This window comes from Mercenaria mercenaria, chromosome 2 (assembly GCF_021730395.1).
Source record: "Mercenaria mercenaria strain notata chromosome 2, MADL_Memer_1, whole genome shotgun sequence".
NCBI classification, from domain to species: domain Eukaryota; kingdom Metazoa; phylum Mollusca; class Bivalvia; order Venerida; family Veneridae; genus Mercenaria; species Mercenaria mercenaria.
The window spans coordinates 17799467-17943645 of NC_069362.1; the positions used below are offsets into that span (position 1 = coordinate 17799467).

The window sequence follows — 144179 nt, forward strand, 5'->3', positions numbered from 1 at the left end:
CTTTACAGATCTCTTGTCTGTTGACAAGATGACCAATTTTTTGGGGTCAGTAACCCTGGGTCAAGGTCACAGACATTGAAAATTGTTTTCCAATCAATTTCTCGACAACCCCTGGGCTTATGTCCTTTTGATTTTGGAATCCTCTCCAAAGACTTTCAGAGGTTTTTTTTTTTGTTAGAAAAAAAACACACACCCTTATTACATTTCACATCCTGGCTATCATATGGCTAAGAGCATCACCCGTGACATGTATCTGGGGCAAAACTTTTACTGCTTCACTTAAGCAAGACTTCTTTTAATAATTTTTGTAAGATGGATATAAATACACCTTTCTTCCAAGTCAGTCTTAAAGCACAACAAATATTTTTATTTCTATACCATATTTTAATTTTATTATTTATTTAATTACTGTACACATTTATAAAGGAAAGTTGCACATGATGTAAGATAAAATCTCAGAGAAAATGAAATCAGTGATGCACAGTGAGCTAGTCTTTACCTCCAAACTTACATTCTGTCACATGTCCAGTTAATTATGAGTTTTATTTGGCATATCAGCATAAATTAACACATGCTCAACCACAATCATGCATATAGTACATTTAAATATTTGTAATTATAGTTATGTAACAACAGTTACACAATTGAAATTACATTTAATCAGCTGCAATAATTAATTCACACATATTTGATTACAAAATCCATAAATTACTGTAAAATCATTAATATTCATGGTATATTAATTTTACAAAATTCCATGATTATGCCATTCTCAAAAACCAATGAAATAAATTTGCAAGCGGCAATTATCTTATTTAACATGTTGCAATTCACAAACTTAATATGTTCTCAGGCAGACGCTGTTTTCGCCCTAAATCACTATTTCGTGCCTACAAAATTCGCCAATTAAAATGTAAATTTATACAACATGAAGCAGCTTTTCAAATAACTTCTCAAATTTAAATCAACTTTGGTGTTATGTTCATAATGCAGGCATAACACATTCACAAACCCTGCATTTACTGTACCGAAAAATCTTGGAAGAAACATTTACATCGTAAGCAAGAGGTAAATACTGACTCCAGTACATCAAGTAACAATGTCTGGCCTATCTACATTTAATTACACAAACTACATTCTGTATTTATTGCACATTATCATTCATTCATAACAACATGGATAAAAACATGCATAAAAATCTGAAAACCTGTGAAATTGTGAAGCTTGCACAGACACATGTGAAACTTACCATCTAATACACAGATATGAACTTTATGCATTCCACATACTAACGTAAAACATGAAAGTTTGCATTTTTACAATTCGCATGTGAAACGCTGCCTTTTGATGAGAAAATGATCTTTCACAAAATGTATGTGAAAATGTGAAAACCTGCACTTTCAGATACATGAAAATGTGAACTAGCCGTTTCATCTACAACGTGAAACAATAACTTGTGAATGGTTAACAATAACAGGCACAAACTGCACATCTGAGGATACAATGCACCAAGCCAGACATACAAAACTTAAAATTATTGAAGAACAAAAGTTTTCAAAATTGGACAAGGGAAAAAAAAAACAATAAGGCCCTAATACAGTTTTTTAAGGAACAATAAACAACAAAATGCTTTAATTGTATGTGATATGTTGAGATCAATAACTATTTCTATAGCTAGTAACTCTGTCTTATTTGCAAACTATGTTTTAACAACTGCCTGACAAATATCTTGCACAAAATGCAAGTAAAAGTGGGGCTCTTAGATCCCAACTCAACAGTACTTCAGAGCACAGAGGGATTTCATTATATTGTCTGCTGAACATTCACCCTTTTTTAAGTTTTCGCAGCATTAACAATCATATAACTAATTCAAAATAGCGATGTTATATCTGTTTAAATAGAGACTATATATTACCTTAATCTGATTATACTGTATTGTAATAACACGGTATGATGTTGCCAGTATAACAATTTAAAACATTCATTTTACAACTAAACAACAAACGCTCAAGGTTGGGAAGGAATGAGCAAAAACAGTCAAGTAATCCAGGGTTTCAAGTGATTCAAACTTTGAATATATAAGAGCACCGATATGCGGAGCAATATATGCCAGAAGTATGACCTTTGACACCTAAGTGTGACCTTGACCTTGTAGGGAGGCATCCGAAACATGTGCTCTGCACGTCGTCTCAATGTGGTGAACATTTGTGCCAAGTTTCTATAAAATCCTTCAAGCAGTTCAAGAGCTATTACAGAGAAGACACGAAACAAAGTCATATGACCTTTGACCACTAAGTGTGACCTTGACCTTGAAGCGAGCCATCCAAAAATTGCGCTCTGCGTATCATCTTGATGTGGTGAACATCAATGTTAAGTTTCTTCGAAATCATTGAAGGGGTTCAAGAGTTACAGAGCGGACACAAAAGTGCTAACAGACGGATGGACAGACGGACACCGGCGTCACAACACAATATGTCCTTTCCAAGGGTATAATCTGAAAACCAGCCAGAATCCAAATTAATAGCTATAGTGAGCCAAGGAGCTGAAGCTACAGATGCTAGAACAAGTGGTGATTTACTGTATCTACCTGGTTACTATCCAACTTCCTAAACACCGATATACTTCTATTGCGTATGTTTAAAGTTCATAAATATTCGAGTGTAAAAAAATCTGAATCCCTTGAAAGCCTGCTGTCTGGAAAAACAATGCTAGTTTCATTATATGGTGCCTCCATGTAACCAGTGGGAAGCCTAAAACCTTCAGGTTGTGCAGCGGGAACCGAAACAATTAGACCACTTTCTCATTTCAAGATGTTCTGTACAAGGTAAACACTTTTTCTTTCTTCCCATTTTGCCCTTAACCAAAGAAAAGAAACACAATTATGAGAGAATGAATAGAGGATTTAAAGAAAGGAAAGGAGGAAGGACTTGCATGTACAATCACATATAACTGATCTACAATACTGAGCAAATGTGTGGTTTAACAAGCTTTTACCTAACGTACCTGTGATTTGCAACCACTGTACCACTCTCCAAGCACTGTAAATGTGAAACAGTGGTTTCAAACAACAGTGACATAACAACAATTATATATAAATAACAAAACAAATTCACTCTGTACTTTGAAAAAAAAAAAAAAATTAACAAGAGAATTATATTTACTATAAGCACTTTTTAGAAAGCAAAAACAAAACATCTGTTCAATGACTTACAGCTATATTCTTCTTATATCATGTAAACAGCTCTTTTAAAATGTAAAACTTTTTTAGCAGATTACCCTTTTACCTCCACACGTCTGATTCTGGTAAATATCTATGAAATTAAATAACATACTTCAAGCTAGACCTCAAATGCAGGTAAAAAAAAAAAAGATCATAGATATAAATAGAATGTTCTGAATACACCTGGTATCATCTACACACAGAACATTAACTAGAGCTATCACTGTAATGGTATTATGCTGGGTGCTCAAAATTCTGACTCCAAGGTAGGGAAATTGAGTTTGTAGACCAGTCTGAAAATACTACCTTAGCAATGGTCAATTGTAAGATTGCATTCAGAAACTACCAATCAGCTGCCTGAGATTTGAGACAGGTTCCAAAAATCAAGTTTATTAACCTTGGGACCTTAATCCTTGTCAACATATATTTTTATCAGCCTTTATATGTGAAAAATTTCACTTTTAGAAGAAGCCTGCTGGGAGAAAGTTACAATACTGTAACTGATTTTACTGTCTATATGACCTTGTACTTTATGAAATCCATCATTTAGTAAAAACCATGTTTCAATAACAGTAAATTATCTGGCGCTGGAGTAATACCAAAATTTAACATCTTAACAAATTCTGAAAACTAATCCTGCAGTTAAACCTAAACCTACCATTTCCCACAGTAAGCTAGTACCTTTTTGATTTAAAGTTCAAAATTTCTACAAATCTAAATACACTAACCTTTACTGTAGAAGGATATTTGCAAAGGTTTTGCAAACAGAGCAACTTGAAAGTTCAAAACAGTCGTAAATATTAAGAAGTGTTATTTCTACAAGAGCAAAATAGCTACAAATTCCAGTTTTTAGCACCATGAAAGTGGTTGTTGTTTATCACATCACAAAATTAAACTAGAGATTGCTTTAAAAACAAAGGTCTCCCCATACTGCTTCATTTAAACAGAAACACAAGTTGATATGTAATATCCAGCTATATCATAAAGACATTTCATGGTATAAGTTGTTGCTTTTAGACAAACTTTTATGACAGATGGACAAGACAAAATCAACATATATCCCTACAAATATTGATTTCTACTGAGACTTCTTGATGAACCGATAGTCATTTGTGATCAATTCTAAGAAATTAATTCAGCATATATACAGATAAGGCTAAAATATGTTCTAGCTGCTGTGTGTATGGACAAGACAATGGTGTTTATTCACGGATGAGTCGGTACGGTCTCACAGATGGCAGTATGGTAGTTGAGGCAATGAGAGGTTGTAATATCTCCTTGTGAATGTGTATGTATAGATGCAGGACTGTATTATCTTCCAGATGCCAAGCATGTGTACTTGCAGCTAAGCAGGCACATATTTCCTTGCTGATGTGACTGTGTAGATGAAAAGCTGCATCACTTCTTTCATAGCTTCCTAAAATGAGGGGTTGTGTCATATCCTTGGAGAGCTGCCTAGAGAGATCTACAATGCACTAACTGATAATGTTCTAATATCACCCAGTGTCATCAGGATCTGGCGCTGAAATTTAAAACAACAACATATTTCTAAAAACAGACACAGCCATTGCTTTCAAAGATATGTCGACTACGGAAATTATATGCTTAATATTCAAACAAGTCTTACAAGGCTTGAGGATTTAATAACTGACAATGGATTAAACCATTGCACAATTTTTAGGCCCTATCAATAATTACATGCAGGGCATTTTGTTACAATTCTGAACAGTGTTGATACATTTTTTGCATGAAAATAGTGATGGTCACACTATTAACAAGGCAGTCTGAAAGACAGCTATATCCCCCACCACTGTTATGGATAGTGAAAGGGTTGATGGTATTGGGCGGAAGCATTGACATTGTTAATTATATTTTATAGTAAATGTATGTCGGCATCAATGAATTTGAAAATTCTTAAAGGGGTTTAGTAGCGGACACAAAATGGATGACCTCTAATTGTGACCTTGACCTTGAGCCAACACGGCTGACTCATGAGTTCTGCACATCGTCTTGATGAGGTGATCATTTGACCCAAGTATCATGAAAATCCTTCAAGGGGTTTAGGAGATACAGAGTTCAAACTTTTGACCTGGAGTTGTGACCTTGACCTTGAGCCAACACGGCTGACTCATGAGTTCTGCATATCGTCTTGATGAGGTGATCATTTGACCCAAGTATCATGAAAATCCTTCAAGGGGTTTAGGAGATACAGAGTTCAAACCTTTGACCTGGAGTTGTGACCTTGACCTTGAGCAGACATGGCTGACTCATGAGTTCTGCACATCACCTTGATGAAGTGATCATTTGACCCAAGTTCCATGAAAATCCTTAAAGGCGTTTAGGAGATACAGAGCGGACACAAAATTTAAGGCTCAAATTTTTGACCTTGATATGTGACCTCGACCTTGAGTCGACATGGCTGACTCATGAGTTTTGCACATCTTCTTGATGAGGTGATCATTTGACCCAAGTATCATGAAAATCCTTAAAGGTGTTTAGGAGATACAGAGCGGACACAAAATTGAAGGCTCAAATTTTTGTCCTTGATATGTGACCTTGACCTTGACTTGACATGGCTGTGTCATGAGTTCTGCACATCGTCTTGATGAGGTGATCATTTGACCAAAGTATCATGAAAATCCTTAAAGGCGTTTAGGAGATACAGAGCGGACAAAAAATGGAAGGCTCAAACCTTTGACCTTGAGTTGTGACCTTGATCTTGAGTCGGCACGGCTGACTCATGAGTTCTGCACATTGTTCTGATGAGGTGATCATTTGATCCAAGTATCATGAAAATCCTTCATGGGGTTTAGGAAATACAGAGCGGACACAAAATGTAAGGCTCAAACCATTGACCTTAAGTTGTGACCTTGACCTTGAGCAGACATGGCTGAATCATGAGTTCTGCATATTGTCTTGATGAGTTAATCATTTGACCCAAGTTTCAAGAAAATCCTTCAAGAGGTTTAGGAGATACAGAGCAGACACAAAATGGAAGGCTCAAACATCTGACCTGGAGTTGTGACCTTGACCTTGAGCCGACATGGCTGACTCATGAGTTCTGTACATCATCCTGATGAGGTGATCATCTGACTTAAGTTTCAAGAAAATCCTTCACGGGGTTTAGGAATATAGAGGGGACACAAAATGGAAGGCTCAAACATTTGACCTAGAGTTGTGACCTTGACCCTGAGTCAACATGGCTGACTCGTGAGTTCTGCACATGGTCTTGATGAGGTGATCATTTGACCCAAGTTTCTTGAAAATCCTTCAAGGGGTTTAGGAGATACAGAGCAGACACAAAATGTTACGGACAGGCGGAAGGAGACCATTCCTATAACCCCCGGCCCCCACCACTCGTGGCAGGGGATTAATAAAACTGTATACAGTCATACCACATCCACAGTAGATTTATCTTAAACAAATGGTGATTTTGGTTTTAACTTAAATATTTCGGGCAAGAAATATTTATCTCTATCCTGGCCTCAAACTGATTTACCATCAGTGTATTTACAGATAGCTTGTTGGACAGAAGTCTCGGCCAAAAACTTCTCATGTTTAATGGAAGAAAACAAGAATGATAATTGAGCCGTGCCATGAGAAAACCAACATAGTGGGTATGCGACCAGCATGGATCCAGACCAGCCTGCGCATCCGCGCAGTCTGGTCAGGCTCCATGCTGTTCGCTTTTAAAGCCTATTGGAATTGGAGAAACTATTAGCGAACAGCATGGATCCTGACCAAACTGCGCGGATGCGCAGGCTGGTCTGGATCCATGCTGGTCGCATACCCACTATGTTGGTTTTCCCATGGAACGGCTCATATGAACATGGTATGACACATGCACCCCTCCCCCACCCCAATAATCATGGTTCATACACATTCTTTCAGACAAAATTCCCTGACATTTCCCTGACTTTTCCCTGACATGAAAGCATTTTTCCCTGACTTTTTGGTTCGGTATGATACAAACCAAGTCACCTAGTATGACTTTTGTTATCTTAAAATGTGCACATTTAGTGGTTCAATTTTAAATGAAAAATAGAATGTTGGCCTCCACCACCCCTACAGCCAACCCTTACCTCCTTTTTTGACAAACATTTAAATTGTTTAATATTTTGTTTGTTTATTCCAAATCAACTGGATATGGAGCTGGTGATTATACAAAACACACTGGCAAGCAAAATGACATGAATTATCATGCATTAAAAAGTAATCAAATACACTGTTTCAAACAAACAAATGTTTTTATGTTATGACCAATAGACAATAAAGCAATTACTTTTGGAAACCTGAACATATTAGCCAAATTGAACTGTTTTTCTGAACATAGCTTTACTAAATTACATTAAAATGGAATTGTCATTCTGATTACCAATTAAAAAGAGTAACATCTATAGGATATATACCATGCAAAACACCTTGGTAGCAAAAGCATGTCTTTAAGGTATTGTAGATAATATTATGTTTAATTTTATATATCGCACATAAAATAAGCCCTGCATAATTAAGTGACAGTATTGCATACTATTATATACAAGCAAGCTGATCAGCCCCATATCCAGCACAACAGCATAAAAACCACTAAATGTTCACAAAATGTTAACAGAGTTGTACAGGTTAAACAACTAGCTATAACACACGTGGTTAGATTGAATTAGTTTCTTCTATATGGAATTTGAAAAATATGTAGAATATAGATATATGCATATAATTTAAAATTATGCTTTAATTGTTGTAAGTGTGATAGCTTTCATGAAAAAGGAAATATTTGAAGAAACTGCCTTAACCTTTACAAATTGTTGCCTAACCAGATCAGAAAATTCCCTGACATTTTCCAAATTTCAAAATTTCCCTGACATTTTGTAAAATTCCCTGACAATTCCCTGACCTTGAAAAAAAATTTTTTTCCCTGACTTTTCCCTGACGCGTATGAACCCTGATAATGTTTGGCAGAATGATATATAAAGCCAAAATGTGCCGACTCTAGAAAAATATAATCAGACAAAAACCTCCAAAGAACATTTGTATGTCCGCATGATGTTGATGACATATATGAAGTTTAATTTGAATTTGATGAAACTGAAGAAGCTGAGTACACAAGAGACAAATGTAGTTGTAATATTGTAAAGTCAAAAGCTAGGGCATAATTCAAGACAAAATATTCAGTCATGGAAGTCCAAAAAATATTTTCCCTTCATTCTGATGTTGTATATTAAATTTCATTTGAATTGGACAGAAACTGTAGGAGCAGAGTTAAAGTCTCCCCACTTCTCACTAAATCAGCTTGAGGGAGAAGTGACTTCTCCCTAAAAATTTGACCTAGCTAGACCCCAGAGGAGTAGAGTAAAGGTTCATATCTAGTTGTAATTTTCAAAGTCCAAAAAATAAGGGGCTTAACTCAATATAATATTATAATCAACATGGAAGTCCCGATAATATGTCCATGTCCAATTCATGTTGATGATGTATACAAAGTTTCATTCAAATTGGATGAAAACTGTAAGAGAAGTTGAGTGCACGAAAAAAGTGTGATGGACGGACAGACGGATGGATGGACAGACAAGATGTACATTTCAAACACTGTGTGCCTTCCAGGTCCTCCAGCTATTGATCAAAAACTGTTTTCAGTCTGTAAGTCACTGCAACATTGATCTTTTGCTCCCAAAACAAAAAGGGTCAGATCACAAAATGTTGTTTACCATCCAAAAGCCAAAGTACTCTCCTGTTACTGATTAAAATTATTTTCAGCCTGTAAGTCACTTTAAAACTTGACCTTTTTCTTCCAAAACAAAAGAGGTCATATCATCCAATGAATGACGTTTATCATCCACAAGCCCTTGTACTCTCCTGTTATTGATAAATAACTATTTTCAGTCTTGCAGTGACCTTGAACTTTTGCTTGTGACCAAAAAGACAAAAAGTGTCTTACACTGATCTCTGACAATCTCAGTATGTTCAAAATTCTAGTTATCGACAGTCTTCATGTCACATCAACCTTGATGTTAGACCCAGTGACCTAAACCTGAAACCATAAGTAATCATTCAATGAACTTTGACATTTGTTGGCTAAATTGTTCCCCATGCTACTGATCAGAAAAACACTGGTCTACAAATACACAGAACAACTGACTGACATGACACGAATAAAGAAAATATACATCCCTTTCTTCAAAGGTAGCCAATATAATAAAATAGTAAAAACTTACCTTTTGTTCTGTTTGCAGATTCTATAATTTGCATTAAACATCTACCAAACTCTTCTATCACCATTCTTTCCTGGACAACAGGAGGCATTTTTTGTCTGTCTGCCTCCTCTGCCTGTGCTAATAAACATGCACATGTTGCTTCAACCACCTCCGAGGTTACAAACGAGAACGGAAGCCTGAAAAAATGAAATGACTTTGTCTACGAAGATGCATCTTAATTTCTTTTGCAGTCATTTCAAAGTTACCATAGAAGCAGATACCACAGGAAAAACACATAATATTTCTATATGAACGTGTCCATCTTTCAGTTTGGACAGTACTATTATCTGTTAAAAGGGGTGTATACCAAAAAGATACTGACCAAAAGGCGACAGATGTGCAGGCTGATCATGAGCTACACTGGTCGCAAAGGCAGAATCAATCGTGTCCAACATGATAAGGGTTAATACCAACAAGGATGCAAAATTTACATATATTTTGTTCTTAATTTGAAATGCATGAATTCTTTTCCGCATGGAATAGTCATTTGACCAAAACCACGAACTTTTGTGACTATGAAATAAAATAATGATTTCATAATGGATAGGTGATTTTTTTACTAACTAAATGTACCATACATTTCAGTATCATGATATTATTTACTGGCATAAAATTTCATGTTTCAGCAAAACAGCTGTTTCCTGAAGACACAAGTTTGTGGAGATCCGTATTGAATGATGAAATATAAAGGAAATATATATGAATAATGATGGTTTCATAGTAATTTTAATCTTCAAGTTCTGCAACAATTTACCTTTCTCCAGTAACTGATGATATGGGTCTAGAGGGAAGGTCTGATATTTGTGAAGAAAGTTTGGTTTTTGCAGCCGTTTGTTGTTGTACCCGTACCTCAGCAGCGTCTGCCAGATGCATCAAGGTTTTACGCTCTGGACTCTCTTCAAAGTTTTTACAACCAATACATTTACATGATGAACTGCACATAATCTTTGCCTGTAAATAACATAAAACTATCTAGCTACAATTAATTTACCAATGTTAAGGTTCACAGTGGTAATTCAAATTATAATTTAACCATTTGTACATTATGTAAAGGTAGTGCCTTAATTTTTTTTATTTAGAAAAAAAAACATGACTGATCGCAAAGAATTTGACTTCCAACTTTAAAATTAAAAAAGTATTTTTTGGATATGTTTACATTAACTAGAAATACATTCTGCATGCCCACGGGCAGATTGTTGAGCCCGCCAACACCTTCGACCTCTAAGTGTGACCTTGACCTTTGACCTAGGGACCTGGTTCTTGCGTATGACACTCCATCTTATAATGGTGAACATTCATGCCAAGTTACATCAAAATCCCACCATGCATAAAGAAGAAATGCTCCGGACAAACTTCAATTTGACCTTTGACCTCCAACTGTGACCTTGACCTTTGAGATAGGACATGGGTTTTGTGCATGACACTTCTTCCCATTGAGGTAAACATTCATGCCATATATATACAAGATTGGTCCATGCATGTTAAAGTTATGGTGTGGACAAAATCGGAAGGACACCGACCCGCCAAAAGTGACAACTATATCGAGCTCACCACAACGGGCTCGACAATAAATGATTTTGTTTTGATAATTTTCTAAAGTTGTGAATGCAAGTAACAATTCTTGCTGGCTGCATGTAGGTACATAAGCAGGCACCTCCTGTGTATCAGTAATGCATCTACTATTCAGTTAACCTTCAAACAGAGATCAAAAATGATAAGATAAATGATCTGTTTGAATGTGACTTGAGCTTCTGTCCACAACCAAGAGAAATGGGATATGTTCTTCTCAACATGAAAATCTTTGAAGGTGTTGTAATATAGCAGAGAATGGATCGGACTGGAAAAGGGACCATAACTCTGGGAATAGGGGTGGAGCAAGACAAAAATTAAATACACAATTATTAGACAAACCTCTTACAATGACAACCTCTGAATGAACACCACAACTCCGTCTCCTATCTACCTATGAACAATTTACTTCTGATGAAAGGCTACCTGTTTACAGACTCATTCCTCAATTTACCAGAGTAGCCTTTTTAGAATGGTTTGACTGTTGTTCATATAAGTACTGTGTATGCATAATTTGTCCTCAAAATACAGGCTTAACAAGGAATGGAAATGTGATAGGACACCAGTATTTAATATACCAGTTACCCTACAAAACCATATACACATACCTCGTAACATTCACAGTAGTTTTTAAGACAACCTGATCTTTTACAGTTACACCCTTTATTATGCCTTCTGTCTTTTTCACCAGTTTTTCCTTTACCTGCAAAAGATAGAATATTAAAATGTAACAAACTGATGTCAAATAACTAGAACAATATTCATGCTTTAACTTTTTACAATTTGGCCTTTCAATTTGTGCCAGTTTACAGCATGTCAGGATTTGTTTTGCACTTAGAATTTATAAATGGCTCAGATAAAATCTGAGTCAATAAAACATAGAAGTAAACAATTAATTTTTTAACAAGAGGGCCATGATGGCCCTATATCGCTCACCTGTTATCATTGCACTTTAGGACAAGAAGGTCCTCAGAAAAAATATATAAGTCCAAAGGACAGGAACAACAAAGGAAAGAAATCTAACAAAAAAGAAAAAAAAATTCTTACAAGGTACAGATATGTCAAAATACACCTAAAAATTGGAGGTACCATCCATGTTGTACCACAGAAAAGTGGTCTCGATTTTTCCCAAAGGCCAATAATAAAAAAAAGTTACTAAAATAAGCTATTTATAGTTACGTAAAAGGGAAGTAATTAAAAAGAAAATCATTGTACGTGATCAAAAGAAGGAACTGCCAAATAAATCTGTTGACATAAATGAAATTTCAGATCAATATCTTCATTAGTTACGGAGATATACCCATTTTAATTTGAAATAAAGGGAGGTAATTTTACATAAAATCCAGGGCCTCCGCTGCCGATCGCCAATGTCGCCATTTGCGATAATTTTAAGAATTTGGCGCTAAATTTTGCGAACTGGCGAAAATAAGTGGCGCATAGTTTTTTTCCTCGGCATTTGTTTTTTCCGTAGTGATATAAGCGGCCCAAGAATTGGTTCCCGATACACGTGTTTACCTAGACGCTGGTAGTGAATAAAATCGATAACCAGTCTAGGCGGTGTATTTGACAATTCGACTATTGAAGTTGGTTGACACTTTGAGAAGATAATTGCGTAATAATGTGTGAATTGAAGATTAATCAGTAATCAAAACATCTGCCAGCTTGTATGTTTGACCTCTGCCAAGAATTCACCAAAATTAACTCCGATTACGGTGTACTTTATGTGTGGCGATTTTTTACAAAAAAAAGATTGTCATGTTTGTGGCATGCAGTTGTATGACTGACGAATTTTAAATAAGTTCGAAAGATACATTTAATTTGTTACTTTTTGCAAGATAATTTTTGATTCCTTAGTTTTCATAAAAGATTTTAACGATGGATCCGAAAATTAAAACACATCGGCCTCAATTTGCATCCTGGACCTGGTTAATTTCTTTGAAATTGAAATGTTCAGAAACTGGAAGATATCACTTGCTACCGTGGCTTCTTAAAAATCATTAGAAGAGTGTTCAACTCGACCTTTTAGAATAGAAAAAAATCCGAATTTTCCTTTCCGAAAATAAATGAGTCCTGAAATATTGGTAATTCTGACATGGATAGATATGATTCTTAATTAGAGAATGATTTGTGTCATTTTTTATCCAACTACAAATTGAATTTACTTCTACAATAAACTAATACACCTTCAAAATTTGTTTTTATTCCTAATGAAATTATTTACAATATTTTATTTCTCTATGCACACTATGACAGCCAACTAAAAGAAATAAAATTGGCTCAGAACTTTGGCTCTAAAGTGGCTCCAACTTTTTCAAATTGGCGAAAAGGTTGGCGACAAGTATGAAAAACGCAGAGGAGGCCCTGAAATCAGTCCATAGTTATCTACTTTGATTGGCTCGGTCCAACTAATGACAACAATGAAATTTCAAATAAGTCCTATAAGTACTAACTGATATAAATCCATTTTGACTACAATCAGGGGAGGTAATCAGATATAAAATAACTCTGGAACCTACAATTGGATCTAATTTGTCATGGAATCCAAGATTTATTGTTGTTGAAGATATTTTAGAAGTTTGTATCAAATAAAACCATAAATGAAGTCTCTATATGGCAGCAAAAGCCAAAATAGCCAATTTTGCACCTTTAAGGGGCCATAACTTTAGAACCCATGATAGAATCTGGCCAGTTCAAGAAAGGAACCAAGATCTTGTGGTGATACAAGTTGTGTGCAAGTTTTGTTAAAATCAAATCATAAATGAAATTGCTATTGTGCAGACAAGGTCAAAATAGCTAATTTTGGCCCTTTCAGGGGCCATAACTCTGGAACCCAATATGGGATCTGGCCAGTTCAAGAAAGGAACCAAGACCTTATGGTGATACAAGTTGTGTGCAAGTTTGGTTAAAATCAAATCATAATGAAATTGCTATTGTGCAGACAAGGTCAAAATAGCTAATTTTGGCCCTTTCAGGGGCCATAACTCTGGAACCCATTATGGGATCTGGCCAGTTCAAGAAAGGAACCAAGATCTTATGGAGATACAAGTTGTGTGCCAGTTTGGTAAAAATCAAATCATAAATAAAGCTGCTATTGTGCAGACAATGTCAAAATAGCTGATTTTGGCCTTTTCAGGGGCCATAACTCTGGAACCCATAATGGGATCTGACCATTTCAAGAAAGGAACCGAGATCTTATGGTGATACAAGTTGTGTGCCAGTCTGGTAAAAATCAAATCATAAATAAAGCTGCTATTGTGCAGACAAGGATAAAATAGCTGATTTTGGCCCTTTCAGGGGCCATAACTCTGGAACCCATAATGGGATCTGGCCAGTTCAAGAAAGGAACCAAGATCTTATGGTGATACAAGTTGTGTGCAATTTTGGTTAAAAAAATCATAACTGAAGCTGCTATTGTGCAGACAAGGTCAAAATAGCTAATTCTGGCCCTTTCAGGGCCCATAACTCTGCAACCAATGATGGAATCTGGCCAGTTCAAGAAAGGAACCAAGATCTTATGGTGATACAAGTTGTGTGCCAGTTTGGTAAAAATCAAATCATAAATAAAGCTGCTATTGTGCAGACAAGGTCAAAATAGCTGATTTTGGCCCCTTTCAGGGGCCATAACTCTGGAACCCATAATGGGATCTGGCCAGTTCAAGAAAGGAACCGAGATCTTATGGTGATACAAGTTGTGTGCAAGTTTGGTTAAAATAAAATCATAAATAAAACCACTACCGTGCAGACAAGAAATTGATGAAGTACGCACGCACGGACTGACGACGGGTGATCACAAAAGCTCACCTTGTCACTATGTGACAGGTGAGCTAATAAAACAAGAGTTGTACATAACAATGCCCAACCACATTGTTTGAAGTTTAAATTTGATACATACAGCTGATCCTGATAAACAATGTAATAGTTACGAGAAAAACTGAAATTTTGCAGGGAAACTAAGTCAAGGACCATAACTTAAATTAAATTAAATCATGAGTCATCTAATTTCTTCGAGTAGGTTTGGTGACCTGGAAGCATTGTTTGAAGTTTCAATCCGATACATATAGCTGTTCCTACGTAACTTGTATGGGTGGCAAAATTAATTGTCTGACTTGCCCAGCTTGTCCCAGATCCCATATGGACAAGCAGACTTTCACCATACTATTATACGGACAAGTAGAAAATAGCTCTTGTCAAAAACGGACATGTAAACGGACAAGTAAGTCAGAATCAGATTTAGCTACCCCTGAAGTTGACAATTAGTTTTCAATCAGTAGGGACTAAAGTCAGTAACTTAATCCTATATTCAAAATACTCATAAACTATACAAAGTAAATACAGGCAGATTCATTACCAATTTTTGGATGGAATGCTAATGGGTTTCTATCGAGACAAGATTTAATGGCCCTTGACCTATCTTCTTCATGTTCCAGGTTATTGGCACAATTCGTACAGTTGCAGCTGTGGCAAAATTCACCATTGGCAAAACAATCACAGTATCTGCAAAATAATAATACCTTTTGTTTTCAACTATTGAGCATGTACCTAAACAACAAGAGCGTGTTGGCCTTATTTTGAGCATACAAACAGAATTAACATTAGAATACTTGAATTAGCTGATGGTCTATGTACACTCACATCAAAGTCCAAAGTCCAAGTATATATATGGAAAATTTCATACCAATTTAGACTGTAGAAGTTGCTCAAAGGTAACCCGAGATAAGAAAGAAATAACTTACAGTTTTAAGCACTGAGACTTGGTACAATTACAAGGTTTTCTCTGTCTAGCACCACCACTACCATCAAGAGATGCCCTGAAAATAGTGTTTATTCGATATTACAAACTAAACAACCTTTTACTTGCTCTATTTTTATTGGGTTTTAATACACAATTTTACTATCTTTTAATGAAGGAGAAAGGTCTGTAGTGCTGCTCTGAGAAAGATCACAACTGAGCTGCAATGCGAAAGGTGACTTCCACACATTAAGCCAGATGGCCATGACATCCCTTAGCTTGCTTGCTTGAATATCCAAAATAAAACCCCGTGTGCATATTGCTAAATAACATTCCTATACAGTTTTATGACTCTATGTAAAGTATTTTTGAGATTCAAGCAACAGACACTTAAAGGCTCTTAATGCATGTTTTTGATTTACCCTTAGCCTGCAAAATTTCTATAATGAACTTGTCCATCTTTCAATTTGGACAGTATCATTAACTGTTAAAATGGGTGTTAACCAAATGATACTGACTGAATGGCAAACAGTGCAGATCATAATCAGACTGTACAGGCTGATCATGATCTACACTGGTCGCAAAGGCAGAATCTATTGTGTCCAGTATGATAAGGGTTAAGTCAAGAGCTGTAATTCCACTTTTGTCAAGTACAAATTCTAAATATTAACTTTATTTCTAAGATTTTATGAAAAAATCTCTTGTACTTTAAGAATCCACCATTTGTGACTAATGGACGGATGGACAAACAGGCAAAAAACAGGAAGATTAAAATAACATGCATGTTCTTTTTGTCGCATTGACACATGATAGGTCATACTGGCGTCTGGTATGTACCAAGTTTCAAGAAAAATTTTCTTGTACATTTTAAGTTATCGCAGGATCCTAATATATCCTGAGAGATTTTTAACCCTTATCCTGCTAAATTTCTATAATGAACTTGTCCATCTTTCAATTTGGACAGTACCATTATTAGTTAAAGAGGTGCTTACCAAAGTGAATGGTGAACATTGCAGATCAATCTTGTTTTAGAAGTTTTGATCATAAGTATATAATCTTAATACTTTCTTGTATCTGTTTCTTGAAGTTTTTCAAAACTTAGTAAATACATACGAAATGTGTGTGTTTTTTTGCTTGTTTCAGTAACAGAGAAAGAATGTATGTAACATTACTCACAAAAAACATATCAACACCTTAGAGACAAATTTTAAATGTTAAGTTGAATACTGTCCTTAGTGAAGTAACATTTAAATGGATGTTAAAACAAAGCTCAATCATGATCACTTATATAAACAAACTTAACATTAAAACTACTTCCATACACTTCTGAAATATGCTTAAATTGCTCACCCATTAACATTTTTATTTTGTGTATTAGCACTAAGAGCTGGGTTATTACTGGCAATAGGAACATAGTCAGCAGCACGTGCTTGTTTACTCGATGTTTCTGTCATGGTACCGCTGCTGGCAGTGGTTGCTGCTGGTTTTGCCTGTATTTGCTGCTGAATCTGAGAAAGAAAATAAACAAGAGGACCATGATGGTCCTGAATCGCTCACCTCTTCCCACATGACCCAGTTTTGAGTATGACATCGTTTTTTCTATTATTTGACATAGCAGGGCCCTCTCTACATTTTGGGGGATTGGGGCCGGGGCCCTTGGAGGGGGGAATTTCGCGTCGTTTTCAAGGGAGGGGGGAATTCATTCTGGAGATATGACATCTGATCATAACCCCTTAAATTAAGGTGAATTGAGTATTACAGATATCAAACTAATGTGAATATATCTGAAGTATTGTACAGAACATAATCTATTAAAAACAGGCAACTTTTATTTTCTTTTATTAAATCAGTTATGTGATATCCAAGCGAGGTTCACATGTCGTCATTATCGGTAGCACTAGCAGTATCCACGGACATTGTCCCAGCAGCAGCCGGAGCAGGGCTTCCCTGCATCGTATCTACCTGATTGTGCATGTCTGGCCCTGATGAAACAGCGGTGTCAGTGACAGTAGTTTGTTTTTTTGAGAGCATGCTGCTTAAAAAGCAAATCTTTTTTGCACATTTCGCCCCTGTTGCATCCGTGATCTTTTTACGGTATGATGTGCATTATGCGACATTTTTTTTTTCAAAGGGAAGTAACTTTGCATAAACGCATCCCGGGAACTGAAAAACGCGTGTATTATACGGATCAGTAAAACCAGGGGTTCCACTAGACCTGGAAACCCAAGAGTCCCAGGACCCTTGGGTCCAAATTTTGAAGGGTCCTTTTTCAAAATACAAGAGTCCTGCCCCAACACATCGATACAATTGACTATATTTTCTTATAAAGTAACAGAGCTCCAGATAAGATTTTAGGTTAAAGGGTATTTTACCCCCTAGTTTTTTTTTCAAATGGTATTTTACTCCTAGATGTTTTTTCAAAAGGGTATTTTAGAATTCTAAATGGTTTTTCAGAATTCGAAATCATTTAAAAGGGTAATAATAATAACTGTTTGTATTTATAATTTTCTGATATTCATGTGCTCCGTTGAAGTGCCTTTGTTGACCAATGCTGTTTTCCTGAATATTTTTGAGCCTTCATTCAAATAGTTTTAACATTTAGTTTACTGCATACATTACATCTTAATTTCAGTTACTGACCACTGCGATATATCAACAGCCAGTGATACTTCGACTGTCAATGTTTTTTTCAGAAACACCAACATGTATGTGCTTCGGCTTTTTCAACAGTTACCCATTATATATCATAGATCACATGCTTAGCGATAGGCATTGTCCGAGTCATCTCCTGTCACACACTAATATACTTGAAGAAGAAAATGGCATTATTTTACGATATCGTTTGCGTTTGCTTTTTTATGAGACACCATTTTGTTTGTTGTACTCGATTACAAAAAGGATGTGCATGATTTACGATAAAATTGGATTACGCACTTAAATCGAGTAAAATACGTATCCCGTTTTTTCAATGCGTATCAGTACGCGTAGGTTTGATTTTAAATGCGTTTTTTGTAAATTTCAAAACGTATTTACGCAAATACGCATCTTATCTGGAGCTCTGAAGTAATACTAAGTAATTAATAGCTACTAAAACCAAGAACATGTTACAGCATAATAACATAATAATAATTTCTGTTTCAGGTCATATAATCTCATATTGTAAATAAATTTTTATCAAAATTCATTTTAATTTGATGAGGTTTTTCTTCAATATTTTTGTTTGTTAGCAGAAAAGTGCTAAAACACTGTAAAAATGTATCCAAAAACGTACTATCCGGATACTGGTACACTTTTGGAATGTCGTCTGAAATGTTGTTTTTGCCAGTAAACTTGGTCCACTAAGGTAAACCAGAGATAGTTCCTCAAATAATGATGCTACTTTTCATTAAAAATTGCATTGAAAGTCAAGTTTTTTTAGTGAATTTTGGAAAAATTGCATATGTCATCGGGTGTAATTAGAATCGTGAACGGACATTCTAAACTTATTTTTACTTTCCAAATCCATTTAAATTTGTGGATTTTCTCGTTGATATTAAGGTACAATCATTAAACAATGAGCTAATTTAAAGTTTGCATGAAGAAATCTTGCAGGACACTTTTCACATGCTCGGTAATCAGCTGGTCGCTTAATTACGATAATTTAATAATTGGCGCCTTTTTTGACAGTATGCAGGCTCAATACGGGTACCGCTTTATCAATTAATGTTAACACTTCATTGATTCTCATTACCTATGTTCGCTCGCCGTGACGTAACTTGCTGATAAAGAAAAATCAGCGTGGCATGTCCACATGATAAAGAGCGGGAATTTAGCAGAAGATCAAAGGCAGGAGGGCATGACCGAGTGTGTTTATTTTGAATACACGTGTTTATCGTGGATATAGTTTTACTGTAGAAAATGACTGATAAGAGGAAGGAGTAAAACTTTATCAGGCTCATTAAGTTACGAGACGCTCCTAAGACTATCGGTTATCGATTTTTTTCTTGATTTTTTTTTTCTTTCGAGGGGGAAATTTTCTATACTTCGGGGGAAAAAAGCATACTATTTCGAGGGGGGAACGGGGCCGAATTTCGGCCCCAAAAATCGGCAAACGAGGGCCCTGCATAGTGACCTAGTTTTTGAGCTCATGTGACCCAGTTTTGAACTTGACCTAGATATTATCAAGATAAAAATTCTGACCAATTTTCATGAAGATCCATTGAAAAATATGGTCTCTAGAGAGGTCACAAGGTTTTTTCTATTTTTAGACCTACTGACCTAGTTTTTGACCGCACATGACCCTGTTTCGAACTTGACCTAGATATCATCAAGATGAACATTCAGACCAATTTTCATACAGATCCCATGAAAAATATGGTCTTTAGAGAGGTCACAAGGTTTTTCTATTATTTGACCTACTGACCTAGTTTTTGAAGGCACGTGACCTACTTTTGAACTTGACCTAGATATCATCAAGATGAACATTCAGACCAACTTTCATACAGATCCCATGAAAAATATGGCCTCTAGAGACGTCACAAGGTTTTTCTATTATTTGACCTACTGACCTAGTTTTTGTAGGCACGTGACCCACTTTCAAACTTGACCTAGATATCATCAAGATGAACATTCTGACCAATTTTCATGAAGATCTTGTGAAATATATGGCCTCTAGTGATGTCACAGGGTTTTTCTATTTTTAGACCTACTGACCTAGTTTTTGACTGCACGTGACCCAGTTTCGAACGTGACCTAGATATCATCAAGATGAACATTCAGACCAACTTTCATACAGATCCCATGAAAAATATGGCCTTTAGAGAGGTCACAAGGTTTTTCTATTATTTGACCTACTGACCTAGTTTTTGACAACACGTGACCCAGTTTCAAACTTGACCTAGATATCATCAAGGTGAACATTCTGACCAATTTTCATGAAGATCTTGTGAAATATATGGCCTCTAGAAAGGTCATAAGGTTTTTCTATTTTTAGACCTACTGACCTAGTTTTTGAGGGTACGTGAACCAGTTTCGAACTTGACCTAGATATCATCAAGGTGAACATTCTGACCAATTTTCATGAAGATCTTGTGAAATATATGGCCTCTAGAGAGGTCACAAGGTTTTTCTATTTTTAGACCTACTGACCTAGTTTTTGACGGCACGTGACCCAGTTTCGAACTTGACCTAGATATCATCAAGGTGAACATTCTTACCAATTTTCATGAAGATCTTGTGAAATATATGGCCTCTAGAGAGGTCACAAGGTTTTTCTATTTTTAGACCTACTGACCTAGTTTTTGACGGCACGTGATCTAGTCTCGAACTTGACCTAGATATCATCAAGATGAACATTCTGACCAACTTTCATAAAGATCCCATGAAAAATGTGACCTCTAGAGTGGTCACAAGCAAAAGTTTACGGACGCACGGAGGACGACGGACACCGCGGGATCACAAAAGCTCACCTTGTCACTTTCTGACAGGTGAGCTAAAAACAACTTCTTATATCAAGTCTTTCGAGGCATTGTAATAAGGGCTGGACAAACCCTTTGAAAACAACTAATCCTGCAGAATGAGCTGCCTAGAATTTTCACTCGTCCCGATATAATTTTCACTTGCCCAGCAATCATCAACTAAAAACAATTTTTACAGACTTGGTCTACATTAAAGTCCGTTTAAACCAGTGCATTCCGCAATCCTGTTCTTAACTACCGAGCATAGATCTAGCAAATGCAATCAGAGTGTAGTACCCTAACGTAGTTGGACAAATTTTATAGTTGCGAACAACAGATAAATTTCAGTTTTAGATATCTGGCTATCAAGCTTCTGAACGGCTCCGTTTTAACCTAATTTATTATATTTTTGTTTTTGGTTTAAATTGCACTCGTACTGCAGGAAGAGTGTTAAAGCAATTTCCACTCGCTTGGAGCCGATTTCTACTCATATTTACTAGCGGACAAGTAGATATGTTGAGCCCTGGTAATGAATATCAACCAATGACACAAATAACAAGAGGACCATGATGGTCCTGAATCGCTCACCTGTTCCCACATGACCCAGTTTTGAGTATGACGTCGTTTTTTCTATTATTTGATATAGTGACCTAGTTTTTGAGCTCATGTGACCCAGTTTTGAATTTGATCTAGATATCATCAAGATAAAAATTCTGACCAATTTTCATGAAGATCCATTGAAAAATATGGCCTCTACAGAGGTCACAAGGTTTTTCTATTATTTGACCTATTGACCTAGTTTTCAAAGGTACGTGACCCTGTTTTGAACTTGACCTAGATATCATCAAGGTGAACATTCTCACTAATTTTCATGAAGATCTCATGAAAAATATGGCCTCTAGAGAGGTCACAAGGTTTTTCTATTTTTATATCTACTGGCCTAGTTTTTGACCGCATGTGACCCAGTTTCAAAACTGACTTAGATACCATCAAGGTGAACATTCAGACCAATTTTCATGAAGATCTATTGAAAAATATGGCCTCTAGAGAGGTCAAAAGATTTTTCTAATTTTAGACCTACTGACCTAGTTTTTGACCGCAGCTGACCAAGTTTCAAACTTGACCTATATATCATCAAGATGAACAGTCAGACCAACTTTCATACATATCCCATGAAAAATATGGCCTCTAGAGAGGTCACAAGGTTTTTTCATTATTTGACCTACTGACCTACTTTTTGAAGGCACGTGACCCAGTTTCGAATTTGACCTAGATATCATCAGGATGAACATTCTGACCAATTTTTATGTAGATCCATTCAAAAGTATGGCCTCTAAAGAGGTCACAAGGTTTTTCTATTTTTAGACCTACTGACCTAGTTTTTGACCGCACGTGACCCAGTTTCAAACTTGACCTAGATATCATCAAGGTGAACATTCAGACCAACTTTCATACAGATCCCATGAAAAAATTGGCCTTTAGAGAGGTCACAAGGTTTTTCTATTATTTGACCTACTGACCTAGTTTTTGATGGCACGTGACCTAGATTCGAACTTGACCTAGATTTCATCAAGGTGAACATTCTGACCAATTTTCATGAAGATCTTGTAAAATATATAGCCTCTAGAGAGGTCACAAGGTTTTTCTATTTTTAGACCTACTGACCTAGTTTTTGACCGCACGTTACCCAGTTTCGAACCTGACCTAGATATCATTAAGGTGAACATTCTGACCGATTTTCATAAAGACCCCATGAAAAATTTGTTTGTTTGTTTGTTTGTTTTGGGTTTAACGCCGTTTTTCAACAGTATTTCAGTCATGTAACGGCGGGCAGTTAACCTAACCAGTGTTCCTGGATTCTGTACCAGTACAAACCTATTCTCCGCAAGTAACTGCCAACTTCCCCACATGAATTATCAGAGGTGGAGGACGCATGATTTCAGACACAATGTCTTTCGTCAAATCGTCACGGAGAACATACGCCCCGCCCAAGGATCGAACTCGCGACCCCGCGATCCGTAGACCAACGCTCTCCCTACTGAGCTAAGCGGGCGGGCCATGAAAAATTTGACCTCTAGAGTGGTCACAAGGTTTTTCTATTATTTGACCTACTGACCTAGTTTTTAATGGCACGTAACCCAGTTTCAAACTTGATCTAGATATCATCAAGGTGAACATTCTGACCAATTTTCATGAAGATCTTGAGAAATATATGGCCTCTAGAGAGGTCACAAGGTTTTTCTATTTTTAGACCTACTGACCTAGTTTTTGACCGCACGTGACCCAGTTTCGAACTTGACCTAGATATCATCAAGGTAAACATTCTGACCAATTTTCATAAAGATCCGATGAAAAATGTGACCTCTAGAGTGGTCACAAGCAAAAGTTTACGCACGGACGGACGGACGACGGACGCTGCGCGATCACAAAAGCTCACCTTGTCACTTTGTGACAGGTGAGCTAATAATCCTATCTGGTATTTATCTTCGCACACAAATGACACCAGGAATAATGAACTTTCTGTATGGTTATATACAGTTTATGTAGTGGACCTGAACTTATTTTTATTATACAGACTTTAAATTATCTGATTTCAAACAATATGCATTTGACAACTGCTTCCATCACTTAAGTTCTTCCCGCAACAATCCAAATGGGGATAACATATCAATGGCTTGAAAAGTAGGACTATTAAATTGCAAAGGGAACAAACTACATGGAAATTAAATAAAAAGTTTCAGAAACATTTAAACAATGTGCTTACAAAAGATGAAAGCAAGATTTCATTTTTATACTCTGGCTTAAATGATATATTGATTGCATAGTACTATAGGCAATATACGCCCGAAGGGTTACATCAGAGGATGGGAGCAAAATTTAAAGAACTTGACTGTTAAAGCCCAAAGGACAGGAACAACAAAAAGAAGAAATTCCAAAAAAAAAAAAATGTCCATGTCCAAGAAAAAATTCTTACTAGGTGAAGTTATGTCAAAATACATCTAACAAGAGCACCGCCTTGCGGGTGCTGACGCTCATCTGATTTTTTTTGTGTAATAGAAATATTGTCCTACCCATGATTTTCTAAGTCTAACAAGAGCACCGCCTTGCGGGTGCCGACGCTCATCTGATTTTTTTTTGTGTAATAGAAATATTGTCCTACCCATGATTTTCTAAGTCTAAAAAGGGCCATCATTCTTGCAAAAAGCAGGATAGAGTTATGTTTCTTGATGTACAGTGTCCACTTATGATGGTGAAAAACTGTTGCAAGTTTTAAAGCAATAGCTTTGATAGTTTATGAGAAAAGTTGACTTAAACATAATACTCAACCAAGAAAATGATTTTCTAAGTCCAAAAGGGGCAATAATTATTGCAAAAAGCAGGATGGAGTTATGTTGCTTGCTGTACAGGGTCAGCTTATGATGGTGAACAAGTGTTGCAAGTTTCAAAGCAATAGCTTTGATAGTTTAAGAGAAAAAGTTGACTTAAACATAAAACTTAACCAAGAAATCTGATATTTTCTAAGTCCAAAAGGGGCCATAAATCTTGCAAAAAGCAGGACGGAGTTATGTTTCTTGCTGTACAGGTCAACTTATGATGGTGAACAAGTGTTGCAAGTTTTAAAGCAATAGCTTTGATAGTTTTGGATAAAAGCTGACCTAAACATAAAACCTAACCAAGAAAACTGATTTTCTAAGTCCAAAAGGGGCAATAAATCTTGCAAAAAGCAAGATGGAGTTATGTTTCTTGATGTACAGGGTCTGCTTATGATGGTGAACAAGTATTCCAAGTTTCAAAGCAATAGCTTTGATAGTTTAGGAGAAAAGTTGACCTAAACATAAAACTTAACCAAGAAATCTGATATTTTCTAAGTACAAAAGGGGCCATAAATCTTGCAAAAAGCAAGATGGAGTTATGTTTCTTGCTATACAGGATCAGCTTAAGATGGTGAACAAGTATTCCAAGTTTCAAAGCAATAGCTTTGATAGTTTAGGAGAAAAGCTGACCTAAACATAAAACTTAACCAGGCAACGCCGACGCCAACAACCGCTCAAGTTATGACAATAACTCATCATTTTTTTTCAAAAAAACAGATGAGCTAAAAAGGGACATCATTCTTGCAAAAAGCAGAATAGAGTTATGTTTCTTGATGTACAGTGTCCACTTATGATGGTGAAAAACTGTTGCAAGTTTTAAAGCAATAGCTTTGATAGTTTATGAGAAAAGTTGACTTAAACATAATACTCAACCAAGAAAATGATTTTCTAAGTCCAAAAGGGGCAATAATTATTGCAAAAAGCAGGATGGAGTTATGTTGCTTGCTGTACAGGGTCAGCTTATGATGGTGAACAAGTGTTGCAAGTTTCAAAGCAATAGCTTAGATAGTTTAAGAGAAAAAGTTGACTTAAACATAAAACTTAACCAAGAAATCTGATATTTTCTAAGTCCAAAAGGGGCCATAAATCTTGCAAAAAGCAGGATGGAGTTATGTTTCTTGCTGTACAGGGTCAACTTATGATGGTGAACAAGTGTTGCAAGTTTTAAAGCAATAGCTTTGATAGTTTAGGATAAAAGCTGACCAAAACAGAAAACTTAACCAAGAAATCTGATATTTTCTAAGTACAAAAGGGGCAATAAATCTTGCAACAAGAGTGCAAGAATGTCACAATATACGCCCGTCACAGCAAATTTCTTTACTCTAGCACCTGTATTTGCAAATGGAATTTTAATTTTGTAGTTGTTTAGTAATAACTAAGTGTTTTGTTTTTCTAAGTCCACAAAAAAACTCCTTACCAGGTAGAGATACCTTAAAATACACCTAAAATTGGAAAGTAACATCTATGTTGTACCACAGAAAAGTGGTCTTGGTTTTTCCCTACGGTCAATTATAAAAAAGTTACAATATAAGTTATTTATAGTAACAACTAAGGGAAGTTAATCTTAAAAAAAAAAAAAAAAAAAAAAAAAAAAAAAAAAAAAATTCAAAAAAAAAATTGTAAGTCCACACAAAAATCTTTACCAGGTAGAGACTGGTCAAAATACACCTCAAAATTGGATGTAGCATGCATGTTGTACTACAGAAAAGTGGTCTCGATTTTTCCCTACGACTAGTAATGAAAAAGTTACAATATAAGCTATTTATAGTAACAACAAAGGGAAGTAATTCTAAAGAAGGGAACTGCGCATGACACTTCGTCTCATGATGGTGTATAGTTGTGTCAAGTTACATCAAAATCCCTCTATGCATGAAGAAGAAATGCTTCGGACAAAGTCATTCTTGTATCTGACCTTTGGCCTCTAAGTGTGACCTTGACCTTAGACCTAGGGACCTGGTTCTTGCGCATGACACTACGTCTTGTGGTGGTGAACATTTGTGCCAAGTTATATCAAAATCCCTCTATGCATGAAGAAGAAATGCTCCGGACAAGGTTTTCATTCTTGTATCCTTTGACCTCTAAGTGTGACCTTGACCTTAGACCTAGAGACCTGGTTCTTGCGCATGGACACTCCGCCTCATGGTGGTGAACATTTGTGCCAAGTTATATCAAAATCCCTCTATGCATGAAGAAGAAATGCTCCGGACAAAGTTTTCATTCTTGTATCCTTTGACCTCTAAGTGTGACCTTGACCTTAGACCTAGAGACCTGGTTCTTGCGCATGACACTCCGCCTCATGGTGGTGAACATTTGTGCCAAGTTATATCAAAATCCCTCTATGCATGAAGAAAAAATGCTCCGGACAAAGTTTTCATTCTTGTATCCTTTGACCTCTAAGTGTGACCTTGACCTTAGACCTAGGGACCTGGTTCTTGCGCATGACACTCCTTCTCATGATGATGAACAATTGTGCCAACTTTAATCAAAATCCCTCTATGCATGAAGAAGATATGCTCCGGACAAAGTCATTCTTGAATTTGACCTTTGACCTCCAAGTGTGACCTTGACCTTAGACCTAGGGACCTGGTTCTTGCGCATGACACTCCGTCTCATGATGGTGAACAACTGTGCCAAGTTTCATCAAAATCCCTTCATGCATGTAGAAGATATGCTCCGGACAAGGTCTGTGGACGCCGCCCGCCCGCCAACCCGCCCGCCCGCCCGCCCGCCAGGGGCGTTCCCATAATACGTCCCGTTTTTCAAACGGGCGTATAAAAAGCAATACCTCTTACCTATTGTTCCTATAGCCACCTAAGTATGCAAATGTGAGCTCGGATAGACAGATAGACGGACACCAGGACCATAACATAATACGACCCTTCGGGCATATAATAAGTGCAAAAGAGCACTTTGAGGAAATAGAAAAAAACTACTGATTTTATTTCTGCTGTAACATAAAAAAAGAAATTTTGCATGTTTATTTTAATATCAATATATCAACACTAATGCTTAAGATCTTAATTCTTGTTATAATTTAAAATATAAGGTACCAACTCTATGAGTTAGAAAATATTTATTTCATTTAATGATGAATAAAGTTTTATAATGAAACCTCAGCACAAAGAAAATATTTTTATCTATTTCATGAACTGTGTGGAAGAGTACATTTTAACTTTGCTTACAAACGCTTCTGAAGTGTGACGAGTATCAGCACATTGCCTTGCAAACATCTCTCTTCTCACTCCCCAAATGTTCTATTCTTAAGGTAGATCCACAGCATTCTCAACTTATATATTTATTTACCTGTGACAAATAGGAAGCCGGCACCAAAGCAAATCCCTGTACACCAGGAGTATTACTAGGTCCGGTTGACAGGAAGGTAGTTCCACCGGGCGCTATCTGAGCCAAGGTTCCCGCACCTGCAGGAAGGGTTGCCCGTATAATCTGTGCACCAGATGCCACACTTGCTGGAGGTGCAGGTCGTATTGCGACCTGGTTTGGCCCTGCGGGCAGTATGATCCTCTGTACAGTGGTACCACTGGGCCGTGATGCAACCTAAAACATTTTAAAATATCAGGGTATTATGTTTATAAGAATTATCGAACCTGTCATTTACTCATCCTGGTTGGTCCAGGAGGAATAGCTTTTTAATAAACTCTACTTAAAATAACTCTTAATCCACCTTTCAATTAAAAATCAATTTTACTTAAACTAAAATATATCTTAATTTAAAAACATTGAGACCACTCTTATCTGATCAACAATGCATCAATGAACTGGCTCAAAAACAGATGCATGTGTCTTACAATCTGATTGGCTGACTGTGCTGGTATAGTTATTTTCATTGGTTGTCCAGCTTGCCCTGCAGCAACCATGGTTGAAGGAACTGAGACTGGAATCAACTGTGCCCTTGCACCTACAAATGAAAAATGAATCATCAGTTTTAAAACTGAACAATTCAGAAAATTAGAAAACCTTGTTTAAGCCACACTGAGGGTTAGGTCAAACGGTGTCTTTCCAGCTTTTCATCGTGATGACCCCTTGGGCATTATTTCAAACAAGTCCTGGCATATTGACTGAACCACTAACATTGATGGCTTCTTAAAATCTGCAAGTCACTGGAAGTCAGGAAACTTAATCACTGAGGCAGCCTTAACGGCACCTTTAACAAACTCGAGAGAAGACAAATTGATGATACCAATATAACAAGAGCACCGCCAAGCGGGGCAATATATGCCCAAAGGGTTACACCAGAGGATAGGAGCAAAATTTAAAGAACTTGACTTGTGAAGCCCTAAGGACAGGAACAACAAAAAGAAGAAATTCCAAAAAAAATTCCAAGTCCACAACAAAAATCTTACCAGGTAAAGTTATGTCAAAATACACCTAAAAATTGGAGGTATCCATGTTGTACCACAGAAAAGTTGTCTCAGTTTTTCCCTACGGCCAATCATAAAAAAGTCACTAAAAATAAGCTACTTATAGTAACGTAAAAGGGAAGTAATTAAAAAAAATTATTGTTAGTGAACAAAAGAAGGACCTGCCAAATAAATCTGTTGACATAAATGAAATTTCAGATCAGTATCTTCATTAGTTATGGAGATATACCCATTTTAATTTGAAATAAAGGGAGGTAATTTGACATAAAATCAGTCCATAGTTATCTACCCTGATTGGCTCAGTCCAACTAATGACAATAATGAAATTTCAAATAAGTCCTATAAGTACTTACTGATATAAATCCATTCTGATTACAATCAGGGGAGGTAATCAGATATAAAATAACTCTGGAACCTACGATTGGATCTGATTTGTCATGGAATCCAAGATTTATTGTTGTTGAAGATATTTTGGAAGTTTGTATCAAACTAGAAAATGCTTTTGTAAAAAAGCGCATGTCTCCCCCAATGCAAAGTCCTATAGGCAAGAAGTCAAAAGGGGTCAGGAGCGAAAGTCAAAGAGACACTGATGGTTGGCTGCAATAGGGATTATCTACTTGGCATGTCCAGTCATCCCGCTAAATTTCAACACTCTTGGCCTAGTGGTTCTCAAGTCACTGTCCAGGCTTCTGTGACCTTGACCTTTGATCAAGTAACCTCAAAATAAATAGGGGTCATCTACTCTGCATGTCCAATCATCCTATTAAGTTTCAACATTGTAGGTCAAGTGGTTCTCAAGTTATTTCCAAAAAATGATTTTACATGAACAGGCCACTGTGACATTGACCTTTAATAGACTGACCCCAAAATCAACAGGGGTCATCTACTCTGCATGTTCAATCATTCTATGAAGTTTCAACATTCTGGGTCAAGTGGTTCTCAAGTTATTGATCGGAACTGGTTATCAATGTTCAGGCCCCTGTGACCTTGACCTTTAACGGAGTGACCCCAAAATCAACAGGGGTCATCTACTCTGCATGACCAATCATCCTATGAAGTTTCATCATTCTGGGTCAAGTGGTTCTCAAGTTACTGACCAGAAATGGTTTTCAATGTTCAGGCCCCTGTGACCTTGACCTTTCACAGAGTGACCCAAAAATCGTAAAGGGTCATCTACTCTGCATGACTAATCATCCTATTAAGTTTCAACATTCTGGGTCAAGTGGTTCTCAAGTTACTGACTGGAAATGGTTTTCAATGGTCAGGCCCCTGTGACCTTGACCTTTAATGGAGTGACCCCAAAATCAATAGGGGTCATCTACTTTGCATGTACAATCATCCTATGAAGTTTCAACATTCTGGGTCAAGTGGTTCTCTAGTTATTGATCGGAAATGGTTTTCCATGTTCAGGCCCCTGTGACCTTGACCTTTGATGGAGTGACCCCAAAATCAATAGGGGTCATTTACTCTTTATGACCAATCATCCTGTGAATTTCAACATTCTGGGTCAAGTGGTCTCTAGCTTTTGATTGGAAATGGTTTTCAATGTTCAGGCCCCTGTGACCTTGACCTTTGACGGAGTGACCCCAAAAACAATAGGGTCATCTACTCTTTATGCCCAATCATCCTGTGAAGTTTAAAACTTTCTGGTCAAATGGTTCTCTAGTTATTGATCGGAAATGGTTTTCAATGTTCAGGCCCCTGTGACCTTGACCTTTGACGGAGTGACCCCAAAAACAATAGGGGTCGTCTACTCCAGCAGCCCTACAACCCTATAAAGTTTGAAGGTTCTAGGTCAAATGGTTCTCCAGTTATTGCTCGGAAATGAAGTGTGACGTACGGACGGACGGACGGAAGGACGGACGGACAGGGCAAAAACAATATGTCTCCTGGGGGAGACATAATAAAACCATAAATGAAGTATCTATATGGCTGCAAAAGCCAAAATAGCCAATTTTGGACCTTTAAGGGGCCATAACTCTGGAACCCATGATGGAATCGGGCGAGTTCAAGAAAAGAACCAAGATCTTGTGGTGATACAAGTTGTGTGCAAGTTTGGTTAAAATCAAATCATTAACTAGAAAATGCTTTTGTTAAAAAGCGCATGTCTCCCCCAATGCAAAGTCCTATAGGCAAGAAGTCAAAAGGGGTCAGGAGCAAAAATCAAAGAGACACTGATGGTTGGCTGCAATAGGGATCATCTACTTGGCATGTCCAGTCATCCCGCTAAATTTCAACACTCTCAACACTATGGTTTTTCCAGTCACTGTTCAGGCTCCTGTGACCTTGACCTTTGATCAAGTGACCTCAAAATAAATGGGGGTTCATCTACTCTGCATGTCCAATCATCCTATTAAGTTTCAACATTGTAGGTCAAGTGGTTCTCAAGTTATTTCCAAAAAATGATTTTACATGAACAGGCCACTGTGACCTTGACCTTTAACGGAGTGGCCTCAAAAACAATAGGGGTCATTTACTCTGCATGAACAATCATTCTATGAAGTTCAACATTCTGGGTCGAGAGGTTCTCAAGTTATTGCCTGGAAATGGTTTTCCATGTTCAGGCCCCTGTAGTCTTGACCTTTAACAGAATGACCCTAAAAACGTTAGGGGTCATCTACTCTGCATGACCAATCATCTATGAAGTTTCATCATCTTGTCAAGGGTTCTCAATTTATTTGACCGGAAATGGTTTTCAATGTTCGGCCCCTGTGACCTGACCTTTCACAGAGTGACCCCATAATTGTTAGGGGTCATCTACTCTGCATGACCAATCATCCTATTAAATTTCGACATTCTGGGTCAAGTGGTTCTCAAGTTATTGACCGGAAATGGTTTTCAATGTTCAGGCCCCTGTGACCTTGACCTTTAATGGAGTGACCCGAAAATCGATAGGGGTCATCTACTTTGCATGTACAATCATCCTATGAAGTTTCAACATTCTGGGTCAAGTGGTTCTCTAGTTATTGATCGGAAATGGTTTTCAATGTTCAGGCCCCTGTGACCTTGACCTTTGACGGAGTGACCCCAAAATCAATAGGGGTCATCTACTCTTCATGACCAATCATCCTATGAAGTTTCAACATTCTGGGTCAAGTGGTTCACTAGTTATTGATCGGAAATGGTTTTCAATGTTCAGGCCCCTGTGACCTTGACCTTTGACGGAGTGACCCCAAAATCAATAGGGGTCATCTACTTTTCATGACCAATCATCCTATGAAGTTTCAACATTCTGGGTCAAGTGGTTCTCGTGTTATTGATCGGAAATGGTTTTCAATGTTCAGGCCCCTGTGACCTTGACCTTTGACGGAGTGACCCCAAAAACAATAGGGTGGTCTACTCCAGCAGCCCTAAAACCCTATGAAGTTTGAAGGTTCTAGTCAAATGTTCTCCATTATTGCTCAGAATGAATGTGACGTACGACGGATAGGGCAAAAACAATATGTCTCCTGAGGAGACATAATGAAGCGCTATTGTCAGACAGGTCAAAATAGCTAATTTGCCCTTTCAGGGCCATAACTCTGGAACCCATTAAGGGATCTGGCCGGTTTTAGAAAAGGAACCAGATTTTATGGTGACACAAGTTTGTGCAAGTTGATTAAATTCAAATCATAAATGAAGCTGCTATTGTGCAGACAAGGTCAAAATAGCTAATTCTGGCCCTTTCAGGGGCCATAACTCGAACCCATATTGAATCTGCCAGTTCAAAAGGAATCAAGATTTATGGTGATACAAGTTGTGTGCTAGTTTGGTAAAAAATGAAATCATAAATAAAGCTGCTATTGTGCAGACAAGGTCAAAATAGCTAATTTTGGCCCTTTCAGAGGCCATAACTCTGGAACCCATAACGGGATCTGCCCAGTTCAAGAAAGGAACCGAGATCTTATGGTGATACAAGTTGTGTGCAAGTTTGGTTAAAATAAAATCATAAATGAAACCACTATCGTGCAGACAAGAAATTGTTGACGCACGGACCGACTGTCCGACGGACGCACGAAGGGTGATCACAAAAGCTCACCTTGTCACTATGTGACAGGTGAGCTAAAAAAAAATTATTGTAAGAGAACAAACAAGAGGACCATGATGGTCCTGAATCGCTCACCTCTTCCCACATGACCCAGTTTTGAGTATGATGTCGTTTTTCTATTATTTGAAAACAGTGACCTAGTTTTTGAGCTCATGTGACCCAGTTTTGAACTTGACCTAGATATTATCAAGATAAAATTCTGACCAATTTTCATGAAGATCCATTTAAAAATATGGTCTCTAGAGAGGTCACAAGGTTTTTCTATTATTTGACCTATTGACCTAGTTTTCGAAGGTATGTGACCCTGTTTTGAACTTTACCTAGATATCATCAAGGTGAACATTCTCACTAATTTTCATGAAGATCTCGTGAAAAATATGGCCTCTAGAGAGGTCACAAGCTTTTTCTATTTCAAGACCTACTGACCTAGTTTTTGATCGCAGTTGACCCAGTTCTACAGATCTACAGTTCCCATGAAAAATATGGCCTCTAGAGAGGTCACAACGTTTTTTCATTATTTGACCTACTGACCTACTTTTTGAGGGCACGTAACCCACTTTCGAACTTGACCTAGATATCATCAAGATGAACATTCTGACCAATTTTTATGGAGATCCATTCACAAGTATGGCCTCTAGAGAGGTCACAAGGTTTTTCTATTTTTATACCTACTGGCCTAGTTTTTGACCGCACGTGACCCAGTTTCGAAACTGACCTACATATCATCAAGGTGAACATTCTGACCAATTTTCATGACGATCCATTGAAAAATATGGCCTCTAGAGAGGTCAAAAGATTTTAATAATTTTAGACCTACTGACCTAGTTTTTGACCGCAGTTGATCCAGTTTCAAACTTGACCTAGATATCATCAAGATGAACATTCAGACCAACTTTCATACAGATCCCATGAAAAGTATGGCCTCTAGAGAGGTCACAAGGTTTTTTATTATTTGACCTACTGACCTAGTTTTGTATGGCACGTGACCCAGTTTCAAACTTGACCTAGGTATCATCAAGGTGAACATTCTGATCAATTTTCATGAAGATCCATTCAAGGGTATGGCCTCTAGAGAGGTCACAAGCTTTTTCTATTTCAAGACCTACTGACCTAGTTTTTGATCGCAGTTGACCCAGTTCTACAGATCTACAGTTCCCATGAAAAATATGGCCTCTAGAGAGGTCACGTTTTTTCATTATTTGACCTACTGACCTACTTTTTGAGGGCACGTAACCCACTTTCGAACTTGACCTAGATATCATCAAGATGAACATTCTGACCAATTTTTATGGAGATCCATTCACAAGTATGGCCTCTAGAGAGGTCACAAGGTTTTTCTATTTTTAGACGTACTGACCTAGTTTTTGCTCGCACATGACCCTGTTTCGAACTTGACCTAAATATCATCAAGATGAACATTCAGACCAACTTTCATACAGATCCCATGAAAAATATGGCCTCTAGAGAGGTCACAAGGTTTTTCTATTATTTGACCTACTGACCTAGTTTCTGAAGGCACGTGACCCACTTTCGAACTTGACCTAAATATCATCAAGATGAACATTCAGACCAACTTTCATACAGATCCCATGAAAAATATGGCCTCTAGAGAGGTCACATGGTTTTTTTATTATTTGACCTACTGACCTAGTTTTTGACGGTACATGACCCACTTTCAAACTTGACCTAGATATCATCAAGGTGAACATTCTGTCCAACTTTCATACAGATCCCATGAAAAATATGGCCTTTAGAGAGGTCACAAGGTTTTCCTTTTATTTGACCTACTGACCTAGTTTTTGAAGGCATGTGACCCAGTTTCAAACCTGACCCAGATATCATCAAGGTGAACGTTCCGACCAATTTTCATGAAGATCTTGTGAAATATATGGCCTCTAGAGAGGTCACAAGGTTTTTCTATTTTTAGATCTACTGACCTAGTTTTGACGGCATGTGACCCAGTTTCGAACTTAGCCTAGATATCATCAAGGTGAACATTCTGACCAATTTTCATGAAGATCTTGTGAAATATATGGCCTCTAGAGAGGTTACAAGGTTTTTCTATTTTTAGACCTACTGACCTAGTTTTTGAAGGCACGTGACCCAGTTTCGAACTTGACCTAGATATCATCAAGATGAACATTCTGACCAACTTTCATAAAGATCCCACAAAAAACATAACCTCTAGAGTGGTCACAAGCAAAAGTTTACGCACAGACGACGGACGCTGCATGATCACAAAAGCTCACCTTGTCACTATGTGACAGGTGAGCTAAAAAGGGATCTGCTAAATAAAAACAAGAGCACTGCAATGCAGAGCAATATACACAAAGCAAAGTCATATATGACCTTTGACCCCTAAGTGTGATCTTGACCTTGAAGCGAGTCATCCAAAACATGCGCTCTGTATGTCGCCTCAGTGTGGTGAACATTTGTGCCAAGTTTCTCTGAAATCCTTCAAGCAGTTCAAGAGTTACAGAGCGGACACAGCAAAGTCATATATGACCTTTCACTCCTAAGTGTGACCTTGACCTTGAAGCTAGTCATCCAAAACAAGCACTATGCACGTCGTCTCAGTGTGATGAACATTTGTGCCAAGTTTCTTTGAAATCCTTCAAGCAGTTCAGGAGTTAGAGCGGACACGAAACACACTCATATGACCTTTGACCCCTAAGTGTGACCTTGACCTTGAAGCTAGTCATCCGAAACAAGCGCTCTGCACGTCGTCTCCGTGTGGTGAATATTTGTGTAAAGTTTCTTTGAAATCCTTGAAGGGGTTCAAGAGTTACAGAGCGGACACGTAATTGCTAACGGACGGACACCGGCATCATAACATAATACGTCCCTTCGGGCGTATAAAATCTGAATTATATTAATTATTACTCTAGAATACTGGTAAAGGCAAAGATGTACCTGTAGAACTTGGAGGGTTTGCCAGTCTGATGTAATGGAACTTATTTCCTGGTACATGGATTTGCTGGAGATTGGCCGGCAACACTTGTCTCACAGCCTGGGTGGTAGACGTCCCCGTTCTCGGCACAGTAAGTACAGTTGCATTGCTTAATGAGGGTTGGAGGGGTTTCTGTATCTAAATATATCAAAACAAACACAAATACGCAACTTGACACAAGACATATCATTATCAAAATATGGCAGCAGCTAACACAAACGTTTTACGGTATTTGGCCCATAATAGAGTACCTCCTTTTTGAAGAGTATTCAATTTCTACCATAAACCTACTTTGATTGCAATTTTCAGTGGGGCTTAGGTTCAAGCCACACTGGGACCAAATTTTTTTCCCTTTTTTTTTTCAAGTAAGGTTTTACTTCTTTCAAGACTTATTGTTGATTTATTGTACAAAAGTGGAAAATATTTCATTTGATAAGCAATTTCTTGCTGTTCAAAGTGAATTTACCTCTGAAACAGAAGGGGTAGAGTTACACATCTTTAAAAATACTGAGTTACATGTGGTAAAAATTCTCTATTTTGCCTTCATTCTTTAGATTACATATTGTGGAAGAAATGTAGGTAGGTTTTACTTCTGCCCCAATGTTATTTTTGAAAGAAGTGAGCAAAATTCAAAACAGAAAAGTGCTGTCTAGCAATACACTTTCATAACAGTGCTGTCTAGCAATACACTTTCATAACAGTGCTGTCTAGCAATACACTTTCCCAACAGTGATGTCTAGCAATACACTTTCCCAACACTGCTGTTTTGCAATACGCTTTCCCAAAAGTGCTGTCTAGCAATACACTTTCCCAACAGCGCTGTCTAGCAATACACTTTCCCAACAGTGCTGTCTAGCAATACACTTTCATAACAGTGCTGTCTAGCAATACACTTTCATAACAGTGCTGTCCAGCAATACACTTTACCAAAAGTGCTGTCTAGCAATACACTTTCCCAAAAGAGCTGTCTAGCAGTACACTTTCCCAACAGAGCTGTCTAGCAATACACTTTCATAACAGTGCTGTCTAGCAATACACTTTCCCAACAGCACTGTCTAGCAATACACTTTCCCAACAGCACTGTCTAGCAATTCACTTTCCCACCAGCACTGAGTCTGTCTAGCAATACACTTTCCCAACAGCACTGAGTCTGTCTAGCAATACACTTTCCCAACAGCACTGTCTAGCAATACACCTTCCCAACAGCACTGTCTAGCAATCAAGAAACAGTCCTGAAAATTAAAATCTCAGGCCATACTATAGTTATATTTATCAATATTACTTCAAACATTTATGCCAATTCTATGACAAGTCATCTTTTACATGCTAACTGTGAAGTAATGTCAACCTACTTGTCGCAACCAAGGAATAGTACTACCATCTCAATTTGACTTACTACTTAATAACACGCATATTAGAATATCAAAATTATAAATCAGAAGCCATATATTTAAACAAAAGTACTTAATCAGCTTTATATGGCCCCAATTACATTCTCATGAAATTATACTGCAGGACTGCCTTGCTATGTTTTCATTTATTAAAACCAACTTCTCTGTACATTATTTCTTAAAAATAAATTAAAGTATTTTTACATCATAGTGTTTTAGTACAGTTGATTGCAAGATCTCAAAAGGCTATATTTGTGAAAAGTGCAGAACATGATGTTTTATAAGCAAAAAGACTATTCCAATACATTTGTACTGAATTTGTAGTTAGTTTATATCAAATTCAAGGACAGTGACATCATTTTAAGACTTTTCAAGGCCTCTGCAAACCAATACATCTAATTCAGTGTTGAGACATATCTGTTTAACTTTACATGACATAACGAAAACAACAGAAATAGCAATTCATTTCATATAACATTTACACAGTGGCAAGAAAATAATTATACTATAAACATTCTTACCACATGAACTGTTCCTGGCTGTTTCATCACTTTAGATGGAGACATTGTAATAGTTGCTTGCACACTTGATGTGTTTGAATTGCTTAATAATGTATGTCCCATTCCTGCTGGGGCTATTCTCTGTGGTGACCTACCAGCCACTGACACTGGTATCATTGTTATTTTGGTTGGAGTTTTTGCGGGTGAGATTGGCAGTTTATTAATTGGTAATTTCGGTGGAGTGCCAGCCACCTGGGCCATAGTAATCCCTTTAGCTGGAGAGATTATCCCTTGTTGAGAGATTGTGATAGTTTTTGTTGGAGTCTTTGGTTCCTGCAATGAGTCACTTGTCCCTGGCTGGGTACCAGTTGCTTGAGAAACAGGAAGTGTCTGTACCTGCAAGGGAACTGCCTGAGACTGACTAGTGTTGGTATTTTTTGTAATGATTATTTTATTAACAAGTGAGTTCTGAGATAAGCTTTCACCAGGTCTTTTGCCTAGCAGACTTGACCCATCCTTTGAATCAACAATTATCACTTGAGGTACTGTCACAGCTCCACCAGATGAAAACTGGCTCCCAGCTTGTGCAAGAAAAGATAAATTCCCTGTATTATCACCTAAGGCTGACACTGAATTATTTGCACTGGAAAATCCAGCCGATGCATAAACATTGCCATCATTTAAGATGGCCGTCCCCTCACTGTTATCCAGTGTTAAAGACTGAAATGTGTTATATTCCTTCCCACTTGATGTCAGTGTCTCTATAGGCAGACTTCCGTCTACAGAATCACCAGTTGAAGAACTGTCTGACTGTGTATACTGAACACTACTGTTTATAACTTGTCCAGTAACTGAGTCTATGGCTATCACTCGAACTTTGTCATCTTTAATGCCTGAAATGCATGTCATAAGATCTTTGGTGAAATTTTTGTGTGAAATAATATGTATAATGACTCTGTCAAGATTAATACAGTCTAAAATTAGACTAAATAAAGACCAACCAATCAGAAGGTCCAAACTGAGAAAGCATAAGAAAACAACAATTAATGCAGAAGTTCACAAAATTATTTTCAGATAAATATTTTGGCAGAATATTGCAACCATGTATGGGATGTATGAACATTAAAAATTTCTTGCATCATTCACTAATAAATATTTAATTAAAATTCTCAGGAACGTGCATACATGTGTAAATGTAACTGTTACAGGTCCAAAATCAACAGAGAGCAACATATGACTTAAAATGTGTATGAGACCTGAGTGGGCTTCAGGTAGTGTCTCAGAAAAAACTAGATGTGTGTCCATAGGACACAGGTGCCCCCCTCCTGCCACTATAACATGGTTTAATGACCCAGGTTAAACAATTTTTAAGATGTTTGCAACACAAACTTTTAAGAACCGTATGTGTATTTTTCACTTAGTTGGCCAAAACTCTGGCCAAGCTGAGTAAAATCCTAAAGAGAACACTTCACAGGCTATAAAACAATCCTCTTATGTTTTATGATTCTAGGTCAAGAACATTTTAACATTCATGTTTCACAATTTTTCTTTTTTGAGTAAGTCTGGACAAAATGTCTGATCTTTTGTAGTAAAATAATGACTGTAGGTAAAATATTTTTGGAGCTACGCACGACAAAATATTAAAATGACAATTTTTTCCTAGGTCAGGGGCCATAACTCCTACAATACTGAATGAATCCGGACGCGAAACCCCAGGTGCACAACTGCACATGCTGACCAACATTCCTGTAAACTTTGGTGACTCTAGGTCAAATACTTTTGGAGCTACGCACGACACAACATTAAAATGACCAATTTTTCACTAAGTCAGGGGCCATAACTCCTACACGACTGAATGAATCCAGACTCGAAACCCCAGGTGCACAACTACACATGCTGACCAACATTCCTGTAAAGTTTTGTGACTCTTCGTCAAATACTTTTGTAGCTATGCGCGACACAACACTAAAATGACCAATTTTTAAAAAGTCAGGGGCCATAACTCCTACACAACTGAATGAATCTGGACGCGAAACCCAAGGTGCACAACTACACATGCTGACCAACATTCCTGTAAAGTTTTGTGACTCTATGTCAAATGCTTTTGGAGCTAGGCGCGACAACATTCTCGGACGGACAGAAGGACGGACAAGAGCAAACTATATGCCCCCACCACTCATGGGGGGGCACAAAAAAACACACCTTGTTTTCAATTGGGAAGTGGTCAAATATCAGCCTCCATTACATAAGGATGAAAAGCCCTGACAGGCGTTTGTAAAAATACTACACCAACTTTAAATTTTGTACATACAGCTTTCATAAACGATGTTACACCTGCTAGAAGTGTACCTTCATATGAAAGATTAAAGTAAGAACACCCTTTGTGTTATTTCCAATGAAGCTATAAGCTCTGTGCACCACATGATAAACAACAAATTGTCTTTCATTTGGAGGGGGCCTCTGTGGCCGGGTGGTTAACGTTGCTGACTTCAAATAATCGATGTGGGTTCGAGCCTCACTCGGGGCGTTGAATTCTTCATGTGGGGAAGCCTTTCAGCTGGCTTACGGAAGGCTGGTGGTTCTACCCAGGTACCCGCTTGTGATGAAATAATGCACAAAGGGGCACCTGTGGTCTTCCTCCACCATCAAAGCTGGAAAGTCATCATATGACCTATAATTGTGTCGGTACGACGTTAAACCCAACAAAATAAATAAATTTCATTTGGAACAAAGCTCATTGACTTTTGATGACAAGTAAGTGATTATACATGTGTGCATTTAGCAGTCAGTGGGATATATATTTTTTCAAAATCCTTCCCTAGGCACTGGATAAAATGGATGTTTAATTTTTTAATACCATGTAACAATATCTTTTAGTTACAGAAGGTGACCCGATATTTTTACACATTTATTGTCTGCTTTCAGCTTGACTTGTGAAATGTCACTTTGTGCAATTACGGTGTAAATCAACTTCATTTCTTCAAGATGTTTGGTAAGACATTAATAAACAGATATAATAATAATAATAATAATGAACAGACATATATACAATGAATTAGAGAACATAAGATATATAAATAATATGCTACTTGTTAAAAGTTGTTAAAATAGTATATTGTATTCTTTTAGTGTATATAATTATTTAAAAGACCGGTCACCCTGAAGAAGACTTGCGAGCTGAAATGTCGCTCTGATACAATAAAACTGTAGAATTAATTTTATTGTGTTGGTTATTGGTTCCACTATCCTATTTTATCCTTAATATTTAACAAAGTATAACAAGAGCACAGCAATGTGGAGCAATATACGCAAGAAGGTATGAGCTCTGCAGGTCATCTCAATGTGGTGAACATTTGTGCCAAGTTTCTTTAAAATCATTCAAGCAGTTCAGACATGAACATGAAACAAAGTCATATGACCTTTGATCCCTAAGTGTGACCCTGACCTTGAAGCGAGCCATCCAAAACATGCGCTCTGCATGTCATCTCGATGTGGTGAACATTTGTGTCGAGTTTCTTCGAAATACTTCAAGAGTTACAGAGCGACCACGAGATTGCTAACTGACAGACAGACACCAGCATTACAATACGTAGAGATAGTACCTAAGTTTTTCAAATCATAGGTTTGAAGTTAAAAAGCTTTGAAATGAAGACAAATGTCCATATATTTCTCAAAAACAGAAATATAGACAATATTTTAACCAGAAGTGCGGAGTTATGAGCATTTAATATTTTCATGATAACGAAAATTTTGTGATCAAGGACATGTAACTCTTCTTGAACATGGAGAGCATAAACATCAAAGGGACATAATATAGTCAATATTTTCTAATTGGGTGCATTTGATTTATCATTCAACTTTGATCTTGATTGCTAAATACTGATCCATGATACTGTGTGCTAAAAATTTAGAACATCTGGAACAGTCTATTAACAGAAAAACTATGCTTTAGCAGAATCTAAATAGTTAAGCTCTAACTGGGACTCGAACCCAGGACCTCTCACACCTAAGGCAGACACTCTACCACTTCCCTATAACAGCAGTAGCTAATAGCTATGTAGTTTAATTGCTGGATTACATTGCGTGAAATGGAACGTTAATCGGTGAACTCCGGATTATCGGCGTATTCGCTTTGTTTCCTAACGGCATTTTTTGTGTAAAGAAAAAATATAATCTAATGCTGCAAACGTCATAATTGGTCAAATCTGCCCAAATTTCTCTGACGTGTTGTTCAGAGTATGAACTTAATAACTGGCAGTACCAGTGAAATATTACTTACACTGAATATTTTATATTTGCCCTTTTTGCAGCTGCCGAACGGCAAAGACGATAAGATTTGTCCAAATATAAGTAATTATTTTACCAGTTTTGAGAGAATTTCAATTAATGGGAAATTACAGTTACAAACTAAATACCTTTCTGCAACACATGGAGTCATTAGCATTCACTGTCAATCAGTATTATGACTAAGATCGACTGTCATTCATTCATTTCAAAGTTTCATAGACAGAGTCCGTTGTTTACATTTTTATCGTAACCGGTGCACTTGTAAAAATCACTTTAGTTTGAAAAATCAAAGAATGCGAAGAGCTATGGTACAGTCTCTACAATACGTCCTTGGAAGGCACTACCTTCAGGCGTATAATAAAAAAATAACATAAAATTCTGGATTTGTCTCTAAATTTTGCTTTTGCGCACTTAATTTCTGTCGGTAAAAACCTCCAGTTTTGAGGCTACAACTCCAGCTGAAAAATAGTAAATTGCAGTTTTAGGATTCTGAACTTATCATATGTATGACTGTTTTAAAAAATCTGATATCTATAATTACAATAAATTCTTAAATATCGAAAATGTTGATACCAGTTGACACTTAAAATTTATCTAAATGTGTGCTACAAACTTCTCATTACATCATGTTTTCTTTTGAGTCTGTGTGGTTATTATAGTATGAAGCTGTTTAATGGATGTGACAAATCAGAAAATACAAAATAAGGTCTGAAGTTTAATTAGGAAGTCAAAACTAATATCAAAGACCCCCACTGGAACCCCTGAGAGTGGAAGAAATATTTACTTATGTTATGTAGAACAAATTTTATCCATTTTTTCTCTAAATGACATTATTTTGTCACTAACCAACTGGTTACAACCATACACAGATACATACATCTGCTTCAAATTAATGCATGCAATGTCACATTCTTGAATATCGCGCCACTTGAGCCTCGCAAACTTCAGGGAAATTCAAAACGTCACTGATACCAGAAATTTGTCGTAAGAAAAATGACAACATCTTCAAAGCAATCGAAAGATGTAAACGAATCATAGTTGAATTTTGTCAAAGTGGTTCCGTTAAATTTATGTCCGTGGTTTGATTAATACTGTAATTCTTCAATTTGCGATAATCGCCCTTCCGTCGTGTCAAAATCGACATTTTTGCTCACACCACCTTTGCTAAAAACTAAATAACAAATTCATGGATCAAAATATATGCGCAAATGATTGATGATTGTGAAGCTAAGACATTATATTTTTAGGTCCCGGGGCGATTTCCTTAAATGGATGGTTTGATTGGGAGAAAATCTACCTAAATCTTGTGCAGGCATTCTGTGTTTGTTCAAAATCACGCGCCCACCATTACCATCCCATAATGCAACAACATTAATTTGCAGCGGAGCTAATGTTTTGATTTTACTAAAAATATTTTGAAATCAAAATCATACGGTTTGTTTTATATTAACACATTAGATTTCGGCTGATTAGATAATAATAGAAAACAGTATTTTCTACTACAAATTAATTCCTCTAGAAACTGCCCAATTAAAATATGAAAATAGATTTACTTCTGTGATCAAGATTGCTAGGCGCTTTTTTTTTAACGCTTATGGTACGGCATCCGTATGAAATTACTCGGTATTGATTAAGCTTGCCCCGTAGCGAGAGGGTTCATTGTTTTCGGTTGAAACCATTAGCCATACTGTTAATATTTTCAACAGAAACTGCATGTGCATCGCTTGTAACAGATTTTTTTTTATTCTGGTATAAATAAATCTTATGCTGAGGCTCCCTCCAAATGGTTACATCGTTTAAAGCAATTAAGTAATTATGAAAATAATTGACGCGGAAAGCCCATACAATTAAATATAACAAAGCAATCTGAAAAACAGCTAAATCCCCCGCCACTGTTATGGATAGTGAAAGAGTAAACCTTTGAACTTGAGCTGTGACTTTGACCTTGACCTTGAACTGACATGACTGACTTATTAATTCTGCACATCATCTTGATGAGGTGATCATTTGACCCAAGTTTAATGAAAATCCTTCAATGGGTTTAGGAGATACAGAGTGGACACAAAATGGAAGGCTCAAACTTTTGTGACCTTGACCTAGAGTCGGCATGGCTAACTAATGGGTTCTGCATATCGTCTTGATGAGGTGATCATTTGACCTAGGTTTCATGAAAATCCTTCAAGGGTTTTAGGAGATACAGAGCGGACAGAAAATGGAAGGCTCCGACATTTGACCTTTAGCCAACATGGCTGACACGTGAGTTCTGCACATCGTCTTGATGAGGTGATCATTTGACCCAGGTTTCATGAAATCCTTTAAGGGGTTTAGGAGATACAGAGCGGACACAAAATGGAAAGCTCAAACCTTTAACCCTAAGTTGTGACCTTGACTTTGAGCCGGCATGGCTGACTCATGAGTCTTTACATCGTCTTGATGAGATGATCATTTGACCCAAGTTTTATAAAATTCCTTCAAGGGTTTAGGAGATACAGATGGACACGAAATGGAAGGCTAAAACATTTGACATTGAGTTGTGACCTTGACCTTGAGCCAACATGACTGACTCATGAGTTCTGCACATCGTCTTGATGAGGTGATCATTTGACCCAAGTTTCATGAAAATCCTTCAAGAGGTGTAGGAGATATGGACCGGACACGAAAGTGTTACGGACGGACAGACGGGAGGACGGACGGAAGGACGGACGGAGACCTTTCCTATAACCCCCACCACTCGTGCCGGGGGATTAAAAAGCTGCAATTCATGAAAAACCTGTTATGGATCTGGTGGACCGAACAGCAAATGTCCTGATAAGTACGTACGAAAACAAAATGGTAATAGACTCAGTTCGATTTAGTCATTCATGTAAGTTAATGAAACATGCAACACACTCATACCTGCTAGAAACTGATTAAGCGATGTCCTTTAAAAAATAGACACACAATTTTTGATATCAAGAAATAAGTATTTTATTTAGATATAGATTGTTTAGATTGTACGTAATACATGCTTTTGTAGAGAAATAGGGTAACTAAAACATATTACAACTTAGTTATTTTAAGTAATTACCAGTGGAGTCGAGGAAGGAAATAAATGAGGCAAGCAAAACGAAAAATAAATAAATGATCTTACATCTAAGTTAGTCGAAAGAGACCATCAGAACGGTATTTCTAGTCTTAGTCTGACAGTAATTTAATTCTCCCTGTAAAATTTTGCACCCAATGTGGTACAATGATACTATTATTTCATTAGTATTACACTCGAAATTAATTCATAGTACTTACAGAAATCCGTTACATTGACCTTTGATGGCCTGGTTTATGTGCTCTGCACATTGTTTCATTGCCACATACATATATGCTAAGTTTAAAGTCAATACTTTAAATGGTTCTTGAATTATGCTTCAGACACGAAATACGACGGACAGATCTGATCAGTTAAATCTGTGACCATAGCTTTTGACATACAGGCCTGCGCTCTGCATATCATCTCATCACCAGCTACTTACATGCCAAGTCAACGAGCGAGTTCGTACAGAATAAGTGATTTCCTGATATCATTTCTTGATATCAAGTATCAAGATCCCGACTTCTTTTTTCTGATATCAGAGGTCTAAAATGTAGTTAAATCGCGTCCATACAACTGTCAATCTCTTATAGTATTCTCCCTTAAAAAGAAAACATTTGATTTTTTGATACTGCTAAGACATGTGTATTACTTACACTCGTTTCCCTTGTTACTCTGTCTTCTGCAGAGGCATTGAGTACATGCGTTTTAGGTTCATAAGGATTGCTTTTTATATAATTATACAAAAGTATATTTGTGTTTTACATAACATGCCTTCTGTTGCCATTGCGTATGTTAGGGTTTTGTGTGGCGGGGATAACTTTTATTTACGCTGGCCTGTGAATTTGGAACATGATGGGTGTAAGAGCGAGGTTAGGTGCACCATAAACCCGTTTAAGCACCCCAGTTTTGGTTTTGCCACTGACCGTTTCAAGGTGGTGCCCCACTGTGTTCCAGTATTTGTTTGTTTTGTCCTAGTGCTTTTGCTTTGTGTGAGAGTGTGTGTTGGTGTGTTTGCTTTGAGTGAGAGTGTGTTTGTTGGTCGCGTGTGCGTCCGCGTGCTGAGTTAGCGCATGGGGAGGCTGCGTTTTTGGAACGTGGCTTTCCCTGTTGGATATATATATACTTGTTTCATTTTTTTACATATTTCCAACTATTTGTCAGAGAAAAAACATGCAGTTCAGTAGGCAGGTGAATAAAGGACTTTTCAGTTTGAATACAATAAAAAATATCAGTGCGCTTCAGCTGTATCGTGTAATTTTGATACAAAATATAAATAGCAGACCGCAGAAATGCTGTCATTTACGCCGATGACGTCATATTGCAAATAGGCAGTGGCTAGGGTTACGTTACCGTAATCCTAGCCTCCGATTCTAGGATTACGGAAGTTCCGTATTTCTAGACAACCCTGTGAGAATAGGCTAGGATTACGGAAGTATTTAAGAGGAATCAAATATATATATATATTAGGACATGCATAAATGATGTTTTAAACTTAATAGCGACTTTTTATGCCTGTCGTATTATTTCGTGTTATCGATCTGCCATTTTGGGTTAGTAAAAGAAGAAAGAGAAAAGAAAAAAAGTAGAGAAGAACAATTAAAAATGAAAGAAGAAAAATGCAAAATCATGACTATGTAATAATAACGTACTCTAAACAAAAACAAAATTACAACAATATTTTTAAAAAACAACAAAAGAAAAACGATTATTTTTTATGGAAATTGAAAAGAAAAAGAAATGGGCCATGAACTGAGCACCTCCTCGTGATGTGGCCCGGATATAGTTGGACAATTATGTAAACATTGAAACATTACTATTTTCATTAAGAAGATTTTAACTTTTATCATTCATAATCATTCATCATCATTCATCAACAGTGCATAAATAATTGTTCATCTATATTTTACTAACCCAAAATGGCGGATCGATAACACGTAATAAAAGGGCAGACATGAAAAATCGCTATTTTAAGTGAAACAAATAAGTTAACAACATCATTTATGCATGCCCTAACATACATATTTGATTCCTCTTAAATACTTCCGTAATCCTAGCCTATTCTCGTAGGGTTGTCTAGAAATACGGAACTTCCGTAATCCTAGAATCGGAGGCTAGGATTACGGTACCGTAACCCTAGCCACTGCCTTGCAAATATGTTTTGTAGCATTCACGTCGTAATTCACCCATTAAATTTTACCATGTAACATCAGAACGGAGACGGTTGATAAAATTTTCAAAAATATAAATATGTACACATTTAATTTGTCGTAAAAATTGTCGTAAATTATCCAAATGTCAACATTTCCGGTCTTACTCAATGAACGCGTTACGATCATGTATCACTTTGACCAATACGCTCCTAAATAATCAAGACTTCAAAATGGCGACCCCAATGTCAGTTGAAGACGAAATTTACTTATTTACTAATTTTTTTTTAATATCTGTCCGTTGTTTTATTGAACAATATTAGGCGATACTTTTCCTTTTGGTTGTGTCTAACGGGACAGGTAGAAGATACATTGATTTGAGAACATGTCAGAGGACAGATATCAAAATCGTTCAGTCCTGGTTGACTTTAAGAACCAAGCCAAAGAGGACAGCGTAGGATCCTGTTGTGAAAGGGATGAAAACCAAACATGCAAATTAAGTGTCTGAAAAAAGTCGGATGATAACATCTTCGAATGAAACATTTTATAATTTCACCGAATACAGTTCGAAAATTGCACAAAACTAACGAAGTATGTATAGCATCCCCATTAAAATCAAGTTTTGATATACCTTCTCCCGGAAGAATTTATTTTTAAATTTCTATTTAATTTTTAGATCTAGACTAAAACTGAATTACGGTAATGAAATATACGCAGTTTACAATAATTTTAGCCCTCTTCAACAAGTTCATTTGTAATATTTAAATTACGATCAATGGAATCCTCAAAATTACTGCATGTCCTGGAAACCGAATTCATATCACATAAAATAATTATTAAATAATACATCTCAATCTTACAATACTAGAATTAAAGTATTAAAGTAATCTCTCTTGTCGTAAATCTTTGTATGTATGCAAATTATACCATTTTTGTCGGAAATCTGACGTAAATAAAAGAGAGGGATTATCTTCGTCACTGGTTCACATGCTATTATATTTAACAATGCTACTAGTAAAGCTTTACTAAAATAACATGTAAGAGAACTGTAATTTAACATTCTCCCTGGTAACAGTTCTTTATATCAAGCTAGGTGTTGCACATTTCATTACCTCTCATGAACAGACTCAGTCAATCAGAGTCTGCTATTATTCTGCTTGGCTGTATTCTTTACTTCCAAGGGATCTTTTTTACAGATTTTAATACTAGTAAGTATCACAACAGCAATCTTTAATTGCCGTGTGACGGCTGTAAAAAGTCTCACCGTACTTGGATTCAGCGTCGTTATATTTTCTGGTCCTTTCAGATCATGGAGTCAATTCAATATTTGTGTAATAGAGTTCCGCTTAAGTCGATGATAGGGTGCGTTGGAGGAGTTGCGCATCTCATTACCTCTCGTGAACAGACTCAATCAAACCGAGTCTGCTATTATTCTGTTTGATTGCATTCTATGCTTCCAAAGGATCATTTTACAGATCACAACAGCAATCTTTAAGTGCCGTGTGGCGCCTGTAAAAAGTCTCCCCGTACTTTGATTCAGTGTTGTTATATTTTCTTGTCTTTTTGGATTATGGAGTCCATTCAACATATGTATAATAAAGTTCCGCTTAAGCCGGTGCTAGGGGGCGTGAGAGGTGTTGCACATTTCATTACCTCTCATGAACAGACTCAATCAAACCGAATCTGCTATTATTCTTCTTGGTTGCATTCTTTGCTTCCAAAGGATCATTTTACAGATTTTATTATTGACTGCCTTAAGGGTTTCCTATCAGTGCACACAAGAAAGTTTCATATAATATCATATAGTTATAATGTACTTGACGAAGGGTATATCTGGTATATCTTTCCTTGTTCTGTTTCTATTTATGGTTGACCTACTTTACAATATGTGGCTCTGACTGTGTTTGTTGTGCTCAATGTTTCCATGTAGTCTACTCTTCCCCGTTAATGTTCATATCTGGATTTTGCAAAGTGAAGTCAAAATTCACGAAAACCCCAGATATTGTGTTTTGGTGGATCAAACAATAGTGTCCTGAAAGCAATAATTGAATCGTTTCCATTGCAATAGAAGGACGTCTCATTACGTAATATATAGAGATGTGAAAATGCTGAGGCATGCATCTTCCGTTCAAGTCTGTTTGCTTAATCCATTTTAATCTTTTTTTCACATTTAAAGACGGGCTGGATCCCAGACAGGGTCCATATCCTCAAAACAGTTTTCTTTTTTGTTTTGTTTTCATAAACCATGTTTTAAAATGTAATCTGCGAATCTTAATAGAAAATAGTTATATAGTGTTTTGCTTTATCGTTTAATTGTTTTCTTAAGATTATTTTAGTTACATACTATAGTATTGATGTAACTGTATTTATAAATATATTTAAATAATTACAATATTAGGGCTGAAATTTAACATATAGACATGTCGTGCGCAAAGTCATTAAATATACTAGCAAAATTGACCATATAACGTGGGACGATATAAAAGTTAATAAGAGGAAGGAAAAATTTGTGTTTAGGCATGTCAGATGAATAACACATCCTCTAATGTACGTCAAGACCATGTCAGTTCTGACTACTTCAAGTACTCCTCACACTCATCCCTCCACAAAAGATAATAGGTAAGAGTAGATTTCTCGGAAGCACAGAGCACCACAAACACAGCCTCAGCGCCACGCATTTGCAAAGTAGGCACACGGCAAAAAGAATCTGTAACGGAAAATAACATAGACGGGTAGCTTCAAAAATCCAGTAAGTACATATTAATTTTATGCAAAATATAGAAAAAGGAGAGGAAGAGGTAGGGTGGGTGGGGGATAAAGGGGAAAGAGGAACAAGAATGAATATTCAAAAGGGAATGCTACGTTCCTCAATCACAGTTACCCTACAACGTAAACCTGCGCAGACACTCGTGTATAAAAGTTACACACACACACACGCCTGCACGCACACTACTCACGCACGCACACGCACACGCACACACACAACTAGCTTACATAGATAAACAGACAAGTAAGATATAACAACACTGTAGGGCACCGCCCAAGACACACAGACGCACATACATAAGCAGGAAAAAAAACAAAAATCGGGCACCGCCTTAGGATTCCGGCAGCCAAAATTAAGTTGGGCACGATAACTTACTCATAGTAAAAGGGGAGGGGATGCGAAAGCAAGGGAGCGCAAATGCAAGGGGAAAGGATGGGATGGAGCGCGACGATAAGGGGCGTGAGGAGAAATTTTAAGTGGAAAGAAACGCTAACAACAAACAAGAGATGCAATATACGCAACATAAAGTAAAAGACCGACAGAAAACAAGTTGAAAATAAGGGCACCGCCTTGGATCGGTCAGTAACATATACAAAGGAAACTGGGGTGGGGGTTAAGGGGGCGCGTTAAACGCGTTTATGGCATGCCAAACTCGCACTTGAGAAGGGCTCTAACATTAGTGAAAAAATACCAGATCATATTAAGTAAAACATGAAATTATGGTAAATCTAAGAGATAATTACACCAATGTACAACAACACAATGTAAATAAAATTATTCCCCGCTGAGAAGGGCTCTAACATTAGTGAAAAAAATACCAGATCATATTAAGTAAAATATGAAATTATGGTAAATCTAAGGTATAATTACACCAATGTACTCAACAACTTGTCTGAAGACAGAGCACCAAGAGCCTAACTATTAAGGGCACGACTAAGAAAGCTGCAAGACAAAATTCCACTTCCTCCGTCCGTTTTATGTAGGATTTAGGAGAAAAGCATCAAGAAGTCTTGCACTTTGTTAGTCATCGAACCATCAAATAGGAAATAGTAGCGATTAACTGTAGAGACGTGAATCACCAAACATGCACTGTGCTTCGCGATTTTCGCATCGTGTCCTCTTTTATAAACTTTTTAACACATTGTACAAATAAAACACACAACAGTACTATGAAACAGGTTACCCCCTAGTTTTACACTGTTTGACACTGAGTCCTTTACGAAGGCAGTGCCACGGCTCAGTTGTTAATTTATTGCAACTGTTTTTATAATGATTTTACTCTTTCTTATTCTATAAAATTTTAACAACTTCTCACTGTTGCCGAAAGAATTGTCTTTCTGTTTATATATATATTATCCTCGCGAACGCCGATGCGTACCCTGTTCGTGAGGCGTGTGAGGCACTTTGAAAAGAAAGATAGTCAGATTTTGCTAACAGCGATTCATTTAGGGAGAGGACATACTACATTTTAATTTTAGAACCAGCTATTATTTCTTTAAATAGCGGAGCTCTGCATCTCTTAGATTTTGTACTGCTTTCATATTGATATAAATGAATAGGCAACTCTCTTCCTTGAACATCATAGGCTAGAGCCACTGGTCATTTTATACTAATCCAATCCCTTCTTTAATTCATATAAGCATTTTATTAATCTTGAGACATTCTTTCAGTACATATTATTTCAATGATACAAAAACCATATATAGTCAATTAGTATAATACAACATCTTACTAAAAATAATGATACACTGAGATTTTAATAATAAAATAAGAAAACTAATGTAGCTTTTTAACAACACCATCTGAAACTACTCTCATGAAAACTGACGATGAGCATTAACGCACGTGTAGACATTCACTCAATGAAACATAACTACTATTTGGAATTTCACTATGGACGTGATCTAGCTATAATATATTTCCTACATCCGTATATGACTCATTATACCATGTCTTATCAACAACATCGAACACGTAAAATGCTGTTACTGATTTGCGGCAAAAGGTATAGATTCATTGAAACATATGCTGTTAAATCTGTGATGTTTCCAATCATAAAACTTGTCTGAAAATCAAGCATTACATTTTTTTTCTGTTGAATTTGATATATATTCAAATAACTGACTGAATACGTCAGTTTAGGGTATAGTAAGTATAATAGATGTCAGTGGGTCTTTGGTCTATAAATACCATTCAAGAATTTAAAATTAAACGAGTAGAAGTGTTTGAAGAAATCTTGTAAAACGCCAGTCTAGATATCGATAATCCTTTATAGAATTACTATTATTTGCTATCTGACATATCTAATGAAATAAATCGCATATTAAATGTCATCTCCCAATTTTAAGGTTATTTGACTATACGTTAGGGCCATTTCAGATTTCTTACAATGGGTAACACAATAGAATTGCCTACCAACACCAGTTTGGACTACTTCATATTGTTATAGTAGCTGAGTAGTCATTTTCTATGGAATCTCGGTGCGACATGCGTTTTGCTATTTGGGTTCCGTTATTTGCTTATTGCGTTTTGCGCTTTTCTTTTTGACATTTGCTATATGCTTCGCTATATTGCGTTTTTTAAGCAATTACATACACATCTACTAAAAGCGATAAAAACTCCTACATGGGTTTTTAAAATATGAAATCAATGAGGTTTTAAACTGAGACAGTGGATTCAATTGTATTTTATGGAAATCATGTGCGACATGTCTTTTGCTATCTATTTTTTTATACGCCCGTGAAACAGGACGTATATATTTTATTGGAACACATGCGGCGGGCGTCCACTAAAGTTGTCCCCTCTCTAACTTGAGAAGTTCTTATGTAATGTCCACTAACTTGACCACAATGTTTATAGGCATAATGTCTTAGCTAAGCTCGATAACTAGCTGGATTTTCCTAGTGACTCTGGAGTTATATTACTCAAAAATGAGTACTCAAAATTGAGTAAATTGACAGTGTCAGCTCTCTAACTTGAGCAGTTCTTATCCAATGTTCATTAAACTCGGTCACAAGGTTAGGAGTACAATTTCTCGGCTAAGTATGATAACCAGTTGCATCCTCCACGCAAGTCTTTTTGAAGGTTTGGTCCAAATTACTCAAAATTGTGCAGATTGACAGTGTCTGCTATCTAACTTCAGCAGTTCTTATCAAATGTTCTCTAAATTTGGTCACGATATTTATGGACATTATATTTCAGACAAGTCCGATCGCCAGCCGGATACTCACTGTCAATTTTGAGTTATGGCCATTGAATTCCTAAAAACTGCGAAAAATGACATTATCCACTTAATAACTTAAGCAGTTTTTATTCAATGGTCACCAAACTTAGTCAGAATGTTTATTGGCATATTATCTTCGACAAGTTCCCTAGCCAGCCAGATACTATTTGTCACTCTACAAGTAACAGTTTGCCATTCTTGTTATTTGAATTTTTAGCGACATGCTAATTGCGTTTTGCTATTGTTTCTTGCATTTTGCTCTTTGTTTCTTGCGTTTTGTTCTTTGTTTCTTGCGTTTTTGCTCTTTGCTATATGCATTTTGAGTTTATGGTTTTTCTTTTTGTTTATTGTGTTTCAGTCTGACTGAAATCTTTTCCTAAATTGCCACATTAATAAGGTCGTGTTCGTCAGTTAGATTAATTGTGTTTATTATCTAAAAAAGAACTAATACATACAATTATATTACCATGTTTACAATAACGTTTAAAGCAGTTTCTAAAAATAAAAAATCAAGCACATATTGAATTTTAGCAGCCGGTTCTGTGCCTTAAACACGACCGTCGAAGAAAGCAAAACTCAAAAAGTTAAATACAGACAGCAAAATATGAAATGCAAGTAGCAAAAAGCAATTAGCATAAAGCATGTCGCACCAGGATTACATTTTCTATGTGCAAACTCTGCCACTGTTTTAACTGTTTAAGATATTTGTTTGAAAATCCGTAGGAATGCCGGCCACGCCATGCCAGTTGTCAGTTGCTAGTTGCTACTTGCCAGTTGCTACTTGCGAATTTGGTAAAGTTTATATGTATACCCTCGCATTTGTCACGACACGTGGTAATTAGCAAGTGGCAACTGGCAAGTGGCAAGTGGCAACTAGCAACCTGCAATTAGCAACTAGCATGTCCCTACCCGCATTACATAAAAACAAAATCCCATAACTATGCAGAATTTTTTTCCTGAGGTTACTACTGATGTTTCATTAAATTGTGAGCACAGCTTCAGGAGGGGAGGCGCGTACAAGATTGCATATGCAGACTCTATGTATATAGTATAGTAACAAAAATCAAAGTCCCGTAACTCTGCAATTTTTATTTCTGAAAAATGCTAACACGCACCATTCACAACTTCTGTTATTACTGATCACTTGTGTGAAGTTTCATTAAATTGTGTCAAGGGGATGAGAGTTGGTGCGCACAAGATTGTGTCTATGGACAGACAGACAGACAGACAGCAACCGGTATACCCCCTAACAACGAATATGTTCTCATCTCTCATTATCATTGTACGATAGAGTACAATCATAGTTAGCATATATTTTAACTAAGAGCGATAAAACTACAGTTACATAAAAGTATATTGGCAAGTAGCAAGTAGCTGTTGTAGTTGAAAAGGTCAATAAAAAGTTTTCAAATGTCTGGGTGGCTGGGGATCTTAACTTCCCAAAAATGGACCGGGACACCAGCAGCCCATCCCCAGAATGTAAGCACCCCACCTTCTACCGTCAGGTTATTGAAACATTTAATGATTCAAACCTAACCCAAATGGTCAACTTACCAACTAGAGGAAATAATATTCTAGACTTATTCCTTACTACAAACCCAACTCTAGTAAATCAGGTCAACATCATACCGGGCATCAGTGATCATAATATAGTAGAAACAAAAGTCAATACATCCGCAAGGATATGTTACCAGAAGCCTCGAACAATTCCCTTGTATAAAAAAGCTAACTGGCAGGAAATAAAACAATCATTAATTGACTACCACCAGGTTATGACCAATGAAGGTAAATACTCCACACTATACACAGAAGAGTTATGGGAAAATTTCTCAAATACCCTAAACAACCTTACAGAAAAATGGATTCCTTCCAAACAGTCAACTATAAGAGATCACCTTCCATGGCATGCATTTCCACTACCGTCCATGAACAGGCTCAATCAAACCGAACCTGCAGCATTTTCGTTTTTGTCGTGTTGAGCGACCTGTGAAGTTTCCACTTTTCTCTATTTCAATCAGGACATTAAGAAACTAATCAGAAGGAGGAACATAGCTTTTAAAAAGGTTAAGAAAACTAGCTCATCTTCTGATCGAAAGAAATTTCTAGACTTAAAGCATTTAGTGCGGAAAAAGGCCAAAGAGGCTTATAGCCAGTATCTTGAGCACATCCTAAACCTGAATAACACTGATGCCTCACTCCCCAAATAAACCAAATACTAAGAAACTGTACTCGCTCATTAAACACTCGAGACAGGAATCTTCCTCTATCCCTCCCCTTAAGTATGAAAATAAACTCCATCTGGATGATCAAGCTAAGGCAACAGTACTGAACAAACAGTTTCAGTCTGTTTTTAGCCCCAAATCACCACTAAACCTCGCCTCGCTCAGTATAATGAAACTAACCCCAGATGGAAATTCAGTCCCTACTATGCCAGATACTAGGATAGGTATAAATGGTATTGAGAAACTTCTCAGCAACCTGAACCCCCATAAGGCCAGTGGTCCTGACAAAATCAAGCCTATAATACTTAAAACACTCTCTGTAGAACTATCTCCCATCCTTGAGGTCATATTCCAGAAATCCCTGGAGGAAGATCACTTCCTCCCCAGTGGAAATCCGCATATGTTGCCCCCATTTTTAAAAAGGTGATAGGTCAAATCCGGTAAATTATAGGCCAATTTCATTAACATGTGTCCTATGCAAAGTTCTTGAACACATTGTTTCCTCATCAATTGTTAAGCACTTCACCATTCATGGTATTCTGTATGACCTACAGCATTGATTTAGGGAAAAAAGGCCATGTGTTACTCAGTTATGTTAGTAAATGATCTGGTCACCTCAGTCTACAAAAAGAAACAAGTAGATTTTATACTTCTAGATTTTAGTAAGGCTTTCGACAAGGTTAGCCATGAGAAAGTCCTACTAAAATGCATGAATATGGAGTCAGAGGTAACACACTAAGATGGGTCAAAGGCTTCTTAGATAATAGGATCTAGTCAGTAGTCCTAAATGGCACTACCTCTGATGCCATCCCAGTATCATCAGGTGTCCCGCAGGGGTCTGTACTTGGTCCCCTGCTCTTCCTAGCTTACATAAATGACCTCCCACAAAACATCAGTTCAAAAGTCCGTCTGTTTGCAGATGACACGGCAATATATCTAACATTGTCATCTGCAGGCCAATCTGTCACTCTCCAAAATGACCTAAAACTTCTAGAAAAGTGGGAGTTGGAGTGGGATATGGAGTTCAACCACTCCAAGTGTCAAGTGATCCACGCCACTAGAAGGAAACATCCTATCCCTACCCAGTATTACCTACATGGAGTCCAACTTGAATCGGTCAGCTCCGCTAAATACCTAGGCGTTGATATCTCAAATGACCTATCATGGGACAGTCACATAAACAGGTCAACCAAAAAAGCTAACCAAACCCTAGGGTTCTTACGAAGAAACATTAAGGTCAAATCCCAATCCATTAAGACCATTGCTTACCAGACTCTAGTCCGACCCAAGCTTGAATATGCCTCCGAGGTATGGTCGCCCCACACCCAAACCCAGATAGACCAAATTGAAAGCGTCCAAAGGAGAGCCGCCCGTTGGACCAAGACTGACTACAGCCGTACTTCTAGTGTAACAGATATGCTACACTCCCTAAACCTTCGTCGACTGGATTTAAGGCATATAGATTCTAGGTTATCACTCTTCTCATGATCTGGTTGCTATCCCAATCGTAGATTACTTTACCCCCAATGACCCGATGTGTCCACTATGGCCATTCCCTAAGTTATAGGTTAATTACTGCAACCACTGACTATTACAAGTTTTCTTATTTTCCGAGAACTGTGTACCATTGGACAAACTAAAATGCATCATTTATGCATTTAAATAAGGACTTTAATTATTCTTTGCATCAGACATTAAACTTAATATTCATAAATTTTATTTTTACTCATGACATTAGTGTCAGGAAAACTTAAACAATTTGGGCCGAATAAGCCAAGTAAATTCGGTCCGAATCAGCCACGATCCGAATCAGCCTGTTTCCCATTGGAACCAACTTCCCCCAGTGTCGCCCACCTCCCTACCCTAGAGCAGTTCAGTGCCTCAGTTTGCAGCCTTGAACATGTCTCGCCCTAGTTATCCTGCTAACTCAAGTTTTAACATTTTATTTCACCAAAGTTATTTTTTTAGTTTCTTCCACTCTAAATTTTTATCACTATATTCTTTCTCTTTATGATTTTGACGCGCAAAACGTCTACGTCCCCGCAAGGGGTTCGACGGTTATGGAAGATAGATAGATAGATAGTAGCAAATGGCATGTAGCAACTGGCAAGTGGCAACTAGCAATTTGAAATAATCACACGCTATGATCAACTCTGAACCGTATGCATGTAAAATTTTGCCTTTAGTAAGCGGCAATTAGCAAATAGCAACTAGCAAGTCGTGACCGGCAGCGCAATGTAGAGATAACGAATCTTGGACGTTTCGACCCCAAGACATTTCGACCCCAAGACATTTCAACCCCAAAATTTAATTTTCTTGGACAATTCGACCCCAAAGACATTTCGACCCCTCAGAAATAGTTGTATGTTTTCATTTTATATTTCTTCCATTTTGCATATTTTAGAAAATATGAATATATAGATCTATATAAATATTCTATTTTTAAATGAATCATATACAAAATACATGTCAGTGAATAAACCGCGCTGACCGGAAAGGACCGGCCGTATGTTTATTATTGGAACTAATTGAATTATTTCTTCATGTTTAATTTGATAATTTAAGAAGAAAATATATTATGAAAAATCAGTTTTTAAAAGAATTATATCATATTTATATATAAATATAAAAAAGTTTACTGCATTTATTGCCAAAGCACAATTAATGTCCTTTGAATATATGCGGCGTAACAAACATGCCTCTGATTAGTCCTGACAGAGTTTGATTGGATTATCACACCTATTGATTACATCAGTTAATCGGTATATTTGTAAGCACACACAAGTGACATGTGACAAATAATGTCTAACAAGGTAAGTGCAGTAAAATATGATAAGCTTTTATTTAATTTAAAAGCTAACAAAATTATGGCGATTGTGGTTCATCCACGAGTGCGCAAATTTCCCGTGCGCTCAACAAATTTCAGCTTCGTATAAAAACGTTTTGCGCATTTTATTTTCCTTTTGTAAATTAATTATTTATTAGAGATATGATTGAATTCTATCATAAACCCTAAAAATACGATTTATTAAAGAAATACCTGTGTACATTAGAGAATTTTAGGACATGGAAATTTCGAATGCACAAATTTCCAGTGCGCACGCCGATTTTCAATCATGTAGTAACGCGCAAAAGTATTTTAATTGCCTTTTGAAAAAATTATTATACATATGTTTGAATTCAGTCATAAATCACTTCAAAAATACCATTTGTTGAAGAAATACGGGTGTATTTCGGTTATGGCAATTTCCCGCGTGGTCGCCGAATTTCAATCTCTTATAAAAATCGTTTTGCGTTAAAGAATTTTTTTTATCCTTCTGAAACTTATTATTTATATTATACACGAATGATTGCTGCAATAAACTCTACAAAAATACCATTTATAATAAAATAAGGGTGTATTTCGGTAATGGAAATTTCCCGCGCGGTCGCCGAATTTCGATCTCGTATAAAGTCATTTTGCGTGAACGTATTTTATTTTCCTTTCGTCTTTTTTTCATTTATGATATATACAATGTATGATTGAATTATTTCAAAAAACCTTCAAAACTACCTTTAACTTACAAAATACAGGTGTATTCCGGTTATGGAAAATGTATTCCGGTGTATCCCGTTTTTTAGGTGGATTCCGGTTTAATGTGTGACCGAAATCGCTTGAAGTTGTTAAAATCATACTTTTAAAATCATACTTTAAATCACGTGTATTTGCTAAAATATTTAATATAGAAAAAAGTAATAATGCTGCCACATTTTCCTTACAGATATGAAATATGATATTTTTCCCCCGTTTTTAACAGAACAGTACTCACATATTCTTATATTTTGCAGTAACGGGGATTTCGTGTTTGATATTTTACAACTGGAAGGAATGTCGTTCATAGAAAAGAGCAGTTTGTAAATAACAAAAATCATATTCTGTATTCTGTAAAGCAAATACTTTATGTGTGCGTCAAAATCGCTTACGAAAATAAGCAATGTTGTTTAATTTCCTATTTTTTTCTTTACATTTTCGCCAAAATTAAAGATAATGTGGACACATGTATATAAATATCCGATGTCACAACAATCGCTTAATTGATTGTTAATTGCAATGCGCACTGCAGATAAATATACACGTGCTCTATATCAACAAACAATTAATCAAGGTGTGATAATCCAATCAAAAGTTCACGTTATTTATATTTGGTTGAATCCCATAGAAATGAGATGCATATATCTTTCACCAAAAAAAAAAAAAAAAAAAAAAAAAAAAAAAAAAAAAAAAAAAATCAAATGAAAATATTAAATAAATAAATAAATATATAAAGAGGTATTATAGATGTGACTTTATTAAAGTTATTTTCATAAATAAAATCAGCGAAATCGGCCGATGATTTAAAAATCTTTTCTTTTTAATATAGCCGTGTACTAAAATAGTCTTTAAGATGATTTGAAAATATAAATAAACACCAAGTATGAAAATATGTTATATGGAGGTTATTCTAAGATAGATAATCGGAACGATTTGTTCATAAATTATTTACGTAATAAACGCAGCTGATACATAAATCCCGTTATTTTCGTTAATAAAAAAAATATAAATGATGATTATTTCGTTATTGTGACATAAAAATGACTCATTTTTCATATGAAGGCAGGTACTAATATAGTCTTTAAGAAATTAAAAAAGAATTTTAGAAAATAAAGAAATTTAGACAAATATGGCTCATTTTCATTAAAAAAATCTTATTTTCGCGAAAATAACCGTATTTTAACATTTTAATTGGTAATTAAGCGTTATTACATTTTGAAATTGCTCAATTATCTATAGATTAAAGCTTAATTATAACAATGACGGCATTTTTAGATGTTTGCAGGCATATCATTGAATGGGGTCGAAATGTCCAAGGAGTTGGGGTTGAAATGTCTTGGGGTCGAATTGTCTCTTGGGGTTGAAATGTCTTGGGGTCGAAATGTCTTGCTAGCGAGATAACTTCATCATCATCATCATCTTTGATAATGGCAAGCAGTCCTGTTGGACTATAATGGCCATGCGTGGGGGTTAGTAAAGTGAAAGATTATCAAGCCTCCCAAGCTACTCAATCCACCCAGGAGGACATTGACAATGTGATAAAAAATAGTGCAAAAACCTACTCAAGCCCTTAAAGCCTATACATTGCATAATCTACTATGTACATGGTGAAGAAACAAGAGAGTTAGTACTGTTAAAAGATAAAAGCATATATGTACTGTCTAGGGGATGTGTGGTAACACAGTCAGTCCCGACTTAAACACAGCGTTTGAGTCAGCACTGACTAAGTGCACCGGCAGTGAGTTCCATTCAACTATTGTCCTAGGGAAAAATGAGTACTTTATGTAGTCAACTGATGAGTGTGGTATATGATATGCTAGTTGATGGTGATGTCTGGATGTTCTTAATAGTGGATCCATATATTGTAAAGGTATTATGTCAACAAGCCCATAATGTATTTTATGGAAGAGGCTAAGACGGATGTTCTGTCTTCTGCGCTCTAAGGACTCCCATTGTAATTGCTGTAGTAATTGTGTGCAACTTGATGCAACAGTCCTCCAACGTAAACCGTATCAAAACATCTTGGTGTACAAACGCTTGAAAATGGCGGCGAACGTCAAACAACAACTTGCACAACTTGCAAATTTGTCTCATTCAAAGGATGTCATTGAAAAGTAATTAGTAATTTTACTGTGTTTCGTTTACAAAGAATGTTTCCCTCTTTGAGCCGCTGCTTACGTTGAACATATCGAATTACATCCCTCTTAAAAAGAGAGAAAAAAAGGGGTATGACTGAATAGCGAAATCTAGTAGATTTCGCGAAATCTAATCAAATTAGCGAAATCTAGACATAAAATGTAAACTAATGTATATTTTTAAAAATCCTTTTAAGCTTTTGTTAAAAGTGTAAATCTACGTTTGCATGCCAATTTTCAAGAAAAAATATTTATATTTAGGGTGGTTTTGAAGCGAAAAACGTATACGGGTCTAGATTTCGCCCGATTCTACATGCGCGGAAATCTCAAGTGTCAGGCAAAATCAAGATATAAAATCTAAAGTGATGAATTTTCTTTCTAAATCTTTTTAGGTTTTTATTAAGAATATATTTATAAGTTTGCATGTCAATTTTCAAGAAAAAATATTTATATATAAGGTGGTTTTGAAACGAAAAACGTATACGGGTGATGATTTCGCCAGAGTTTATATGGACAGAAATTTCAAGTGGCAGGCAAAATCTAGACATAAAATTTAAACTAATGAATATTTTTAAAAATCGTTTAAAGCTTTTATTAAAGATATAATTTTACGTGTGTATGCCAATTTTCAAGAAAATATATTTATATTTAAGGTGTTTTTGAAGCGAAAAAACGAATACGGGTCTAGATTTCGTCCGATTCTACATGCGCGGAAATCTCAAGTGTCGGGCAAAATCAAGATATAAAATCTAAAGTGATGAATTTTCTTTCTAAATCTTTTTAGGTTTTTATTAAGAATATATTTATAAGTTTGCATGTCATTTTTTCAAGTAAAAATATTTATATATAAGGTGGTTTTGAAACGAAAAACGTATACGGGTGATGATTTCGCCAGAGTTTATATGCGCAGAAATTTCAAGTGGCAGGCAAAATCAAGACATAAAATTGAAAGTGATGGATATTTTTTGAAAATCATTTAAAGGTTTTATTCAGAATAAATTTCTACGTGTGCATGTCTATCTTCAGGAAAAAATATTTATATTTAATATGATTAATAACATATAATGATGTTGATTTCGCCCGATTTTATATGCCCTGAAATCTCAACTGTGAGGCAAAATCAAATCTTAAAATTTTAAGGAATGAGATTTTTAAAAAAAAAATCCTTGTGAGCTTTAATTAGGAATATATTTCTACGTATCCATTTTAAGTTTCAAGAAATAATAATAATTAGTGTGGCTTTGAAAAGAAAGCCTATGAATTTGCCTGATTCTATATGCGCAAAACTCTCATTTTGTCAGACAGAATCGAGACTTGTATTCTTAGGTAATGAATATTTTAAACCTCATTTTGAGCTTTTATTCGGAATGTATTTCTACCTGTCCAAGTCAAATTTAAAGAAAAAATACTAATATTTAGCATGGTTTTGAAAAGAAAATCCTATAAGAGTGTTCCTTTCATCCTATTCTGCGCGGAAGCAAAATCAAATCGTTAATTATAAGTTTGTATTATTTATTATATAATTCCACATTTATATGTCGAAAAATAGTATTGTTTTGTATTAAGTATACGTGTGTATCTTGATGCATTATTCCAATATTAAATCTAAATTGGGTTTTAAAGTTGCTACTTATTTTCATAATAATCTGGTAATTTAATCAAATAAGGAAGGTGTGATAATAACTGGACCGTGTTGCAGTGGGACAGTGTTACATGCAATGCACGCGGTGGCAATATACAACACAATACACAAAGCTTTTATCAGGAATATAAATATACGTTAGCATGTCAATTTTCAAGAAAAAATATTTATATTTCTGGTGGTTTTGAAGCGAAAAACACAATTATACGGGCCTAGATTTCGCCCGATTCTATATGAGCGGAAATCTCAAGTGACAGGTCATAAAATTTAAAGTGATGGATATTTTTTGATAATCCTTCTAAGTTTTTATCAAGAATACATTTCTATGTGCGCATGTCAATTTTCAGGAAAAAGTATTTATATTTAGTATGATTAATAAACGAAAAACTTATACGGATGTGATTTCGCCAGAATTTATATGCGCTAAAATCTCAACTGAGAGGCAAAATCAACTCTTTTAAGTTTTAAGGAATGAAATTTCAGTCGTGTAATTTAAATATTATTAAAAATATCGCAGTTATAGTCGTGACCGATTTTAAAAGTCTATGAATGTATAATCAGTACACTAATATTTAAACATCACTTGGATTTGAAATTAAGATTTCAACATGACGAAAATAACCCCAGATGTATCTAAAAAATGCGATTGTGTTTTACGCTCGTTCCAACAATTTTCACGGAACTGCAATCCGTTGATATACAGAGACTATAATTTTCTACAAAAATTTGATTTCTGTAAGTTAAATATTTCTAATCTTACCTCACAGAAGATACAACGGTCGTCACACTGGTCGGCACATACAGTTGATTAGTTAATCAAATTAAATTTAATCCAACGATAATTTAATTAAAGGTGGTTTTCTCACACCTTTAAAGAGGTGCGAAATGCAGCAGGTAATCATTCGGTCAAAACTGAGCCGATTTATATCATCCGACAATTATTAATTTATTATGTGACAAACAGTAATTATTTAGATTTGCAATTTATTTTTCATTAACACATTTTCCATATGAAAACGTCTTTCTAAGAATTAAATTGAAGTTAAATGTTTAGGATATGGCCCATTTTCTTAATGTCATTCATATATGCATTCTTTCTCCAATCATTGTTGAATACAATCTCTTTCAGGTATTAAAAAATTTAGATGATGATTGATAACTATGACACGTGCAAACATAATTATATTCTCAATAACGGCTCAACACGATTTTAATAAATAATACAAACTTTTAATTTTTCGAGTTGATTGTTTTTTTCGCGCAGAATAGGACGAAATCAAACACTCGCATAGGATATTCTTTTCAGAACCTTGCTAAATATAGATATTTTTTCTTGAAAACTGACATGCACACGTAGAAATGTATTCTTAATAAAAGCTTAAAAGGATTTTAAAAAGTATTCATCACTTTAGATTTTATGTCTTGATTTTGCCTGTCACTTGAGATTTCTTCGCATATAAAATCTGGCGAAATCAACATCCGTATACGTTTTCGTTTTAAAACCAAACTTTGTATAAATATTTTTTCTTGAAAATTGACATGCACACGTAGAAATATATTCTGAATAAAACCTTTAAAGGATTTTTTTTTAAAAATCATCACTTTAAATTTTATGTCTTGATTTTACTTGTCACTTGAAATTTCTGCCCATATAAACTCTGGCGAAATCATCACCCGTATACTTTTTTCGTTTCAAAACCACCTTATATATAAATATTTTTTCTTGAAAATTGACATGCAAACTTATAAATATATTCTTAATAAAAACCTAAAAAGATTTAGAAAGAAAATTCATCACTTTAAATTTTATATCTTGATTTTGCCTGACACTTGAGATTTCCGCGCATGTAGAATCGGACGAAATCTAGACCCGTATTCGTTTTTCGCTTAAAAACACCTTAAATATAAATATATTTTCTTGAAAATTGGCATACACACGTAAATTTATATCTTTAATAAAAGCTTTAAACGATTTTTAAAAATATTCATTAGTTTGAATTTTATGTCTAGATTTCGCTAATTTGATTAGATTTCGCGAAATCTACTAGATTTCGCTATTCAGTCATACCGGAAAAAAAGCAGCCAGTTTCAGGCCTGCAAAAGCAAAATCTTGAAAATTTGTTTCCTGCAGGACGAGCTGCACGGAAATTCCTAGTTCTAATATGAAATTAGGCGCTGCCTATCTGACGGGAAAACCTAGTGATAGTGATACGGATTCTTTCTTTTTTTCTGCATTAAATTGTTCTTTCTGATATTTTCTGTTTGGCTTTCAGTTTTGACAGTAAGCCTGATGGTTTTGCTATTGTTATAAAAATAAGAAGGGGAAATGTTTTAAAAAGTTTTGTTTAAATGAACATAGATCTAATCATTTCTTCAAATGTATCAAGACTAGACAGACAAATATGGAAAATAGTGTTCATGAGTTAAAGATAATAGTGGTATTTGGGTGCACAGAATCTAGTCCCAGAATGCACTATTAGTTGTACTGATGATAAAAAAGAGAAAAGTGGAAACTTCACATGTCGCTCAACACGACAAAAACGAAACTGTTGCATAAACCCGGACAGATAAGGCGTAAAAAAAAATTGTTTGTTTCCGGTATCCCGACCTACCCTAAATTTTTGGCCCGACCCTAAATGTTTTTATGGCCTTGGAGAACATTTTTTTTCAACTTTTTATGCTTTAAATATGGCCAGTGATGTTAGAAATCAACTTACTGATGCTCTAAAGGCATAACCCCCTTATTTGTAATCATTTTTTGACAAAAAAATAATTTCCGAAAAGTCTCCCTTAATAAAAAAAATTTCCCAAAAAAAAAAAATTTCCGACCTACCTACCCTAATTTTTTTGAGCATGTTACCGGAAACAAAGAATTTTTTTTTTTTAGGCCTAACGGGGGATTTTTGACCTGTCACTTTTTTATTTCTGCAAATTGTTATCATTTATTGGTATCAAAATAATGCTTTTGCTGAGAACTTTACATAATTCAAATTTATATCTAGTAAGCAAATTTTAACTCACACAAAGTGAGCGCCGGAAAGGGGTATGTAGAATAGGGGCTGTACAAACATTGATAAATTCGAACACTTTGTCATTTACAAAATTTTCCTCATAGTATTATATATGGTGCAACAGTCATTCAAAAGTGACCCAATATCAGGCCTTTATGTGTTGTCAGTGAGCATGCGTAAAACACACTCTTCCTCAGTAGTTTTGGATAAATATTTTATTATATACAGATGCAAGTCATTTATTTATACATAATGTTACCAATTTTGTTTCTGTTTACAACGATCATGCCTTTGCTTTCAATTTGTTTCTCTAATAAAAATTTCTGAATCCGGAAATGCACATATTCTTTTCAGTTCATTTGTTACAAACAAATAGTTTCTAAAAACGACAAAACAATCCAAAAAATAAAACACAACCAGGGGTCCTGAAATAAGCTGTCCGAGTTGTCCGATTCGTGCATTCCTCGGTCCGGACAAGCAGTTTTTAGAAGCTGGCTTGTCCGGGGACAAGTAAAATTTCCGTGGAATACATTTTATAAAAACGAAACTAATCGGCGTCATCTGTGATTTCCGCATGCCTAAAGGCAATATCTAATCTGTTTGTGATCATTTATGACCCTTAAATTATCAAAACAAAAATGTATGCAGCCATTTATAGACACGTGGACTGGTTTACTACATTTAATGATCATTATTGGAAAATTAAACCGTGAAGTTGAAAATGAGTGCCAGTCTGGGGATTCCCGTTATCTACTTTCATTTTTGATTTTCAGAAAATCCATTAGCTAGGTTACGCTATGTAAAAAAGTTTAGTAGCCAAAATTTGTGGCTTAATTTTTCGAGTTGATTGTTTTGACATTTAACAACTCGGACAGCTTATTTCAGGACCCCTGAAAGACCAGTGCAGTATTCAGTGAGGGTAGAAGTTCTAGGCATACTGAGATTATTTTTGTCAATGGCATGTGTTCAAGTGTTCTTAATTATTCTCTACTCACTAAACTTGCTAGTCATAACATATTTTCAAGTGGATGTTCTAGTCACTAAGCTTGCTAGTTATAACATATTTTCAAAAGGATGGTTCTAGTCATAACATAAAAACTTTATATAAGTTAAAATAGAAGTCAACAGAAGTGGATGTTTGTATTATTTGTTTATTCAGTAATGATAATGCTGATCCTTTCCTTTTTAAACTAAAAAGTACGGACAAGTTCTTCTTTGGTACGGACAAGTGGATTTGTGGGCCCAACTTGTCCGTGGACAAGCAGACTCTGAAAATATTTCAGGACCCCTGACAACAATTTACACATTATGCCTGCGTAACATCACATTCAATATCATCTTGTTCTGATATTCTTTTGTAGTATAGATACCGGAACTTACATAATCCTGCTATCCTAAACACGGACTATTTTAATTTTTTTAAATGCCATTATTGTCAAATGACACTCTTTTAGGACAAATTGTGTTCCACTAATACAGCTATGGTAAAACTCGTGTATGTGAGAATGACAAACAACCATTTACTTGTGAAATTCTTATTTCAAATTCATTGTAAAAAGTTCTTGACCAGAATTTTATATATAACACATACACTCTTGGTCGAAATTCAATTTAATTTACCTAACTGCTAACAGCTAGTCTGGGACCTTTTTTTGAATATGATTAAGGTTAATTTCTTAGCTTGATAGTGATCGTAGTGAGCCTCTCAAGTTTATAGCCAACATTTTTTTCCAAGTGTAATTTTACTAAAACTCTAGTCAATGAATTGACTTTTAGAAAGTAGTTGCAGTGTATGTGAAAGATTGTGGAAGGGAGGGGAGATAAGCAATATCGATATATGCTTTTCCATGCCTTCGAATATTTTGTTCAAAATTTACGGACAGAACATTGGTTAACCATACTTATTATTGATTTGTGTTCCAGTAATTGAAAAAAGTGTGATTAATATAAAGAAAAAAAATTTAATTGGGCCTAAGCTTAAAAAAAAAAAAAAGTTCAAGCACCTTATGAGATTCGAACTTGGACCTCGCGCATGGTAAATAAGTGCGCTAACCACTGGACCACAGTGACTTGTGACGTAAATGCGTGATAAAATTATGTATATAAATAAGTTTTGTTAGAACAGCGTGTCTATATTCGTTTTACATTGACATTTTTGAAATTATTGGCTTTTCTACATTCAAAGAAATAAATAAACAATGGTTTTGTTATTCAAACAGTGCAGTAATGTAGCTTACATCATAATTCATTATTGGAAACAAAAAGCGGGCCGCTTGAATCATCCATAAACTCGTTTCATGAAGAAACCCGAATAACACCGATTTCTATTGATACCGCGAATTTTCAACTGGATAGAATAATTTGTTTAAATAATGCGGCGCCCGATCGTTCATAAGAACTTTTATTTTATCAAATGTCGTCCTGAAAATTATTTATTGCGCAAGCACGGCAGCAGGTCCGGTAGAATTATGGGAGAACAACAACAACAAAACCGGTGAAGGTATAGAACATATTCCCAAGTTGGACGGTATATAGGTTTACTTTGACATATATACACGTACACATTATCTATAGACGGAAAAACCTTCGGTTTTCCCGTATAAATAAACGTCGGACTTCAATATTTTACGATTTTGACATTTCATATAGTCCGACGTTTTATCGAAATTATAAATTTCCCTTTGGCAGTGGATACCATTATGGTACTGTAATCCTAGCCTCTGATTCTAGGATTATGGAAGTTCCGTATTCCTAGACACACCTATGAGGATAGGCTAGGATTATGGAAGTACTTAAGAGGCATCAAATATATATGTTAGGACATGCATAAATGTGATTGTAAACTTACTTATTTCACTTGAAATAGCGGGTTTTTCATGCCTGCCCTATTATTTCGTGTTATATCGATCAGACATTTCGGGTTAGTATAATCTTAAAGAAACAGGCGAAATCAACACCCGTATACATACGTTTTTCTTTCCAAAACCACACTAAATATATAAATATATATATATTTTTAAAAAATTGGCAGACAAATGAAGAAGTATGTAATGGTTGGGAACCTTTTTCCGGACAGGACTAGTTTCCGGACACATGTAATATCCGCTTTATTTCGTTGTTATTCATGTAATTGTTTCATCTAGATCATTTAGATATTTGTTCTTCATGTCTACAGCAAACCACTGTTTTATAAGGCTGTATAATGTTTGGATTTTTGATGATAACTCACCTGTGTTTATAAAACAACTTTCTGTCTTAACGGGGCATGAAGATAACATTGCGCATGCGCAGTAGTTCACACATGCCGAGGTATCAAGTGGGGAAGAAATAATCAGACAATCAATGATTGTCTGCTGATAACATGTTCTACTTTTAATTTAACGCTAAAAGTTACGTAAAATGCAGGGCTGTAGATTTTTGCACTAATTTTATTCTATAGATATCTATTGGAATTATCAAGAATTCGTATAAGACGAAAATCGAGTTTTTTATAGTCAACCTTGGTTTGCTTTCTTAGCTGCTATTGAAAGTCGAGTTATGTTTCGTGCGCAATTTTGAAGAGATGAATGATAAAGAAATGTGTAGAAGTAGTTTAATTACTTATTTTGGTATCAAATTAACAACAAAACACTGTCAAAATATTTGTCCAGAAACTGGTTTACCTGACGGGAAAAATAACTCATTTTAGTGACCCCATTTGAGGCCCCATGGAACCCATATCTTACGTCACAACGCGATGCTGATTACAACATCGGATGTGGAAGGAGCTGAAGTTTGTGCAGTGTAAGCTTTATTTATGTCAAATATTTTTTTTAGGGAATAATGGAGCCGAAATATGAAAATGTGTCCGTAAAATGGTTCCCAACCAGTATATTCTTAATAATTTGAAAATATTTATTGATTACTTTAAATTTTATGATTTAATTGATTTTGCCTGTCACTTTTATATTTCCGCCCATACAGAATCGGGCGAAATCAACACCCGTATACCTTTTTGAATATATTTAGTTTTTGCTATTTTAAGTGAAAAAAGTAAGTTTACAACATCATATGCATGTCTTAACATAATATTTGATGCCTCTTAAATACTTCCATAATCCTAGCCTATCCTCATAGGTGTGTCTAGGAATATGGAACTTCCGTAATCCTAGAATCAGAGGCTAGGATTACGGTACCGTAATCGTAGCCACTGCCTTTCCCTATAGAGCATTCCGCAAAATATCTTTCGGAAGGTTTTACAAGTTCACGGTGGAAGTGACTGAAAAGCGGTAACTAAATACCAAAAACGGACAGAGAAACCTATTTTACACACCAATTGAACATACTGACTTACTGAAAATATTGAAGATCTGTCCACACTCTCAAAGTTAAATTTACATCCATGCACTTTCGCAACACAACACGAAACTGTCAAATCGCGGGCTTAGCGCAAAACGGTTGTAACTTATATGAAATAAAGAAGGAGTTACAACCGTTTTGCGCTAAGCCCGCGAAATCTTCTTTATTGTAAATGATTTTAGACCAAAAAATTGTCTCACGGTCAGCTTGGGAAAAAAAATGCGGCAGGTTACTAATGTATTGTCTATGAAGTATGCATAGTGTTATTTCTAGAGCTCAAAAAGGGCAGGGTGCTGTCCGAATGGGGCAGGGTGCTCTTTTAGACGTGAAAGTTACCATAGCAGTAGTGTTGCATTTCTAGATGTCTATAGTTAATAGGTATTCCATTTATCTTTATTGCACATTTAAAAGAAATGTCACAGAATAAAGTGGTAAATCTTCCCAAAATCAGTAACATACACTCGAAACCCGTTATAACGCTACTCGATATACTGCGGTCCTCGGTATAACGCTGTATGGCCTTGGCGCCCAAATTTTAGAGGGTAAAAAAAAAAAAAAAAAAAAAATCCGCGGATGTTACTTAATTTGATCATAACCAGCGTTAAAACTACAAGTACTTTAACACCTTTCCATGACAACTGTCACAAAAATCAATAATCGTCTGCTAGCTTACTTGTTTGCGTATTGCCTTTGTTAAAGTTTCAATACATGTAGACATGTGACAGTTAGGCAATCAGTACCGTGTCAAAATTAGATTGTTTGCATAACAAGCGTGTAACATTGGTCAGTCAACTATCAAACCGTTTCAGTTTGCACCAATTAAGCAGATGACATGATCACTTGAGTGAATAAAAAATCGAATTTTGTAATAAACTGCAGCCGTTTTTCGTAATCATCACACTCAATTCATCGGAAATAATGAAGATTCGATGCACTGAAAGCCTTACTGAGAACGTGCTCCCTTTTTAATATCGTATATCAAGGACGGTGATTTAAAAATTTTCTATCTTATTTATCGATTTCCTTCATGTAGATCTATTCAAAATTATTTTTTTTAAGACTGTCCGCGTTTTTTCTCTTTTAGTTACATAAACCCCAAGTGCAATGGCAGTGCATAATTTATGTAATTCTCACGACCGCGCACTCCTCACACAGCGTTATATATGTTTACTTCCGGGATACACAAATCCAATTTTCTTTAATAATCACGACAAAATGAGAAGATGACACAGCGTTATAATTCTTTTAATGTATTTTTCAGTAGCATTTAAGGTAAATAAATGTCCCTTTTATACGATTCTTATTTCTTATTAACATAAAACAGCGTCCAAAATACGTTACCGGTGGGTGGGGTATTGCGTATACCGCTGATACGATCAACCCACGTTATAAATTTAATCCCACTAGATCCGCGGGTCTCGAACCTTGGACCCCGACGACAGCGTTATAACGGGGTCCCAGTGTAGTTTACAAAGCCTTTTTACTTACTTAACTTAATAGTTTTGGTTAAACCATTCAAGCCTTTCTCTTAAAAAATGTCAACTTATTCGTATGAATATGAAATAGTGGAGGGCCTTATTATAAGCTTACTCTTGAAACCAAGATCATGTTGTAAACAACATAGTAACAGGCCTGTTTCGGGTCACATTGTAAACTAATAATTATCAAAAGTCATGTTGTATTGATCAGGTCTTTCATCAATATTTCATTAACAGAAAAGTGCTATTACAGTCAGGTTAAAGTTTACTAAAACGCATATTCAAAATATACTATCCGGATACTGGTACACTTTCGGAATGATGTCTGAAAGTAGTTTTTAGCTTGACTATTCAAAGAATAAATAGAGCTATCCTACTCACTACGGCGTCGGCGTCACACCCTGGTTGAGTTTTTCGTACCAGTCCACTTTTTGACAAAGTCTTTTGAGGTAAAGCTTTGAAACTTTCAACACTTGTTTGCCATCACCATGTCCAGTTGTAGGCAAGAGTACATAACTCTGTCAAGCATTTTGACTGAATTATGGCCCCTTTTGACTTAGAAATCTTGGTTAAGTTTTTCGTACCAGTTCATATTTTGACAAAGTCTTTTGAGATAAAGCTTTGAAACTTTCAACACTTGTTTACAATCACCATGTCCAGTTGTAGGCAAGAGTACATAACTCTGTCAAGCATTTTGACAGAATTATGGCCCGTTTTGACTTAGAAATCTTGGTTAAGTTTTTCGTACCAGTTCATATTTTGACAAAGTCTTTTGAGATAAAGCTTTGAAACTTCAACACTTGTTTACCATCACCATGTCCAGTTATAGGCAAGAGTACGTAACTCCATCAAGGATTTTGGCTGAATGATGGCCCCTTTTTGACACAAATCTTGGTTAAGTTTTTCGTACCAGTCCACATTTTGACAAAGTCTTTAGAGATAAAGCTTTGAAACTTTCAACGCTTGTTTACAATGACCATGTCCAGTTGTAGGCAAGAGTACATAACTCTGTCAAGCATTTTGACTGAATTATGGCCCCTTTTGACTTAGAAATCTTGGTTAAGTTTTTCGTACCAGTTCATATTTTGACAAAGTCTTTTGAGATAAAACTTTGAAACTTTTAACACTTGTTTACCATCACCATGTCCAGTTATAGGCAAGAGTATGTAACTCCATCTAGGATTTTGGCTGAATTATGGCCCCTTTTTGACTTAGAAATCTTGGTTAAGTTTTTCGTACCAGTCCACATTTTGACAAAGTCTTTTGAAATAAAGCTTTGAAACTTTCAACACTTGTTTACCATCACCATGTCCAGTTGTAGGCAAGAGTACATAACTCTGTCAAGCATTTTGACTGAATTATGGCCCCTTTTGACTTAGAAATCTTGGTTAAGTTTTTCGTACCAGTTCATATTTTGACAAAGTCCTTTGAGATAAAGCTTTGAAACTTTTTGGCTGAATTATGGCCCCTTTTTGACTTAGAAATCTTGGTTAAGTTTTTCGTACCAGTCCTCATTTTGACAAAGTCTTTTGAAATAAAGCTTTGAAACTTTCAACACTAAGTCTTGTTAACCATTACCATGTTCAGTTACAGGCAGGAGTACATAACTCCATCAAGGATTTTTGCTGAATTATGGCCCCTTTTGACTTAGAAATCTTGGTTAAATTTTTTGTACCAGTTCATGTTTTGTGTAAACTGTTTGACATATGGCTTTGAAACTTTTATAACTTGTTCATTATAATAGTCTCTATCAGTAGACAAGAGTACATAACTCTGTCATCAATTTTGGCTGAATTATGGCCCGTTTTGGATTTGGAAATTGGTTCTGTCTTCGTACATGTCCACGTTTTGTCAAAATTATTTGACATATGGCTTTCAAACTTTAAACACTTGTTTATCAACATGATTGCCATATGTAGGCGAGAGTACATAACTCTGTCAACTTTTTTGACTGAATTATGGCCCTTTTTGGACATACAAGTCCTTATTTTGCCTAACATATAACTTAACATATAATTTGCCATCATGGTCACACATTGCCATTTAGTGCAAGACTAATCAAAATTCACAAGTACAGGAACAATTTTGTGTTTAATCCATTATTTCTTTTTTCTGACAATCTATGGTAATATTTTGACCCCTTTCTTCAATCAATTTTTCGAATAGTCGAGCGCGCTGTCATCCGACAGCTCTTGTTATTCAGTTTACATGACCCACTAGGGTAAAGCAGAGATAGTTCCTCAAATTTTGATGTTTCTCATCATAAAAAATACACCGACAGTCAGCTTTTTTGAAGGAAATATGGAAAAATTGATTACGACATCGGAGTAATAAGACTCGTGAACGGACATTCTAAACTTAATTTTACTTTCGATATTCATTAAAATTTGTGAATTTTCTAGTTGAAATTACAGTAGAATCAAATTGCATTGATATATACTTGTTATTATACTAAACAACGGTCTAATTTAAAACTTGCACACAGAAATCTAGGGCACGTTTCACGTGCTCGGTAATCAGCTGGCCGCTTACGAATGCCTTTACACGATTAACGTTTACCGTGTACAGTACGCCAGTATGCGCAAGCGATAAAACCAATAACTTTACACGACCGTGTCCCGTGATTTATTCTCCATTATTTTGGTCCTTCAAAGTTTTGACATTTAGATTGCCCCTTCTCAGATATAAAACAATCCGAACGTCAAATTATTTTGACTAGCTGTTACGGATCTCTGAACTGAAACGAATCCATTTTCTTTTGATCTGACATAAAATAATCCATGCAACATAATTTGAACACAAGTTATACACACAAGTTTCAAATGGGTACCCCTGTCGGCAATATTTTGTCTGCCATTGCAGTTGTCACTCTTCATTTTGAAAACCAATAGGTGATATAAAATCTTTCTTTATTAACCTTTTTCTTAGAACTTAAACCTTCTAAGGTATGTTTTTTATGAACTTTATCGAAAATGGTTATGTTTGTGATTAAATTAAATTCATAAATATGCAAAATTTTGATCTTGATTTTTAAAAATAACCACATACATGCTCTGAACTTATGCATGACGTCATCAGTTTCGCGAGAGACAGTGCGAGATGTTGCGGTTTGAAACTGGTTAGTTAACCAAATGGGGTTTCGCCATAATTTAATGGACGCGACCATCAGAAAATAAAAACAGCGTCAGTTAAGTTATGGTAGCCAAAACTATTTGTGTCTTTTAATACTAAAGAATGGATCAAAGTAATTTTTTTAATTCTTCAGTAGGGCTGTCATTGATTGGATCTTAAGCATATCGATGATACCGATATATCAGAAGACAAATATCGACGATACATCGATATATCAATATTTAGTTAGATTAACAGCCTATTTGTTCATATGCATACTATATACCTTCCTGTAAATGCTATATTTAGTTTTATTGCCTACTGTTCATATTACAGTTTGATTGTGTTGTATTTGTATTTATGAAATAAACGAAAGAAATAAAAATTAATAACATCATTAATTTTTATTTTGCCTCCACTCTTCTTTTGCATTTAGCCAAATTTTCAACTTTGTGAACTTAAGTTGTCTTTGAGGGTCTGAGTGTTTATCTGGATAGTTTTTTCTCTCTGTAAAAAATCGATTTCTGAAAATGGGAATCGATAATCGATCGACGAAAAAATATCGTTGATACATCGATATCGTTTCTATCAATGACAGCCCTATTCTTCAGTCCCGAAAAAACAAGAACACGAATTTGATAAAAGCTTCATTTACATCATACAAATTACTATAAATGATTTATCAAATTTGCGACTGTGTTTATCCCTGGATTAAAGAATTATTTATACTTCTGCTTCCTGTCACTTACAATTTTTTAAAACAACGGGAAAAAAATGAGAGCAAACTTTTGAAATCAGTCCTGTTTTGAAAGATGAATTATAGTCTCCTCTCTCAGTTTGTAAATACTGTTCTCAGTATTCATATTGATTACCTGACCTGTAGACAGATTTTATATTGATTGTCTAGAGGTCCAATCACTGTACCCCAAGCCACTGCCCTGAAGTTATCTACATTTTATAACCAACAAGCGAAATCCACGTTACTTCACATACACTGTACATAATTCCCTGCTGAATCTAAGATGACGCTAAATATTTCGGAGCCACAATAACATCCAATCTCTCCAGGATAACCTATATAAATAACCACCAAAAAAGCCAACTCTCCATGGCAGTCATCAGCAGGAACAATTGCACAAGGCCACACAGTGCCAAAGAAACAGCCTACAAGATATACGCCCTTCCACTGTGCAGTATGCTTCCACAGTGATGTCCCCCTATACTGACAGTCACATCAGCCAGTTGAAGATGATTTAGCAAAGAGTTGCAACGTTTGTCAAAATTTACTACCAAGGAATAAACTCGGTGTCAGATATGCACCATGAACTCTAGTGGGACATACTTCAGCACAGATGCAGCATGTCCAGAATAATCATGCTGTACAAAATCAAGCTCAGTCTTGATGATGTTATTCCAGATCCGACCCTGCAGCAATCTAAATCTGCCAGAATCCACAACTAGCAGCTCAACCAAATCTGCAGCAAATCTGCTTATCAACAAAGCTACTTTCCTGCCACTGTTGTCCTTAGGAACAGCCTGCCCCAACATGCCATAAATCAATTGACGCTGAAAGGCATTTTCAAAGTTGTTGTGGTTTGAGGAGGAACAGGAGAGTAAACAAGAGGGTGCCAGGTGTGACAGTCACAATTTAGGGTATACATTATGCGTAGAACTTCACAGATTATCAGTTGTGATGCTAAATGTTCATAAAAGAGTAAAGTATTGCAACCACTGTGACAAAGAACTGCACCTCTTTCATTTCCAGCCGTATCCCATTGGTAGGGGAATTTCCTCTCATTTGAAGAAAAAGGAAAAATGGATTATTTGATAAGCAAGTTCTATTTTTTATATTAAAGAATGTTACATTACAGAAGAAAATAGTTCAAAAGGCATGTGGCCTTGTCTTTTAAATGTAAACAACTGAACATGTACATATATTATATATTATGACTTTTAGCTGGAGATGTATTTAAAATATTCATATTTATATAAAGTACTGTATCTGTGGGATTTTTATACAAAAACAAACAAACAAAAAATGCTAGGACTCGGATTCTCTTTTTTTCTGGTGTAATATGTCACAGTACTGCACATCATTAGGATATCCCACATCATTAGGACCCCCAACTCTCATACAGTTCATACTTAACCATTTTTCATGAAATTGTCAATTGTATATTTTCAGATACAAAGCAATACTTGATGGAATCTTTAAAGCAAAAGGCAGTGCAGACTTCATACAGCAGCTTCAGATATTTGTGGAAGCTTGTAATTACTTTCTTTCATTTCTTGTATTTATGACCTTAAACCTTTACCATTGAACATTACTTTTTTATGTATTGAGTTGAAAATAGTTGCTCAATGTCTTGCATGTATTGTCATATTGTATTAAATTTCCCAAAAAAAGCATGGCAGTTCAAAAAGTAGAATAAGGAATAATAATAAAACAGAATTTTTAAAGGATGATAACTTTGGTTAAATTGTGGCTGCCATATTTTTTTATATGAACATAAAATGTATTTATTTTTCTTTCACAATTTCAGTAATTGTTATCTCAAATATTTGAATATTTAATCAAGATACGATGCAGTGGATATTAATATGTTACCTCTGTTTATGTTTTGATAATGCATGTTCATGTGCAACATTGGAAGTAGTGCTTTTTAAACTGCTGAATGTTTTATATGATATTTTATGTTTATACAGCTGCTTTATCAGTTTCTAACAAAAAATTAAAATCTTTGTGAAACTTGAAAAAAACGTAGTAAATATGGCTGTATATGTAATACTGTTCAGTAGAGATCTTTGAACTCCTAATCATATGAGGTGTATATTCATTACTTCAACAAATCTCTTGCATGTTGAGTCTGTGTTGTAAGTTTAAAGATGGAGAGATGGAGTATTGGATTTCCAGCATAGGCAAATGTTTACTAAGATAAATGACAGATGAGTCAGTCTGTGTTTCATTTGTTGAAGTTGTCAGTTGCTTGTGGAGATCAAGACAAAGTTAATGCTTGGGGTCCAGGAGTAATCTGCAGGTAATATGACAATGTAACTGAAAGTGGTCTTAGATCTAGCTAGCATATACAAATGTACTGTGAAATCATAAATTTTTGAAAGTTGGTATCCATTATTTCATATCCCCGAGAGTTACCTGTTTTGGTCAAAAGTGTGGAATTTCATTCCCATGAAATAAACTGGTTGCATGGTAGTGACCCTACCTTATTTTTCAGTGTTGAATGAAGTTGTAAGCCTCGTGATATCCAGACAGTTACTGAGTGACTTCTGTGTACATTTACTGCAACTTGAAGATGGTATTGCCAAACAGGTTGCACACTTCACACTGGAGAAGGTTCAAGCAAGAGTCATCTCATTTGAAGAGCAGGTAGAGTGTTTATCTCCTGTTTAGTTCATGAATGAAACACAATGACTTAGAACAATAAAAACAGTATCTGATGCTTTATCTTGTTTAGATTTACTTGCCTCTGTTGGATTAGGGGTACGGTATATACATTTGCCTGTTACTGTATTGGTGTGTATGTATTATGTACAACATTCAGAATATCTTTTGTCTCAAACTAGGTTCAGTCTTCCAGACAATGTCTTTGTTCTAAAAAATTAATTTCCCTATGCAAAGTATATACGGAGAGCTATCTTTCTCATTTTTAGCTCCTCTGATTTTTTGAAAAAAAAAAAGATGAGTTCTTGTCATCACTTGATCAGCGTAGGCATCTGCATTGTCTGGTTAAGTTTTATGTTTTGGTCAGCTTTTCTCCTAAACTATCAAAGCTATTGCTTTAAAACTTGCAACACTTGTTCACCATCAAAAGCCGACTCTGTACAGCAAGAAACATAACTCCATCCTGCTTTTTGCAAAAATTATGGCCCCTTCTGGACTTAGAAAATATCAGATTTCTCGGTTAAGTTTTGCGTTTTGGTCAACTTTTCTCCTTAATGGTCAAAGCTATTGCTTTAAAACTTGGAGCAGTTATTCGCCACTAAAAGCTGATTTTGCACAGCAAGTACTGTAACTCTACATTGCTTTTTGGCAAGAATTATGGCCCCTTTTGGACTGAGAAAATCATGGGTTTGACAATATTTCTATTATACAGAGACAAAAAAATCAGATGAGTGTCTGCACCTGCATGGCAGTGATCTTGTTACATTTGTGTGTAGGGGTTGGCTAAAAGTTTTGATGCAATTTCACTTTGTTATTTCTTGATGACTTTGCTTCAGACTGAAATCAGTTGTTCATAATAATTTCTCTCATCTTATGACATAAGGACCATAATTTTAGCACCAATATTTAATGAATAATGCTTTCTTTTTACTTAAAATTTCTGTTTAAAATCACATTATCTTGGTTATTACTAAAGGATTTGATTCAGACTTAAGATAGTTATTTCACATCTGTACTAGTTAATTGTGCTGTCTCCACATAGAGCTTTTGTTTCTCAAAAGATTCGAATTGGTCAGCCAAAGATGTAGTTTTCAACTACTCTATCATTTATATGCAGTATGCAAAATGAAAAAATAGTTGACCCATACCCTGCTAAATTTCTATAATGAACTTGTCCATCTTTCAATTTGGGCAGTACCATTAACTGTTAAAAGGGGTGCTTACCTAAAAGATACAAACTGAATAGCGAACAGTGCAGAATCACTTGCTGCCAGTAGGCAAAGGGTTAACTGTATTTAGTGAAGTCATACCTTATTTCTTCTCAGAGGCCACTCAGAAAAGTCTCATGTTTGAGGCTTGTTTCAATCTTCCACAGAAACAATGTTACAAAATTTGCAAGAAAATGGCAAGGCGGACAGTTTTAAGTTTACAAATATTCCAATCATGTCATTTATGATGTCAATATTAACAGTGTATTGTTACAGGTAGCTGCAATCAGACAACACCTGGCAGATATATACGAGAGGGAAGGTTCCTGGAAGGAAGCAGCTAATATACTTGTAGGAATCCCATTGGAAACTGGACAAAAGTAAGAGGATTCTCTTTTAATAATGAGCCGTTTTTGGTTTGGGAAGCCACCTAACTTTGGATTCTGTTACAAACCTCTGTTCCCTGTTACAAGAAGTTACAGTGCCCAAAATCAATAGGGAGAGTGTAGATCTATGGATCTTTTAGTCGTGAGTTAGATCACAGTGCAAGGGGTTTGTTCTTGTGGATGATTTGAGAGAAGCCATTGTATTGGAAGTAATTTGTCCTCCATCTCATACTTGTGGAGAAGTTGACAGTTACTTGCAGAGAACAGTTTAGTCCTGGAACAGAATGCAGAAACACGAGTCAGGCAAATTGCCTGCTATTACGTAACTGAAATATTATTGAAAACTGGTGCTTAGCCCCCAAAAAACAGACAACATGCCTTTTCAACAAAATGGGCAATTATCATGTCTAAATTTTCCAACTTGAAAGATCAAAGGCCTCTTCCTATTTTCCTGCTGAGAAGCCCTGATGAACTTTCTACATGAGATTGAGGCCAAATTGCTTACACATAATTTTCTTAAGTCAATAATTTGACAAAAAGAACATTCCCTCACCTTGAATTTAAACTTTACACTACCTTATTTGAAGTCTTGCTATACCCAGAAATTTGTTTTAATTTCGGAATTTTCCATACAATTTCATTTGTGTTACGTTGTAACATTATTATTTCATAATTTGACATTTTAGGCAATATACCACAGATTATAAACTAGAGACCTACTTGAAGATTGCTCGCTTATATTTAGAGGATTCAGACCCAGTTCAAGCAGAGGCTTACATTAACCGTGCATCATTGTTACAGACAGACTCACAGAACCATGAACTACAGATACATTATAAGGTAAAGTCTGAACAGACTATAGAGGAGTTACTGCAGTCTTACATTGATAAATGCAACACTGTCAGAGGGTAAATATTCAATGTAAAGTGTATATGAATGTCAAGTTAGTGTGGAAATTTATCCTCCAGTGTACCTGTATATATAGATATATCTTTATGCATTTAAAATTTTCACTGCTTAACAAGATCACTCTTTTAGTATGTAACTTTAGTATTCACAGGATAGAGTCACTTAAGGAGCCTCATGCATAATTTGAGGGGTGCTTATTGCACTTGCCTATATTAGAAAGAGAAGTATTTAATATACTAGCATATTTTTGTATTTAAATTAAAACAGTTTTTCTAGAATTCTTCTGAAAAACTTCTCTTTTGATTTCAACCAGACTTAATTTTTGTCTCAGGATGGTCATTTAGACCCAAGGGTCAGGAGATTCGTTGATCATTGTATGTGTTCCTATCTGGTGTTCGCTCAATTTGGTACAAACACACACAAAAACATCCATCATAGTAAACATTATTATGTCTCCCACACCACTATGTGGTGGGAGACATATTGATTTACTCCTGTCTGTCTGTCTGTGTGTCCGTCCATCTGTCAGAAATCTTGTCCGCAAGTCGAACATTTCTCATCCAATCTTCACCAAACTTATGGCCCTTGAATTACCAATAGGCCGCTTACTCCAACACTTACTCCAAAACTATTAAAGGTATATTTTCTGTGAGTAAACAGTATATAAAGACAGACTTATTATTCAGATGATTAGGCAGTTGTGGGAGACATGCGCTTTTCTCAAAAGCAGCTCTAGTTTATCACTGTTTTCCATAGTAGTATATGTGATATTGACATATTATTCGAATATTTTGACATTAATGTTTCATCTCGCAATTTCGGTCACAAAATAGGTTTAAAAATTGAAAGGTCACAGTTGCCTGAAACCATCGACTCGGTGTCAAATTTTTAAAACTACTGTTATTTTTGCATCCAATATCTTAAAATTATGAAATTTTTAACATAAGATTTTGGTAATAAGTATTGTTAATATTCTATTTCTATATCTTTGTAAAAGGGGCCTGCATGATGGCCAAGTGGTATTAAGGTTGCTGAAGTCGTCACACGCACTTGCCCCATTGTGATGATGGGAGTCGTCAGCCTTCTCATGGTTACTTGAATTACTTACATGTGCGGAAGCCAGTCCAGGCAGGTCTAATCAAAGTCGGTAGGATTCTCAAACCAGGTGTCCCGGCAGCTGTTGATATTGATAAATAATTACATGGAAAGTAGGGCACTGGCTATTCTCTTTCTCACTATCCAAAAGCTATGAATGTTCTCATAAATGAACTTAAAATTATTGGTCGGAGTGCGTAATTAAAACCACAACGAAACTAATATTAAATATACTGGTTAAAAATGTGTTCTAAAATAGATGATAATGCAAACTTTTTTACTATTTTTATATTCTCTCTAACAGCTAAGTGCTATGCAAGAGTCCTAGATTTCCGTAGAAAGTTTATTGAGGCCGCGGTGAGGTACAATGAGTTGTCATATAAAAGTATTATTGCAGAGGAGGAGAGGATTACGGCATTGAAAAATGCTCTCATCTGTACCGTTCTAGCTTCAGCAGGTTTGTATCTATAAATAGACGCAAATTTTGACCAGCATTTGATTTCTTTTCTACTTAATGAGAGGAAAAAGTGTAGATGGTTTAGCTTTGGATAGGCTAGTTGTCCATACTACCATCATTTTATGTGAAGTTTTGGCACAGAGGCATGGAGAGAAATGTTAGCCAGTTTTGTTTGAAATGTTTGTGAAAATGGCATGACATTAAACATTAGGTAAGACAGATTATTTTACATGTCTGCCAGTTTCAGATGGGTTTTCCCCAACCTTTAGGGCAGTGCAGAAATGAAACTTCCTTAACACGCAGGTTCTCGTTGAATTCCCCTGCTGTCTTTCATGTATGATCATTGTAATGTTTTCATCCATCTTATGTGGCTTGAGTCTTATACACTGATAGCTATTTCACATTCATCTAGCTCTTTTTGTTGTCAAAATGATACTAAATTTATAGATGAGAGGACTTTGACGTACATTGTACTTTACTGTACTAGAATGTTACAACTTTAAAGTTTTCATTATATTGCAATAAAGAATAAAAAACAATAAATAAAATAAGACAATTTAAATTGTGAAAAATAAGGGATAGAATTTAATTTACTTTTGCACTCAAACAATTTTTGCAGTCACAAGAAATTTCAAATGGACAAAATATAACATCTGACTTGCAATGTAGATTGATTTTACATTTAAATAAAAAATTAAGTTCATGCTCTTGTTGATTTAAAAGTAAACAATATATGTACGTTCACACAAGCCCCCATCACTGTTGTCATGGTTAAGTGACTGCCATATATAGAACTGAAATATTGTTGAAAAATGACATGAAACTTAATAAAAAATGTTTTATCCAGACAAACTTGAGAGAACATTTTCTGCAGTACCATGAAAATATGATACAAGGTTAGCCCTTATCATGCTGGGCATGATTGATTCTGCCTTTGCGACCAGTGTAGATCTTGATCAGCCTGCACATCCGTACAGTCTGATCAAGATCTGCACTGTTCGCCATTCAGTCAGTATCTTTATGGTAAGTACCCCTTTTAACAGTTAATGGTACTATCCAAATTGAAAGATGGACAAGTTCATTATAGAAATCTAGCAGGGTAAGGGTTAATCATGTATCCTCTTTGCTCTGATTTATCAGCATTTCATGATATATTTTGGCCTGTCATTTTTTGTTTCAGGACAACAAAGGTCTAGAATGCTGGCCACTCTGTTTAAAGATGAAAGGTGTCAGAAATTACCAGCATACAATATCCTAGAGAAAATGTAAGCTTTGGAGTATTAAGCAAAATATGTGTGGTTTTAGTTAAGAGATGGAGCATGGCGTCCATGCAGACTTTAAACACAACCATGTAATACATGTAATATTTCATACCAAAGATAGTATGTCAGAGATTATTTATCATCATTGATATCTTTGTATGTGGGCAACCTTTCAGTTTCTTGCTAGGAGTAATCCATTTAAATTATCTATAAATGTAATCTATCAAAAACAGCTATCTAGTGTGAGTAATTGAAGCTAACAGAACTTGTTCTGTAGTCAGTTCAGATTGATAAATCTAAACTGGATTTAAATTGACTATTACAATATATTTTACTTTTCAGGTATTTGGATAGAATCATACGCAGTAGTGAGCTGGAGGAATTTGCTGCTTTGTTACAGCCACATCAGAAAGCAGTCACATCTGATGGTACGCTATACATATTGTTTGATTTATCTTGGCATTCAGAAATATACTGTTATAGGGATAACGCATGTCTTTTCCTGTTATAACATCTGCAGAATCCTGGGGGTACAAACAATTCTCGAGGGATTCTGAAGATGTTATAGCATGAATGTGCTGTAATGCTATTCTAGCATAAAATGCGTAAAAACTAATAAATGAATATATTGTCCATCAACATCATTAATTTTCATGAAATGCATGGGAATGTCAGCGTTTTTCACGTTGACGTCATTTTCTTTTGAATGATCTGATTTGGGGCTGTAATATGTTAACATGAATGTACATAGATAAAAATGTGTTTCAACAGCACGCGAGCGCAAGAATCTCTCTGTTAATACATGTTTTCTCTCCTGTTATAACACCACCGAAAAGTGACAATAACAGCAGTTTTATGCCAGAATACACATTGATAATAATTATATAGGTTACATAAAAGACTTAAATGGATATTTACAGATATTTAGTTATCAATGGCTTCTGCAGTGTGGAGCTTTCTTATTGAATTCAATAGGTCGAGCACAATAACATGTCTAAGGTCATAGTCCATAACCTCTTCTTCATCTTGGTTAGTTCTTAATTATTTGCCCTAAGTAATTAGGTTAATTGATCACCATATATGACTGAATTTTTTTCCCCCCAAAATTAAACAAATCTGAAGTATGCATACAAATTCTGTGGTTAAAAGATGGATACCTGAGACATATAAATGAAAGGACCTAAACTTCTAAACATTTACGTCTTGATGTGTCAAACAAAAAGTGTGTTCCTAAAATAAGGACATTGCATATATTGAACCATTAATGTTATATTAGGTTAACACTTAGAGAAAAATGTAAGTATCATTTTTAGGTTAAATTTTGATTATCTTGAAGTAAAATGCCCGGTGCCTTGGAATTAGAGATAAAGAGTTTCAAGTTATAGCTCTTAACCCAGTCAGTCACAAACAGTGCTTCAGTAGTTTGAATGGTTTAGAATACTTTGTCTCAGTGTTGAACATTTGGATATTCATTTTCACTGGCAAGACTGTCTGTTAAAGTAAACGTTGTTATTTCAGTGGTAGTATTTTGTAAATAGTGCTTCTTTTATGTTATGTTTTACATTTGTCTTTATTTTTCTACCCAAGCAAAATAAGTTTACATTGATAGACCAGGTAGAGATTATGTTTGTTTCTGCGTTTCAGGATCAACAATATTAGCTAGAGCAGTGATAGAACATAACTTATTGTCTGCCAGTAAACTGTATAACAATATTTCATTTCCTGAACTTGGTTCTCTGCTAGAAATACCACCTGCTAAAGTGAGTAAAATTTGTAACTTTGAATTTTTAAAAAAAATTCTCTTCTTGTTAATTTACTGGTATAAATGACAAGAGTTTTCTTCATTAACACAAGGCATGCAAGCTAGTTCAATAAGGCAATTTTATGTACTGTAAAATTGTTTTGAGTAATATTTTGCTTTATTGGTAATCTACTGTATGCATAAAAATCAGTACTCGGGTGTTGGGGGGTGGGGTGGGAATACTGTTATTCTGTTATTATTTTACTAAGTTCTTAAGTTGGCCATGATACACTGCGATTTACTACCTTACAAACCAATTTGGAAAATTGATAACTTGCAGCCTTGTGAAAACATCAGAATATATAGTAGTTCAACTTCAATCAGGGGTCCTGAAATAAGCTGTCCGAGTTGTCCGATTCGTGGATTCCTCGGTCCGGACAAGCAGTTTTTAGAAGCTGGCTTGTCCAGGGACAAGTAAAATTTCCGTGGAAAACATTTTATAAAAACGAAAATAATCTGCGTCATCTGTGATTTCCGCATGCCTAAAGGCAATATCTAATCTGTTTGTGATCATTTATGACCCTTAAATCATCAAAACAAAAATGTATGCAGCCATTTATAGACACGTGGACTGGTTTACTACATTTAATGATCATTATTGGAAAATTAAACCGTGAAGTTGAAAATGAGTGCCAGTCTGGGGATTCCCGTTATCTACTTTCATTTTTGATTTTCAGAAAATCCATTAGCTAGGTTACGCTATGTAAAAAAGTTTAGTAGCCAAAATTTGTGGCTTAATTTTTCGAGTCGATTGTTTTGACATTTAACAACTCGGACAGCTTATTTCACAGGCTGGTAACATTGCCCGATCGGGCTTATGACACAAAAAGTAATATTTCTTGAAAAATAATGAAGATATTTCTTTCAAACTTAGTCCATTTGTTAAGCATAACAAATGATACAAATTAGAATAAAAATAACTTGGTTGCCTTCAGTTTTGGTAGAATTATTTCCCCTTTTCAGATTTTTATGACGCATTATCTTTGAAGTCAAAAAAAAAACAATGTTCTAATGCTAAGTTTAAAACAAAAAAGGGTTATATGGCTTTCTAATGCTCTAAATTATTGCGCTAGTACATGAATGTAAACATTTTACTCTGCTTTCACTTACAACATTATAGAAAAATGTTAGTCCTAAAAAAATTGCTCATACATCTGCACTAGAAACAAAGTATTTACCCTAAATATATAGAATAAAGGTATTGGCGCACAAGTTTGGAGCACTAAAAAGCCATTGAACCCTTTTCTGTTTTAAACATTGCATTAAAACATAATATTTTGGACTTCAAAAATTATGCATCATAAAAATCTGAAAAAGGGAAGTAATTCTAACAAAACTGAAGGCAACAAAGTTATTTCTATCTTGATAAGCATTATATGTAATGCTTAATAAATGGACCAAGTTTGAAAGAAATTTCTTCATTATTTGTCAAGAAATATTACTTTTTGTGTCATAAGCCCGATCGGGCAATGTTACCAGCCTGTTTCAGGACCCCTGAAAGACCAGTGCAGTATTCAGTGAGGGTAGAAGTTCTAGGCATACTGAGATTATTTTTGTCAATGGCATGTGTTCGAGTGTTGTTAATTATTCTCTACTCACTAAACTTGCTAGTCATAACATATTTTCAAGTGGATGTTCTAGTCACTAAGCTTGCTAGTTATAACATATTTTCAAAAGGATGGTTCTAGTCATAACATAAAAACTTTATATAAGTTAAAATAGAAGTCAACAGAAGTGTATGTTTATATTATTTGTTTATTCAGTAATGATAATGCTGATCCTTTCCTTTTTAAACTAAAAAGTACGGACAAGTTCTTCTTTGGTACGGACAAGTGGATTTGTGGGTCCAACTTGTCCGTGGACAAGTAGACTCTGAAAATATTTCAGGACCCCTGGTCAATGCACAGCTGAATTACAGTAAAACTTGCTTATCGTGAACTCTGTATATTTAAATGAAAACATTTAGATATAATGAACTCAGATATTGCAAAAACAAGTTATAAGGAACACATTTCTATGTCCTAACATGACTATTCATTCATTTATAACAAACTTAGTCCGTAGTTTCAAGATTTACTACCAGTGGTAACACACTAAAGTGTGCAAACTTAGAAATTCTTAACTTAATGTATGATTACATTATTTTTATTTTATGATCAGTTCATGTATAGTTTGAATAATAACAACCTTTTATTTAAACACCTTTATCTCTAACATGCAGTAGTAGGTGAGAAAAATATGTAGTCACCTTTCATCATCATTGTGGGACAGAGTGCCTAACAGCACAATTATGATAAGCATACCGGTATATTTTAACTACGTACGAGAAGGCTGCTGTTACATGAATGTACATCTTACAATGGTCATGTGTTTTCATGTTAAATGGATAATCATCTGAATACAAATTCCAAATTTATCAAAGCAGTTAGTTCCCTTGACAATTGATAATTAAACAAAAGTTATCAGTTATCACCAATACTGAAAAACTGAATTGGAAGGAAAAGTAAAAATTATATCAACGATAGATCAATATAAAATCTATCAATAAATGAATATAAATATGTAAGTACATTTTATTCTGATAAAAGAGCAATCAGACACATAAACAAAGGCTCAATCACAGTTTTGCAAGTGCTATAAAGCAGATGTTTGTTTTACAGTTCACTTCGCTATATATAGATAAAGGGTACCTGGGATATAAGAAACCCTTTTTGTGCCCCCACCGAGTTCCTTCTAAGCAAGTTTTACTGTTTGTCTAAAGTCATTTTATTTTGTGAAGATCTTCAGGGTAAGTGCGATAAGAAATCCAGATGGCAAAGAGATTAATTGGTCGTCTTTACATATTTGTTGGTTAGAGTATAAATATTGATTTTTAGCTCGACTATTCGAAGAATAGGGGAGCTATCCTACTCGCCCCGGCGTGAGCCCGAGCGTTAGCATGAGCGTCACACAAATGTTAAAGTTTGCGTACCACCCCAAATATTTTCAAAGTCCATTGAGATATTGCTTTCATATTTTGCATACTTGTTAACCATCATGACCCCAGTCTGTAAAAAGGAGGAGGTCACTCTATCAAGCATTTTGACTGAATTATGGCCCCTTTTCGACTTAGAGTAAATGTTAAAGTTTGCGTACCACCCCAAATATTTTCAAAGTCAATTGAGATATTGCTTTGATATTTTACATACTTGTTTACCATCATGACCCCAGTCTGTAAAAAGGAGGAGGCAACTCTATCAAGCATTTTGACTGAATTATGGCCCCTTTTCGACTTAGAATAAATGTTGAAGTTTGCGTACCACCCCAAATATTTTCAAAGTCCATTGAGATATTGCTGTGATATTTTGCATACTTGTTTACCATCATGACCCCAGTCTGTAAAAAGGAGGAGGTAACTCTTTCAAGCATTTTGACTGAATTATGGCCCCTTTTCGACTTAGAATATGCTTATTGTAATGTTAAAGTTTTACTCATAGCTTATATTATACTATCAAGCACTGAGAATAGATGAGCGCGCTGTCCACTGACAGCTCTTGTTGATAAAGATGCTGCTATCTGTTTTAAAATATTTGATACTACAGCGTATGTCTGGAGACATGTCACTTTAAAACGAAAGCTAAGAAGCTTTTACAGAACTTCATTTGCTTTATTAGCATGCACTACTTTCAGGCAGAGAAAATAGCTTCCCAGATGATCACTGAAGGAAGAATGAATGGTTACATAGATCAGATTGATTCCATAGTACACTTTGAATGTAAGTGTTTTACTGTACTAAGTTCTGTTTATGCTGTAATAAACTTTTGTACGAGTTGTTCTGGGAATTAAATAGATTACATTCTAAATGTAAAGATTTCTAATTTAGCATGGTCAGTTGACAAAAGTCCCCACCTGGAAAGGATGAAACAACTTATTTCCAGTTGAGCCCACTGCAGATGTCATTTAACTAGGTTACAATTTCCTTATTTTTGGCATTGAGCGATAACATGTCGGTAATGCACCAACTTTAAATAAAATTTGTATTGTATTGTATTGTAACATGAGAAATGACATAATGAGATAATGTCTGTAGGAGCACCGTGGGTCTTCCTCCACCACAAAAAACAACCAAAAACCCAAAAGCTCACAATGTCATATTTTTAGCTCGACTATTCGAAGAATAAGTAGAGCTATCCTACTCACCACGGCGTCGGCGTCACACCTTGGTTAAGTTTTTCGTACCAGTCCACATTTTGACAAAGTCTTTTGAGATAAAGCTTTGAAACTTTCAACACTTATTTACCATCACCATGGCCAGTTATAGGCAAGAGTACATAACTCCATCAAGGATTTTGGCTGAATTATGGCCCCTTTTGACTTAGAAATCATGGTTAAGTTTTTCGTACCAGTTCATATTTTGACAAAGTCTTTTAAGATAAAGCTTTGAAACTTTCAACACTTGTTTACCATCACCGTGGCCAGTTATAGGCAAGAGTACATAACTCCATCAAGTATTTTGGCTGAATTATGGCCCCTTTCGACTTAGAAATCTTGGTTAAGTTTTTCGTACCAGTTCATATTTTGACAAAGTCTTTTGAGATAAAGCTTTGAAACTTTCAACACTTGTTTACCATCACCATGTCCAATTATAGGCAAGAGCACATATCTCCATCAAGGATTTTGGCTGAATTATGGCCCTTTTTGACTTAGAAATCATGGTTAATATTTCGTACCAGTTCATATTTTGACAAAGTCTTTTGAGATAAAGCTTTGAAACTTTCAACACCTGTTTACCATCACCATATCCAGTTATAGGCAAGAGTACATAACTCCATCAAGGATTTTGGCTGAATTATGGCCCCTTTTGACTTGGATAAGTTTTTCGTACCAGTTCATATTTTTTGTAAAGTGTTTGACATATGGCTTTGAAACTTTTATCACTTGTTTAGTATAATAATCTCTGTCTGTAGGAAAGAGTACATAACTCTGTCATCTATTTTGGCTGATTTATGGCCCTTTCTGGACTTCGAAATTGGTTCTGTTTTCATACAAGTCCACCTTTTGTCAAAACTATTTGACATATGGCTTTTAAACTTTGAACACTTGTTTATCATTATGATTTCCATCTGTAGGCAAGAGTACATAACTATTTTGACTGAATTATGGCGCTTTTTGGACTTTGAAATTGGTTCATACATTGCCATTTAGTGCAAGACTTATCGAAATCAAAGAAATACAGGAACATTGTTTGTCTAATCTATTTGTTTCTTTTGTCTGAATATCTGTGGAAATATTTTAACCCCATTCTTCAGTCAATTCTTCGAATAGTCGAGCGCGCTGTCATCAGACAGCTCTTGTTTGAGGACTTTTCACCACTTCATTTGAGTGTGCGTATTTAGGCTTACAGTTCTGGATGATTGTGGCTTAGCTAAATAGAGAGAGCACAGATTTATGTATTGTAGGGTCATGTGGCAAGGTGTATTTACTCTGTGACAATTTGATACAAGACATAATATCTGAAATCATTTGTCCTCTACTTCTGGTTCCTGTGGAGAAGTTGGCAGTTTCTTGCTTAGAACAAGTTTGTACTGGTACAGAACCCAGGATCACTTGTTTTGTTAACTGCAGACCATTACAGAAGTGAACTACTTTTGAAAAATGGTGCTAAACCCAAAATAAACCAATTTACTTTCATTCATAGAAGACTATATGTAATATTTTAAAACTAGAATTGGCATGATATTTTGTCCTGTAATTGCAGCTCGGGAAACATTGCCGACCTGGGACAAACAGATACAGAGCTTGTGTTTCCAAGTGAACAACATTATTGAAAAAATAACTGTTACACAACCTGATTGGTTGTTAAGAACAATGGAAGCTCAAATGAACCAATGAAGAGCTTGTTTATAGATGCGTAGATTTTGATGTTGAAACATAGGAAATGCACACAGAAAATCAACTGAAAGTACAACTGATTGATTCTTTCTGTATTTCAAAAGTTATCAAAGTATGGTGAACTTATGAAGAAATTTATCTGAGGATGAATACACATGCTGGAAGGATTATATCAGCCATACAGTGATGCCATACCAATCATACAGTGAAATCTGTCATTACAGTGATACAGAATATAGCAGTCATACTGTGATGAAAGTGCTATAAAGCAAAAAGTGCAAAATCTACACATGTTTCCATCAAGTGAAAGGAAAATTTCTTTTCTTGTTTTGCATAAATAGTACTGTCTTGTATTGTACTGTAAATTGTTAAAATAAATGTCAAACAGTCTTAAATTTGCATCTTTATTTGATCTCATTGCTTGTTCAAGTCTGACATATTTTTGCCTCCCTGACTGACATGCACATAAACTCATAACAAAGTCACATGTACATATAATAGGGTTATTATAACAGTACTAAGCTCGATCTGGGATGCTGTATTCGGCTCGAGTGGATTTTGCCAGATCAGATCTCACGAGGTGCGCATTCGGCGAGTGTGATCCGTCCTTGCAAAATCCATGAGAGTCTAATACAAAATCCCAGATCTAGCTACTGTTGTAATGCCCTTTTTATTATGTACTTACACCTTTTTGTGTTGATTTGTAATCAAACGAAACCTTAAAGGTTTGTTGATATTAAAATGAAATGAGTGATGTTTTTGTGTGCGCTGTTTATATAACTATCAGCTCATGCATATTCAATGAAAGTAGTCCGACAATATACAATACAGAGGTACAATATGGGATTTTAAGTCGGCCAATAGCTATTCATAGCTAATGTTGTAATGTTGACACCCGACTAAAAATAAAAATTTGTATCTTGTATTTTTGGAAGGTACAATACAGGATTTTTTTTTCAGCCTGTTCATATTTCCTTGTGAAATGCAAGCTGTATTTTTTACATAATAATAAAAATGGATACAAAATGTTGATAATGGTTAGGCATCTATGCCTTGTGTGATCCAAGTCCGACAAGTGTGTGAACATATCAATGTACATTCTGCCACATCTTACAAAGTATTTGATCTTAATAAAAACTCACTTTGAACTGTTTCAATCTTAAGGTTCATTGTCCAGTTTTAAAGAATTTCATTTTTGCATCTATTTTCAATTTTGGTACATTCAGTCACTGTGTATCTGGCCTAGGCATGTCAAACTTCACTTATTAGTAGAAGGCTCGATTGTTTTAAGGATCTGTAGGCCAAGGGTCACTGTGACCTCAAGACTATTTTTTTGTGCTATCAATAACAGGAGAACAGTTATGCCTTTGACTGTCAAACTTAGGTAGGTTGTGGCTGTCAAACTTTGGTAGGCTACAATGCCTTAAGGCTAAAAACTGTTTCAAATCAGTAAAGGGAGTATGATTTGCCTATGGCAGCCAAACTTCATAGAATGATTGTAAATGGTAGGTAGATCAATCTATTGCTTTGTGGGGACTGTAGGTCAAAGGTCATGGTCTTAGTGACCTCAAGACTGAAAAATGAAAGAGTAAATTTCTATAGTACTACAATGTGGTCAGGACATTTCCACGTTTCTCATTGATAATGGAGAATACTTGGGATCTTAAGGAGATATTGTAATTGGCCACTGGTCAGTGAATTACCCTTCTGTGTTTGGGATCAGTAGATCAAGATTGAAAATATGTGGAAAGTGCTTTGGACTTAGGTCTGTCAAACTTCATAGAATTATTGAGTGCGATTAGTAGATGAAGGCATTTGTTTTGAGGTCAGTAGGTCAAAGTTCAAGGTTACAGTGACCTTTCAAGTCATAGCTGTTTTCTGCCATTAAGTGGATTATGTGAGGGCTTGCTTCAGTCAAACTTCGTAGGATCATTGCATGTGGCAGGTAGATGACCCTTTTGTTTTGGGTGACTGTAGGCTAAAGATCGATACCTGTGGAACGTTTGGGCATATTGCTGTCATGGGTTTCATCGGATGATTGTATGTTGGTGTTTCGGGTGTCAGTAGACACAGCGACACCGAGGCCAAGAACTGTTCCTGATCAATGTTCCTGATCAGTTGCATAAATTTGCTTCCGACTGCGATCGTCAGCCTTCAAACTTTGTAGGACGACCGCCGGTGGTTTATGAATGGACCCTCTCCTTTCGGGGGCCAGTACAGTACAACCTCTTCAGAGTGGCCCTCTCTTGAGCAAAAACGTCTCTACAACAATATCAAAATTTCCTAAAGCTGAAATATAGCCTACTCTCAAATTTACCTCTCCAGAACAACAACCTCTACATAACAGTCAATATTTGTATCACCCAAAGAGTGTTGCTCTACAGAGGTTGCACTGTAGTTCAGTGTCGTAGTGTGTTTCACGAACACTTTATCCTCCAGAAGAATGTTAGTAATTTTAGTGAGAGGATAGTGTTAGATACAGAAGATGCTATCGCAAGCTTACCAGGTTCTTTCGAGTGCCATCTGTAAAACCTCTACATGGGACTCAAATCCAAATGTTGGTTATTATGCCCCCCTTCGAAAAAGGAAGGGTATATTGTTTTGCAGATGTCTGTCGGTCGGAATGTAGACCAATCCGTTTCCGGATGATAACTCGAGAACGCTTGGGCCTAGGATCATGAAAGTTGATAAGGAGGTTGGTCATCACCAGCAGATGACCCCTATTGATTTTGAGGTCTGTATGTCAAATGTCAAGGTCACAGTGACCCTGAACAGTTAAGCAGTTTCCGGATGATATCTCAAGAACGCTTAGGCCTAGGATCACGAAAGTTGATAGGGAGGTTGGCCATGACCAGTAGACGACCTCTATTGATTTTGAGGTCATTAGGTCAAAGGTCAAGGTCACAGTGACCAGGAACAGTAAAATGGTTTCCGGGCAATAACTCGAGAACGCTTGGGCCTAGTGTCAGGAAAATTGATAATTAAGTTGGCCATGACCAGAAGATGACCACTATTGATTTTGAGGTCAAAGGTCAAGGTCACATTGACCAGGAACAGTAAAACGGTTTCTGATCTTCTTGCCCAAAACCATAGGGCCTAGGGCTTTGATATTTGGTATGTAGCAAAATCTAGTGGTCTTCTACCAAGATTGTTCAGATTATTTCCCTGGGGTCAAATATGGCCCCACCCCAGGGGTCACATGGTTTATATAGACTTATATAGGGAATTTTTTGAAAAGCCTCGTTCAAAACAACAGGGCCTCGGGCTTTGATATTTTGTATTTGACATCATCTAGTGGTCCTCTACTAAGATTGTTCAAATTATTCCCCTAAGGTCAAATATGGCTTCGCCCTGGGGGTCACATGGTTTACATAGACTTATATAGGTAAAACCTTTGAAAATCTTGTCCAAACCACAAATACTATGGCTATAATATTTTGTAGTGTAGCATCATCTAGTGGTTCTCTACCAAGTTTGTTCAAATTATCCCTCTAGGGTAAAATTATCCCAGGGGTCACATGGTTCATATATTCTTATATAGGGAAAAACTTGGAATCTTCATGTCCATAACTTACATTATTCAAATTTGGACCACATATATAGTTTTGAGTGGCAAGATGAACCTTGACATGAGTTGACCTTCATCTTGACCTAGTGACCTACTTTCACATTTCTGTAGCTACAGCCTTCAAATTTGGACCACATGCATAGGTTTGTGTTCTGAAAAAAACTTTGACCTTGTTATTGACCTAGTGACCTACTTTCACATTTTTGAAGGTACATGCTTCAAATTTGTACCACATGCATAGTTATTTGTTCCAAAATAAAATTTGACCTTGATTTTGACCTAGTGACCTACTTTCACATTTCTCAAGCTACAGCCTTCAAATTTGAACCACAAGCATTGTTTTGTGTACTGAAATGAACTTTGATCTGGAAATTGACCTAGTGACATACTTTCACATTTCTGAAGGTACAGGCTTCAAATTTGGACCACTTGCATAGTTTTGTGTTCCGAAATAAAATTTGACCTTGATTTTGACCTAGTGACCTACTTTACATTTCTCAAGCTACAGCCTTTCTGTTCCTTGTGCAATTACTGAATGCATCAAGGGGGGCATTTCGTGTTCGACGAGCTCTTGTATTAGTTAAAGGAGCGGAGGATCGGACTAACGACCCTAGGTTTCGTAGTCAGTGTTACCACTGTGGCCGCTCTGTAGGACTTCTGTAGTTACTGGCACATATGGAGACCAGCATAATACAAATTTGCAGAGGTTTTCCAAGTTTTATCGAGGTGCGTGTCGACACTATGTCTGGGAAGGAAGATTTTCATTTTGAAACACTTACCTGCAGATTTTATGCTATACTTTATTACCGGCGATACAGCCAACTAATAATATTTTCATTAATACATGTATTGCGTTTGCACTCGGCGAAGGTTATCAGTCTGACATGCATTGCAGAAAGTGTTGAAGGTTGAAAGGACGGTTGTTTACCCCTAAGATTTCGTACCTTTAATCATGTATTCAAAGCTTAAACCATGATTAGGATTAGATTACAATATTGCGTAAATCTTTAAGGGTATATTGATTATCTATTAAAATATAAATGTAATCTAAAACCATTTAAAGCATTAAACTTGATAACGCAACTCTCGTGAATGACAATGCACGTGTGAACTAGTTGACTGGACTCGTCCTCGTCCAACCTTGATTTTTCATAAAATATACGACAAAACTTGCATTATTTTACTCCATGCTTTTGAAATACTGGTATAACAGTTGATTCAAGATGTGAAGTTATCTTACATAATTTCACTGGTACGGAGAAAGAATATGCAACACACACGTACAAATAATCGGAAATTCTATTGAAAATATTCATGTACTTCAATAAAGACATAATTGAATAAAAATTGTTAGAACAGCATACAAATATAATCTTTTTAAATTATAATTTTAATGATCTGATATTAAACAATTGTTGCGCTGTGACGTTCACGTTGCGCCTTTATTGAACGGTGTTGGTGAGTGTGTGGGAGAGGTGTAAGACGTATTGGCAATTTGGCATAATGCTTATAGAGGTTTGTGCCGCAAACATTTTACTTGCGCGATATTCATTGTATGTAAACATGCTTACCTTTTCCCAGGTAATGTCTGTATATATTAACTGTGATTGAAATCATTACGTCTGTGCGAAGAAAATATCTCTGTTGTTTATTTTTGTTTTGCCCCAAGATCTTGAGTGGTGTCATTAATTTTGGCATTCATGAACTGCTAAGAAAATATTTACAGGTAGCATTCCGGCTAAAATATACCAGCGAGCTAATAGTTCAGACCTGACCGAGATTAGGACCCGGAACCTTTCACACCCTACCACGTCTCTCAGGATGTGCACCCTACTACACATAGCTAGCACTCCGTTTAGAATTTGCCATCGGATTCTCGAAGCTTAATTTGACATCTATGGGACGTTCCAAGATGTCTGTTAATATCTACCATTGAGTTATTTACTTTTGGTGTCAATGTAAAAGACTGAAAATATTTCAGCGCTGACCGAGAATCGAACAAGGGACTTCCCACACCTAAGGACGCCGTTATAAATTTTAAAGCACCCTTGTACTATACCCTACTACATAAGCAGACTGCGTGCATATAATATAAGTGATACAACTGTATATCTGTCAATAAATATGTTTTAACAAAACATGTAAATTAATATTAAAATGTAACTATTAAAACTAGCTATTGACTGATAAAGCTGATAAAATTTCTCACGTAACTTTTGGCGTGGAATGCATAAATAAAGGAATTGTGTATATAGGAACTTTACATCTTACGTCAAAAAGTAAGATGAAACATACGTTTCTGTTGTAAAGGCATTTAAAGAATTCATTGTTGGAAGTTTGTTTTGAATGCATACAAATACCAAGTTTTTGTGTGTAACACTGGCCATATTGGTGCTAACAGGTTTAAATTGTTTAGAGAAAAAAACCGCGCGGTCAGTATGCGCATGATTTTGATAAATTAATATATACACATTCTTGATCTACCAAAGACATGGTTGATCAAAGTAAACCTTTAATTGATTACAAACATAATACTAATGCTAAGCTATATCTTCATGTAATTGCATGTATGTTAGGATAATAGAGAATGCATGATGACAGCTGTGGCGATAGAAATATTGCAAAATGTGTACATTTACATAATTGGAGATGATTTCTTCCCATCACATGTCTTTATTATTGATAATATGCCATTAATTAACATCATTTCAGCCACGTGACGGCGACTTTTGGATACTGTGCCAGAACTGACCCAACTCCTGGAAGTAACCGGTCTCGTGAATCAGAGGTAAAACCACCCATAATAACTTTTTCCCAATTCAAAACATAACCAAACGAGCGAAACTAATTGCTAACAAAGAAAGCGGGTATTTAAGTACCCATTTGTTTTTTGTTTTTTTGTTTGTTTTTTTTTTTCAGGAAAAGAACATTACCGTATTTTAAAACGCGCTATTTCAAAGATAATGTATAATTTCAGTGACTGAATGAATTATTTATATGTACAGCCTTGAGTATATTAGCATGACTTTCTGATATTTTAGTTCAAGACTTTTCAATGTACTCTTGCATGAATAAAATATGCGAAAGAAATACGCTGGTTATACTTTCTAAGACTATTCATGTATAATAAATAAAAAGCATGTCAGGATGAAACGTATCTGATAATTTCACACAGAAAATATCAAATATATTTTCACTAGCTGAAAAATATTAAATCTATATTTTGTTAAAATCAATGAAACATTAAATAAAACGAGACTTTGTTTTACAAGTATGATCAGATATCTTTTTCTCTTTAAACTATACACTACATACGCTATTCGAGAAAATATTGCATATGATGTATTCTCAGTGACAGATAGTTCCGTTTTTACCCTAGAATAAACAGTTACCCGACTAAAATACAATTTTAGGCCTTGTGAAATTCATGTATCGATCGGGAGTGGTTTTCGGAAGAACGACCAAAAAAAATAAACAAAACAAAAATGTCAGTCATTATTCAATATCTTAAACACCGCAACACAAAACTAGGTCAATATGTCAATTAACAACGAAAATATAAAGTCAACAAAAATTACAATAAAATGTTAATATAACTATTTAACAGTATGTAAACAAAAGATCTATACACTCATGAAAGACATTAAGGGTTAAATCGTCCGTAAATACAAATGCTATTAAGCAAATCGTTAAAACCACTTTGTCTTTTTATCATGCCGAGACTTGAAAGTCGTTCAAGTAGTAATGTATCTAGTATTCTAATTGTTTTCGCTGTATGTATACACATGTATAAATTTCCGTGTGTTTAAGTAGCAATTTCTCATGTACATAAAGTTAATTTCAAATACTCGTGCTCCTGCATTGATATATAACGTTCTCCTTTTCGACATCCATGTTTTGAACTAATTTTCAGTAAATGTGAGCCGACACGATAAAAGGGACCATTGAACATTTCCGATTTAAAACTTGTGCTGTCTAAGTTCTATAGATTCCTACGTCTATTTAGAGTTATTATCATGTTTACGACGAATATCTCTTTTTCTCCACCAAATTTCATTTTCATGGTGACACTGTTGGATGATATGTTTTAATTCGTCAATATTTAAATGGTTAAGTACGACACTCCAAGTTCCACTGACGTAGAAAGAGTTAAACAGAAATCAGTTAGTCCCTAAAATGAAGCCCTTCGTCCAGATGTACAGCAATGTCGTTTATTATTATATCATCGTCATAATTTATACAATGTGACAAAATAACAGAAGCTTTTACTGTAATGTCACCAAACACAGCTTGAGATTGCTTCATAAGGCTGTCTTTTAGATATCTTTTCGCTTCCTCTGCCTCGTCTTCGTACATTGGTACGGAAATGAACGTGTGCAGCTTGGTTCCTCCTTCTATGTAACGCCATCGTATACTCTCCAACTGGTCTCGTGCCATTAAGCCAGGTCCTAGAGGAATGCCGTTAAGTAGTCGCGGTAGCTTTTTTAAACACGTGTTTGGAATCGGAGTGTCACTATAAACAGACTGGAATGACACTTGCAGGAGAAAACAGTATTTTTCGTCATCCCGTTTTCTCTGGTTCTTCACCAGTTTAGCCGCTTCGTTCGAACTAATTGTAAACAATGATGACGACATGTTTGTTGAATTTTCGCCCTCAGTCACAGGTTGAATCACATTAACAGTACGGACCCTTGGCGCTAAGAAACTGGAAAACTGGGCCTGCTGAATGTCTGTCCACGCAGCCAGTTTGAATAATTAATTCCGATACATTTTTAATCCACAGCCAACAACACTTTAAATTATTCTTCCGTTAGTACGTCAGCACTTTGTCCTTGAATAAGGTAATACTTAAAACTAATCCGTAGTTCTTTTCTTACGTGCCTTCATTCATTGATACGCCAAAATGACATTGCACCTTTTCACGAATAAAATTGGAAGGTCAACACTGAATGCCCCACTGTTCTATAAACCAACTTTAGTAAAGTTATATTTTACATATATCAAAGATTAATGACTAACAACACTGACACAAAAAGCGGCTAAGAGATCACTACGCGATTAACAATACACAGAAGTTCTATAACATACAGCCGTCATAATCAGTTCCTCAGGAGTCGCTTCTTGTTTACCTACATATTGTTTCAATATGAAATGAACATGAGGTATATATAGGTAAGAAAATGTGCGTCAATGTTACACTGCACTCTCGGCACACTACAAAATAAACAGCCAAGATTATGTATAGATACAATCCACGACCGATTTATGTATAGGCCTACCTATAGAAAATGTGCCAAAACACTTATCTGTAATATCTTATCAAAATGCAATATGTATTCAATAATGTATTGACATAACAGATAATAAGACAAAATCCGTATTGGAGGCAGTATACGCTATAAGCCCCGGATTGAGAAAGATCCGAGCCAATCTGTTGTAACTTGTTTACTACATTTGTTTACAAATAAAATCCTCATATATTTGTAGATGAAAGACAATAATTTGATTTAATCCCGTTTCGTCACATTCAGACAAAAGTCATCGCATGCTTACTATACTCTTGTAACCATTACTGGAATTTTGATCAACTTCAAAATACAGTTTTTCCACAAGAGCTATTTGCATATATTATATCTTGTCTACACAGTCTTAGATACTTTGACTATAGGAATGATTTATTTCTCTATTATCGCATGACTGTGGCATTTTCCTTTGAAGTATTTCAGTCCCCTTTCAACAGTTTATGATACTGTCCAAATTGAAAGATGGACAAGTTCATAATAGAAATTTAGCATGGTAAGGGTTAATTAAGTCAGAAAACAATACCGGTCAATAGAAAAAAAAACACCACAAACTAAAAACTGTTAAAATTCTAGTATAAAGGCAGTTAAATCACACACTTAAATATGTTATATACATCTGAAGCAAGGAAGAAAAACAAATACTTAAATTTCCCCATGTGGTGTTGTTTTTATATAAAAGAATTTGAATGTGATCACTTAACGAATAAATGAAACTACATAACGATGCAAATATGTACATATTTACAAAATAATGATATTTTTATTTATACTATATGTTTTATACAAACCTACCCTAAACCCTCTTTCCTTTAAGATCACTGATCACTGACCAATTAAAGGCCAAGTTTTGCTATCTCAGTCTGTACAAAGAGCAAAAATTCCTAGTTCTTTGGTTTGTAGTAGGCCTAAGTTGGTGCTTTTTTATGCTTAATTGTGTCTCTTTCCCGAAAACTTTAACCAGGAATAAATCATTTTACTTACTAAGAACTTTATTTTATTATGAAGTGCGCGAAATAAAAAGAAATACGCTTATTCTTGATATTGACTATGATAGTTAACATAACAGCGGGTACAATGAATATTATAGTATATTAGATTATATCTCCGACATATTGTCGAAATATCCGGTGTGGTCTAGTGGTTAGGATTCCTGGTTTTCACCCAGGCGGCCCTGGTTCGATTCCCGGCACCGGAACATCTTCTTTTAAAGCACATTTTTTCTTTAAAGCACAATCATTTTATTTCGCCGTGACATTTCAGAACTTGTATAGTTATTTTTCTTGCACAGCTACATCATATATTGTGTATCAGCATGTTACACCGTCTGTTAAACCTTCATACAACTGCTAAACATTAATCCGGAATTTTATTACACCGCAAAACAAAGATAAACAAACTAATGATTTCACTGACTTTCTGCGGTTATATTTTATCTTTATTTTATTTTTATTTTATCATTTTTGTTAGTGGTGCGAAGACTTTAGTTTGCATACAGCTAGATACGTCGCTGCTTAGAAATGACGACAGTAATCGGGCTATATAATATATAATGCCATGAGCACTGTTCGCTACTCAATCAGTAAATCAGTCACACCCCTTCGAATAATAAATGGTACTGCCCAATTGAAAGATAGATCTCAGTCCATTTTAAAAAGCAGGGTCAGTAACTCGTATATTTACAGTTCTGTCATACAGGGAGGAAACAGTTAATTAACATAATGATCATTATGCATAAAAAATCAACCCTCACGTTTTCTTCGTCTTAAGAAGAAAAGCGGGCATACAATGTATGCTTCAAATTTTGAATGCCCTATTTGCATGGATCATCAATATTGGAAGAAAGAAGTGGTACAGTCAAGAAGTCCAAGCAAACTATACTAAATATACTAAAAATACTGTTTTCATGTTATCAGTGGCGTAGTTCCTTAAAAAATAGAATGACCCTCCTACGCCACTGATAACATGAAAATAATTTAATATGAAGTATATTTTAGGGCCAAGTTAGCATGGACTGAGCGAATTCAAAAGTTCGTGTGTGTGTGTGTGTGGAGGGGGGGGGGGGGGCAAAAGGGGGGCGGGCCAGCTAAATCTACCCAGGTTTTCCCTTAAAATTTTTCGTACAGCAAAAAAAAACACCTTCTCCCTCCTTAGTGACAATAGACATCATATTAAATCCATATCAGTACACCTTTAAACGCTCTCCAAAATTTTCTTATTGTCTTTTTATACTTTATCTGCTGTTTTTTTTTTTTTGTTTGTTTGTTTGTTTCTAGGAAAAAATCATTTTTTACGGTCAAAAATTGGGGGTGGGGGGAGCAACCATAGGCTGTCCTCACTCTCAAAATTGTAGCGGTTTAGGAGCTCCCGTCCCCCGTTCTCCCCCGCCCCCCCCACCCTCCTCCTGCTCCTACCCCTATGATTATATTTAACTGTTCATTTTCATGATAATGGCCCTAGGTTTCAGAGGCGAGCAAAATGTATTTATTACCTCCCTTTATTTGTATACTGGAGTAAATTAGTTTTTCTTTAAATTACGACGGAATAATATAATATGGGAACCTGAAATTACAATAAAAATAGATAATAATATCTTCATTAAGCCTTCATTTATAATATTATGTGAAACCTGCGTCAACCCTGAATTTTCTTTTCTTTTCTATATATAAATTATGCTACAACTATAAACAGCGACAAATCAAAGGTTATAACTCTGAAAACGACGCTTATGTCGCAATTCGAGTCATAAGCATACCACTTTTGCAGTCCTCTGCTGGAAGAGGATACGTTATACAACACTGTTACAAGAAGTAAAAACGTCCATCATTTACGTGTAATATATTACTTTTGTTAACCACTAATCAGCAATGATAAAAGAAAAAGTTATAGAACGAACGAAAGCAGCCAGATGACTGAAAAGATGTACATGTAGTTTTAAACAGCTGGCGGCCATTAACCACACCATGATGCGATTCAATCGCCTTCGATTTTCTTGTACCAAAGATTATCATCTATTTCTGGGCCCGCCTATGGAGAGCGCAGATCTATAGATCGCAGGGTCGTGAGTTCGAGGCGTATGTTCTCTATAACGATTTGATAAAAGGCACTGTGTCTGAAATCATTCGTCATCCATCTCTAACTCACGTGGGGAAGTTGGCAGTTACTTGCAGAGAACAGGTTTGTACTGGTACAGTAGCCAGGAAAACTGCTTAGGTTAACTGCCCGCCTTTAGGCCTACATAACTGAAATACTCTTGAGCAACAGTGTAAAACCAAAATCAGGGAAATATTTTGTCCCCTCTTTTATGTCTCGAAATATTAGATTGCTCTCTTAATCGAAATCGTATTTTATGAAAGCTTATTTAGTTTTTACAAATTATCAATAAATTTTGTAATTACAAATCGAGCTGAAAGTGCTTTTACATTTTAACATGTAAGAAAAGAATAATGGTTTTTGGCCTTCTTACATATGATAAAGAAATGTATAAAGTTTCAAACTACAGTTCTTATAGTACTCATATAATGGATCTTAACAAAAAATAATGATAACCAAACCGTACTTATATATTTTCAATCTAACTAAAATTAATGCTCGAGATTCTTGGCCTACTTATACATCTAATAATATTAAAAGAAGGTATGCAAATTCCAAAGCTAACGTTATTACAGTTTTCAAGAAAGTAGCCTTATTCATTTGTCTTATCGGGATGACTTATTTTATGATCTAATATTTTATAGTTGCCATCCCTCTAAGTCAAAAGTTATCACGCTGTCCCGAAACGTCCAATTATTTGGACTATCAAGAAAGATGAACAAGCGCTATAGCTGCAGTGCATTTTATAGTACTTTCTGATATGTTAATAATGTCAAACATATGACAAATACATGAGAAAACCAATTATCAAACATTGGATTTAACAAGAAAAAATAAGTTTTCCGTTCATAACAAAAAATGTGGCAGTCACATTTTTATCAAAGACGGTCATAATGACCAAAAGAATCGCAAAATGACCTAAAACGCGCAATTCGGTAAATGGGTACTATGTATATTAAACAAATGAAAATTTATCTTCAGTCAGGCGTGCACCGGTCACATTGCCTCAATATTTCTTATCACAGAAACACTCGTAGTTTATGTTTTCATCAACGTCACAGAAAAAACTTGGCGGGGCGACATTCGGCGGGGCAACATTCGACGACAGAACGAAATAACGAAATGGCACAAATCAGCCGCCATAGAATTCATAATCTTTCATTTATCATTTCTTGTTTTATTGAATAACACGTTTCGCCTAAAATATGTTCATTATGGGAAGTTCATCCAAGATTTTTCTGTAACGTTGACGAAAGCAGAAAATATTCGGAGTGTCTCTGCGATAAGAAATATTGAGATTTACCAGTTTTTTAATATGCATAGTACCCATTGATCAAACTGCATTTAGGTGAGATATGCTCGTTTGAAATGAGTTTAGTACATTTTCCCGTTTATGACCATTGTTCTTACAGACCTATAGTATACCTAGAGATATAACATCTACAGAGGATTTTTCTTTCTAACCTTGTGCCAGTTTATCAGGCCCTTGATCGCTCACTCGAGCCTTATCCGCGACATACACCTCCTTTGGGAGCCTGTATCTCCTGAATGAGGTATATGCGTTTCGAAGCGTCTATTAGTTGGACAGGTGTCAATCTTTATGATATTTATGGATACTTTTTGTCTCGTTTTAAATAAAATTGTATCATCCTCTTCCAGCAGAGGACTGCAAAACTGATATGCTCGTTATTCGAAATGCGATATAAGCATCGTTTCCTTTGATTATTCATTGAATATAGTGATGTCACGATTTATGTACATATGAAGAAAATAAAAGCTCAAGGTTATTGCAAATTTTATATAACCTTACAAACGAGGTTCACTGAAAAGTTTATTTACTTTTTAACCGTTATTTGATGACTTTCTTAATATTTTTTTCAGCTGTTAATCGAAGAAAAATATAAATAGACAAAACTTTTCAAAAAAGGGAGGTAATTGTCCCAGAAATTTTTGTTTTGCTCACTCGGGCTAGGGTCATCGTAGATCATCGACGTAAGTTAGGGCAACCAGACTCTTGGTCGCTCGTAAACTCGAGCCGCCGCCTTATTCACGACATAGCGTTGAAGTCCGCGTGTTTTATGTTTTCATTTCCTATTCATTCAAACTTGCGCCCGATTCAAATAATTTCGCGAGATTTTTTTTTTAAAGTTCCATTTTTGTTAAATTCAGTGTACAGTATGCAATAAAAAGTTACTATTTAAGATATGATTGTCAAACCATTACAATATTTTTGACTTATACAAAATAAATCAATAAAACAAAATTATAGATATATACAGTAGATCTAGGCCTACACTGCCCGAACAGTTACGATAGGAAATATGTGACCCATATATGAGACCCTTCTAGGAAACGTATTTTTTTGATACCAAAGAAATGTAGATTCTATTAAATTTCGTAGAAAACATAGAAAAACGATTGTTAATACTAGTGTCAACACTTATAGGCTTAAAATCAAGACATTAATGTATCACTTCACTGAGACATTGTATATGGGTCCCATATTGGCCCTATATTGGCCCTATGTGGGCAAATACTTACAATATGGGAATATGGGACCCAGATGGGACCCTTCTGAGAAACATGTTTCTTTTAGAGACCACAAAAATGTACAAACATTCGAAGAAAACATACAAAAACGAATTTCTATACTACTGACACCACTTATAAACTTAAAATGAATACATTGGTATATTACATCGCTGAGACATAGTATATGGGTCCCATATGGGTCCGATACGGGAAAATGCTTACAATATAGGTCCCATATAGCAAGAGGTCCTAAAATAAGTCTTGAAAAATTCAAGCACACAACCCTACCTTTATAATTTGCTCCATTTTCTTAGTATATTCAGAAGTTTCGAAAAATGAGGTTTTAATCAAATTCTACATTGTAGAAATACTTTTGATCCAAACTTGCAGAGCAACATAAGGTCGTATTTATTTCTGTGTCACATATTTGTTCGAGTATAGTATCACAAAACTATCACAGATCTGCATGCAAGGCACATTTGTTGGGTTTTCAACATATTTTGTACAATGTGACGTACTGCAATTTAGGAAATACCCGGTTACAAACCAGACATTTTATTTGCTAAAGTTATATTTATCCTAAAAATTAAATTTGAAATCAATTGTCTTACTTCATAGTCTTTTAGCATAGTCTGCACGCATTTTCCTGTCAACAATTGTGAACAACATATGTGTATGCCTCTATAAGCAACTATTCAGACACAAAAGTAAAAAATATAGTTCGTTAGACGTTATTTACAGCAAGAGTCATTTTGAGTGTGAGATGGAGTTTTCTAGCACTGGTGAAAATATCGGAAACTCCCTTCGGTATGCAAGAATGTACGCCTTTTAAAATATTTTCAAATTACCTCGGATATGCATCTCCGTTTACCTTCAAAACTTGTTCAGCGACAACAATTGAAAGGCCATCATATTCACTAGGTAAAATTGTATTGTTTACAATTTCTCAACCGGAATAACTTGTACTTCAAGAGATGATCATTACATAAGCCCTTTTTAACGAGAGGTCGGGAAATCATTTACATTTGTATTACGTACCTGAAGCCAATGACTTCTTCATATAAACATGGTGATTTATTGATCGTCATCCTAGTTTCTTACTCTTCTCCATTGGTAAGTTCACAAACTCTCCTAAAGGATCTTACTCTTCCCCATTGGTAAGTTCACAAACTAGCCTAAACGATCGTACGCTTCTCCATTGGTAAGTTCACAAACTTTCTCAAAAGATATTGCTCTTTTCCATTGGTCCTAAAGGATCTTACTCTTCTTCATTGGTAAGTTCATAAACTCTCCTAAAGGATCTCGCTCTTCCCCATTGCTAAGTTCACAAACTCTCCTAAAGGATCTTGCTCTTCCCGATTGATAAGTTCCCAAACTCTCATAAAGGATCTTGCCCTTCTCCATTAGTCCTAAAGGATCTTACTCTTCACAATTGGTAAATTCTCAAACTCTCCAAAAGGATCTTGCTCTTTCCCATTGGTATGTTCACAAACTCTCCTTATGGATCTTAGTCTTCCCACTTGTAAGTTTACAAACTCTCCTAAAGGATCTTACTCTTCCCATTGGTAAGTTCACAAACTCTCCTAAAGGATCTATCTCCTCCCAACTGGAAACTTCACAAACTCGGCTGAAGGATCTTACACTTCCCATTGATAAGTTCATAAACTCTCCTAAATGATCTCATTCTTCCCCACTGGTAGGTTTATAAACTCTCCTTATGGATTTCAGACTTCCCACTGGTAAGTTCACAACCTCTCCTAAAGGATCTTACTCTTCCCATTGGTAAGTTTACAAACTCTCTTAAAGGATCTCTCTCTCTTCCCAACTGGTAAATTCACAAACTCGGCTAGGATCTTACTCTTCCCATTGGTAAGTTTAAAAACTCTACTGAAGGATCTTACTTTTCCCCATTGGTAAATTCACAAACTCTCCTAAAAATCTTACTCTTCCCCATTTGTAAGTTCACAAACTCTCCTGAAGGATCTTGCTCTTCCCCCATTGTTAAGTTCACAAACTCTCCTTAAGGATCTTGCTCTTCCCCCATTGATAAGTTCACAAACTCTCCTTAAGGATCTTGCTCTTCCCCATTGATAAGTTCACAAACTCTCCTAAAGGATCTTCCTCTTCCCCATTGGTAAATTCACAAACTGTCCTAAACATCGTACTCTTCCCCATTTGTAAGTTCACAAACTCTCCTGAAGGATCTTCCTCTTCTCCATTGGTAGGTTCACAAACTCTCCTAAAGGATCTTACTCTTCCCCATTAGTAAGTTCACAAACTCTGTTTATGGACCTTACTCTTCCAACTGGTAAGTTCACAAACTCTCCTAAAGGATCTTACCCTTCCCATTTGTAAGTTCACAAACTCATCTAAAGGATCTTGCTCTTCCCAAGTGGTAAGTTCACATTGGTAAGTTTACAAACTTTCCTAAAGTATCTTACTCTTCCCATTTGTAAGTTCACAAACTCATCTAAAGTACCTTGCTCTTCCCAGGTGGTAAGTGGTAAGTTCACTTTGGTAAGTTTACAAACTCTACTAAAGGATCTTGCTCTTCCCAATTGGTAAGTTCACAAACTCTTGTTATGGATCTTAGTCTTCCCACTGATAAGTTCACAAACTCTCCTAAAGTATCTTACTCTTCCCATTGGTAAGATCACAAACTCATCTACGATCTCTCTCTTCCCAAGTGGTAAGTTCACAATCCTTCCTAAAGGATCTTACTCTTCCCAATTTGATAAGTTCTCAAACTCTCCTAAAGTATTTTACTCTTCCCAAGTTAGTAAGTTCTCAAATTCTCCTAAAGGATTTTACTCTTCTCCATTGGTAAGTTCACACACTTTCCTATAGGATCTTCCTTTTTCCCATTGGTAAGTTCACAAACTGTCCTAAAGGATCTTGCTCTTCTCCATTAGTCCTAAATGATCTTAATCTTCTCGATTGGTAAGTTCTTACACTCTCCTCAAGGATCTTGCTCTTCCCCATTGGTAAGTTTACTCTTCATTTTTGTAAGTTCACAAACTCTTCTAAAGAATCATGCTCTTCCCAATTGGGAAGTTCTCAATCTCTCCTGATGGATTTTACTCTTCCCCATTGGTAAGTTCACAAATTATTCTAAAGGATCCTTCTCTTCCGAGTTGGTAATTTCACAAACTATCCTAAAGGACCTTTCGCTTCCCACTGCGAAGTTCAAAAATTCTCCTAAAGGATCTACTCTTCTCCAATGGTAAGTTCACAATCTCACTTAAATGATCTTAATCTTCTCCAATGGCAAGTTCACAAACTCTCCTAAAGGATCTTACTCTTCCCCATTGTTAAGTTCAGAAACTCTCCTAAAGTATCTTACTCTTCCCAAGTTAGTAAGTTCTCAAATTCTCCTAAAGGATTTTACTCTTCCCCATTGGTAAGTTCATACACTTTCCTATATATAGGATCTTCCTTTTTCCCATTGGTAAGTCCACAAACTCTCCTAAAGGATCTTGCTCTTCCCCACTGGTAAGTTCACAAACTCTCTTTATGGACCTTACTCTTCCAACTGGTAAGTTCAAAAATTCTCCTAAAGGATCTACTCTTCTCCATTGGTAAGTTCACAATCTCACTTAAATGATCTTAATCTTCTCCAATGGCAAGTTCACAAACTCTCCTAAAGGATCTTACTCTTCCCCATTGTTAAGTTCAGAAACTCTCCTAAAGGATCTTACTCTTCTGCAATGGTAAGTTCACAAACTTTCCTAAAAGATATTACTCTTCTCCATTAGTAATTTTTCAAACCCTCCTAAAGGATTTTACTCTTCCCCATTAGTAAGTTCACAGACTCTCCTGAAGGATCTTTCTCTTCCCCATTGGTAAGTCATCAAACTCTCCGAAGGATCTTACACTTCCCCATTTGTAAATTCACAAACTGTCCTACAGGATCTTACTTTTCCCCATTGGTAAGTTCACAAACTCTCCTAAAGAATTGGTAAGTTTAAAAACTCTACTAAAGGATTTTACTCTTCCCCATTGGTAATTTCACAAACTCTTCTAAAGGATCTTGCTCTTCCCCATTGGTAAGTTCACAAACTCTTCTAAAGGATCTTGCTCTTCCCCATTGGTAAGTTCACAAACTCTCCTTAAGGATCTTGCTCTTCCCCAATGGTAAGTCCAGAAACTCTCCTAAAAAACCTCAATCTTCCCCATTGGTAAGTTCACAAACTTTCCTATATAAAGGATCTTTCTTGCTCTTCTCAATTGGTAACTCGGGTGCCATGACGTAAAATGCTTCATATCTCTAAGTAACTGTTATATCTGTAGATAGAGTTTTCAAGATGTACGTTACGGAAGATCAAGCTATATGTTATTCCTGATATACAGTAACTGTTTTATGAAAATAACAGCGTAAGTCAAGTTACATAAAGTAGAAGCGGCTGGATTACCATATCAAGATTAATAACTTAACATTTTCCTGTTCTGTATGTAAATAATGAATATAAAATAAATTAGCTTCCAATCTTAAATATCAAATAAACCAAGTCCCTCGTTACCATTCATTATAACATCTTCAACAAATAAAATGTGCATTATTCTATAAATACAAATTTACACGTCGGGGAAACGTACACCAAGTACAGCTCACAACAGATAAGCAAATACGTACAAAATTTTGCCAACGATATACGGAATTCATGGCATGTTTTCTTAGAGCGTATTTGCAGGCATTTAATGTAACGCCTCAGTCACAATCAAATGCATACTTTTTAGGTGCTCCATGTTATACACCCAAATTTAAAAGTGCATGTTTATATATTCTGTCTTCAGCACTTCAGGAGTTACATATCACTACCCAGTTGCAGGTAAAACTACTATCAGGTAGCTGATGTACATATAAAACGAACGCCATGCTGTCCAATAACAGAAAAAAGGCCAAAATTCAGCGTTATATTGTTTCACCTTAAAAAATGTGCTTTTTGTCTTTTCATTTTAATTAAAACCTGAACCAGCAAGACCTTTTTGTGCTGTTTTGTTTACAGGAAAATTCGTCTTCTTTCAGCCGCAAGTTATTTCAACTGTCTATGTCACCCACAACAGAAGTTATGTACTGAAAACTGGCATGACCGTTTTGTTATATATTTTGCTTTTTTGCTCTTCCTCATATCAGATATGTGATTTCATTATGAAATAATTCTTTTTTTACTGTCTTATTTGTCTCTGTGTTAACTTCAGTCTACCTTCTTCTGAAAATAATAGCATTCTTTCAGATGGAAGTTTCTTATCTCCTCAAATTTGACTCTGAACAGACAATGATAAATGCGCCATTTTTTTTGTCCTGTCCGTAGACACCTATTTTCTTTGTGAAGGGTACAATATTAGATCTTAATCACTGTTGGTATGAAAGCTGCTAGGATAGTGTCTAAGTTGATAAACATTAGACGGAATTAAACTGGGTCATATAGATATAAATAGTTGTTGAATTGCAAAATGTCTTGTCCGTAGACACATGTCTTGTCCGTAAACACTAAAGAAACAAAGGTTTTTTGACAAATATCATTTATAAAATCATACTGGAGCTATTTATCAAGTTTCAATGATACACCACACTTAATGTTTATACAAAATATAGAATAAATATATTCCTAATGAAACTTACATCTTCCAAATGCAAAATGTTACCCATTCATTCTTGTGTGTACAATCTGAATCTGAGAAGTACAATGGATATAGAATATGTTTTAATCTTATACATGACTTATATAAATGTTAAAAGCTATCAAAAAAGGAATAATACATTTCTTTCTAACCCTCCCTTTGTTCTGGCAAAAACAAGGCATGCAATGAGGGTGTCTACGGACAAGACATTATGCAAATACTATTCAATATATTTTCTGTTTTCAATAAAAACCAGCACTGGACCTTAGAAATATATCAAGAGTTCTTTGAAATAAATCAAGAGACTTTGAAATGCAAAAAAAAAAAAAACAATCTTTTACAAGTTAATAGTAAAACAGAAAGAATGAGAAGATAGAAGCAAAATCATTTGACATTTGGTCATATTCTAGTTGAGTATGGACCTATTGTTAGACATGGTGTGGGCTGTCCACTTTTAACTTAAACATTTTGTTATAATCCACTCAAGATGGCATATTTCTGTGCTCTTCAGGGCCAAGATATAATGGTGATTGGTTTTCAAGATTTCATTCTATTCATTCGCCTATCAACTTTTATTCTGTAACTGACTGAAATCACATAAAATTGAAGCAGTTTAAATCATCTTAAAAAAGAAATTACAAGCAATTTACTACGTGATTACCGTAGTCTCCTTGCAGCTTTCTCCCTTTCAAAAATGAGAGCTATTTAGATTTGTTTGTTTTTGGGGGTTTAATGCCCTTTTTCAACAGAATTTCAGTTATGTAACTTAACAATTGTTAATTGATTCTGTACTGTACAAACATGTTCTCTGCAAGTAACTGCCAACTTCCCCACATGCATCAGAGGCAGAGGTCTAGAATTTTGAAATCATAGTTTGATTTACGATTGGAGTTACTAACATTTGTTCCAGCATTTTTCCAAGAAAATAATATTAATATAGGTGATAACAAGAAAAAAAGAAGTAAATGTGATAAAAAGATAGTTAAAAAACTTTGTCTCCGGTCATACTACATGTATCTTATATAATGGAAAAAGGTCAATATTAATAAAAAAATATTACTGGCTAAAAAAAGAGAATGTATCTTGGGAATTTTAAGAAAAAAGCATAATATGTAAGTCATTAGCTGACTCAAAACTAAGTGATAAAATCTTATCACAGTGAGCATTTAATTATTCTGTAAACAGGTTAAAATTCACAGGAATTTTATTTTGCAGGACTACTTGAAATATTAGTACGAGTTATGGATCTCACAGAATAAATGTCATATGAGTATTTTACAACATACAGCTATTTAAGCAGTCAGCAAGGGAGTTTGTTTCATTAGTTTTCCATTTAAGACACAGTTGTAATCTTTTTAAGATGTTGTTCTCAGCTATATTTAGTTTAACAAGTTCTTCCTACTTTTTTAATGTTTCTACTTTAATGAACATGTTTAGATGAACTCATAGAGTTCTTCATGTTAAACTTTGTGTTTATACTTTTTTACCATTTCTTGATATGGTTGATAACAGCTTGTAAATAATTTGCCTCAACAAAGTCTAGTCAGGTGGTTTCTTCCACCATCCAATTTCAGGAAGATTGTGGTTTATTTTGTTTCGTTGAGAGTAAAAGTTATAACAGATAAATAAACATAGTCTAAATGGTGTACATAACAGGCTGCAAGGTCAGTTCTTAAGCCCATTAAATGCATGAGCATTGATCAGAAACATTATTACTCTATCTGTCTTTTAGACAGAAATTATGGTCAAATGTCTTGTCCGTAGACACCAAGCTGAAGGAGATTTTTAACAGCCTATTTCAGTGAGGATCCTTCCAAGTATCATTATTTTTAGTATATAGTGAAATATGAAATCAATTAGTCCTAATTTATGTAAGCAATAGCACAGAACTTGTCACATAATGACATTTTGATTTAGTCACAGTTGTTCAAATCCTTCAATTATTCGAAGACACATTCCGAAGACCGTCAATTATACTTCTTTTCTTAAATTTGTTTGTTATTTACTTGTTCTTGATCATTTTAAACATAAAAAGTTCAACAGAACTAAAAGGGGTGTCTTCTAAAAACCCATGTAGAAAGCACTTGGCGATGATGTCTTGTCCGTAGACTTTGTGGATAAATTTCGACTTCATTTTAAAATTGCGATATCTCTGCCAAACATAGTCGTAATCACAAAAATGAGACATTATTTAAAGAGAAATGACTGAATTTTTTAGAAAATAACATATTTGAGTTGAATAAATGCATTTCAAAAGGTATGCAAAAACTGAAAGCAAGTAGAAAACAAAAATTTGTAGAATTTTGAACTTCAAAAGAAGATAATAACTACAAATCTTTGTGTAATTCATTAGTTTTTTGGGTTTTCTACATTACTTTTATGTACCTTATCATGTGGTAACAATTTTGTTGGGTCTCAAAGAGTTACTTGAATAAAACAGTCCTTTAAAAATGGTCATGTCTGTTTTATTTTTTCCCTGAAGATTCATCTTTATATCGAAAAAAAAAATATTGTCGAACTATCAGACAGCGACAACTACCATTGTTTTTGTAGAACCAAGGTATATGGTAAATTAATATTTCAAAATAAAAGAGTTTTACAAACTTTTATTTTTGACCTCAAGTGAAACAAAAAATGCATCTGATTGTGACTGAGACGTAAGTAAGTTAGACAAAAGCTCCCACTTCTATTTTTTTCAAGTTGTGGCCTCTCTCTCTCTCTCTCTCTCTCTCCCCTCTCTCTCTCTCTGCTGCATTTTGTCCAGAAATATGGTCCTTTCTAATTTAAAAATTCGAAGTTCTTAGCAAAGAGTTTCATTTAGGTTCGCCATCTTGGAAAGCTATTACAGCTTCAATATACATGTAGTTTGAAACTTTGTATACTTAGGCCAACATTTTTTTATTTTCTGGTTTACGGGAGATTTTTCAAAAAATTAGGGTCGGGGGGGGGGGGGGGGGGGCGGGGACAAATAAAAATAAAAATAAAAGTCCCAATTTTGAGCAGTCGACCAAATAAATATAAATAAAACATCCAAAAGGATACAATTTTTTTATTTTTTGTAAACCACAGAAAACGAAAGCTTGCAAGCTTAAATTGCATACACACTCACAAATGACCTATTCTGAGTCTTCTCAGTATACTGTTGTTTTCTTTATGTGTAGCTTGTATGAATAATGCCATTTTCAAAGTCACCAAGGATATGCACTATTTGTGTTTTTGTATGTATCTATTTTGAAGTAAAAACAGACTTGTGGAAACATTTTTCATTATTAAATATACATATATCACAGTTGACATTATCATATCATAAGACCACTGCATAATGTTTATTATTTAAACATGAATAAAAACTGCTTTAAAATGGGTATATGCAATGACTACTTTAGGTCTGCATCCTGCATATATATCTTAAAAGACAGGCATTGTCATACTAGAAATGAAAAATTTTGAATTGATAAATATTATGCACACTCAGTGACACTGGCTTTAAAATTAAATTGCTTTGGTTAAGTTTCAGTGGCTTGAATATTGTTTTATATTTTGCTGACTGTCAGTGCCACAAGCCAAAACAATCTGAATTTTGGCTCAGCTAAAATGTGTACAAAATAACAACCTTATCGGCCGATGTTCAAACAACATTATCAGAGATTTATAAGACCCTTCACTGAGATGGGACTTGGAATTAATAAGTTATGAGTCCGAAAAAAACATTTATTACTGGATATGTCATTATGTGTTCCTCAGTGTCAAAGGCACATGTGGCATATATTGTCTGAATGTTTGTCCCAAACATACTTTCAAAGGGTCTTCTTACAGATTTTGTTGATATACTTTATTAAGTGAACATGACAATATATTGCTCGGAGTTTCATGTTTCATAATTATCTTTTGAGTTAAAGTACCTTGCTAGAACTTGATCCTTTGAAATATTGAGATAATCTTTTATATATGCCCAATATCTCCACTGGATTAGATTGCCTGTCACAAATATTAAACAACCGTTAATCTGACGGTCCAATTATTTTGACTAGTTTGAATCTTTTATCACATGTATCATTGTCAAGCATTTGCAGGGACATGTCATTTTACATTGAAATTGCACTTTGTTTTGAACAGAACTACTGAAAATTGTGGTATTAGTATTTTTTCTTCTCTAACTTTCAAGACTTCAAAGTAAAAAAAAAATATGTTTAGCAAGTTGATACTCATTTTTGCTCTTCCATTTTGCCATTTCTTTGGTTTCTTTCCTTTTTATCAATTGTGGTATTTTTCTGACAGTCCCGCATGAATTCGATCGTTGTCCAATTATAATATACAGACAACAAATCTTGTACATGTGATACGCCAGATTTTTCAACATCTGTACTGATAGTGAAGGCCATTTTTCGTAGGTGATTACTCCTAATGTTGGGCTTTAGGTGCCGTAATTTCTACTCAGATCCAATTTCTTTACAACACTTGTTATCTCTGCCAACTCATTCCAAAGATTATTGTCTATAAACTTGTATATTTTTCCAATTAATTTCGCACAATTTACATTTATGCAGGCTGCCATTTTTCATGCGTCTACTGATCTAGATTAAAAACCTCTACCATACAGTTAAACTTTTATTTTTGGCAGCAGCAATTACGGACGGTCGGCGGGTAAAATGAAAATAGAAGTACTGAATATGACTTTTATTTTTATTTTGTTTTGTCAAAAAATACGGTCGGCGCTCCCGTAAACCAGAAAATTAAAAAATGCTGGCCTTATTTAATATTAAAAAATGCGTTAAGAACCGCAAAAATTCCCTTTCATTTGGTCAGAATTACAGACCTTTAAATTTGCAACAAAGGATGCATTTAGTTTTTTAGCTCACCTGAGCACGAAGTGCTCAAAGGTAAGCTTTTGTGATCGCCCTGTGTCCGTCGTCTGTCGCCCGTCCGTCGTCAACAATTTGACTGTTAACACTCCAGAGGTATCAATTTTGGCCCAATCTTAATGAAACTTGGGCAGAATGTTACTCTCAATAAAATCTTGGATGACTTTGATATTGGGTCATCTGGGGTCAAAAACTAGGTCACCAGGTCAAATCAAAGGAAAAGCTTGTTAACACTCTAGAGGCCAAATTTATGACTGTATCTTCATGAAACTTAGTCAGAATGTTAACCTTGATGATATTTAGGTCAAGTTCAAATCTGGGTCAGGTATGGTCAAAAACTAGGTCACCAGGTCAAATCAAAGGAAAAGCTTGTTAACACTCTAGAGGCCAAATTTATGACTGTATCTTCATGAAACTTAGTCAGAATGTTAACCTTGATGATCTTTAGATCAAGTTTGAATCTGGGATTCTGGGTCATGTGGAATGTGACCTACTGACCTACTTTTTTGTTGATTTAAGATACAGCCTTAAAATTTGGATGACATGTACAGTTTTGCACACCGATCTTAAAACTGACTTCAGTGACCATGAATGTGATCTACTACCTACTTTCTTCAGGTGAGCGATACAGGGCCTTCAGGGCTCTCTTTTTTTGGTTTAGGACTGGAAGAGCTTAAGCTTTGGAACTTCATATATGTACATTACGGAATTCCGTTTGGGCCGTCGCATCTGAAACGCGATACTCGATAGTACGTGATGATGATGCCTAAAACGGAACATTGGTAAAAACTGAAAACTGACAGCTGCAGGTGGAAATGGACTATTTTGAAAAACCAAACCAAATGTGTATTTACAGCCTAAATATTGCTAATGTCTACCAGTTAAATGTAAGATTGAACATATTTACATTTTAAATAAGTATTCTGCATGCAGATTTGAGTAACACAATTCACAATGCAAAACTAAGCTCCAGGTAGGATAACTGATTAGAAAATATGTGGCGGTAATTTGACACGTTGTCATATGCTACTGAAAATGCCATAAAACCTTGAAAACTGTTGGTATTAAGCTATAGCCTAGTGTATTTTCATGCATTTAGGTTGCTGGTACACTAAAAAAAACTGGAAGAGGACTGCACAATTAAATGTGCTTTATATGACTCGAGCACAGGTGCCCGTCCAGTCTTGCATGGTGTCCATATGGGTGCCGCCCCCTCAAAAACATTAAACACTGTTTTAAGCCTAAAACGGAAAGAAGTTTATATAATCTTATATATAAGATTGTTATAAAACATTAATTGTTTTCTTTATAGCTTCTTTTCATGTCATGCTTTTTATTTTTTTCAATTGTAATTTATAGACAGTAAACAAAATAGATTAGATATACTAATAAAGGGAGATAATAAATACCTGGAACCTCACTGTCACTTCTTCTGTAGTATCCCGCTACAACCTATTTTCGGTCACAACCCGTATTCGGCCGGCCCCGGTAATGTTTTAGTTTTCCTGGAAAACACGCTCTCTTCCGGTTTCCACAACCGCAATGCTTTGTTTACAAACACCATGCAAATGTCACGCTGGTAGTTTTGAGAAAATAGAATTAAAAGGTAAGCAAATAATAAATACTTACATACTGCTACATTTTTAATTTTTTCACTATTCCCAAAATATCACGTCCAAATTATGGTTTTTAGAACAAATCCAATGTTTTCATGTTGAAGCTCTGTCGTCGACAGATGAAGTTATTTTACAGCTCCGCCTCCACTATCAAATTGCAAGTTACTTCATACAAACAAGTTACCACTTATACCCGTGTACCTTACGAGGTTTTTAATCAATTGTTAATTGAAATTTTAATATAGTATAAAGTTGTTTTTCTCTGTTTCTTTCAGATCTTTGCCCACTAGGGATCATACGACCTTATGATGATATATGTAAGGGATATGATAAAACATTCTACAGGGGTCGGGCTTGTTTACCCTTCTTCTTCTAATGGGTCCCTTATGGGCTGTCGATAATGGTAGGTTCCGTAACATTCTAGCTGCCCATGTAGTTGCGTCCGTATCATTATGGACTGTTTTATTCTCCTGATCTGTTGCACCTCCAAGACACTTCATCACAGATTCTTTGCAAATGCATTCTGTAAAGTAAAAAGTAAGGTCCGTCTGAGCACATGTCCATAACAATTATGACTATTTGTCAAATATCATGATATATTTGCAAGCATTTTACATGTTCCTAAGAAAATAAAAGACAAATGTACAAGATTAGAAAGATAACAAAGTACGCATCTGAGAGATAGATTTGTACATAACAAGAAAAGGGTATGAACATGTCATGAAAGTATAATGAAATGCTTTTTAGACTTCGGACATGCGTGGTACATTTGTCTAGGCCGAGCCCAGATATAGCCCATAAGGGTCCCATATAGGCTTGCTCACAAGGGTCGTGAAAACACGTGAAAAACATAATTTTTCAGTGTATTTATCAAAGTTGTTTCCTACAATTTAAACAAAAACACTTCATTTAGCTATTTATAATAATTAAAACCCGTACCTGTTTCAGAACTGTGACAGGTTCTTGCTGAAATGATAAATCTATCAACTGCACAACTATCAGTATGTTGCCATTATATATGGACGTTATCGTATTCAAAATTAGGGCCTACACCCGATTAAAATAATCTCGCGAGATTTATTTTTTTCTAAAGTTCCTTTTTTGTTAAATTCAGTGTATGTTAACATATGATTGTCAAATCATTACAATATTTTTGCACTTATACAAAATAAATAAATAAAAAACCCAAAAATATAGATATAAACAATGTCCGAACAGTCACGAAAGGAAATATGGGACCCATATGGGACCCTTCTGGGAAACGTACTTTTTGAGACCAAAGAAATGTATTAGAATTCGCATAAAACATAGAAGAAACGATTGTTTATACTAGCGACAACACTTATTCACCTAAAATTAAGACATTGATATAAGACTTCACCGAGACATTGTATATGGGTCCCATATGTGTCCGATGTTGGCAAATACTTTCAATATGGGACCCATATTGGACCACTCTGGGATGTTTCTTTTGAGACCGAAGAAAATGTACAAACATTCGAAGAAAACATACAAAAACGAATTTCTATACTAGTGACACAACTTATAAACTCAAAACATGAGACATTGTATATGGGTCCCATATGGATCCAATGTGGGAAAATACTTACAATATGGGTCCCATATGGGACTCGTTTGGTACATTTGCCCGGATATAGCCCATATGTGCCCCATATAGGCTTTGCGTGCCGGGATATTATTAGTTACACTGCTTGTTGGTGACAGGATACGGGATATACGCTGTCGAGGAAATCCATATCTGGCGAGAGCGAAGCTCGAGCCTGATATGGAATTTCGAGACAGCGTATATCCCGTATCCTGTCACCAACAAGCTGTGTAACGATTTTATCTTGCCGACTACCCTTTACTTGTAAAAACACGCTATTATCTGATATTTTGTAAATTAACAAGCGGCAGCCATTTTTTTTAAATCAAAATTCATATATGAAATGTACTAGGAGGATATGGAATATATCCTGTCTCCGCGTGACGTCTATTGACCAATAGAAATGCAAGAAACTTGTAGGAGGCAAGATAAATATATTTATTTTATGTTTTCCAGTGAATTATAGATAAAATCTGGAAAGTAGATCCCTCGGAAGAGTTTTCTCAGTGAAATAAAAGTGATAATCCACAGTTTTGAAACAGTAGATTATCATTTTTATTTTTCACTGTTTTTGCCGAACTAGTTCCGTTCCTCCGCCGCGCTTGAAGTCAAATTGTATACCGAGCGTTATGAATACCGGGGACCACAATGACGATGACGTCGTTAAAATGACGTCATTTGTGTTATGCTTTCTGCTGAACTTTCCCGCAATTTTCGACATTTTATAAATTACGCAACAAAAGTAGAGTTTTACACATGAAATAAAAAGAAAATTTGTTTGTGTCAGTGAAATATCAATTGTATTTCACTCGTGAGCACCAAAAAAGTCATTTTCAGTTTTTGATGCTCACTTGTGAAATAAAATTGATATTTCACTGAAACAAACACATATCCTCTATATATGGCCATGTGTGTGTGGGGGGGGGGGGGGGGGGTGAGAGCCAGGTTTCCTAGGCTACTCAATCTACCTAGTGCTTCCCAACAGCTGTGATAAATAAGGTGCCCTTAACTGCGAATTATATATGCACATAGACTAGATCTTTTATCGCATTCTACTTTTCCTTTCATGGAAACTTCCATATACGAATTTTAAATATCGGAGAATGCAACATGTCATACGTTTGGTAATTATATCCTCTGGAAGAGGACTGCAAAACTGATCTGCTTATGACCCGAGATGCGACACAAGCGTCGTTTTCAGAGTTATTGCCTTTGATTTAAGGTTCATTGTGTAGTCATGCAATTTATATACAGACATATAAAATAAAAGCCCATGGTTATCACAAGTTTATATAATCTTACATATTAGGTGTTATAAGATATAAATTATCTTCTTTATAGGTTTTTTGGTGTTATACTTTTTATTTTTCCATTATAATTTATCGAAAGTAACCAAAATAGATTAAATATACTAATAAAGGGAGGTAATAAATATTTTGAGTTCCTGCTGAATGCCGATGTATGATCTCTCTACGAAATGCATCTATAGGCCCTACATACGAAACATTTAATTAACGTATCTGGCAGGGAGCTGTTCATATTATAATATATTGTCCATTAGTGAAATGTGCGGGAATATCAGCGTTTATTAATTTATTATGGAGCTACATATGTATGCGTCTAGACTACGTTCTGCCACGGAACGCGCATATGTGAAAAAGGCATTAGCACGAGAATATGCTGGAATCTATGGCAAGCCAATTGTCCAATAATTACGTGAACCCTAGTTCACGGTCGAAAAACTAGGATTAACGATCATAAACTAGGTTTTTCGAACGTAAAACTAGGTTTTTCAAATACTATCCTATATTTTCGAGTGAAAACATCAGATACCGGGCGTAAACCATAGTTTACGCTCGTGAACCCAGGTTTACGTTCGATAAACTAGGTTTCTCGATTGAACTATGAATTTCGGTCGTTATCCTATGTTTACGACCGTAAACTTGGGTTTTCGAACGTGAACCTACGTTTACGAGCGTGAACTACGGTTTGCGACGTTATCCTATGTTTTCGCTCGAAAAAATAGCTAAATATTTGAAAAACCTGATTTTACGTTTGAAAAACCTGGTTTATCAAACGTAAACTTAAGTACACGCTCGTAAACCCAAGTTCACATTCGTAAACATAGGTTCACGCTCGAAAATATAAGTTCAGGTCCATAAACTATGGTTCAAGGTCGTAAACATAGGTTCACGTCCGTAAACAGGTTCATAGCCGTAAACCTATGTTCACGCCCGAAATTTATTGTTGATTCTATAATCCTAATATATCGACCGTAAACCATGGTTTACGTTTGATAAACTAGGTTTCTCGATTGAAGTACGAGTTTCGGTCGTTATCCTATGTTTACGATCGTTATCCTATGTTTACGTTCGTAAACCCCGGTTCACGTTCGTAAACCATAGTTTACGAACGTGAACCTATGTTTACGACCGTGAACTGGGGTTTACAATCGTGAACCTACATTAACGAGCGTGAACTATGGTTCACGGCGTTATCCTATGTTTTCGCTCGAAAATATAGGTAAGTATTTGAAAAACCTAGTTTTACGTTCGAAAAACCTAGTTTATCGATCGTTAATCCTAGTTTTTCGACCGTGAACTAGGGTTCACGTAATTATTGGACAATTGGCTCGCCATATAGTAACAAATCGGTAAACACGGTTTTACGAAGGTAAACTGTAGTTCACGGCCGTAAACCTAGGTTCGCGCTCGTAAATATAGGTTCACGACCGTAAACATCGGCTTACGGCCGAAATTGATATTCGATTTCATAATCCTAGTATATCAATCATAAACCATGGTTTACATTCGATAGATAAACTAGGTTTCTCGATTGAACTATGAATTTCGGTCGTTATCCTATGTTTACGACCGTAAACTTGGGTTTTCGAACGTGAACCTATGTTTACGAGCGTGAACTACGGTTTATGACGTTATCCTATGTTTTCGCTCGAAAACATAGGTTAGTATTTGAAAAACCTGGTTTTACGTTCGAAAAACCTGGTTTATCGAACGTAAACCTAAGTTCACGCTCGTAAACCCAAGTTCACGTTCGTAAACATAGGTTCACGCTCGAAAATATAGGTTCAGGTCCGTAAACTATGGTTCACGGTCGTAAACATAGGTTCATGACCGTAAACCCATGTTCACGCCCGAAATTCATTGTTGATTCTATAATCCTAATATATCGACCGTAAACCATGGTTTACGTTTGATAAACTAGGTTTCTCGATTGAACTATGAGTTTCGGTCGTTATCCTATGTTTACGATCGTTTTCCTATGTTTACGCTCGTAAACCCTGGTTCACGCTCGTAAACCATAGTTTACGAACGTGAACCTATGTTTACGACCGTGAACTGGGGTTTACAATCGTGAACCTACATTTACGAGCGTGAACTATGGTTCACGGCGTTATCCTATGTTTTCGCTCGAAAATATAGGTAAGTATTCGAAAAACCTAGTTTTACGTTCGAAAAACCTAGTTTATCGATCGTTAAACCTAGTTTTTCGACCGTGAACTAGGGTTCACGTAATTATTGGACAATTTGCTTGCCATAGGAATCTGTCTGTTAAGGACACAGCAAGAAGTGAAATTAACATTGTTTTCTTCCACACTAAATGCATACACTATGTCGTTCATTTTATGTTTGCATAGCGGGACTCGATCTCAGTCAATGCCTTGGAGGCAAATGTTACCGGGCGACCATACTCAACATCCATATATGGAACTGTCACACTCAAGTGTCACTGACATTCTTTAATCAAAGTAAGCCAGCATATCACTTTGTTATGTATCTTTCATGTATTCAAATGACTTTATGATATATCTCACATGAATTCCACGTCGTTTTTGAACAAATCTCTCATGGGACTGGAAACCTCGGCCAAATTTGGCGCGAATTTCTGCAAGTAATCAGCCATATTAAGAGCATTCTCTAACTCTTGTTTTGTCTTTAGGGCTTAGATGTCTATAATTATATCTACTACTGCCTCGATTGTTGAAAAATCTGATTTTCGATGTGATCAGGTGTCAAAAGGATTCACTTCACTGACACTTAGCCCATAGATTTTGCTCTGTCGAGTTTGTTGCACAACTTTGCGCCATGCTACTCGCGACACATTCGTCAACAATGGCTGTTAATCTGTCCAGTCCCTCGAAAATACCGTCGCCATTTACATGTGTCTAAAATTTCTGCCATTCATCAGGCAAGTTAGTACTGTTCCAGTTGATAATGTTGCGACGGTATGCTTTCCATTATTTTTCACTATTTTGAGAAATACACTTTATTTCCAATAATTTTGAATTAATGATCTGTTTTTTACTCTAATGCCATAACGACAACGAAAACTGTCAAAATGTCGTTATGACGCGTTTGCGGACACGCCAGGATGACAGTACTAAAGATGCTAGATTTAGATTTATTTGTTTACTTCAGCCTCTTCCATTTACATGTTTACAGTATAAAAACATGATATATACATAATAAAACACAAGTAAATGGCCACTCAAATTTGAATTACAAGAGACTATATATATATATATATATATATATATATATATATATAAATTTCTACATATCACATATTTCACATTATACAATATATGTTTTTAATGTCAATCAAATGAGCATCACCGTGTGACAGCCAATGCAATTGGTCCAACAAGCGATACAACCTAGATCAGCCAGCAGATCCAAGCCAGCAGGAACAGATCTACAGCATCCTCTTATCCTGCTACAAAAAAAACGCGCACACCAACGCGACATAACGAAATGTCTTTAATCAGCCCCCGTATTAAACAGATGCACAAGACGTAATTGCCCTCTTCACGAAGAGGACTTCCAAATATACTTCTCACCAATCAAGATACGGTGGTTAGAGCGTTAACCATTCAATTTTTCTATAATAGAATTCAAACTGTAATGTTCAATTCTTTTCATATATATGTAATTTCAAATACAAACTGTAACGTTTCCTGTGTACATAATATTCCTGTTTTATACAATCTATAGTACAATTTACCGAATCTCATTCATAATTTTGGCTAAGTTTTAAATTTATAATTTTATTCGTGGAAAGTAAATGTATTACTTTCAGCGTTTTTGCTTCTATAAAGGGAAATAATAAAAAGCTGTATGTATGAGAAGGCCAATTACATTCTTTTACATTTAAACGAATATACGAACAAAACACCCAAACAAACAAACAAATAAACAAACAAACGAACGAACAAACACGTGACGAACAAAACAAAAGGGTCATTGACCCTAAAGCGCTCACCTGTGTAAAAATGTCAAGTGTTTTTGTATTACGTAGTTGTACAAATTTATATAAATATCAAGGCTCTAGCTATTTATATGGATTAAGAGAAGTTTCTTTTAAATTTGGCTATATTATATACTAGTATACCTAGAATTTTCAAAATTGTGACTTGCGTAGGCATTCTCTGAAGATGGACGACTACCATGTTAAACGTTATCTACTAGGTGCCACAAGAAAGACTTGCCCGGTAGTCACGTTTGAGAGGCCCTTTATAATGGAATAAACGAGGTCAAAGGTCATTCGGTGCATATTTTCATGTGTGTCACATAAAATACCTTGTATCTTGGTCATTTATTGGTGTAGAATAACAACAATGGTATCAAAATGAAGCTATGGTTTTGTACTTTTTTTTTACAAACACTTAATTAAAAAAATTCTCATTTACATACTCATGAAAACTTAAAAAATGGGCAGATAATTCATTAAAAATGTTATTTCAAATAATACAAAGATCAAATCTTCCCTATTTGTGTTTATAAATGGACAAAAATAAGCAATATCACATTTGAAACATTACTTTATATAAATATATATCTGTTTGTAGCATTATTTATTGTTTGCAAGAGTAAATACTGTCAAAAGTGGGTGGGGTATATTAATCATTAAAAAAAAAGAAATATTAAAAAACTGACAATATTTACATTTCTCAAATATAAACCATATTTGAGATAGTAAGATATTTTGATTTTGGAAAAATGTTCTTCATAAATATTAATTAAGAGTTTTTCAGCTCATTTGCATACTCATGAATATTAATTGAAATGTATCAAATATGCATTTAAAACATTCATTTAGTACATATATTTGTTCTTAACCATTGATAAGAATCTTATCAGTTTTATAAATGTCCAAGTAAAGCTTGTAAATATTCCATGCATTAAGAATATATATAATTAGTATTTAACACTTATACAAATACTGCACAACGTAGTTTACACAGTTCAATCTTGCTCATAGTCTTTTCTCTATACACAATACCATAGGACATTGTTTTAAAAATGTCACAACTTTATTATCCTTGTTGCCTTGTACATTTCTACAGTTGGTATATAAATAGCCTCGCATGCACATTCAAACATGCAAACCTGGTTGGATTAGTAGCATTTGCACATTGAATTGCCACATTTCGTCTTGCAATCGACATAAGTATATGATACATTACTTTGGGTATTATAGGAATACAGTCATACATGTCACCCGTGGTATCCTTTGTATGCATGCAAACTTAGATCCATTATTTTACGCGATCGATGCAAAGTTGTGAAGCGTAATTAGTATATGTATAACTGGCATATATGTAAAGCTACGATGGTCTGTCTGTATACACAGGATACACACGTTGTCAGTCTCTATAACCCAGATACCCAAAATGTCCTGCATCTATACCTAAAGTACCAATAGTTGCCTCTTTTTATGCCACGACCACTCAAAGTGTATCTGTATGTATCGCTAACCTGACCTGTATGTATGTCCATATTACAGAGTGACCTGTCTACCTTGGATACATTGCCGGTCTTTCTGTATATCAAGGATATCCGTATTGGCATACATATAGCCCAGATAGTCTGTATGTATACAATGGATGCCACGAGAGGCCTGTTTGTACACCTAGGATACCCATAGTTTTCTGTATATATAACCAGGAAGACCTATATGCCCTGTATACCCAGAGTGGTCTTTATGTATAGCAAGTTTACAAATAGCGGTACCCAGGATCCAATGGTGGCCTGTATTTATAGCCAAGAAGACCTGACAGCATTATACTATACCATTTTTTGACACTTTATTTAAGATATTTTACGTATAAAAAAGTTCCACGATGTATATTTCAGTGAACCTTGTCATTGTTTTACAATTTTTAATCGCATTGCAAAATAAAATGTATAGGTCCGTGTACTTGATTTAGCAGTATAAAGAGAATAAAAACATACCTTAGAAATACAATGACTGAAAACCGTCTCGCTAGAGTTGCTCTGTTGCATATTCATCGAGATATTATAATCGAGATATAATTTATTAACAAGTTTGCCTCGGTTAAATGCCGAAATATTGAATTCATATAGATGAGATGTCATACTAACACAGCTTGAGTTATTTAACGCTAATGAAATAAAGTAGAAAATAAATCATAGAAACCGAGAAAAAATGGCACTGATTAGAGTTTTGTTTAATACCTCCGAAATGCACCAAATTGCACCATTTAACGTACATTTTCAAAAATATTTCTGGGGCAGCATGCCCCCAGACCCCCTAGCAAATTGCACCTTCGGTGCTCTTATCTGTAGGCCTACAACTTGAAATTCCTCAGCTACGCCCCTGGTATACCAAGGATACCCAGATAGAACTGCCTTTGTACCTAGGGTACACCAGTGGCATGTATTTATACCTAGGATATTCATAATGGTGAACGGTCAGGATTTTTTGTATACACAGGATACTCAAGGTGGCCTACCTAGGATGCACTCAGGAGACCTGTCTACCAAGCATACTCAATGCATATACTGGCCTAGTGTATAGCAACGATGGTCTGCCTGTATACCCAGTTTTTTTTTATCCAGAAAGGCTTATTATGTAAAACCGGGATATCCATAATGACCAGTATATATGGCCACGATGACATGTTTGTATATCCAGGCTACACAGAGTGGCATGGCTTTATACCGTGGATACATAGGTAACCTGCCTGTAAACCAATGCCATCCAAAGTGACCTAAATGTATAGCCGTGATGACATTTCTATATACCCAAGATACCCAGAATGGTGTGTATGTAAATCGAAGATACCCTTAGTAGCCTTTATATACAACTGTAAAGCCAGGATGCCATGCCTGTATACCCAGAATATCCAGAGTTGCAAGGAAACTCGATTGGCCCTTCTGTATGTCCAGAATACACAGAAGCTGTCTGTGTATTCAGTATACCAGTATTTGTCAGTATGTATACATGTGTAGCCAATATGACCTGTCTGTATGCAGAGGATACCGAGATAGGCCTTTCTGTATACACATGACCTGTATTTATAGCCAAGGTACCAAAAGTGGACTGTATGTATAGCCAGGGTGGCTGTACATGTATGCACAAAACACACAGAGTGAATGATTGTATAAATAAGATACCCATAGTGGAATGTACATGTATGTATACCCAGGATAATTTTCCTGTATAACTAGGATACCCATTTTATCTGTCTCTGTATCAAGGCTACCTATTGATGTTTATATGTATAGCCAGGTTTTCCCTAGATGTCTGTATGTTTGGCAAGTATGGCCAATCTATATACACAGGATACCAAGAGTGGCATGTCTGTATACCGTCGATACCGATAGTGGCATCAATATTAGGCTCGGATGGCGTGTCTGTAAACAAATGATACCAAAAAATGGCCTGACTATATATCACTTATACACGGTTTGCCTGTCTGTATCCTAAAAATATCCATAGTGGCATGTATGAAAAGCCAAGTTTGCCTGCCGATATGCCAAAGATATACATATTTGCCTTCTCTATACCACTAGATACATTTAGTGCCCAGTCGTTATACCAAGTATACTATTGATACCAATTTAGGCTATCCTGTCTGTAAACCCAATGTATCTTTTAAATAGTATATTGTTTAATTATTCGTCAAAATACTGCAAAACCTTACATAAAACCTTCTGTACATTCTCCAGTACATTAGTAAAACTGAACATACTGACTTCTTGACGGCCATTGTAAAAAGTGGCTGTCTTATTGGTTGTCTGAGATGGTGTCAGCCTGATTTAAAATTGTTATGTTTTTCAATCACAATACTGTGCTAAATTACATAAAACAACTATGTAAACTCTATAATGTATGCAAAGAAACCTTAACATATTAACATTTGGCAGCCATTTTGATCAAAGGAGCGCCATTTTGGCTATCTGAGGTTGCCTACATGGCGTATGGTCTTATTATCAATTGTATTTATCAGTCTTAATATTGCAATAAATTACATTAAAACTTATGTAAACGCTCATATATATGCATACTTTTGAACATACTTACCTTTGGTGCTTGTTTTGATCGCCATTGTGAAGAAAAATGGCAGCCATATTGGCTGTGTGACATAGGTTCACAGTTTGAAATAGCTGGCAGATATGTACCTAATGCAAAAGAATTGCCTTGCTTTTGTGAAAACAACTACACAATTGTTCTAAAGATAACTGTTGGTCAGAAGTCAACTCAACCCACCCACTTCTAGCAGTATCTACACATAAAACACATATGATGGTGATAAAAAACAGTTGCGTTTATCAAGAAATGAGTATCCCACATATCATTTGTTACCTTTCTGTTTTTCAAATCATGAAAATTATAAATAAAATAATAAATATTATACAGCTGTACATACATGCCAATTTTTATCGTAATTTTGTACGACTTTGTCGCTTTCATTAATATAAGTTAATATGCAAATGAGCTAATTTGCATATAGTGATTTTATTTAATAGCTGAATACATTTGCTTCAATCAAATACCATTTTTGCTCACTTATTTCATCAAAATGGCGAAGACATGATGCCATATAAGTGAAATTAATAAAAACTGCACTAAATGACCTTTGATCTAATTTCTTGACCTTAATTTGACCTTAGAATTGTGACTACCGGCATCGATGAACTACTTATATCATATACTTCACATATAACACATAAAACTTTCATCTTCACGAAATGCCTACGTTGGTGTTTTCTAGCCACATATATGAAAATAATTGGTAAACTATACATGTCACACACGCATGAGCATTGCCATTTTTTGGATCTAGGGCAATAATTTGAACGATTGCGGTAGACAGTCACACCCTGATATATCAAGCCAAATATCAAGGCTCTAGCTAGATTTTAATTCAAAGAAAAAGATTTTCAAACTTTCTTTAATATAAGCCTATAGTAGGTAGGGTACATGTCACACACATGGCCGTGGTCATTCTTGACCCAAGGGCAACAATTCGAATAATTATGGCACAGAGTTAAACCATTGTATCACATGCCAAATATCAAAGCTCTAGCTATTCTGGCTTCAGAGAAGAAAATCTTCAAGCTTTCTTATGTCACAACCAGGGAGTGACCATTATCACATGCCAAATATCAAGGCACTAGTTATTATGGATTTTCAAAGTTTTTTATATATAAGCATAATATACTGACACCAAAAAGAAACTGTGCACTTTTTTTAAGAAATAAAATTCTATCCTTTGTGGAAGAAATATAAGCAAATTTGGTATCAAAATGTTTGAAAATCTCTTCTTTACACGATACCTTATTTTTGAATCAAATTCATGTAATATTAGTGTATTGTTTTACGCTTGAATGAAGTAGTAGTTAAAAGTAAAAGTTGCAAATCTGTATTGTTTTCTTAATGCTTACTTGCCTTTAGGTATTAGTCAATAAATATGGAAATCAATAAGTATCTGTTATGTCCTCTTCTTCTACGGATCAAGGCAAGTATTCTCGAACGCATTGACCTGACGTAACGTCTTATAACGTTGCCGGGTATAGCATTCCATTCATGAATGAAGGCGGCAGTCAAATCATTGATATTGTTGATGACATGGCTTTTTCTTGCTCTCCGCCCCAGCAAGTCCCACAAGTGCTCAATGGGGTTCATGTCCGGAGAGCAAGCCGGCCATGGCAAGACGTTAACGTTATGTCTAGCGAAATAATTTCTGGTATGTATAGCAGTGTGTGGCCTTGCGTTGTCATGCATTAAACAACCAGGGTTTTGTTGTAGGAAGGGAACAAGTACTGGGCGTAAAACATTGTCAACATAACCTTGGGCATTTAAATTTCCATGAATAACCACAAGGTCTGTTTTCCTACCGTCCATGATACCTCCCCAGACCATAACACTGCCCCCTCCGAAACGATCTCGCTTTAACAAACAGTTCTGGGTAAAACGTTCCCCTTTTCGCCTAAATACACGAACTCTACCGTTATCAGTGCTAAGATGAAAACGCGACTCATCACTAAAGAGCACCCTAGACTACATGGCACGGTTCCCGCGTAAATGACGGCGGGCCCACACCAGACGAAGATTACGATGCCGATTATTAAGGATCTGACCAACATAAGGACTCCTAGCCCTTAACGGATTTGCATTGGCATGGAGCCGGTTTAGAACCGTTTGCCCATTTATTCCCTGCTCTAATTCAGTGCTTGCTGCAGTTTTGAACATGTGACGTAAGTGTGTCAACGTCATGTATCTATCCTGACGTGCCATTGTCACCTTCGGCCTACCGGCTCGTGGAAGATCTCTAACGCTTCCATTTTGACCGTAACGTTGTCGAAGGTTCATGATGGTATTTCTGTGGCAGTTAAACTGCCTAGCGACGTCAGAGACGCTGACGACGGATGCAAGTTGCAGAAGTGCCTGAATTCGTCCATTTTCTTGAAGACTTAGGTCCATGTTTCTGAAAAAAAGTTCGAACATCACCAAATCATAGAAAGAAAGAATTGTTTTACATGAAAATTAAACAGCATATGAAGCATTTATATTATTCTACAAAAATTCTATATTATTCTATTGAATTCCGGAAAGGGACTGCATGAAGGGGCACACTTCTGGACAATGCCTTTATAAACTCACCATTTTTGAAAAGCTGTTACATGTCTTCGTTTTACCTACCTTTTGTCTACCTTTTGTCTTTTGGGAATACTTCATAGCCCTTTAGTTAAACCCCCCCCCCCCCCCCCCCCCCCCCCCTTACCCACTTGAACAACTCCATCGTATAAAACTGTTCTCCGCCTCCAGTCTAGTCTAATCCTAATAAACTTGGGAAATATCGTAACGTTTAGATATCCAGTATTTATCCAGTATTTATCCAGTCTTGATTTGAATGAAATTACAGTGTCACTGTTGACTATTTCCTCTGGTAAGTTATTCCATACTGTTATAGTGTGATGTCCAAAGGAGTTTAACCGTAATGACTTTTTGGCTTTTGGTTTGTAGAGTTTCAGATTGTGACCTCTTGTACCGCTATTTCCAGCGAAACTGAAGAAAGTATTCATGTTTACATTATCTATCTTGTGAATTATTTTAAACACCTGGACCATATCAAATCTTTTTCTACGATAGTCCAATGAAGGGAGATAAAATTCCTTTAACCTCTCATAATAAGAAAGATGTCTAATTTCAGGAACTAGTGCTGTTGCCCGTCTTTGTAAATTTTCAACTAGCTGTTTACATTTTTTTGTAACTGGATAATACACTAGGTTACCATAATCAATATGGGAGCGAACCAATGCCTTATACAATGTCAAAAACAATGATAAATCCATGTAGGTAAATTTCCTTTTCATAAGACCAAGTATTTTATTTCCTTTATTCACTAAACTGTTTACATATTTAGTTTACTAGTAAACAAAACTCCCAAGTCCTTCTCAGAATTTTCTCTTGTCAGATTATGCTCTGCTCCAGTTGCATCAGACATAGTGTAGTCATTTCGAATTTGTTCATTTCCATATGAAACAATTTTGCATTTTTTTACATTGAATTTTAATAACCAGTCATTACTCCAGTTAAATTTTGCAATATCATTTTGCAGGTCTAAATGATCTTGCCTTGACATTATGTTACGATATAATTTACAGTCATCTGCAAACATGTTACATACAGATCCAACTACATTTGGCAGATCATTCACAAAGATAATAAACAAAATAGGCCCTAATATGGATCCCTGAGGAATGCCAAATACTACTGAGTTCCAATCAGATTTATGACCATTTAACACTACTCGTTGTCTTCGGCCACTCAAGAAACTTTTCAGCCAGTTTAAACTGTCACCAGTAATGCCATAAGCATACACCTTTTTGAGTAAATGACGATGGAGAACACTATCAAATGCTTTTCGGAAGTCTAAGTATATTGTGTCAACCTGAGAAGCATTATCTACGGCCTCCGTCCAATCTTCAAGTACAGCTAAAAGTTGCAAAACAGTATTGCAATTTTTTCTAAAGCCAAACTGACAATCAGATATCAAGTTGTGTTCTGTCAGGTGATTTAGAAGGACCTCTCTTATGAGATTTTTAAGAATTTTACAAACAATTGACGTTAAAGACACTGGTCTATGATTTCCTGGTGAAGATTTATCTCCCTTCTTAAAGATGTAAGTAATATTTGCAACTTTCCAGTCCTCTGGTAATGCCCCTGTAGATACAGATTTCTGAAAAATTACACTTAAAGGTTTATACAACTGCTCTGCACACTGTTTTAAAAACATAGGGTGACAATCACCTGGGCCACAGGCCTTGATACATTCAAATTTTTCAAATGTTAAAGCACACTTTCAGGTGATATTACAATTTCAGAAATAAAAACAAGAACAAATAAACAATAAAAAAGATTGTCGGCGAATTGTGGTAAGACAAGAAGTTTATGAGGTTAAAATAATATCGTGTTACTCTGTTATTTTGTAAATAGCAATACTAAACACCACACTTAACAACAATCTAAATGGTTCACTTTTAATTGTTCGCAAAGGTTTCGTTTGTGTGCAATTTTGTTTCGTTTATTCCACGACGAATAATTACAGCAGCGGTCTGGAAGGCACTTCTCTACATAGAAGACTATAATCACACCCTTGTTCATGTGATACGCAGACCGTATTCAGCCTTTTCTGTTAATTGATATATGTTGGTATTTGAACAGGTTTTTATCATATTTATTAAACTTGCTTATAATTTTTTAGATATATAAATATGCTGAGCGAAACTTAGCTTTTAAAACTGTGAACAGCGTCATTTAGGATAAACGCTTTGTCTACATTTCACTCAGCGTAGCACAATCAGCAGAGTGAAACAAATAGACACTCTCGTCTAATGAGGCAGAGTGTTGCATAAATCTTTAATTTTGATAAATTATCTGTGATGCGTTATCAAGTAGTCTGGTTTGCACACTGAAGTCACGCGGCATGGGTCGGTCAAGGTCACGAATTCGTTCTTAGTACGGCATTCGCCGAATAAATCTCTATCAATTTTATCCTCAAATTCAGGTAAATCAGCATGTCCTTCTTCGGTAAATACTGATGCAAAAAAGGTTATTTAGCGTATTTGTTTTCCCAGTATTATCCGTTACAGTGTTACCATTTTCATCTACCAAGTCTGCGATCCCATCTTTGCTTTTGGTTTCTGACCTTACAAAGCTCCAAAAGGACTTAGGAGAGGTTTTAAAATTTTCAGCTATTCCTTTTTGATATATCTTTTTAGCTAAACGTATAGCACTTGTCGCAATATTACGATGTCTGCAGAATTCCTGATAGTCCCGGTAACTATGGCTGTACGTGAAACGTTTCCATGCATGATAAGTCTGTTTTACTTTTCTAACGCATTACAAGTCCATCCATTTTGGTTTTTTAATCTTTGACTTATCGTCGCTAGTTTTTGGTATATAAATTTCTATACAGTGTCTTATATGATTCAACATGAAATTCCATGCTTCTTGAACATCCAAGTCATTCATAACTTCCCACGAAACTCTGTTTAAATAATTTCTTATATCATCATAATTTCCTTTGTAAAATTTAGGTCTGGGAACTTTTTCACAATTTTCTTCAACAGAGCTGCTGAGAAATTCAAATACTATACCCGCACGATCAGAGGCACCTAAATTGCCATTTATCTTCATTTTATCAATATTTGTCATATTGTCAGTTAATATTAAGTCCAAACAACTGGAGTCTTGACCTTCCTTGTATCTTGTGTACGAATTTACATGCTGCATAAAAAATTGTCTCTCAAACATTCTACAAGTAAGAAAGTCGGATGTGTTTCAGTTCTATTTACAGACCACGTGCTCCAGTCTATCTCTGGAAAGTTAAAGTCTCCAGCAATTACTAAATGATCATATTTCAATGAATACCCGATTCAGTAACATGTTCAGTTTCCGACGATTATCAATATCAGACGACGGAGATTTGTAAATCCCACCCCTCCACCCCCCAAAAGCAGTTTCTGTGAATTTGACATTCTTACTACACACAATACTGACATAGAAAAGTAATCAGGGCTGTTATATTTCGATCTTCTCAGATCGTTCAGCACGACGTTTATGTCGTGTTATTGGTACTGTTTAGTTTCTCAACATGACCATTTCGGCCTGGGTGGTTCCAATACCCACTTTTTTATAGCATTGGGTATTGTATAATCACCCCTTGGATATGGTGCCTGCTTTTTAATTTTGTCTTTTGACAGTCCCTGTGATACGCAGGCTCCATAACCTCAGATCCCCTTTCTAAATTCCAGTTTGTTTAGTTCTGCCCATTGTTTTCTCGTTTGGGGCAAACCCTTTACTTTTTGTGGGGATCAAACGCCGCTCTTCATGGAATTACACGCCTCAACACGTGTATCATTGAAGGTTCCATGTTCACCGCTGTTTGAATACATGTGCGGATGTCTCTAAATTGCTGTTTGTACTTTTAACATGTGTGAATGTTGAGTTCTGCTCAACCCGGGGCTAGAGGGCGTGGACGGTAGCATGCATTTCCACTACCGTCCATGAACAGGCTCAATCCAACCGAGCCTGCAACATTTTCGTTTTTGTCGTGTTGGGCGACCTGTGAAGTTTCCACTTTTCTCCATTTAATATAAATTACAACTCCATGACTATTTTCGTGAACATTTGATATGAAGCACTGGTAATTTTTCAAAACATTCATGATAGTCGATGTTGGTTGGTTTTAAAATTTTTGGGAAAATCTCAGTTACCACAACAATGTCACAATCATTTAGGGAAACCAGTATTTCCAGTTCATCAATTTTATTTAACAGATTATCTGCATATCTGCATTTGTATAATACAGTCTGAGTCCATTTACCTGTATACTGCTAAATTCAAATGAACTAGAAGAATTTCCACTCGAACTATTCAAGTTACCACTCAAACTAAAGTCAGAATGACCACTCGAACTAAAGTCTGAAATAAAGTCTGAATGCCTTTCAGAATATAATTCAGTAGAATTTTCATCCACCGTAACAAAACTGTTATTTGCATCATCTTTAGAAGACAAAATTGTAGAGCTAGAGTCAAAAAGAACATCTGCCCCCTTATTTAGTGCACTAACATTTGAACTATTAAAACTTGAACTTTGATTTAACTGTAAACTTAAACTGTTAACATATGTATATGTTGAGTCTTTTTTATGAAGCGTTACTGGTGAAAAGCCCCACCACTGCCTCGTGGAGTGGAATGGAGCATTGATGGATTTTGACGACCTCTGGCCTTTACGTATTACAAGATTTGACTCACCCGCTGCTTCTCTTCGACGTTTCTCTTCACGTAATTTAAATGCTATTTCAAGTTGCCTTCGTGTAAGATCAGGTGTGAGAAATACTGACGAATACTTATCGTGATTTTTCAAGAGCCTAGATGTATTAAGTATTTTGTGTTTCGAGTCCACATCCTTTACAGTGAAACGCAAGGGTCTTGGTTTCCTATGATTTTTTGCAGTTTCCCCCATTCTGATCACGTTTTCAAATTCAAGATCTAAATTCAAAGTTCCATTTATAATCAGATCTACTTCCTTCTTATCATCGTCACAATCTGCAAGAGAATGAATAATAATGTTCAACTTTCTCACCTCCCTTTCATGTTCCTCTTGTTTCTCTCCCTGTATAATTTCCCTAATCAAATCACTACTGCTCAGAGAATCCCCATGTCTGTTCAAAGTGTCCAAACTTTTCCCAATTTTCTCAAATCGTTCTTCAAATGATGAGATTTTGGCAAGCACTTTCGACAGTGAAGGCATAGCAATCCTACAATGTGTACAGCTAAAGAACACGGATTCATTACCGATTTCATTAAAAAGACTAGGTTTTAATTTAGAACACTTCAAGCAATATGAATTTTCACAAAAACTTCACTGTACTCCTCTGTTTTTCCCAGTGAAAGTTAAATCAATCTCTACAGGATGGTATGCTCGACGAGGCGGGGCGGTATCTGTACCAGCCATTTTCATCAATATCCGAGATTAATCCAACAAATAATTTGCACGGATGTTCTCAGTAACACTATTGACGGTTGCAAGACGACCATAAGCTAGAGTTAAACGAGAGTTATTGTGATCCGCCGATCAAACGGGTTGCATGGAACGCCTTCTTAGGTAACCGTTACAATTCTTGACCAAGATATGGCTGGGTTGCACGACGAAATTCTCACGGTAATGATTTCTCAGTGGACACTTCTTGTACAAACCATGTTGTTAGTAGGTTTATCGCCGAGTCAAAGCATATTTCAATTTATATACATGGTTTGTTTTCAATTGTACATGAGGTAAATTAAAGTATGCCTGTGTTTGATTACCTGGATATGTTAGAGGAACTTTACAGAGTTCAAATAAAGATATATTATTATGTTACTATCTCCGTCAAAGCCCTCTCCTTCTGAAACAAAATATTTTCGCATTGTTACATTTGCTTTCTATGATTTTATTATTCTCTACAAGCTCTATAAAAACTTCTTTCTCAAAAGGAGAAAATAAAACGCCCTTTTGCCTAGGCATCTTCAGTTACTTGTATTAAAACAAGAATTTTGTTGAATTAATGTAATCATTGTCAACCAAATTATTCCACATTCATGCTCATTTGGAAACAAAAGAACCGCGCCATGAGAAAACCAACATAGTGGCTTTGCGACCAGCATCCGCACAGTCTGGTCAGGATCCATGCTGTTCGTTTTCAAAGTCTATTGCAATTAGAGCGAACAGCATGGCTCCTGACCAGACTGCATGGATACCTAGGCTGGTCTGGATACATGCTCGTCGCAAAGCCACTATGTTGCTTTTCTCATGGCGCGGTTCTATTGTTTCCAAATGAGCATGAATGTTGAATAATTCGGTTAACAATAATAATTATAAATGTATTATCTTATCATCCAAATCTGGAACATGTATATTTTTTATTGGACATACTTTCCTTTTTGCACATCTTAATTGTCGTGAATTAATCTTTGCGACGCATGGTAATTCTTATAAAACATAGTTATTGCTATACTTATAATTTGTGTATATCATGTTTATTTAAGACTTCTTTAATTTGAGACCTGTTTGTCGAAGAAGAAAATTTAAGTAATTCTGATATGTGTATTTTCGTATAAATGTATAAGTATAAATTGACTGTATGATTGTGTAGATGTGTGAATGTATGTGAAATCTAACTGAAGGCCTTACTGGAAATAAGTTGTATAATATTTGTATTTGTACACTAAGTATGAAATCTTTAAAATAAAGTTAGTATTATCATTTATAAAGCTATACCCCGTGTATACCCATACACCCACAATACATGTGAATGCTAAATAAACATGATTCGCCGATCATCCATTACTCAATTGAGTAAGTCTTGAAATATTCATGCGCGACCCATTTGACTCCTGGATAATCTGGAGATTATAGGTAGATAACTCAACCCTCCGCTCAGCGTTGATCCGCGAGTTATCGGACGATCTGTCCTGCAACCGGCCATATAAGCACTAAACAGCCAAGTATCACTTAATATTTTTCACTACTTCCAATGATTTAACCGGATTTTATTAAAATATTCCGAGCGCTATTATTTTTCCGCCATACTAGACCGGAAGCGGAAGTGATGTTTTGATGCATTTGCAACAATGTCTTAGTGCTTAAACTTTACATAACTAGGTTAAACATCGTTTTTGACCATTGTTTACTTTTATTTCCTTACAAATGGCATTCTTTTTTAAAGGGGGACAACTCTTTTAGAATATTTTAAGTATCCAATTGTACGGGACAGAACAGTGAAAAATGTATAGGACAGATAGGTTGTTTGTAAAGATTTTGTTCATTTACTAAAAATTTCTCTGATTTTGTGATATACTACTAAACCCGATGCCGTGGCATCTTGTCAAATGTACACTGTGATTTAATTATTGCATAACCAGTAAAGATATCGGCCGGTGACAATCTGCACTTGTAAACATATTGCACGGGTAGCACGTGCAAAAAGTTGCACAATAGCCTTCGGTCAGTTTGAAGGACATCCACGCGCTTAAATATTGGGTTAATTAGTGCAATGTATGGAAGATTATTTTGTCACTCATGATCTTTTTAAACTTAGTAACGAAAATGTTACGCTCAATATAAAAGTGCACAGTTTCTTTTTGTATAGTATATACGTTGCTGGCTTCCTCTTTGTAATTGAAGGAAAAGCTTGGAGTGTTCGGCGTTTTAGGTAGTTTTCATAGTAAATCCTATCGTAATACTGTCTCGCCGAGGCGAACCAGCAAAATTACCTATAAAGTAGCCACATCTTATTGTTTACACCAATTCAAAAATAATTGTAGTAAACGGATTCAAACTATAAATGTGCTTATATATCACCTTATAAATACAAAAAAATATTAATTTTATCTGTTTGTTTATTTTAGTTAGCGTCGTTTTTCAACAGTATTTCAGTAAAGAAACGGCAAGCAGTTAACCTAACCAGTGATCCTTGATTCCACCGGTACTAACCTGTTCTCCGCACGTAACTGCCAACTTCTCCACATAAATCAGAAATGGAATCATTCTGACAAGTGGGGTAGGAAAATATTCGCACTGTTGAAAAGAAACACGACATTGAAATATTCCTGGACACTAAATTTGGTTAAAACATATTTTGATATTCATCTATATTGTATCGCATAGTAATAACAATTATACAGTTTTGCACATAGTATAGACAAGTGGATTGAATTGAAAGCTTAAGCTTATAGAAATTCTCTCCACTGCATACTTAGTATTGGTACAAGATATGGCGATCTAAAAAGATAATTGGACAAAATAAGACTGTATGATGAAATTATTTTTCTTATATATAACTTAAATTTAAAGTAATGGAAATGGAGACTAAAGAACTGATGAAGTAATAATGTTCAGCAGATATAGGTTTAGTACATGTAGAAGAAAGCGGTAGGGAGCGACTTGGGGATGGATGTCTAATCGTTACTTTTGGATACTTTCTTTCGCCTAAGTCAAACCGTTTCTTTTTTACAATGTAGAGGTGACGATGAACCAAGAAATGTTTTTTCATTAATCGGAAGTTAAACATATAGTTCGGACATGTAGAGGAAAGCGGTAGGGAGCGACTTGGGGATTGATGCGTGATCACTACGTTTGGATAGTTCCTTTCGCCTCAATCAAACCGTTTGGAATTTTCAATGTAGTGATGAACAGCAAGAAATATTCTTTCATTGTCTTCATCCTTTAATGCCATATTTCCAAAGAGAATAGTCTTCAGAGTAAAAGGACAATATCTGCTAATTTCATTTGTAAGTATTGTACGTATGTTGTCGTAAGGTGTACATTGGAAGAAATAATGGTAAGTTGTTTCAGGCCTTCCGCATGAGCAGAGGGGTGATGCAGTAATATATTTGGAGAACAGATCATCGGCGAGTGAGCTGCAATTGGTTCGAAGGCGAATGTGAAGAATCTGATTTTTCCGCTTTCCGCTATAGAAATAAACAAGAACTTGATTATTTGCTAGAAAAAGTTGTCTTTTGAAAGATGAAACTGAAGCAGAGTTTCTAATAGACAGAGGCAGAGTGTTTAACGCTCTTACAGTTGACGGAAGGAAAGAATCAAAATAGAGAGACGTTCTAGCTCTGGGAGTAAGCTTGATTACGGAGATTATACGTATCATTCGAAACAATGGGTGGACACAATGCCGTAAGGTAAGATGGGTTGAGGCCATGCAACATCTTGAAATATAAAATTACTTTATGCTTCTGCCTTCTACTTTCGAGTGATTCCCATCCGACCTCGTCCATGAGTTTCTGTAAAGAAACAAGTTTGGTAGCACCCGTTACTATCATAGCAGCCTCGTATTGGACCTTTTCAAGCAAGTCCTTCTCTTGGACCGTACAATTGTCTCTAGAATTGGACGAATGAATGAAATGTATATGGTTTCAAGCGATTTGCGGTCGAGAATAAATTAAAATTTTCTCATGATATTAATACGTTTGTAAGCTTTTGTTAAGGTGTAGTTTATATGGGCATGCCACTTTAGGTCTTTCGTGAAGATCAGCCCTAAGTGCTTGTGGTTGGTCACTTCCTTGATTTCTTCATTGGCCATATATATACTGGGATGAAGACCTGGGTTGACTTTTCGAGAAAAAAATAAGTGATTCGGTTTTCCTTGGGTTGAAATTAACGGGCCAGCGTGCTGCCCAATTTGATATTTTAATGAGATCAGAGTTTATAATTTCTACAGCTGTCGCTAGATCGTCAATAATCAAATACAGACTTGTGTCGTCGGCAAAAAGGCGAATGTTGGCATTTATATCGATGACAATGTCATTTATGAATATTAAGAAGAGAAGAGGACCTAGACACTAAATTTGTAAGTCCATTATCATCTGCCCAACATACTGTGAAGATGGCATTGAAAATTAATCAGGGACAGATACAAAAAGCGCAATTAGGTCTAAGCTGCAGAATTGAGAACTGCCAATCATTATATGAAATGAAATAAACATTTACTGGAAAGATAGAAGATACAATAATAATATTATATGTAATAAAATCTAGAAGATCCTTTAGAAGCCTAGAACGCAGTCATACAAAATTATAGCAGACTCGGCTTGATGGAGTGTGTTCACGAGAGATAATAAAATGTGCAACAACCCTAACGCACCCCGCCACACACACACCATCCCGAACTTCTCAGCAGCATCGGCTCAAACCGTATTCTAGAATAGTAAATGAATGCACCCTATGATCTCAAAGGACCAGACAATACAACAACACACAGTCCAAGCAAGGTTAAACTTTTTACAGATCACACACTGCAATTAAAGACTGCTTGTTGTAATAGTGTATGTGAGAAGATCCTCGTAAATACAATAGGTTGACAACAAAAATGATTGCAGTGTACATTGAAAATACAAAAAAGGAAGATGATAAGTAGAATTCATCGGGACGAGATCCGAAACAATTTGTGTAGATCCGAAATCCGACCATTTTACCTACTGGCTCAAAATTTATACAAAATAAATGTATGACAGTCAGTGCGAATATGTAACGCGCTCATCGTGAACTTGGGTTTTGTTATTTAACCCTTACCCTGCTAAATTTCTATAATGAACGTGTCTGTCTTTCAGTTTGGACAGTACCATTAATTGTTAAAAGGGGTGACTGACTGAATGGCGAACAGTGCAGATCATGATCTGCAACCAACAACATTTTTTAAAACTTTATGCTGTTTTTCGAGTTAGCCAATTATCAATATTTCCAATGACAATAAAATTTCACAAAGAAAATTGCAAATTACAGGCGCGCGAGAATTTCGTGCAAAACGGCTATTGCGGGACTACTGACTTCACAGTTGATTGATTTTTTTTTAAAATTTTACACGTGAAGTTATACAAGTGTAATGTGATATGTAAAACACAAGTGATTTATAAATTAAAGTTTTTAAATAAAAAATACCTCAGTTATAAAACTGGATAGTTTCTTTTGCTGTTCAGTAAATATTTTACAATAATTAATGATTTCAGGGTCAAATTTCGCAATTTCAGAATGGCAGTTTGTCTGATAGTGTCTTGATTTGTTCACTGTAAATGTGTTTTGACTTTTTGTAATGTGTTCAATATCGATATGTCCAACTCTCCAACCTGTTTGGATCAATGTAACGATTATTGATGTAACGTCGAATGGCGTGAATGTTGTTAATAACATAATTTGTTCTTGCTCTCCGTCCACTAAGGATCTCAATGTGGATTCACTGAGTACGGGGAGCAAGGTGGTCATTGAATTGACGTTATGCTTTGCGAGGCAATTTTGAGTCAGCCGAGCAATACAATTAGGGCAATTTCTAACCCGTCACCTATATAAAGCCATGTAGTTCGATTATTTGTAATGGATTTCGTTCAAATTTAGAACAGAAATAATTCAACACATTATATACTTTATTCACCATAATTTAATCCCAACTGATAAACATATAGGTATAAAACTCAACAAATAGTAAATATCACTGTAAAATCCGAATTTACAAAATGGCATAACGCAAATTCTAGCAATAAGAAAAGTAACTGAATCACAGAACAGCCTGTACGTCCAAGTAAGTCCCATGGCTCTCACAACATGCACACACCTCTGCCTCATCGACAGCACGCAGTTCAGGAAGACCCATTGGGGAATATTCCTCCATTCCTGCACAAGGGCCTGTTCCAGGGATTGCAAGGGGCTTTGGCTTGACTCCGTAATCGCCTGTTCAGCTCGTCCCACAGGTGCCCAAAACATTGAGATCCGGTGACTTAGGCGGGAAAGGCAGCTGCCGCACGTTCTGTTTTTGCAGCAATATCTGTGTCGTATGTTATATAGATAAAATCTGATTTACTTACGTGTCCGAGTGAATGTCCAGCTTGCAACATGCCGATTGCGCGACCGCGCCCATTGATATTCATCCTGACCATTACAATTTGAATAGCTAAATTATGTATTTTCAAGATGAATACAATTCTAGAATAACTAAATGAAAATAAAAATCGATATTTTTGCCTACCAACATTTCCTCGTGCAACGTGTTTAAATGGTGCACATACTATGTGCAAAAGTGCTGGATCGAATGGTTGAAAGATTTTATGATTTCTGTGCAAATAATGTAGCCAAACATTCAAACTATAATACATTGAACCATATTCGAGAAAACGCAGTTTGAAAGTGTTGGGTTACAAATGGCCTAAGTGTACGTGGCCTTGCATTACTGCGCTTCAGTTACGGGTTCCTGATGCAGAAAAGGAACCACACTGGACAGAAAACGTCGTCAATATAATGCTGGATATAAATATTTCAAGTAATGATAGACAGATCTGTTTTTCATCCCCCAGCCATTATCTACACTGCCCAGATCGTTTTAAATGCTGACACGGATTCATATCTATGTTGGGATGACAGTTAAAATGTTTTGCAGTGCCACTGACACAGCTGACACAAGACCATAAAAGCTTGAACTCTATCGTTTCCGCGAATCCGTTGCATCTTGTAAGCGAGTCGCATTCAAATTCGCTATACAGGTTCAGTCTATCTGTCATAGACTAACAAAACGTGGAAAATTTACTGCTCAATTTAAACGTGCAAGAAGTTGGGTAACACCATTCTGTCAGTTTCGAGGACAAATATCCGAAAAATGTTACACAAGTAAGCGCATTATGTACGCGAAAATTTGACCCATTTATTCCTGGAGCAGACATGCATAAGTATATTAAATAGTTATAGTCTATTTAGAACAATTCTTTAAAAACTGGTGAATTTTGATATTTTCAACTCTTTTTGTTTCAATTAATACTTACTATAAAGTTTTTATTTCAGCTGTAGCTTATCGTTATATATATCACTCAGAAAAATATCAAAACCAAACCTGATCTCCTTAAATAGATATTTGAAATTATCGACCCTACCCCCATTGTGCATTTTACGTTAGATGCCA

The 144179-nt window shown here is 35.7% G+C and overlaps 3 protein-coding genes and 1 non-coding gene across 4 annotated transcripts; 2 read left to right on the forward strand and 2 right to left on the reverse strand.

The window, feature by feature from the left end:
- Nucleotides 1-363: 363 nt before the first annotated feature.
- On the reverse strand, nt 364-43552 carry LOC123563398 (protein lin-54 homolog). Its single transcript, XM_053531225.1, has 12 exons — nt 43407-43552; nt 37844-38715; nt 35895-36069; nt 28382-28491; nt 27879-28130; nt 17117-17274; nt 15771-15845; nt 15386-15531; nt 11646-11740; nt 10223-10419; nt 9430-9605; nt 364-4742 (listed from the first exon to the last, which is right to left on the reverse strand). Exons 1-12 carry the CDS (start codon nt 43423-43425, stop codon nt 4717-4719), a joined length of 2301 nt encoding a protein of 766 aa, XP_053387200.1. The 5' UTR covers nt 43426-43552; the 3' UTR covers nt 364-4716.
- Nucleotides 43553-61118: 17566 nt separating this feature from the next.
- Nucleotides 61119-91605, forward strand: LOC123563399 (COP9 signalosome complex subunit 4-like). The gene is made up of 12 exons (XM_053531232.1): nt 61119-61220; nt 77007-77089; nt 78055-78206; nt 79706-79809; nt 80502-80655; nt 81419-81421; nt 82129-82276; nt 83457-83541; nt 83881-83966; nt 85183-85298; nt 89009-89093; nt 91077-91605. Exons 1-12 carry the CDS (start codon nt 61150-61152, stop codon nt 91208-91210), a joined length of 1221 nt encoding a protein of 406 aa, XP_053387207.1. The 5' UTR covers nt 61119-61149; the 3' UTR covers nt 91211-91605.
- Nucleotides 91606-98264: 6659 nt separating this feature from the next.
- On the reverse strand, nt 98265-100117 carry LOC123563401 (uncharacterized). The gene has a single exon (XM_045356157.2). It carries the CDS (start codon nt 99411-99413, stop codon nt 98943-98945), a length of 471 nt encoding a protein of 156 aa, XP_045212092.1. The 5' UTR covers nt 99414-100117; the 3' UTR covers nt 98265-98942.
- Nucleotides 100118-101204: 1087 nt separating this feature from the next.
- Nucleotides 101205-101276, forward strand: Trnae-uuc (transfer RNA glutamic acid (anticodon UUC)). Its single transcript has one exon. It is a non-coding gene; the product is annotated as a tRNA-Glu (tRNA).
- Nucleotides 101277-144179: the final 42903 nt, after the last annotated feature.

Coding starts and splice junctions, on each gene's coding strand:
- LOC123563398 (XM_053531225.1), bottom strand. Junction 17,275..27,878: donor CGGCTTCCTATTTGTCACAG/GTAAATAAATAT, acceptor TTTCTTTCTCAG/ATTCAGCAGCAAATACAGGC. Junction 11,741..15,385: donor AGCATTCCATCCAAAAATTG/GTAATGAATCTG, acceptor TATCTTTTGCAG/GTAAAGGAAAAACTGGTGAA.
- LOC123563399 (XM_053531232.1), top strand. CDS start 61,150: ATGGCGGCGAACGTCAAACAACAACTTGCACAACTTGCAAATTTGTCT. Junction 82,277..83,456: donor TACCGTTCTAGCTTCAGCAG/GTTTGTATCTAT, acceptor TTTTTGTTTCAG/GACAACAAAGGTCTAGAATG. Junction 83,967..85,182: donor GAAAGCAGTCACATCTGATG/GTACGCTATACA, acceptor TCTGCGTTTCAG/GATCAACAATATTAGCTAGA.
- LOC123563401 (XM_045356157.2), bottom strand. CDS start 99,413: ATGTCGTCATCATTGTTTACAATTAGTTCGAACGAAGCGGCTAAACTG.